The sequence below is a fragment of the Microcaecilia unicolor genome, chromosome 10, assembly GCF_901765095.1.
Source record: "Microcaecilia unicolor chromosome 10, aMicUni1.1, whole genome shotgun sequence".
In the NCBI taxonomy this organism is placed as follows: domain Eukaryota; kingdom Metazoa; phylum Chordata; class Amphibia; order Gymnophiona; family Siphonopidae; genus Microcaecilia; species Microcaecilia unicolor.
The window spans coordinates 11,784,473-11,928,651 of NC_044040.1; the positions used below are offsets into that span (position 1 = coordinate 11,784,473).

At 44.7% G+C, this 144,179-nt stretch overlaps 4 protein-coding genes across 4 annotated transcripts in view; 3 read left to right on the forward strand and 1 right to left on the reverse strand.

Moving 5' to 3' along the window:
* Positions 1-5,127, reverse strand: part of TASOR2 (transcription activation suppressor family member 2) — a 164,933-nt gene extending 159,806 nt beyond the window's left edge. The window contains exon 1 of the mRNA XM_030215595.1: positions 4,900-5,127. Coding sequence (XP_030071455.1) covers positions 4,900-4,945 — 46 coding nt within the window. The 5' untranslated portion in view covers positions 4,946-5,127. The remainder of the gene's footprint in view (positions 1-4,899) is intronic.
* A 29,278-nt stretch (positions 5,128-34,405) lies between these two features.
* On the forward strand, positions 34,406-50,580 carry LOC115478498 (tubulin alpha-2 chain-like). The gene is made up of 4 exons (XM_030215882.1): positions 34,406-34,494; positions 40,791-41,013; positions 41,596-41,744; positions 49,415-50,580. The coding sequence occupies exons 1-4, from the start codon at positions 34,492-34,494 to the stop codon at positions 50,387-50,389; spliced, it is 1,350 nt and encodes a 449-aa protein (XP_030071742.1). The 5' UTR covers positions 34,406-34,491; the 3' UTR covers positions 50,390-50,580.
* Positions 50,581-60,226: 9,646 nt separating this feature from the next.
* LOC115478500 (tubulin alpha-2 chain-like) lies at positions 60,227-65,504 on the forward strand. Its single transcript, XM_030215883.1, has 4 exons — positions 60,227-60,304; positions 61,543-61,765; positions 62,370-62,518; positions 64,361-65,504. The coding sequence occupies exons 1-4, from the start codon at positions 60,302-60,304 to the stop codon at positions 65,333-65,335; spliced, it is 1,350 nt and encodes a 449-aa protein (XP_030071743.1). The 5' UTR covers positions 60,227-60,301; the 3' UTR covers positions 65,336-65,504.
* A 7,459-nt stretch (positions 65,505-72,963) lies between these two features.
* Positions 72,964-92,172, forward strand: ASB13 (ankyrin repeat and SOCS box containing 13). The gene is made up of 6 exons (XM_030216996.1): positions 72,964-73,292; positions 80,786-80,973; positions 81,309-81,459; positions 84,151-84,285; positions 88,459-88,650; positions 90,251-92,172. The coding sequence occupies exons 1-6, from the start codon at positions 73,223-73,225 to the stop codon at positions 90,376-90,378; spliced, it is 864 nt and encodes a 287-aa protein (XP_030072856.1). The 5' UTR covers positions 72,964-73,222; the 3' UTR covers positions 90,379-92,172.
* The last annotated feature ends 52,007 nt before the right edge of the window (positions 92,173-144,179 follow it).

Genomic DNA, 144,179 nt, shown 5'->3' on the forward strand with positions numbered 1-144,179 from the left:
TCCAGTACCAGGCATACCAAGAATACAAAACACTCAGGACCTATAGCGCAATTCTAGCATACCATAAGCAGTCATTTCTACAAGTCACACAAGGAAAAGGAAAGCATCTTAAACACTACAGTGAGCACTAGAACATCAATTCACCTATTGTAAAACGAAACCAGACAGTACAGATCCTCGATCCTGCACAGTCAATGCCAACTGAAAGCCATGTCTTTTGTTTTTGTTACATTTGTACCCCACACTTTCCCACTCATGGCAGGCTCAATGCGGCTTACATGGGGCAATGGAGGGTTAAGTGACTTGCCCAGAGTCACAAGGAGCTGCCTGTGCCTGAAGTGGGAATCGAACTCAGTTCCTCAGTTCCCCAGGAACAAACACAGATACACCCTAATCCACTATAGAATAAGTAATCATAAACTTTCTATTTAGACAAAAATTAAATTGAACCCCCAAGATGCCAGACTCTGCATACAATGCAACGCCATAGAAACAGAAAATGTCCTCTAGTACTGTGCAAAATATAAAGACAGCAGATGTAAACTTGAAAAAAAAAAAACCTAGCAAATACCAATCACCAAATAGTCCCCACCTGCCTACCAGCTCCTTCGACTGTCAGACGACCCTCTTCTACTACTACTACTTATCATTTCTATAGTGCTACTAGACGTACACAGCGCTGTACACTTGAACATGAAGAGACAGTCCCTGCTCAACAAGAGCCTATAATCTAATTAGGACAGACAAACAGGACAAACAAGAGAAGGGAATATTAAAGTGAGGATTATAAAATAAGGGTTCTGAACAAGTGAATAAAGGTTAGGAGTTACAAGCAGTTTAAAAGGAGTTAAAAGAGAGGATCTGGAATTCCCCTTGAAGCTCTGGTGAAAAAAAAGAAGATAAATCAGGGCTCCAAGTCTCTTTAAACTTTGGGATGTCTGCATGGTGTGTGTGTGTGTGGGGGGGGGTGACCTGTCAATACTTGGGCTGCCTGGCAATCCCTTATGAAAACTGCTGGGGGTAAGGGACAGCAGAAGGAATGAAGGAAGGGCTTAGTATTGGCATGCATATTAGTGTGCCAATACTCTGAAACAGGGAGGTACAGTTAATATAATCATGAAGGTGAAAAGTTAACATAGATTTCTGCATTAAACCAAGCTGTGCCAATGTTTAAAGCTGATATGAACTATATTTTTTAATATTAATCAAATTATTTAAATTTCAACAAGGAAGTCAGTATTATTAAAATATAAAAACTGGACTGAATCAGTGTTAACATACAGACTGTAAAGCATGTTAATTCTGTATTAATACCAAAGTGAGGACTAAACTTACTAAAATGGCCCCTCAGTATTCAGCCTTTATGAATAAATGACATTATCTCACTTGATCTTTTTGTAAGTTTGCTTCTTCCACCAGTTGCATGCTGTCTCGCACTCTTGCCACAGCCTCATATCTCTCTTCTTCCAGATCTGAACACTTTGCTTGAAGCTCCCCGACTTGTTTTTCCAAACTCGTTCTTTCTTTTCCTAATTGCTCCGCATCTTGGGCAGCTACACGTAACCTTTATTCCAGCACCCAGCCTTAATAAAAAAACAAAATCTGCGAAGCGCCTCGCGTTGGCTCTGCACTGTTGTACAACAAAAATTGCCTCGTCGCGTCGTCAGCCTTTCTCTCACTGTGTCCCGCCCTCGCGGAAATAGGAAGTTACATCAGAGGGCGGGACACAGTGAAAGAAAGGCCGACGACGCGACGAGGCAATTTTTGCTGTACAACAGTGCAGAGCCAACGCGAGGCGCTTCGCCGATTTTGTTTTTTTATTAAGGCTGGGTGCTGGAGAAGAGGGTCATCTCCTCTGACAGTGGAAGGAGCTGATGCGGACTGCCCCTCCCTTCTGGGCGGGCCTGGAGGGAAAGTGGGTGGGCCTGGGCCCATCCAAGCCCGCCCGTGGCTACGCCCCTGATTTAGAATCTCATTTCTTGGTCTCTCAGCTCTCTCTCTATCCAGCCTGGCTGTCCCCAAACTTCACTGCTGTTACATCTTCTATCAACATTGCCAAAACACAATTCTTTTGAAATCCTTTCATAAAAAGAAATGCGGGTACTTAACGTCACAGTCAGGCAGGACAAAACCACAACAGTGATTAGAAAGGAGTGGGACAGCAGTAAACTTAAAAGCCTGTTGAAAGCCCTGAGAAAACAGCAGGGGACTGTTTCACTAACTGTGAAGTTAAGTACACGCATTTCTTCTTATGAAAGGATTTCAAAAGAATTGTGTTTTGGCAATGTTGATAGAAGATGTAACAGCAGTGAAGTTTGGGGACAGGCTGGATAGAAACAGAGCTGAGACAGACCAAGAAGTGAGATTCTAAATGTGTGGGCTAGTCCTCTGCAACAGGCCTGAATAAATGAAAGACAGAATTGATTGCAAAAACTATCTTGCTCTGTGACATGTGAAACAACCTTCAAGAGTGAGACGTTTTTGGTTTTTCTCCTAAGGGAGTTTTTTCCAATACACGAGAGAATTATTGAGCCTGAATAAATTGAGTTAGTAAAAACTGGACCAGTGATAAAACTATCTCCACAAAACAGCTTGTGCACGCTTATGAAAATAGAGTGCAAAGTGTGTTCTGAATAGAACAGCCAGGCTGGGGAGCTCTGAGGTCCATGTAATACAAACAACAATATAGAGTGTGCATGCAAATTGACTCACATGCAAGGAGCAAGACAGTTTGAATACCACATGGTAAATACAATAAGAAGTAAACTGCCTATTGCTCATGATTGATATATGCTTACTGTACACAGCCTTGAGTGAATTCCTTCAAAAAGGCAGTAAATAAATACTAATAAATAAATAAGGTGACTAATTTAAAGAGAGTTGCACATGAGGTCAGAGAGATGGTTAAATATTATCCCAGCTAGGGCAGGAGTGGATAAACATGTCCTGCGTATGTGCAGTCAGTGCCAGTGTGTCCGTGTGTTCCTGTGCACTAACCACTGAAATAACACAAACGCAATCACCACACACTAATTCACATGTTAACTGATTAATGTACTTTAGTAAAAGGGCCCTTAGTCAAAATAAAATGCTGTTCATCTCCTAAAACACTAAACTGTTGATTTCTAACCATAGCAGAGAATAAACTGGGGCTAGAGGAACCTATCCACAGTAGACACTGGAAGATGAATGTGAATTAAATCACGATTTGTCTTATGTTCAATGAAGTGTTCTAAAAATGACATGCAGATGTCTAATTTATTTGACATGTCAAGCGCTTTCGACATGGTTCACCATGGAATACTATTACATATCCTTGATTACTTTGGAATTGGGGGTAACGTTCTCAACTGGTTTAAGGGATTCCTAACCACACGATCATACCAAGTGACATCTAACTCAACTACCTCAGCCCCATGGACACCAGAATGCGGAGTCCCACAGGGATCTCCCCTCTCGCCGTCTCTATTCAACTTAATGATGATACCCTTGGCTAAGCTATTATCAAACCAAAACCTCAACCCATACATATATGCAGATGACGTAACAATCTACATCCCATTCAAACAAGAACTAAAGGAAATTTCCAATTACATCAACCAAAGTCTCCAGATTATGCACTCATGGGCGGATACATTTCGGCTGAAACTTAACGCAGAAAAAACTCAATGCCTAATACTCACCTCTCAACATAACAAGAACAAATTCGCCGCCATTAACACACCAAATCTGAACCTTCCAATTTCAGACACCCTAAACATTCACGGAGTTACCATCGATCGACACCTAACACTCGAAAGCCACGCGAAGAACACAACCAAGAAGATGTTCCACTCAATGTGGAAATTAAAAAGAGTAAGACCTTTCTTCCCAAGGACTGTTTTCCGTAACTTGGTACAATCAATGGTGCTCAGTCATCTAGACTACCGCAACGCACTCTACGCTGGTTGTAAAGAGTAAATAATCAAGAAACTTCAGACAGCCCAGAACACTGCAGCCAGACTCATATTCGGTAAAACAAAATATGAAAGTGCTAAACCCCTACGAGAAAAACTACACTGGCTCCCACTTAAAGAACGCATCACGTTCAAAATATGCTGCCTAGTCCACAAAATCATTCACGGTGATGCGCCAGCCTACATGTCAGATTTGATAGATCTACCACTCAGGAATGCCAAAAGATCATCGCGCACATTCCTTAATCTGCACTTCCCTAATTGCAAAGGTCTAAAATACAAATTAACGCACGCGTCAAACTTTACCTAGAGTACACAGTTATGGAACGCACTGCCGCGCAACTTAAAAACAATCCACGAACTAACGAGCTTCCGCAAACTAGTGAAGACCCATCTCTTTAACAGGGCAATACCACAAAGATCAACCAAGGTGAATACACACAACTCCTCCACATATATTCAGGACTATCTAACAATATCTGCTTGTGATACTACTTTCATGTTTCATCATTAACACTAAATGTTTATTTTGTAATATTGCCACCATTCATGTATTGTAAGCCACATTGAGCCTGCAAAGAGGTTGGGAAATGTGGGATACAAATGCAATAAATAAATAAATATGTTGCAATCCACAAAATCCAAAACAGCTGTATGAAAGGATTAAATCACATGTCCTTATTGTTTATTTTCTAATATTTCCACCATTCATGTATTGTAAGCCACATTGAGCCCGCAAAGAGGTGGGAAAATGTGGGATACAAATGCAATAAATAAAATGTTGCAATCCACAAAATCCAAAACAGCTGTATGAAAGGATTAGATCACACATGTCCTTCCAGAAATACTTTATTTATGTGAGAGGTCCTTCTCTGTGTGATCTAATCCTTTCATACCACTAATATACTACTTCTGTCATCTGTCATCTTAACGCCCTCCTCACCTGTTGATGATGAAGTCCCAGCCTCATTGTTCACATTTTCTCCCATGGTTTATTTTAACTCCCACCCCCCCTACAGAAACACTCTCTCTCTCTCTCTTTTTCACTCCACTTTTTGACAACGTGGTGGATTAGGTCCGCGATAAGCAGAGCCTCAGCTCGCTTTCCATGTCCTGCTGCACCATCTTTTCCAGGGCACAGGAATTTCAGCACCCGGCTTGGCGAGTCTCCTTCAGGCCCATTTCCACAGGGGCTTGTTATATACACACACACACAGGGGGGAAAGGGGGAGGGGGGGTTATATGCCACGAAATGCCCACGGTCTCCCTTTAAGAAGGCGGCCGCTCGGGGGGGCTCATACATACGACGAGGCTAGAGGACATGCTGGCGTCCCGGCTCCCGCCTCGCTTTATCTCCCGTAGGCCCGTTTCCACTCAAGTCATTTTTATTCTCAGAGAAAAGATACCAACAAAAAAAAAAATGGATGAATATATATTATTACAAAATAATAAATAGTCGTAAATAAACAGTGAGAGTACAAGCGCGCTGAAAGGAAAAAAAAAAATGTCCGCTTGACGGCCCCCCCGGAAGTGAAAAGCGAGCGTTAAAGGGGGGAAAAAAACAGAAAGTGAAAACTCAACCGGAAGCAAATTCCGTCCGCGCGCTGTACTCCTCCTCCCTCCCTATCACTTTGCACGAGGTCACGGCGCGAGAAAGCGATGTGTCAGTGGGCAGGTGCGCGAGCGCGTTGTCCGCAAGGTAGAAGTGGGGGTGGCTTCTGCCAGGGCGGGATGTTGTTTCGTTGATTCTTTTCTTTCCTGCTATGATGAAGCCTTTAATCGCTGAACTGCATAATCGTAATGACGTCTGAAAACGTCATAATAATGGGCTGCCTCCTCCGCTCCTTTCCCCAACCTCGTTTGATGGCCGGCTAGAGCCTCGATGTCAGTAAGGGACCGGCGCACAATTACTGAAGTCAGGGGTGGGGGGGAGGGGAGGGAATCTAAAGGCAGTGAAAACATAAAGCAGGTTGCTCAAGGGAGCTGGGAAGGGGAGTGAGCGAGCGCTTATCTTATTTTCTCATTAGTGTTCTATTTTTAAAGCACTTTTGATTTTAGCTTTCAAAACATTTCCATGTATTTAAAGCATGTATTAAATGTGGAACTGGCTCTTATAAAACTGTAACTACTAGGCACATATGAAAACTCTGGAAAAATAATTCCCCCTTATACTTAAAAAATTATGTGTAAGGATGTGCTCATATGTTTTCATCATGTTTACTTTCACTTAGCTTTTATGGGTGAAAAATGGGTCTCCACGTGGTCCATGTTTCGCTGAGGCTGTTTCAAGACACCAGTCAAAAAAAGCTTTCAAACTTTCAACCTTGTGAAAGCGTCCCTTCAGCATTATAAATATTGTAATTAGAGGCCAATTTAATTTCAGTTTCAGTTCCGGTTTTGGTGCCGAAACCAGCTCAAAATCCATGTTCGGCCTTATTTCGGTTTCAGCCAAAAATGTTTGTGCATTTTCAGCTGGAACTGAAACTATGTGCACAGCCCCCACTCCATCCCGACTCCGCCACCCCTGACCAAAAAGAGCCACCTCCCAAGCTGACTCCTCCCCCTCCCCACAGCAGCCTCTCTCCTGGCAGAAGCTTCCTCCTGGTCCTACCTTGTTGGTGGATAGTGGGTGCAGGAGCATCCAGGTCAAAATGGCTTCCAGGACTTCTAGTGACAGTCTCGGCAGCCATTTTGAGATTTGCCCCTGCCAATGCCACTTCCAGTCTCAAAATGGCTCATGGGTCCTCCAGGGGTTGTCTTGCGAGACTACTGCTGGAAGTCCCAGAAGCCATTTTGACGGGATCCAGCCATGTGCAGGAGCGAATGGGAATGCTTCTGCACTCACTACCCACTGACAAGGTAGGCCCAGGACAGGGCTACCGCTAGCTGGGGTGAGTTTGGGTCTGCCACTAGAAGGGTGGGTCCTGGAGGGGGATTGCCATCAGGGGGGTGAGTCTGGGAAGGGGCTGTTTTGGGTCAGGTGGGGGCCGTTGGAGGAGGCCAGTTTCATTTTCGACTTCAGTTTCTGCCAAATCTGAGCGGACAATTTTGGTCACAGATTCAGTTTCAGCAGAAACTAAAGATCCTGTTTTTGGTCGAGCTCTAATTGTAATGGGCCCAAGAACACCAGTACACCTCTCATCTCCAATCCCTTTGGGTCATCCCTGGCTGTGTAGGTATAACACTGTGATAGACAGGAGATCAAGAGACATTCTTGGCTGGAGTGCTATCAACCTTGTATCACTTGGCTGCTTAAAATACCCACCACATTATTTGAAGGCCTACCACCTGCATATGTGGAATTTGCAGATGTCTTCTGTGAGAAGGAAGCCCTTTGCTCCAGTCCACAAAGGCTCAGAACAAGTTTGACTGCCCCTTCCAGTGGATAAGGAAACCCTGAATGCTATCAGTAGAGGAAGTAAACTTCTATATGCCTAGATGGATCTCTTTAACCCTATCTAGGCATGGGAATTTCCATTTTTCATAGGCAATTGTGGATCAGATGCTTTTCACCACCAAAGTACAAAGTCCCAGAGCTTGGCAATGTAGTCCCTCCTCAGAGGATAAACCGGTGGCATCAATTTGCATGGGCTCCTCTGAGGACATTGTCATTTAAGCTTTAATAGGAGGCGGGGCTACAAGAGATACCCAGATGGGTTAGTAGAATCTAGCTTTTGCTGCCCTCCATTCCCTTTGCCAGCAGTCCTTCCAGGATAGTAAGATAATCTATATGAAATAAGTCCTCTCTTATAGCCCCCATAAAACCCCATCTTTAACTACCTCATCAGGGCCCATGAATTCCATCTGGAATGGGGCATTTCTCTTGACAAAAGGGTGCATAAGATCACCTCAGCAAGACCCCTGTTCAGTCTGGGTCATCATATACCATCATCACAGCTTGTAAAAAGGAGTCCAGGATAGCAAATCTGGACCCCCTTGTTTATTTATTTATTTATTGCATTTGTATCCCACATTTTCCCACCTATTTGCGAGCTCAGTGTGGCTTACAATAAGATATGAATAATAGAGATACATTGGTTACAACTAGGTTATGGATTACATTGAACAGGGTTGTGCGAGACATTCGAATATCATTGGGAATATAACAATGGGACATCAACTTAGAAACATTGGAAAGAGACAATGGGAAAAAAACATTCATTGTTGGACACCAAGACATTTGGTGTATATAGTTCTGTGAATAAATATATGATTGACTGGATAGCGGGATGAGGGATAAGAAGTGGATGTGCATTGCATTGGTGAACAGTGAGTGTGGTCTCTATGTGTTTTGGCTCTTTCCGTAGGTTTGTTCAAACAGGTGAGTCTTCAGTAGTTTACGGAAGGAGGCTTGTTCATTAATCATTCTTAGGTTGCGCGGTAGTGTATTCCAAGATTGCGTGCTCTTGTAGGAGAATGTTGACGCGTATAGCGTCTTGTATTTCAGGCCCTTGCAGGTTGGGTAGTGGAGGTTGAGGTGAGTTCGGGATGATCTTTTAGCGTTTCTGAGTGGTAGGTCTATTAAATCAGACATGTAGGCTGGGGCTTCGCCGTAAATGATCTTATGGACTAATGTGCAGACTTTAAAAGTAACGCGGTCATTGAGTGGAAGCCAATGTAGTTTCTCTCGTAGTGGTTTTGCTCTTTCGTATCTAGGTTTTCCGAAGATGAGCCTGGCTGCTGTGTTCTGGGCTGTCTGAAGTTTCCTCAGTATTTGCTCTTTGCATCCTGCGTATAATGAGTTGCAGTAATCCAAGTGGTTAAGGACGAAGGATTGAACTAGGCTGCGGAAGACAAATCTTGGGAAGAATGGTCTTAGCCTTTTCAACTTCCACATGCAGAAGAACATCTTCTTGGTTATGTTGTTTGCGTGGGTTTCGAGTGTTAGGTGGCGGTCGATAGTCACTCCAAGGATTTTTAGCGTTTCTGAGATAGGGAGTTTAAGGTTTGGTGTGTTTAACACGTTGAATTCAGTTGTGTTGTATTGGGAGGTGAGTATCAGGCATTGGGTTTTTTCTGCGTTCAGTTTCAGGTGGAATGTGTTTGCCCATGTGTTCATGATGTGTAGACTCTGATTGATTTCTTTTGAGATTTCTTTGGTGTCTTGTTTGAATGGGATGTATATTGTCACATCATCGGCGTATATATATGGGTTGAGGTTATGGTTTGATAGGAGTTTCGCTAGAGGGATCATCATTAGGTTAAATATGGTTGGTGAGAGAGGTGATCCTTGTGGGACTCCACATTCAGGTATCCATGCTTTGGACGTGGTTGAGTTTGATGTGACTTGATACGAACGCAGGGTTAAGAACCCCTTGAACCAGTTCAGGACATTTCCTCCGATGCCAAAGTATTCAAGTATGTGTAGTAGGATTTCATGGTCAACCATGTCGAAGGCGCTTGACATGTCAAATTGTAGGAGGAGTATATTGTTGCCGGTTGCAATTATTTGTTTGAATTTGGTCATAAGGGTGAGAGTCCATATTTTCAGATGACCTTGTAACAGGGATACTACAAATCCTAGTTTTATTGGCTTAGTCAGGTAGGAGTTTGGTCTTACTAATACAGAGTAGAAAAGAATAGCCGTACTGGGTCAGACCAATGATCCATCTAGCCCAGTATCCTGTTGCTAACAGTGGCCAATCCAATGTACTTTGATTCCTCCAAAAAGAAAATCAGGGAAAGGCACCTTGGTATCTGCTTGCACCATCATCACTATCATTTGAGGGATAATAGTCAATGAAGAAACTGCATCAGGACCCAGGAGAATCAGGTGGCAGGGTATCTCTTGGCTCCATGATGGTTCTCAAATAATTTTGCAACCAGTTCACTCAAGAGGAACACCAAGGACCAGGGGCGTGCACTTTCACCTACAGCAGCTCCATTTCCCTTTGGCTTAAGCCCTCCAGTATTCGGAAACTACCAGGATTGAAACACAGAGGTCCCACCAGGTGGAGGAGGAGGTGGCAAGAGATATACCAAGTGAAGATCAAATCCAAGATGACAGGCAGACGTAGAGTCCAAGAATAGGTAGAGGTCATGGCTGGCAGCTTAAGTTAATTAGCGATAGATTGTTTGAAGTCGATCACCAGTGATCAACAGAGAACAAGGCACTCAAAGCTCCACGAGAGACCTATCTGAGGCAGACATATAAAAGCTTGAGAAAAGGCTTGAGCGTGACACAGAGTAAGTAAGGAAGACCACAAGCTGATCAAGACCTGTGACAGTACAGTAGGCAGGTACAAATGGGTAAACTAGACCAACGGGTCCTTATTTACCAATGTCTTTCTATATTTCTTTGGTTAAAATCATGATTAATTTTATTCTGATCATATCCACTGAATGGTTCAAACATGGAGATGAATTTTGTTGCTTATGATTGCTGATTATGTGATGGACACAACTTTCTCTTTAAGAATTGCACACTGTTGCAACCTCTACTGAATCCTGTCACTTGTCCAGGGCCTGCCGGGGGAGGAGGGACATTTGGCCTGGGCCTCACACAGAATGTGAGCTTCCATTTAAAACAGTGGTTCTCAACCTTTCTTCGGTTGTGACACACCTGACAAACAACGTTCATGTATGTGACACACTAAACACCAAAATTCACAGCTGAACAAAGCACGTCTAAATATTTTGTTTAACTATAAGTTTAGTATGAATTTGCCAATCCTATATCAAAAAGCTGTATCCAACACTACAGTCCCAGATTTCTCACTTGCCTTACAACAAAACATATTCTATTTCTAAGGTCACCTCAGTAACATCAACACAAAATCCCTCCACTGCCAGATACTGTGAAGCAACACAAAAACATGCAAATATTCTACTGAAATATATATAGCAAACAGAATCTGTGGTGCTACATTTTCAGTTGGGGCTGGAAGCAGTCCCAGTAAGAGCAGTTATTATTGGTGGTAGTGGAGAAGCAGAAATAGGGACCGGTTACAGGGATTTCAAGAACCTGACTCAAGATTGCTGGTCTTCCCAGCTTGCAGACATGGATGGTTGTAAAGAAAATACAGGCTTGCTGTGTACAGCAAATTTTTTTGCAACACACTTCCCACTTCTTGGAGTGGAGGAGTGGCCTAGTGGTTAGGGTGGTGGACTTTGGTCCTGGGGAACTGAGGAACTGAGTTCGATTCCCACTTCAGGCACAGGCAGCTCCTTGTGACTCTGGGCAAGTCACTTAACCCTCCATTGCCCCATGTAAGCCGCATTGAGCCTGCCATGAGTGGGAAAGCGCAGGGTACAAATGTAACAAAAATAAAATAGATACTATTGGAGATTCTACATGGAATGTGTATAGAAAAAGAATGGAAAACTACAGGAGGCTTGTAAAAAGGCTGAGAGGAAGACCTTGCAAAGGAATGTGCACATGATCAGTGGAAAGCTGAGTGCAAACACAGGACCTCACCTGACATATGAGATTAGGAACAGATAATGTCTGACTAGGAACAGATAATGTCTGACAAAAGAAATGCTGACTTGTGGTTAGAAGAAAAAGCAAGGAAAAAGATCAGGGTGTACAAAGTTTAGGTAAAGAACATTGTGTGCAAAAGAACAGAAAATATTCTGTATATAAGTAAAGACAGAAAAATTGTTAGCAAGCAAACTTCATCTCTGTACCTGATGAGATTGTTCTCTGTATCACTTGCTTCCTATGTAAAGTTCTTACATAGCTCTGTCATGGTATTGACAGTTGAATAAAAAGAAAGATTATTACTATACTAGTGGGAGTCTTGTACATAATTCTTTACAATTTAAAAATAGAAGGGAAATTAACAATTGGCGACCGCGGCAGGACCTGTGAACGGACCGCAGACTGACCGGTCTACAGGACTGAAGGGTGGACAACAGACTGAGTGTGATCTTTTGATACTGGCCAGCTCTTAAGCAGTGCTTAGTGTCCATGGCTTGCAGGACCTGATGATAGAAGATTCCCAATAAGTAAGTATTATATATTTGAAAAACTGTTGTCGACGTTCTTTTTCTTCCTATATTTATCGTGTTTTCTTTGTTTCTTTTTCTTATTTTTTCTATTTCCTTTTTGTATATATTTTTATTTGGGAAACATGACAGATAAATCTAATACCGTGGTGCCGGAGACGTCCGATACCCAGTATACTTTGTATGTAGATAGCACACGCATGTATACACCTTTGCAACATGTAATGGAATCCTTTCCATTTGATAAGAAAGAGCTAGAGAAAATTCATACTAAATGGGTAAAATATGCGCAGAAGGATTCTTTTTTGGGCTGGTCCCAGAATGGATCTTTTGAAAAGCACTCATTGTTGCAATTGCTTAAGTATATTGAGAACCATAAAAAGGGCAAATCGTTAGTTAAACATTTGCATTTCTGGAATCTTTTTTCTGTAACAAGTGATATGTGGCATCATGATAAAAAAGAGAGTCTTAGAAAATTGTTAGAAAATCAGGCGGCTGAACAAAAAGCCCAAAAAACTGAACCTACGGCACCACCGCCATATAATGAAAATACAACTCCTACAGTTGTGATTCATCCCCCTACTTCATTATATCCTTTAACATTACTAAAAGATTTGGAAAAAGCAGAGCAGGAAGATCCCGATGGAGTAGCCGCGGGATATAAACCATGGACTACTACTGCCACTGCTAAGAAGGGAACTGAACCTGTAGTCAAACCTAGACAAAAACAAAAACCTATTGTAATTGAAGTAGAAGATGCCACAGAAACTGAAGGGACAGGAGCTCCCAGTACAGTTGTGAGTGAAGAAGCAGGTGTTGAGATAAAGGGATCATTTACAATGAAGGGCAATGTTAAGTTAATTGAGAAAAAGAAGAATGAGGAGGTAAGTGAAGACGAGGAAGGGGATACGAAAGGAGATAGAGATAAAGGGGATTCTCAACCAGGAACAAGTTTTAAGCAAACAGAGAAAGGAAAAGTACGGTTGACATCAGATAAGTGTATTTTCCTTGAAAATCTGTTTGCTACTCTAATACGAAAGAATATACCAGGATATGGGTTTGTTTTTTGGAATCAGTTAGTGGGAATTCTTAAAGAAGCAGGAATTAGGCTTCCCTGTAATATTAAAGGTCCTGGAAGTCTGAAGGAAATACATGAGTTAGAAAGGATTGTCATAGAGAAAGGAAAGGAATGGAAGAAACAGGAAGAGTTACTTTTAGGTCTAAAGACCTGGATTGAAGTTGTACAGCAACAAATGCAAGAAAGCAGTAAGGATGAAGGGACCACCCAATCGGCATATCCTGTGTTTATACGTACAGATGCATTGGGCAATACTTCACGAGTTTATAAACCTTATACTCCTATAGATATAAGTACAATGACAAATAAACTACCCAATATTCAGAAGGGAGCAAGAATTTGGTTGGAACAGATGGATGCATTAACAGCAGGCACTCAATTAGCAGTGGGAGATTTTAAAGCATTTTGTACAGCAGCAGGAGTTAGTTTAGCACAATTGGCAGTACAGGCACAGAATCCAAACTTAGTGCTGCACACCCAAGATGGAGCTATGTTTACTGGTAACGCACGCAGAGATCTTTCCCATGCATTGCAAGTAATGTATCCAACCGCTGTTGATTTTTCAGCAATAACGACTGCTAAGTGGGATGGTAAATCTGATTTTGTTACACATTTGACCAAATGTATGCAGACTTACAAGGCACAGACAGGGGAAGATGCAGATGTAGCACCAGCCTCGGCAATATTTTTGCATTTGTTTTATGCTACATTACCTAATAACATGAGAAAAAATTTGGATAATGTTGTAGCACTAGTCACGAAACCATGGCCAGAAATTAGAGCAACATTAATACATTTCAGTAATATTCACATGAAGGTCTTAGAGACAACAGCTAAGGATCATGCTAAAACGACAGAAAAGCTAATGAATATGCAGATTAGGGATTTGGAAGAAAGAAAGGAGAGACAGAATAAAAAACCAGAGAAGCAGACAGTTTATTATATGACACCGCAAACACAGTCAGAGCAGAATTTCCTTGGACAGTACCAGGCCCCATATCAACAACAACAAATGTTTTCCCCTTACCAGAATCAAATGCCGATGCAGTATACGAGGGGCAGAGGTTTGAATAGAGGGAGAGGAAGAGGACGAGGTTTTAGCCAACCATCACCAAATAGAAGAGCAAATGTTCAATGCTGGAATTGTCATAATATGGGACATTATGCTAATGAGTGTAGTATGAGAAATCAGGGAATGGGACCTGTGGTTCCCCAGGCGATACCCATAAGTCAACCAATCCCAGTGCCAGCACCAACAGTGGGACAAGTGGTAAATCCGAATAGCATTCAGGTACAACCACAACCTATACAGCACGTACAGCAACAATATGCTACCTGGGTTGATGATTCACCAGAGACAGATGAATGTTACTGACTAACTACAGAGGGGTGTAGTGAAGAAATTTCTTTTTCTCTAAACAATTCAGAACCTTTTATCACTCTATATATTGGAACGCTACATATCCCAATTAAATTTTTGATAGATACAGGTGCGACAAAATCAGTACTATGCGGAAAACCCAAGGGAGTTTATCTGAGTAAAGAAACCAATACACTAATAGGATTTGAAGGAAAGAAACAAGAAAAACATATTACCACACCAACCACAGTAGAATTGTGTGTTAAAAATTATCAGCACGCAGACACAAGCCGAAGGGCTATGGTACAATTTGTGGTATCTGAAAATTGTCCTGTAAATCTCTGTGGACGAGATTTGTTAACACAGTTAGGAGTAATATTGAAATTCCCACAAGAAAAACAAAGTCTTCTGATATCATTAGTACAGAAGGATGTGTACACGTGCGATAGTGAAGAGGAGGATAGAATCTTGAAAGAACTCCCAGAGGAATTATGGAGTACAGATTCAGAACCCTATGGAAAGGCCAAAATGGTACCTCACGTTATTAGGCTTTTAAAAGATGGTGAGGGACCTAAATTAGATCCATACCCTATCCGACCAACCCTGTTATCTAAGACAATGCAGCATTTAAATAAACTTTTAAAATTTGGAATAATAGAACCATCAGTATCACAGTACAATACACCCTTGTTCCCAGTACCAAAACCTAATGGAGATGTAAGAATAGTACATGATTTACGAGGATTAAATGATTTGGTGAAAGCACAATTTCCTGTGTGTGCTAACCCCTTGACGCTATTACAAAGTCAGCCTATTCATAACTATAACACTGTCATTGATTTGTCTAATGCTTTCTTTTCTATACCCCTCGCTGAAGAGTCAAGAGATTTAACATCTTTTATTGTTGGTGAAACACCGTATCGTTGGACACGGTTACCACAGGGTTATACAGAAAGTCCGTCTGTTTTTTCTAAACAAATATTGAAAGATTTATCTGATTTCAGACAATATTTACCCGACAATATTTCCTTGTTTGTTTATGTTGATGACATACTGTTATCGGCACCCACAAGGGAGGAATGTATATATTGGACAAAACAATTATTTCAACAACTATTGCAGGCAGGATACAAATGCAATAGGGACAAGTGTGTTGTAGCCTGTACTCGGGTGACGTTTTTGGGACAAGCAATATCAGGAACATCAAAAATAATAACACGTGAGGCTTTACAGGAAATTCTGAAGGCACCTTTGCCGCGTACATTAACCCAATTACGGGGATTGCTAGGATCTTTTAATTATTGTAGACAATGGATTCCTAATTATTCACAGATTATTGCCCCTTTGTACCGCCATCTAAAGGTTCCAGCAGGAACTCCATTAAAAACTGCTATAGAATTAACAAAAAGGGATATTGACATTATAAAAGTTGTTGTACAATATTTGTCACGTCATAATCCTCTAGCAACAGTAGATCCTTGTAAGAAAGTACACATTTGGACCAAGGATATGGGAACATCATGGGCCGCAATGGTAAATCAGGAAAAGGAATTTACAAATCCTGTTTCATATTTATCAGGAAGTTTTAGTGCAGTAGAAAAAGGTTTACCACCGTTGTCAAAATATTTAGTGGCATTAGTTGCCGCTATAGAGAAATGGAGAGCAGTTATGCCACATACTCCTATTGTTTTGCATACAGATCATACCATACATCACATGTTGTCTAATAGCCAGGCAGCACTTACAAGTACACGATATGGAAAATATCAAGCAGTATTTATAGGGCAGGATATAGAAACAAAACCAATGACAAAGGAACAGAAAAATAATATGGATTTAATCTTCTGTATGGAAACAGAGGTAGAAAAAGAGATAGAACAATTGATTAACATACCTTCATTTTTTATGCTGTCTTTTTCACCATTAGATAAACTAGATGGTAAGCATTGGTTCACAGATGCAGCTCAGTCAGGTACCCAATCGTCCTTTGCAGCATTAGAAGTAACCTTATATGCTACAGATTTGAAGGTAGAAAGGAAATTACAGTATAATGCACCAGCAGGCAGCACGGCACAAGAAGCTGAACTAATGGGTGTTTGTGCCACTTTAAAAGAAACTGAAATTAATCAGAACTGTACTATTTATACGGATAGCTCATATGTCGTGAGTTCTCTGCAGTATCATCTGTTAAAATGGCAGAGGAGGGGATTTTTGACGGCGAATGGAAAGCCCTTGCAACATTGCAAAACTTGGCAGCATGTTTTTCAAATCTTAAGTGAGCGAGAAAGTCATGGTAGTAAAACGGCCATAGTATGGGTGGCAGCTCATACTGGTAAAAATACACTTGAAGCAAAAGGAAATGATTTAGCAGACAAAGCAGCAAAAGAAGTGTTGCAGAATAAAATAATGGTACATACACGATCCCATACAGGGGACATTGGTGAGACACCATTCCCACCAGATCCCACACAAGGAAGGGTAGCTCCTACTGAACAAGAAAAATTGAAATGGCAAAATCTAGATTGTAAGATGGATGCGGAAAAAAACAAAATGGATACACCCTAGTGGAAAAATTTGTATTTCCACTTCAGAACTGATAAATAATTGTTATAATTGGCATATAACATTGCATTTACCAGCATCTGACATGAGCAAAGCTATGGAAGTTTCTTTTTGGCATCCAAATATATTTGCTTATGCCACACGAATTGTACTAAATTGTATGGTTTGTTCTAAAAATATAGTACACCGTGGACCAGTGATTTCTCCCGGATCCATTCCAATTCCTTCAGGACCAGGAGTAGAATGGCATTTGGACTTCACAGATATGGTAATACCGGTAAAAGGTAAAAGGTATCTTTTGGTTTGGGTAGATGCATTCACTAAATGGGTAGAAGCATTTCCTTGCTCGAAGGAAACAGCACAGGTGGTGATAGATACATTTCTACATCACATTTTACCGGCACATGGATGCCCAAAGAAATTGGTCACAGATAATGGAAGTCATTTTGTGAATGCCTTAGTAAAGGATATGACAAGACTCTGTGGAATATTACACAGACAAGTAACAGTTTACAGGTCTGGTTTACATCTAATGGTCTGGTAGAAAGATATAATGGTATTATTAAAACAAAGTTAAGAGTACTATTGAAGACCCTAAACAAAGAAAACGAGAAAACTTATACCTGGATGGACGTTTTGCCACTGGCACTGTTACAGATAAGAAGTCATCCAAGTTCTCGTTTGCAAATTTCACCTTTTCAGTTACATACAGGACGCGATCCCAGAGGGATACCTGTATCAAACATAGATCAATCGACTGAAGGTGTGACAAGTTACTGGAATCAAATTAATCCAATAATAAATTTGACCAGAGACATGGCAATAAGAGATTCAAAACGACTGCCTAACATGACTTTTTGTTCTCATTTCTCAATAGGTCAGAAAGTCTTGAGGAAAAACTTCACACACAAGACTTGGAAAGATCCAATCTACGTCGGACCATTTGAAATAAAAGAACTCACCCATACTGCTGCACGATTAAGTGATCATACTACCTGGGTGCATTTATCCGACATAAGACGTGTTAACAATACTGGTACTGAGTGATTGAAATGGCACTCATCTGGAGTATCATTGTGGTACATTTTATGGTTAATGATGTTTGGACCTACACACCAGTTACATCATTGACACGGGTTACAACCAATGAGGTAGTGGGAAGTTGGACAATAAAAACCCCACCGTACAACTAGACAACAAGATAAACCACCCGTGGAAAAGCATGTCTAAGAGGGAGTACCATTAGAGAACAGTGTTTAATAATAAGTAAAGAAAATACTTATTGTACATTTACTATGTTCCGCTCAGGATTTGAAAGTTTTTCAGAAATAGCCCCACAAACAATTTGTTTAATAACAAGAAATAAGGAGACTATTGAAAGTAATGAGTTCCTGAAAAGGCGAAATGAGAGCTTAATAAATGACTGTTTTTTAATGTGAGCAAATGGACATGGCAAAATCAAAGTGCAAACGCATGAAAATCTAAGCATCGTGAAAGCAGGATCCGCTGACTGGACATTCACCTTCAGCTAATAAATTTCTGAATAGGATAGCACACCCATTGTTAGTAGTGTTATTAGTTAGTATAGCACTAGTAATATGGAATTGTTTTCTAACTTGTAGAATATGGAAAAGGAAAGAAGTAAAAATTAATAATATGCACAACATGACAAATGTAATGTACAGTAGAGTACAACAAAGGGAAGTGTAGAAAGGAAAGGTAATATGCTTAAAACTTCTAACCACAAATGCAGTAAAGGAAGGACGAGGAAGGATAAAAACACTTGAAAGAAAATGTTCTTTAGCTATGACGGCCTAGGGAAATAGAGTGAAGAGACATACCACATCTAAACCTAGCTCAAACACGCTAATAGAACTATAGTGTTGTGAACACTGTAAAACAGTGTTCAAGGGAGGTTTGTATAGAAAAAGAATGGAAAACTACAGGAGGCTTGTAAAAAGGCTGAGAGGAAGACCTTGCAAAGGAATGTGCACATGATCAGTGGAAAGCTGAGTGCAAACACAGGACCTCACCTGACATATGAGATTAGGAACAGATAATGTCTGACTAGGAACAGATAATGTCTGACAAAAGAAATGCTGACTTGTGGTTAGAAGAAAAAGCAAGGAAAAAGATCAGGGTGTACAAAGTTTAAGTAAAGAACATTGTGTGCAAAAGAACAGAAAATATTCTGTATATAAGTAAAGACAGAAAAATTGTTAGCAAGCAAACTTCATCTCTGTACCTGATGAGATTGTTCTCTGTATCACTTGCTTCCTATGTAAAGTTCTTACATAGCTCTGTCATGGTATTGACAGTTGAATAAAAAGAAAGATTATTACTATACTAGTGGGAGTCTTGTACATAATTCTTTACAATTTAAAAATAGAAGGGAAATTAACAAATGTTGCTACTATTGGAGATTCTGCATGGAATGTTGCTATTCCACTAGCAACATTCCATGTAGAAGGCTGCGCAGGCTTCTGTTTGTGTGAGTCTGATGTCCTGCACATACGTGCAGGACATCAGACTCACAGAAGCAGAAGCCTGCGCGGCCACATTGGTGATCTGCAAGGGCCGACTTCTACATGGAATGTTGCTAGTGGAATAGCAACATTCCATGTAGAATCTCCAATAGTAGTAACAGTGGAGGAGTGGCCTAGTGGTTAGGGTGGTGGACTGGGGAACTGAGGAACTGAGTTCGATTCCCACTTCAGGCACAGGCAGCTCCTTGTGACTCTGGGCAAGTCACTTAACCCTCCATTGCCCCATGTAAGCCGCATTGAGCCTGCCATGAGTGGGAAAGTGCGGGGTACAAATGTAACAAAAAAAATGTATGTGCCTGTGAGAGAGTCTATAGGATGCTGGCCCTCTCCCTTAATAGCACTCCCTCACAGTGTCAGCCATCTTAAAACCCATAGTCCTGCCCAAAGGGAAAGTGACACGGGAAGGGTGGAACCAGGAAGAAATGGTCCAGGAAGTATATAAGCTGAGGCCATACCTGGGTTAAGGAGGCCTAGAGGGCAGCAGTGACCCCCCCCTCCAGCATGTGAACTGCAACTGCTATAGTCAGGTAGACCAAGGTCCACTTGGAGCCGTTTCCGCATCCAGTTCAAACTCCTCTTATTGACCTATAAGTGCATTCACTCTGCAGCTCCTCAGTACCTCTCCATTCTCATCTCTCCCTACACTCCTCCCCAGGAACTCCATTCACTGGGTAAATCTCTCTTATCTGCACCCTTCTCCTCCACCGCTAATTCCAGACTCCGTTCCTTTTATCTTGCTGCACCATATGCCTGGAATAGACTTCCTGAGCCGGTACGTCAAGCTCCATCTCTGGCCGTCTTCAAATCTAAGCTAAAAGCCCACCTTTTTTGATGCTGCTTTTAACTCCTAACCCTTATTCACTTGTTCAGAACCCTTATTTTATCATCCTCACTTTAATATTCCCTTATCTCTTGGTTTGTACTGTTTGTCTGTCCTAATTAGATTGTAAGCTCTGTCGAGCAGGGACTGTCTCTTCGTATTCAAGTGTACAGCACTGTGTATGTCTAGTAGCGTTATAGAAATGATAAGTAGTAGTAGTAGAGCTTTGTACTTTGACCCGAGTAATTGCTAACCGTTCCAGGGACAAGGAACGTGTGCTGCTGTACTGAGAAGCCATAAGGTACACAGGAGCAGGCCACACGAGGACATTGATGTATTTACGAACTAGTTGTATGTTGCCTTTTTCCTGCTACCTGTGGGTAGAACAAGGCACCTGTTAACAAATGCTCATTTTTTCCTTTACCTGCAACTGCTGTGTGGCTCCTGCCCTTGTTCATGTTACCACAGGGCCATTTACACATATCAAAGGTACCATTACACCATTAATTGACAGGCACCTATGTGCACTGGGTGCTATTCTATAAGTTTATCGTTTATTCATTTACTAGACCGTCACTTATTACAAAGGTAAATCAGAACGGTTTACAATCCTGCTTATAATCGAACGAGAATAACGCCCAAGTTCCGACCTAAATCGGGAGATGGGCGTTCTTCTCACAAAAACAAATAAAGCGGCATAATCGAAAGCCGAACTTTGGACGCTTTCAACTGCACTCCGTCGCGGATGCGGACAAAGTTGACGGGGGAGTGTCGGAGGCGTGGTGAAGGCGGAACTGGGGCGTGGTTATCACCCGAACAGAGATGGGCGCCCTTCGCCGATAATGGATGCGTTTGTAGCTAGAATTTAGGGCACTTTTCCTGGACCCTGTTTTTTGACGAATAAGGCCCCAAAAAGTGCCCTAAATGACCAGATGACCCCCAGAGGGAGTCGGGGATGACCTCCCCTGACTCCCCCAGTGGTCACTAACCCCCTCCCACCACAACAAATGATGTTTCACAACTTTTTACTTTCACCCTCAAATGTCATACCCTCCTCCCAAGCAGCAGTATGCAGGTCCCTGGAACAGTTGTTAGGGGGTGCAGTGGACGTCAGGCAGGTGGACCCAGGCCCATCCCCCCCTACCTGTTACAATTGTGCTGCTTAATGCTACTAGTCGTCCAACCCCCCCCCCCAAACCCCCTGTACCCACATGTAGGTGCCCCCCTTCACCGCTTAGGGCTATAGTACTGGTGTAGACTTGTGGGCAGTGGGTTTTGAGGGGGATTTGGGGGGCTCAACACCCAAGGGAAGGGTGCTATGCACCTGGGAGCTCTTTTACCTTTTTTTTTGTTTTTGTAAAAGTGCCCCCTAGGGTGCCCGGTTGGTGTCCTGGCATGTGAGGGGGACCAGTGCACTATGAATCCTGGCCCCTCCCATGAACAAATGCCTTGCATTTATTCGTTTTTGAGCTGGGCGATTTCATTTTCCATTATCGGTGAAAAGCAAAAACGCCCAGCTCACACCTTGGCGAATAAAGCATGGGCGTCTATTTTTTTTAAAAAATACGGTTCACTCCGCCCCTTCACGGACCCGTTCTCGGAGATTAACGCCCATGGAGATAGGCGTTTCTGGTCGATTATGCCCCTCAATATAATATAACATTAAAATATACCATTAAAATACTCTAAAACATACTCTGACATTCATTTATAATAGGAAAGCACAGCAAACCAGACAGTCAATTAAACACTACGAGTTACTAAAACTCTAAATTGTCATAAAAACATTTACTAAAAATCTAAAAGAAAAGAGAAAAATATATTCTCGCCCCTTTTTTTTTTTTTAACCCCTTATCTCCTATTATCTCCGTCCCCCCTTCTTTTTTCTTTTCTTCTCCTATACCTTTCCATTTTTAAATAATTAAAAATTGTATTAAACATTATCTTCAAATATGTCTCGAAAGAAATGCGTTTTTAAAATTTTATGGTTATCAATAGAAATCAAACAAAATAAAACATGGAAAAGAAAATAAGATGATACCTTTTTTATTGGACATAACTTAATACTTAATACTTTCTTTTCCATGTTTTATTTTGTTTGATTTCTATTGATAACCTTTAAGCGTGGACTAACACGGCTACCACACCTCTCTACTTAAAATTTTATGGAAATGAGTATAGGGCGCATACATGTGGGCGGATCATGGGCATGTCTCCCATTTAGGTGCATAGTTTATAGAATTCTATGGGCATGCCCAAAATAAACATGGGCACACCAATGCCAATATTAACTTCAAAATTTGTGCCCTAGTCCACAAACGTTTTTATGGAGAAGTCCCAGGATACATGAATAACCTAATCAACCTTCCTTCTAGGAATACATCAAGAACATCCCGTTCATTCCTAAACCTCCATTATCCTACCTGCAACCGCCTCAAGTATAAATCTACTTACGCTACCTCCTTTTCCTTTATCAGCACCCAATTATGGAATGCTTTACCAAAAGCTGTCAAAACTTCCCAAAATCATCTTAACTTTAGGAAATTACTCAAGACCAGCTTATTCAAGAAAGCCTACTCCCAGGTTCCAACATAAATCCTAAAGTCTTCCAAAGCAATACATTAATGGACTATTTTGGATTCTTTTTCCCTTTCCCCTCCTTTCAACTTGTTCTTCTACACTCTCTATTTACCATTAATAACCGGGTTGGGGATTGCCTTCTCGGTTTAATGTGAGCCACATTGAGCCTGCAAACATGTGGGAAAATGTGGGGTATAAATGTGACAAATAAATAAATAAATACATAAATAAATATTACGCTACCATTCTAGAATGGAATCTTGCTGCCAAGACATTGTTATACAATTGACACTAAGCACACAGAATTGAAGCCCCTATACTAAGAACAGCCCAAATGTTTATTTGTTTAATACATTTTTAGTAACTGAACATGAAATTAATTTTGCTAGGCAGGTAGAAGTAGAGTCCAAGAATGGGTACAGATCATGGCTGGCAGCTTTGCAATGTCTTCACTTTGCCTTTCTTATGCGAATGTCTCAATACTACACGACTCCCAGTCAGGATTTCGTTCTAATCACAGTACTGAAACAGTACTAGTTACACTCATGACTAAATTCAAACAAATGATTGCAACCGGCAAGAATACATTACTTCTACAATTCGACATGTCTAGCGCCTTTGACATGGTTGATCATGGAATTCTACTACATATCCTCGAGTACTTCGAAATCGGAGGCAATGTTCTCAATTGGTTCAAAGGGTTCCTAACCACACGTACATATCAAGTGACATCAAATTCGAGTACATCAGCCACATGGACACCTGAATGCGGAGTTCCACAGGGATCCCCCCTCTCACAGACCTTATTTAACCTAATGATGACACCCTTGGCCAAACTACTGTCAAATCAAAACCTCAACCCATACATATACACTGATGACGTAACAATCTACATCCCATTTAAACAAGATTTAAAGGAAATCTCCAACGAAATCAACCAAAGTCTACACATAATGCATTCATGGGCAGATGCATTTCAGCTGAAACTTAACGCAGAAAAAACTCAATGACTAATACTCACCTCCCAACACAACACGAACAAATTCACCACCATCAACACACCAAAACTGAATCTACCAATTTCGGACACCCTAAAAATTCTTGGAGTTACCATTGATTGACACCTAACGCTTGAGAGTCACTCGAAAAACACAACCAAAAAGATGTTCCACTCAATGTGGAAATTAAAAAGAGTAAGTCAATACTTCCCAAGGACCGTCTTCCGTAACCTGGTACAATCATTGGTACTCAGTCATCTAGACTATTGTAATGCACTGTACGTTGGCTGCAAAGAACAAATACTAAAAAAACTGCAAACAGCCCAGAATACAGCAGCTAGACTCATATTCGGAAAATCAAAATATGAAAGTGCTAAACCCTTATGAGAAAAGCTACACTGGCTCCCACTCAAAGAACGCATCACATTCAAAATATGTACCCTAGTTCACAAAATCATTCATGGTGAAGCCCCAGCCTACATATCAGACTTGATAGACTTACCACCCAGGAATGCTAAAAAAAATCATCTCGCACATTCCTAAATCTTCATTTCCCCAACTGTAAAGGTCTAAAATACAAACTAATGCACACATCAACCTTTTCCTATATGAGCACACAATTCTGGAACGCACTGCCGCGCAACCTAAAAACGATCTATGAACTAACCAACTTCCGCAAACTACTGAAGACCCATCTTTTCGACAGGACATACCACAAAGATCAACACATGTGAACCCCCACATGTATCCAAAACTGTCTTACAATGCTTTCTTGTTACATTACTATCATGTTGTTCATTATCATGTAACCCAAAATCCTTCTGTAATACCAAATGTCTATTCACTTCTTATTTCCACTATTCATGATGTATTGTAAGCCACATTGAGCCTACAAAAAGGTGGGAAAATATGGGATACAAATGCAATAAATAAATAAAATAAATACATATCACAACACCTCATTAAACTCTGGAGCCTCCTAATTTTATTCTGGCCCAGGCTCTTGTGATTCTCTGAAAGGCCCTGCAAACGTTCCTCTCCTAAAACACTTCCTTTACTCTCTGTAGATATTAACAGCGAGCAACACCTTGTAAATATTTGTTTCACTTTCGGATTCAGAATCTCAGGCAGATGTGGATCCCTGCCAAAACCTCAGCAGAGCTAACCAGTGTTGTTTTGTTGTCGGAGCAGCAATAACACAAACCTCTTCCTTGCAACCAAGAACTGTTCCTTCTCTGCTTAGAGACTGCAGAACATATCCTGTCTCTATCAACCTTATTTCATGATCTCCTTTCTGTTTTGCCTTGCATTTCAGTTTGCTATATTTTGATATCCTTTCTGAATAAAAGGTAAGTATCTTCAGTTAAGTCCATGCTCCTCTTTTTTTTTTTTTTTTTTTTGCATATTCCACCTTTAATGACAAATTGTCTCGTGGCTGTTAATCAGGGATACGCCTACATTTTCCATGAGGTGTCTGTGATTTTGCCAAGACTGACATTTTATTGAAAACTGTTAACTAAATGTTAATATAAGATAATAACTTCATCTGAGTGTTTTCTATGTCTTACATGCTGCTCTTTTTAAAAAGAGACCAGTCTGTAGCCATGATCCATTTTTACAACTCCTCAAGTCACTTCAATGTCTCCTTGTCTGTTTCCACACACAATTCAAATTCCTCTTATTGACTTACAAGTGCATTCAATCTGCAGCTCCTCAGTATCAGGGGCGTATCTACAGATGGGCCTGGGTGGGCACAGGCCCACCCTGTCTGATCCCCGAAAACAGTTCAGCAGCAGCCATCTGACTCCCCTCTCTTCCGCCCATGGACCAGCAGCTGCTCCCCCCCCCCCCCCCACTGAGATATACCTCAACACACCATCATAGGCAGCACTAGCAACATATATCCGTTGAGCTGCCTGTACCAGCCCCACAGGCTTCCCTGTGCCATGTCCTGCCCTCACTGACATCACTTCCTGTTTACTTTCTGGCAGGATGCGGCAAAGGGAAGCTGTATATTATGGACTATTACTACTACTTATCATTTCTATAGTGCTAGTTATGAACTATGAAATATGAACCATGATTAAGACCTGTAAAAACAGGCCTTGAGTGTCTCTCTTAGTTGACCTTTTCACTGAATCAAAGCTCATGGTCTGCTAGCACCTAAGTAAACACTATAAACTTAACTTGTCCACCCTAGAGCGGAGTAAATCCTGAAGCCCAAGGACTTATGATCTGATAACACATTCCTATGTGCAAGCGGGCCTGGGAAAGGTACAATCAGGGATAAACAGAAGAATGTGTGATTTAGTGACAGGATAGATGGTGAGAACAGAAAAATAGAATGAGCTTTCAGGAAGATAAGTGCTGAAACCTTGTTTGACACAATACGTTGGGAAGATGAAGAGTTAGACCACATGTTTGGGTCCCCTGCACCCCCCCCCCCCCATGAGAAATTAGCATTTGTAATGTACTTTCTCTTGGTAAGACTAAAGAATTGCTTCTCTCATAAGATGTGGCCTTCTTAGTCTTTTATCTCTCTAAATTGTGGGTGGTTGGTAAGTACGAATTTGGGAGGTGATACAAGCAGCCTTACTGTAATTAAAAACAAAGCCTGTGAGGCCGGCGCATGCAGCAGACGTGCATTGCTGGTGCCACCCACCAAGGTGCTGAGGCAGACCCATGGAGGGGGATGTTGGGCCATGGCTAGGAGGCGAATGCTGGATCTGGGGGGTGGACTAAGAGAGAGATGCAGGACAAGAGCGGAGGCAGCAGCTGGGGGAATCTTGGAAGGCCCACCTATCTTAGCTGTGTGGGCCCATCTAAAATCACAGCTCTGGCTATGCCACTGCCCAGTATCTCTCCCTACACCTCTCTCTGGAAACTTCATTCATCGGGTAAGTCTCTCTTCTCTGTACCCTTCTCCTCCACAGGGCCGTTCCAAGGGTCTGTGGCGCCCCCCTGTAGAAGATCAGTTGGCGCTCCCAGTGCCCCCCCCCCCGCAGACAAACAGTTGGCGCGTGCGCACCCCCTCCCCCCCCCCGTGAAAATGATCGCTGCCCTCCCATCCATGCTCCTCTCTCCCCTGCCCTCCCGCTCCCATGTCCAAACTGCCCACCCTCTTCTCCCCCCCCCAAGATCCCTTTTAAATTTACCTCCGTCCGGCAGCGAAGGCGCAGCGTCAGTGAAGGAGGCGGCGCTCCCGACGTTTCTACTAGTCTTCCCTTCACTCAATGTGACATTGACAATGTCCCGCCTTCTTCTGACGTAATTTCCTTGATGTCAGAAGAAGGCGGAACACTGAGCGAAGGGAAGACTAGTAGAGACATCGGGAGCGCCGCCTCCTTCACTGACGCTGCGCCTTCGCTGCCGGACGGAGGTAAATTTAAAAGGGATCTTGTTGGGGGGGGGGAGAAGAGGGCGGGCAGTTGGGACATGGGAGCGGGAGGGCGAGGTAAGCATGGTGCGGCGGGGCGCCCCCCAGAGGATGGTGCCCTCCTGCCATGCTTACCTCGCATACCGTGTTGGCACGGCCCTGCTCCTCCATTGCCAATTGCAGACTTTGTTTCTTTTATCTTGCTGTATCCTATGCCTGCAATAGACTTTGAGGCAGATGCACTAAAGCTAAATGAGCCTTTAATGACTCTCCAACGAGGAAAATTTGATCCGTTGCATGCATCAAAGGGCTTTTACCGAGGAAGCCAGCAGCTAACGAAAACGGAATGGAGATGAGCAATTAGTGTGAAAACCCCATTGAAACGACATGCACTAACCTTTTCCGATTGCCTTTACGCAGGAAAAAGGCAGGAAATCTAATGAGAGGTCTGGACCACTCGTTAGGACAGCTCTGTGCCAGGAAAAATCATTAAGTAAAAAAATAAACAAACTTTGAGCCAATCCCAGCGCATTAGCAGAGCTAAAAGCGCTGTGATTGGTCCAAAGGACGTCAGAAAACACATAAATAAATAAAAATAAAAAAAGGATCGCGAGGGGGCAAGGGCGCTCATCAGGAGCGTCCTGTACGGACGGCCTTGCCCCCCCCCCCGCTGCTCCCCACTTTCCGCCGCTCCCCCCACCCCGAAAAAGCAAAATTCAAGCAGCCCCTGCCCCCCTCCCTTCCTCACTACTCTCTCACCTCAGCTCCGCCTCCCGACATCCTCCGTCCTGTGCCCCGCCCCCTTTTGGGGTCGTCGCCGCCATTCCCCTCCTCCATCGGGCCCCCCTCCCTCTTACCGGAGCTGCACGGGCAAGAAGAAAGCTGATGCCTGCCTTCGCCCAGCTTCGGTAGGGACTTTAACGATTTAGATTTTTTTACGTTTGGTTGCTGCATCTGCCTCTTTGAGTCAGTGCATCAAGCTTCTTCCTCTGGCTGTATTCAAATGTAGGCTAAAATCCCCCCTTTTTGAGGCTTCTTTTAACTTCTGATTCCTATTCACCTTTTCAGTCCCCATGTCTATTTTAATCATTCCCACAACAAGTAGTTTCCTAATCCCTTATTTGTCCTATTTGTCTGTCTTGAATAGATTGTAAGCTTTGTCAAACAGGGACTGTCTCATATGTGTTTAGCACCTAATAGTGCTATAGAAATGATAAGTACTAGTGGTTAGAGCTCTGAGGTCACTCTGCAGACATGCCAGGTGTATTTCCTGGCACCAATTTGAGAGAGGCACGGTTTTTTTTTTCCAGCTGTTGAAAGATCACCTTTGAAGTTCCTGAAGAAGTGAAAACGAAACTCTGCAGTGTTGAACTTGAGGAGGTTGACAGCGGCAAAAAAAAACTACAAACAGAAAACAAAAAGGATACTATATAGCAGAGCAGGGCCGGCCCTAGGGTTTCTAGCGCCCTCCTGCAGTCTATTAGTCGGCGCCCCTACCCATCCAGAGGCGGGATCACTATGGCTCCAACCCCACAGTAGACACACCCCTTTTACCAGCCATGGCATCATTGAAAATATTACACCAGTATAGAAGAAAAATAACTTAGCACACAGACCAGGAATTAGGAGAACAGACAGTCTTGCCAACTCTGAAAAACAATGTGTTATCAAAATTTCACAATCTAACAAACAGATCCCTATTCAGATACTTGGCCTTGCAGTCACACACCTAGAACAGAGATAGCCCCTCTTCAAAAATTAACCTGAAATCCTAAGAAGTTAGACTCTGCATGCAGCACAATAGCCTTCCCATCCAGCACAGCTTAGGATCTAGCTAGGACAGACTGAGGCCCAGATGCATTAAAGACGTCGGTAATTCCCGTTCCCTACCGATTCCATAGCGAATCGGTAGGGAACGGGAATGCATCAACGATAGGGAATGCAAATGAGCTACTCGTTGTAGCTCACTTGCATTCTCTATTCCTTCGGTACCTGAGTCGGAGAATCGGGACGTCCCTTTTGATTAGGCTCCTCTTCCTGGTCTCTTCAGCCAATCAAAGCGGGCTTAGCTGGCTGTTGTCAGCAAAACGCGCTCTGATTGGCTGAAGAGACCAGGCAGAGGAGCCTAATCTAAAGGGACGTCCCGATTCTCCGGCAACCAGGAAAATATAAAGTTTTGCTGTGGAGGGGCGGCGAAGACAAAATAGAAGGGGGGAAAAAACACCAGCGCCGGCAGAGCTAAACAAAATGCGAAAAAAAGACGTCTCTCAGAAGCACAGGGAGAGTACGTCCTTAAAGGACGCCCCTCACATGCGCTCCTTGCTTTTTTTTTTCTTTTTTACCTTTTTTGGGGGCCCTTTTCCTTTCCGATTCCCTCACAGGAGCCCTAACGAGAGGTCAGACATCTCGTTAGGGTTCCTACGGTAAGGGAATTGGAAAAACGGTAGTGCATCTCATTATAATGGGCTGCAACGGTAGTGCAGCTCATTATAATAGCTTTTCAATCATTTGCATTCCGTTTTCGTTGCCTGCTACCGTGGCAGGGAAAATGCCCTTAGTGCATGCCCAGGGTGAACTACTTGCGTTTTAAACTGGCTGGAACCAGTTTAAAACGCAAGTTGTGGGCTCGTTAGGTTTTGTGCATCTGGGCCTTAATCAGCATAAACTAACATATTCTACAATCTGAGTTGGACAGACTAACAGGAGTTACTGAAGTGGGAATGAGTGATGGTTAGGAATTGAAAGCAGGCATCTAGCCCTCCTGTCCTGTGAGTTGCTATGTTGGGGGTGGGGGTGGAAAGGGTGGGTCAGGTGCAGCACTAAACAGCAGTCTCTGACAAAACAAGGGTCCAGGCTCTGCTGTGCCTTCTCTGGGCAGAGGACAGAGGTTAGCTGAGCTCCCACAAGTTATTTCAGAGCCAGATTCAGTTGGAGCAGTGACTTCCTCTGACAAACACAAGGAGGATATTTCTCTGCTTGGGAGGGGGGAGGGGACGGGACAGAGAACTGACAGCTTTGGAGCCAGACTGAGATGAGCAGCAGAGATTAGATACTCAGCAGAGCTTGATTGCTTGCAAAGTGACGCCCTTGAAGGCAGGCGCCTTCCTGCAGTGCTTACCCTGATTACCGGGTTTGACCGGCCCTGTAGCAGAGCATGGGAACGCCTAACGAACATTGGAAAGTCTATAGAGAGGGCACGTCGCTGTTTAGAAATAGGAGCAAGCGGCGTTGCAACATCGGAGACCATGAAAAACGGTCATTACAAGTTGTGAGGTGAAACAGAGGCGGACCATTGACTCACAAGCTAAGTACCCATATTGTAGCAGCTACAACTTATTGTCTTATTATATAGACAACCTATTGTCTCATTGTACAGCGCTATGGACATATAGTACATTATAGTGACTGATAGTACATTACAATGGCAGATAAAGTATAAAGCAAATGTAAGAACGATATCTCTCACACGGGACAAGTAGCGCTTGTTCAGGTGCAAGACACCGGACAGAGTGAATGAGAGAACATATCCAGATATTTTAAGCACGGCACATTGTCTATTTTAGAGCACATGAGGGTTATTGCTCACAAGAGTGGAGGACTGGCCTAGTGGTTAGGGTGGTGGACTTTGGTCCTGGGGAACTGAGGAACTGAGTTTGATTCCCACTTCAGGCACAGGCAGCTCCTTGTGACTCTGGGCAAGTCACTTAACCCTCCATTGCCCCATGTAAGCCGCATTGAGCCTGCCATGAGTGGGAAAGCGCAGGGTACAAATGTAACAAAAATAAAATAGATACTATTGGAGATTCTACATGGAAGCGACACAGGGGCTGGAGGTCTGGTGAACTAACAGTCCCATGACCCCCCCCCCTCCAATACAAGTTCAGGGGGTCTCCAGCCCACCTAACCCCCCTAGCATCCCCTTGAATAGAGCCCTGGTGGCCCAGTGGGCCGCGAGTCAACCCCCTGACCCCCCAACAGATGTTCGGAGGGGGGCTGGAAATCCGGTGGGTGTCCAGCCCCCCTAATCCCCCTTGCATCCCCTCACATGGAGTCCTGGTGGCCTGGGCCGCAATCCCCCCCCCCGACTTGGTGGTCTAGTGGCCCTTCCCCAACCCCTACCTTCATTGGAGATGGCCTCCCTCCTCTTCCATCGACACCAACTCAAAAATGGCAGTGCCCAGCCCTGGGATGCGCTGGGCGAGGCTTCAGACCATATAAGGGAGTTTATTTGAATTTATGTTAGAATTTTGAAAGAATTCGCTCAAGGCAGTGTACAGTAAGAATATATCAACATTAGCAATAGACAATTACTACAGTAAAAATATTCAACTAATACAAAGTATGGCATAGTATGCTACTTAGAATGTCAGCACAATATATAATAGAACATTTTACTAGACGGGTGTAGGGTATAAGCAAAGATGGAACATAGATAGGTAAGAGAGTAAGAGGAGTTAGAAAATAAGGTGACTAATTTAAAGAAAGTTGCACATGAAGTTAGAGAGATGATTAATGGCCCTGTTTATTAAGGCGCGTTAGCATTTTTAACTTGCCTACAATTAGTACATGCTCTATCTGTGTAGGCACCTATAAGGACATTGTAGGCGCGTACACTGTTAATGCATGTACATGGTTAACGTGTATTAAAAATGCTAACGTGCCTATAACGTGTTAAACAAGGCCCTAAATAAACCTCTTCACCTAGGAACATAACATGACTAATGATAGTACTGGACATCATGCAATCTTCATCCCTTCCGATCCTCCACATATACCTCATTTGATCACTATACAACCTGTATTTGTTATCAACCGACTGGACAATCGCCTTTGACGGTACTATGTAAGCCACATTGAGCCTGCAAATAGGAAGGGAAAATGTGGGGTACAAATGCAACAAATAAAATAAATATATAAATGTTATTTCAGCTAGGGTAGGAGTGGATAAACGTGTCCTGCTGCAGTATGTGCAGCCCGTGTCACTTCTTGTGTGTGCAAGTGAGACTAACAAGTTAGTTACTTCTTCCATTAAAGGCTAGATTGAAGAGCCAAGCTTTCACCTGCTTCCAGAAGTAGAGATAGTCTTGTGTTAAGCAAAACCTTTCAGGCTGTGCATTCCAGAGTGTGGGGGCTACTCTGGAGAAGGCTCGTTTGCGGGTATCACATCATGTAATGTCTTTTGGAGAGGGTGTGGTTAGGGATACCCCTTGGGAGGACCTTAGTGTCCTTGGAAGTGTGTAGAGGGTCATCCTGTCCTTCAAGTACTTGGGGCCATTTCCTTTAAGGGCCTTGAAGATCAGACATAGAGCTTGTCCATCTATACGTCTTGCCTGAATTTGCTCCCCTCAGCTGCCTATTGAGATATTTCATTGTACCTTACTGACATTATGAGCATCATATTTGTGTTATTTGATAGCTTTAATGTGTGTCATTTTCAGGACAAAAGCTGCACACTGGAAATGAAATGTTTAATAAACCCTGCTGGCTACTGTGATCCAGAGAAGATAAAAATTGTGTGTGTGTGTGGGGGGGGGGGGGGGGGGGGGGGGGGAGGGGGGAAGCACCTGGATTTGCACTATCCCTTCTCCTGTTAGCAGGGTGCCACTGATCCCCCATGCCCAGCCACACCCCCACCCTAAACTATACCTATAGCTGCAGACCGAGAACCTGGAAAGTCAGGGTTTAAATCCCACTTACATTCCCTATGATGCTGGATAGGTCATTTCACCTTCTCTTGCTTCAGGTATAAAGGTAGATTGTAAGCCCTCCAAGGATAGGAAAGCATAAAGCATACCTGAATGTATCTTGCCTTGAGCTATTACTGAAAAAGCATGAGCTACATTAAAAAAACCACACAGAACAAAACATTTACACTCTAAGTTCCTGGGGAAAGTGACATTGTAACTAAATGGATTATCTCATATAACATGTTACACTGATGTTGTAGTATAAATTATAAACCTGTAGATATTGATGCAAGGCAAGGGAGAGATGAACTCACTGAATCCATGAAATTTTGTCTGCTTCAGTGACTAAAGCTGTCTCACATTTTGTTACTTTATTACAAGACTAGTAAAAAAGGCCCGTTTCTGACACAAATGAAACGGGCGCTAGCAAGGTTTTCCTCAGAGTGTGTATGTTTGAGAGAGTGTATGTGAGAGTAACTGTGTGTGTGAGAGAGAGTGAATGAGCGAGTGTGTGTGTGTGAGAGAGATAGAGTGAGTCTGGGTGTGAGTGTGTTTGTGAGAGAGAAAGTGTGTGTGAGAATGATAGTGTGTGCAAGTGTGTATGTGAGACAGTGTGAGAGAGTGTGTGTTTCACACAGATACAGTGTGTGCGAGAGAGAGAGAGTGTGTGAGACACAGACTCTCTGTGAGTGTATGAGACCAAGAGAGTGTGTGAGTGACTGTGTAACACATAGAGAGTGAATGTGATGCAGTGTGAGACATAGAGTGTGTGAGAGACAGTGTGACACCCCTCTCTGGTGTCAGGCCCCCCCTCCCTCTCTCTGGTGTCTGAGCGTTACTGTGCAGGACGCTGAGCTCTGGCTGTGCTTCAAGGAACTGACCAATCCTATTTAATAGAATGCACCTCCAACATTCTGAAGCCGAGAAACCTCTTGTGGTTGGTCACTTCTGCTTGTGACGAACCCGGAAGTACGTGATGTCAATTCAGGAGAGGGATACAGAGAGCAGGAATGCCTTAGCCATGCAGTCAGCTTCACAATGTTGGAGGTGCATTTTATTATATAGGATAACCTTATGGTAATCGCCAGAATTAAAGCAGATACAGGACAAAATTAATATTTCCTCGAACGTCACTGGAATCCCAGTCAAAGAATTTGTACAACCTTGTTTTGGGGAGAGCAGCCTGCTGCTGAATGTTTATCCCAGTGCATTGTGGACTCTGTAGTTCCACTTTTTCCAGTTTAGTATCAGCCTGCAGCTACCAAAATACAATCGCTGGGGCTGCATGTAAGAAACTCTCTGGCATTTATACTCACTCCACTTGGCAGTTTCAGTAACTATTTAAGTCAGAGAAAATAGCTTTAAGGCAACTTGTTTATTATAGCCTGGAAAGCTGGAATAATTGAACTGTGTTATGGGTTATTATTAGGTGATTTCCTTTAAATTTGATACTCCACCCTGCTATTTAGAGAGACGCCTTCTTATTGGGTAATAAAAAGTGCGGCTCCGGGGCTTTAACCTTTTAAAGTGAGGTGAGAAGTGTTAAAGGGAAGGTTGTTGGTGTGGCAAGATTTGATCATGGTGAGTTTTGTACTTCTTTCCAATCACTTTGTGCTTTATCCTTTAAGAAGGGAGTTGTGGTGGAGGCTGTTTTATTATTATGTATCTTTATTTTTAGAGAAGGCATCGTAATTAAGGACAGGGAGCTGGTTTTCCTTCTTAGTGAGTGATTTTTGTCATTTCAGTAGTCGCTTAAAGTGTTTTTAATAATGCAAAGTCATCCTTAATAGGATCAGTTGTAATACATGTTCTCTGTAAACCCCAAATGAGATGTTGTCTTGTGTCTTCAAAAGCAGAAATGTCTCTTAAGCCCCCTCGTTGTTTCCTCCGAGTCCTGGGTGGACTGGGGTTGGGTAAAAAGCCTCGTGGAGTCTTTGCTGTGATTTTGATTAACCAGCCGCTAAACTACTTTCTAACTTGAGATTCGTAGGAGTTAATCCTATGACATTTTGTGGTGTCGCTTGAACTTAAAATCATTTTCTAAAAATATATCAGAATATTATGAATAGGCAGTTTGATAAAGGTCTACAGCTAATCTGTTACTAGTTACTTCAAATAATGTTATTAAAATTAATATTGTGCGTAATGGCCATAAGATCCAGCGATATTTCATTTTGTCGTGTTCCTTTGCTCTTACACTATATTTATATATCTATATCATTGGTTTGCTTTCTCTGCAAACTGTGCTTTTTTTTTTTTTCATCCTAAGTAAATAGAGAAAAGAAAATAACTTTTTTCTTTTATTGTACTAACGTAATACAAACTAAGATTTATTTGTTACATTTGTATCCCACATTTTCCCACCTATTTGTAGGCTCAATGTGGCTTACATAGTACCAGAGTGGCGTTTGCAAACTCTGGTGTAAACAAATACAAAGTGATGTTGTGGAAAGATAAAGTTCATGTGGCCCAGCAACACTAGGGAATCGTACAACGGAAGAGTTATGTCCATTACGCGCTTTAGTTTGGTTGTGTTGCAGAGATTAGGCATTTAAGTTGGATTGGTAGGGTATGTCTTTTTAAACAGGTTGGTTTTTAGTGATTTCCGGAAGTTTAGGTGGTCGTACGTCGTTTTCAAGGCTTTTGGTAATGCGTTCCACAGTTGTGTGCTTATGTAGGAAAAACTAGATGCATAAGTTGTTCTGTATTTAAGTCCTTTGCAGCTTGGGTAGTGCAGATTTAGTCATTAGTGGTGTGGTGGGGGCAGTCCGCCCCGGGTGCACGCCGCTGGAGGGTGCCGCGGCACGCGCCTGTGGGCTCCGACTTCACGAACGTCACTCGTTCACTGCAGCTCCCTCTGCCCCGGAACAGGAAGTAACCTGTTCCAGGGCAGAGGGAGCTGCAGCGAACAAATGAAGTTCGCGAAGTCAGAGCCCACAGGCGTGCGCCGCGGCACCCCCCCCCCAGTGGCATGCACCCAGGGGGGTGTCATTTCGTTGGGGAGGGGGGAAGGTGTCATTTCACAGGCGGGGGGGGGGGCACATTGACTATCCGCCCCAGGTGCCATCCACGCTAGGAACACCACTGCATTACTTATTTGTCTCCCCCTTGTTCCTTCTCACCCAGTACTTCCCTCGCCCTTAATTGTCTTGTCTGTCTGTATTATTTTTAGATTGTAAGCTCTATTGAGCAGGGAATGTCTGTCAGGTGTTCAGCGCTGCATGCATCTGGTAGCGCTATACAAATGCTGCTAATAATAATAATAATGTATTTCTAGCTGGTAAGTCGATCAAGTCTCCTATAACTCGGGGCTGCTCCGTAGATGATTTTTTGAACTCAACAAATCTGAGGTGTAGTAATTGCTTGTAATGTTCAGTGACCGGTGCCTTGTGTATCCTTCCATTGTCTCAGATTCAAACTTAAAGCCCTGTTTAACTGCAATATAGGTGTGCTAGCACTTTTAATGCACGCTAATGCTAGACGCCCATAGGAAGATATGGCTGTCTCTAGCATTAGTGTACTTATACTAGTATGCCTTTGTAAACAGGGTCCTCGGATTGTAAGCCCTCTGGGGTAGGGAAACACCCATTGTACCTGAATATAACTTGCCCTGAGCTAAATCCAGGTAAGTAGGCGGCTGTCTCTCGTTGTTCAAGCTTAAATTCTGCCACCTTATGAACTGTTGGTACTTGAATTTCTAGAATCTGAAAGACAAAGTGTGATGGTTCAACCCTATTTCTCAGGAGTGAAAAGCCTTTCATTTGGCATGGGAGGGGGACAGAGGCGGGGAAACTGAGGTGTTTAATTTTTAGCTGGCTATTTCTAACGGGCACGTTATTCACTAACACACATGACTATTTCATGCCTGTGTGAATCTCATTTGGTAGTTTTAATTCCAGAGGGAGATTCAGCAGGACCTTTTAGCAATTAAGGTGAAATAAGTTGGGTATGAATTTCCACTGGGATGGTGCAGTTTTTGATCCAAATGTTCTAGATCAGCTCAGATCACAAGCAAAGAGGGTGTTTTCTTCAAGTAAGTGGAGGAGTGTCCCACTGCTGCTCCTTGTGATCTTGGGCAAGTCACTTAATCCTCCATTGCCTCAGGTACAATCTTAGATCGTGAGCCCTCCTGGGACAGAGAAATATCCAGAGTACCTGAATGGAACTCACCTTGAGCCACTACTGAAAAGGTGTGAGTAAAATACAAATAAATGAAAGAGCAGGGAGGCAAAAAGTTGCCTTTATTGAAACAAAACAAATGAAACTCAAAGCTCAGGATTGATACCTGAACATAAACTGAGCAGAATAAACATTTTGAGCAGTAAAACAAGTGTATTTAACCTGAACTATAGGAGCCAATGTGTAAGCACATCCTCTGGGGTCATGTGGTCACCTCCTGCATCTGGTTTAGAAACGTGACTGCAGATAAGGCCAAATGGCCCATCCAGTTTACCCATCCTCTGTAACCACTGACTCTTCCTAAGGGATCCCACGTTCCTGTCCCATGCTTTCTTAAATTCTGACGTGGTCCTAGTCTCTACCGGGAGGCCATGCCACGCTTCCACCACCTTTTCTGTGAATATTTTCTTAGATTCCTCCTAAGCCTATTAAAACCTTGGAGCCGGGACCCATTCGACCCATTATGCCCCTCCCCCTTTTCCTCCTCACTTTTCCCATCACCAATAACTCTCTTCCCACCAAGGTGGGATAACCATAGGCCGCAGCGTGATTTATTAACAATCCAACTTTAACATAAACAGGATAGCGCCCCCCCCCCACTCCGAGCCACAAGTGTCCAGGCATAACCTCAGCAGTCGACCCCCCCCCCCACCATGTTAGCAAAGCAACACTTCTGCTTCTGGCCGCCAACTTCCGGGCTCCTCCTTCGCAGCAAGTACCCCAATCCATGTGGATCTCCATACAATTTCTGGGCCACCCGACCCCCGCCTTTCAAGCCCTGGCTCAGACCCCCTGAACCCACTCTCCGTAGCTCGGGTTTTTTTTGCCACTGCGACAACTCCGCCGCTCTCCATCTGAAAGAAACAAGAACAACAAAACACCGCCGCAACCTGTTGCCTCACCACCTACACCCGCTGTGAGGGTGGGAGGGTAGGCAAACCGCCTCGGAGGAGCTCTTTTAATTTTCCCTTAGCCCTGCCCCCTAGCCGCCTTTCCTCCAATGGGCAACTCCGTTGGGCTAACAGGGCACGCCCGCATCCTATGAATTGACCAACCACGCTCCCCCCGCCCGCTTCCTCTTCCCAAGCCTTCTTGAACGGGCCCAACCCTCGTTTAAGGGGGGCCCTTCGAGACAAGCTCTTGGGCTGGTTTTTCTTAACTTTATCGTATGCCCCCCTCATTCCAGAGTTTTCCTTCATTTGAAAAAGGTTCACTTCTTGTTCCTCTTCAGTACAGTAGGTATTTTTCTTTTCAGGGCTTGTCTTCTAAATCTAGAAACCAAGTCTAAAATTAAAAGCGCATGTCCATGTTCTTGAAACCACCTTAAAAAAAAAAAAAAAAAAAAAAAAAACTTCTGGATAATGGCTATTACCCCTCTGCATCATTCTGGCTACCAGAATTTAGAGCCAGTTTCTGTAAATACATGTTAACTGACAAACAATCGTATGAAAGACTTCTTATATTTCCTGTGGCAGTGGTCTTGATTGCGCCTAGTTCCTTATGGTAAGGGAGATTCTGGTGGGGTTAGAGGTTTGTAACTTATGCATGATGCCACTGAAAGTGGAATTTTAAGAGTGCAGGATGTGTTCTGCGCAGTACTCTATATGTCCAACACTAAAGTGCATCTGATTTTTGGGTTTGCATATATGTACTAAAGTGAATGGTGGTAATAGAGTTCATAAATCTGCTGCACAGCAGGGTTACTTTCCCCACACCTCCATCTTTATGGGGGTTATACCTGCTGTGTGGTACTTAATCACATTACTACAGTAACTTTTTAACAAGTCATGTGCTTAATTCAGCACAAAACATAAATAGCTCTTTCAAGATCCTTAATTGCAAACTATGCAGTGGCTCAGCACTCAAGTTCACGTATTTCAAGTAAGAAAATGCTGTCACTAAGTTTATGTATCTTGCTTCAAAAGCCTTGGCTAGGAGCCCAAATTGTTCAGTTGAAGTTTTTCATTACAAAATTAACATTTGTATTAACATGACACATTGTGTGTACTAGATAGGGGGATTTGATTAGTGTACACGAGGGTGCTGGCCTGAACTCAATCTGGGTAGTCTCTTGAAGGTCAATGACTTCAAAATATACAACATTCTTTTAGAATACCTTTTGCTATGACATATCAAATGTAAGGGCTCCTTTTACTAAGCCGTGATAAAGGTTCCCACGAAACCTATTCAATTCCTCGGGCTTTAACACCTGATGTATGGGAATCACTACCATGGCTTAGTAAAAGGAACCCGTGGTGTTTGATTGTGGATTACAGATTTCTGTATAGGAACTTATTTAAACTCAAACCAATTCTATGCTGCCATTTTACAGTCAAAGCAGGTGTCGGTGATGCCTCATAGTGGTGGACGTTGTCCAGCTAGTTCACACTGGATTCTTCTAGCCCCTCTGAGCAATAAATGCAGGGAGCAAATTTAAGCTTCTGTGAGGCAAATGATTACTTTTGCCTAGCTATATGTTCCATCTTTGCTTATACCCTTCATTATCAATTAAAATGTTTTATTACATATTGTGTTGACATAAGTAGTATATTATGCCATACTTTGTGTTTGAATATTTTTACTGCTGTAATTGCCTATTGCTCGTTTGATCTATTCTTGCTGTACACTGCCTTGAATTAATTCCTTAAAGGCGGTAAATAAAGCTAACTAGGATTACAGCACAGCATGATGGCTTCTTGATATAGGAACCAACTGTGGGTGTTTGAGCACCCCCTCCCCCAATATTGAGCAAATACCTTCACTGTGTCTGAGGAGTTTTCAAGTTTAGCATCCCTATGCTCTTTGACTTTTCATTAATACGTACCCACTACCCCTAGGGGCTTGCAGCCAGTTCTGCCTCACAGCAGTTCTATTTTTGGTCAGTCAGAGTGGCTGTTGGTGAGATTGAGCACCAGAGTTGGAACACCTGTCCTCACTGGTGGGTTTCCTTCCTTTTTAACTGGTTCTGTTTCTAATGCAAGTACCATCTTCTAAGAACACATTAGAAAATCAGGACTAAATCGGAACTGTCCATGTGATGGGTTTAAACTTTACCTACTTGAATATTCCCTTGCTTCATCTAAATGAAGGGTCTGACCTTTTTATCAGATCTCTGGAGTGGGTGCTGTCTAGACCAGTGTTTCCCAAGTTAATCCTAGAGTACCCCCTTGCCAGTCGGGTTTTCAGGATAGCCACAATGAATATGCACTGTCTCCATTGTATGCAAATCTTTTATGCATGTTTTATTGTGGTTATGGATATCCTGAACACCTGACTGGCAAGGAGGTACTCCAGGATCAACTTGGGGGAAACACTGGTCTACACAGACTTTGCTTTTAGCCCATAAGAGGGGCTGGCTGGCATGGTCTCGCCATAATAGAAAAATCTAACAATTCTGTAACTGGAATGTAGTCGGATAATTTCTGCAGTAGAAAAGCAGGATAAAGCCTGGTAGTGCAATAAAGGTTAGTACATGGCCCTCTAGCATAGTAAGTGGTTAAGAACCTCACTGGATAAGAACATTTTGATCATAAGACTGTGAATAGTTAAACTGGAGCTCTAGCATGGTATAGCATGGAAAGCAGTTAAAACCATTGAACCTCACCGGATGAGAACATTTTGATCATAAGACATGTGACTATTTAAACTAAGATTTGCATGTAGCCAATGATTGATTAATGATGCCTGGTATATTTCAGAGGGAATGCATATCTGTCCATGTCGGTCAGGCAGGTGTCCAGATTGGGAATGCCTGCTGGGAGCTGTACTGTCTGGAACATGGAATCCAGCCTGATGGGATCGTTCCCAGTGAGACTATATCTAGCCCAGTGGATTCTTCATTTGGAACCTTTTTCAGTGAGACTGGATCAGGAAAGCATGTGCCCAGAGCTGTCTTCGTAGACCTGGAAGAGACGGTCATTGGTAACTTACAAGCATCCTATTGCAATTACTATCAACTTTGCTTGAGTTGGTCATCGGTCTCTTGGATAGATTGGGCATAGTGCTTCAGTGACTTGTATGAACAACTCCAAGCTGAGGACTGCATACAATAACTGTATAATGAGCAGATTTGTTTTGTGTTCACCTGCCTAGGTAAGTCAGGCTAGAAATATGCTAATCAAGGCAATCACAAACAAATACTACATCAAAAAAACTAAATATGATTAGACTACACTAGCTTCATTGGTCATAAACTGTATGAAGAGTGGCCTAGCGGTTAGAGCATTAATCTTGATATCTAGAGGTGCCCGGTTCAAAGGCCACTGCTGCTCCTTGTGATCTTGGGTATGTCGCTTAACCCTCCGTTGCCCTTCAAACTTAGATTGTGAGTCCAGGGACAGAGAAATACCCAGTGTATCTAGGTAACTTGCCTTGAGCTACTATTGAAAGGTGTGAGCAATTAAATGTGCATGTGCCAACAGCCATTCTGGTGCTTGATCTCTTGGGGAAGAGGAAACTAGATCATATTTACGTAGCAAGTGTTCTAATCTTTAATTCTCTTAGATGAGATTCGAACTGGGACCTACCGCTCACTCTTCCACCCAGAGCAGCTCATTACAGGTAAAGAAGATGCTGCCAATAACTACGCCCGGGGCCACTACACCATTGGGAAGGAAATAGTTGATTCCGTCTTGGACCGAATCCGGAAAATGGTAAGTAGAAACCTTCAGCCAGCTATATCGAAGGCTTTTTGACATTTTGATAAGAATGCAAGTGCCAGGCTGAGCAGAACTTGTGGTCCAGCACCACAACTTGACACTTGACAATCTAGGCAAATTTGGAAGTCTAATAGTCATCCATGTGTCTCGTTTCCGGAACTGGGAGGTTCCTGAGCTCCTCTTATGCTTCTGTCCTAAGTATCCCTTTGTTTAAAACTGGTGGATGAGAATTCAACCAACCTGCTCATGGGGTGGGAGAAGTAGGAAACCCCAAAGGTTATGGGCACTCTAAGGTCTCCTGAAGCTGAGCCTGATTCCATATTCTCTCTGGGGTGGGGAAAATATGGTGCTTATTACACTCCCCCCCCCCCCCCCCCCTCATTCACAGGTCACTAGAAGTCTCCCCCCACCTCTCCTATCCTAGTTTCACCAAGTTCTTCCCTCCCCCATACCTAAACACACACATTCCTCCCCCATGTTTCTCCAGCCAGTCGCCCAGGAAGCTGGCTCCCTTTCAAGATTTTCCCTTTTCAAGCTAACCAACTAGTCACTACCTAACTTCCTTCAGCCATTCATCCTCTTGGCTTGCTGGCTCTCAATGTACCACCAGTGCAACAGTGTGCTGCTCGGTGGCAGATGCCTATTGGCTCATGATGGCTGTACAGTGTCTGAAATACCACAGTGGTCTCAAAACAAGACAAAGATGAGAATTTAGCATCAAGTAGCTCAAATTCTTCTAAGCCATGTGTTCAGCCAGACTTCTGATGATGACTTGTCAAGCCTTGTTTTGAATATACTAAGATAGTCTGAAGGCCAGTCTTTATCATTTGAATCATTCTTTAAAATGGAAATTTTGGCTTGCACAATGGAAATGTTTAATTCTCAGACTGTATGTGTTGGATTATTTGTAGTAAATAATTAGCAGATTTTAGTACACACAGCTTCAGCTTTAGAAATGTTAATTTCTTTCTTCATCTCTCTCTCATTCACCCCTGAATAATTCACTGCTGAGTCACTTTAAAGTTGAAGTAACAAAACATCTGTTTACTCACAGTTTGTAGTTAGATTATAATCAGACAGGCTTATATATACATATTACTATACATTTGTATTATCAGCTCCTTCCATGTGCTTAGATGGTAATGGATGCTCACACCACCATAGATCCTCTCAGGTTAGGAGAGATCATGAGCTGCATGTGCTGCATCTAACCCCCACAGGAAGTTGCATAGCTGTGTGACCTCTCTAAGTAATTCACATCAGAGGTCACAGAGTAATCACAGAGAAATAATAGGTGACAGGCAATGCATGTAAAAATACAATTACATTCCAACAAACCCCTTCTCATGCATAACTGTCATGCAATTATTTATTCATACAAAGTCCAAGCTTTATACGCAGATTCACAAAATGTTCTCTGGGTAACGGTTTGGTCATGATGTCAGCTGTCATCTCACTGGTGTGACAATAGTGTAGACTGATGACCCCTTCTTTTGCCAACTCTCGCACGTTGTGGTATTTCGTTGCGATGTGCTTGGTGCGTGACTGAACCTTGTCATTCTGTGACAGTCGGATGCAGCTCTGATTATCTTCCATTATCTGGATTGGTCTCTTTTCAGCTATTCCGAAATCCAGCAAAAGTTTTTCAATCCACATCAGTTCTCTGCACGCTTCCGATACAGCCACATATTCAGCTTCTGTAGAAGACAAACTCACAATACTTTGTTTATGACTGGCCCATGAAATTTGTACATTTCCATACATAAACACATATCCACTTGTGGATTTATAATCAGAATGATCCCCTGCCCAATCTGAATCACAGTAACATATTAGTTTTGGATTACTATTGGCTGAAATCTTTAATTTACAATCAATGGTACCCTTTAAATACCTTACCATCCTTTTAACTGCAGTCCAATCTGATTTGGTAGGTGAGCTGACCCTTCTGCTCAAAATTCCTACTGCATTTGCTATATCAGCCCTGTATGTGGTAGCTAGATATAAAAGCTTACCTATGGCTGATCTATATTGGATGTTATCTGGTAAAGGTTCTCTTACTGTTTCATCCTTCAGAAAATCAGTGATCATGGGAGTGCTTACAACTTGGGCATCTTGCATACCTAAACTTTCAATAAGCTCATTTATTTTCTGCTTCTGGCTTAGAAGATAAGAACCATCATTTTGTTTCTCAATTTCTATACCAAGATAGTATGACACATTTCCAAGTTCTTTTATCTCAACATTGTGGTTTAAACACTTTACAATGTCCTTGTACTCTTGCTCACTTTTGCTTGCAATGAGCAGATCATCAACAAAAGCTAAAATGTATGCATATTGTCCATTTGTGCACCTAGTGTACAAGCATTTATCTGCTTCACCTTGCTTAAATTCTAAATTTGTCAATATTTCATGCAATTTGTCATTCCAACATTTCGCACTTTGCTTTAATCCATAAAGACCTTTGTTTAATTTACACACTAGCTGTCTTTGTTTTGTATTTATGAAACCTGTTGGTTGTTCCATGTACAAGTCTTCAGTTATATCTCCGTGAAGAAACGCTGTTTTCACATCAATGTGTTTGACTTGCATGCCTTTTGAGACTGCAATGCTCAGAAGTGTTCTGATTGTCGTGTGTTTCACTACAGGTGCAAACACTTCATCAAAATCTTCATATTTTTGAAGATATCCCTTTGCGACTAATCTTGCTTTATACCTTTCCACTTTTCCTTGTGCATTCCTTTTTAACTTGAATACCCATTTGCATCCTATAGCTTTCTTGCCAGGAGGTAATTTTGTAAGAATCCAAGTATTATTTTTATCCAATGCATCAATTTCTTCTTGTGCAGCTTTATGCCATTCAGCAGCTTCTTCTGCTGGCATTTTCTCAATCTCATCCCATGTTAAGGGCTCTTGAGCTTCTGCTGACTTTGTTAGGTAAGACAGTCTTGGGGGTGGAACACCTTTGTTTTCCCTGGATGAGCGTCTGACAACAGGTTGGTCTGACCTTTCCGCATCCTCTAAATCTGAGAGTTCTTCTCCAATTGATTCCCCTTCTCCAACTGTACTGTCTTCTTCAATGATCCTTTCTGTGTCTGCTTCCTCTGCCTGTTCCTCGTTAGATACAGATGAGTTGCTTTCAGACATCTGCCTTGGTATGGCATTTATATACACTGGCATGTCTATTATGGTTCTAGTTTCATATTCTGGATGATAAGGCTCATCTGGGATAATCCAGCCTTTATCAACCCTTTTGTTTTCATCAAAATATGTAACATGTCTTATGCCAACAATGCCAGTTTTCAGATTCAAAATTCTATATCCTTTGTGTCCTGGAGCATAGCCAACTAAAATGCCCCTTTCTGTTGTGGAATCCAGCTTATGCCTTCTTTGCTTTGGTACATGAGCATATGCTGTACTTCCAAATGTTCTTATGTGTGACAGGTTTGGCTTCCTACCATGCCATGTCTCATGTGGTGTGCGCTCAGCGCCTTTAGTTGGCATTCTGTTTTGTAGGTACACTGCTGTGAGAATGGCTTCCCCCCATAGTCTTTTAGGGAGATTGCTATCTGACAGCATACATCTGGTCATTTCCACAAGTGACCTAAATTTTCTCTCTGCAACAGAATTTTGCTCTGGTGTATAAGCTACTGTTGTGTTATGCTGAATGCCTTCTTGTTCTAGAAATGTGCGCATGCTTTGTGAAGTGAACTCACCACCATTGTCGGTCTGAAGAACCTTTGGTTTTCTTTCAAATTTATTGCTCACCATGGCTACGTATTTCTTCAGCATGTCTGTGACTTGACTTTTTTCTTTCAGCAAATAGGCCACACAATATCTAGAGAAATCATCCAAGAATATTAGCACAAATCTGTTATTTCCCAATGATGGGATATTAAACGGTCCACATAAGTCACTGTGTATTAAGTCCAGTACTTTATTACTCCTATTTCCTGTGTATGCAGGAAATGAGGGTCTCACACCTTTTTGAGTAACACAGTCTATGCATTTCTCCATTTTACCAGCATCTGCACTTATCTGAATGCCGGTGGCCAGTTGCTTACTGTTAAGATCCTGGATCACCTTAGAATCACGATGTCCCAGGCGGCGGTGCCAGATTTCCAGACTACATTTACCATCATTCTTCCTTACTTGCGCCAGATGTGAGGCTTCACCTGAAATGCTCAGTTTATAAACATCATTATGCATAAAAGCTTCAGCATACACTTCATCATTTTTAGAGATTGTGCACTTACTGTTTTCAAAATGAATCACAAATCCCTTCTTATCTAATGTAGATACACTAAGCATATTGCAAACTGCTTGGGGAATATACAAGACATCACTTACAGGAATTTCTTTAACTTCATTAGACACTTTGCATTTTAAGAATCCAATACCTTTTGCTTGGATCTTAGCAGTCCCTGCGTTTGCAGTTTTAAGAATACCTTCCTCTGGACACATTTCCTGAAAGAAATTCTTACAATTGGTTAAATGGCATGTACTCCCTGAATCCAAAATCCAAGTACTTTCATTTGAATTATTATTTACCATAGTCAAAGATTTTTCTGCCATTAGAAAGCCCTTGTGTTTATCTTTGTCCTTCATACATTTCCTGGTTTGAAAATTCTTTAGTTCCATTGGCTTAGGTGAGCTAGAGGGAGTGTTTTGTGTTTCCTTACACCATTTAGATACATGTCCCTCCTTTCCACATGAGTAGCAAATCAGCTTGCCCTTGGGTGGAGTTTTCCCATAGCTCCGCCTTCCTCTGTTCTTTGCCAAGAAATTTGTTTCATTTCTCTCTGACTGACTTTGAGAACAGATCTCCTCAGAATCATTTATTATGCATTCCTGCCTTAGTTTTGATGTTGCCTGTTCAAAAGATTGCCCTTCAATGGCCTCATTTACAGACCTAAAAACATCAAACTTCTTTGATAGTGAGGTAAAAAGAAATGCTCTTTTCAATGCATCACACATGGGAATTCCAGAAAGTTCTAGCTTTTGAAATGAAGACATAAGATGCATAATGTGATCATTACATTTACTTTTATCCCTTAATTTGGTTTCATTCAACTCTGCCAACCAAATTGGTTGCTGCTTTGCATATGTAGTTGCATACATAGTTCTCAGTTTATATAAAATGTCCTTTGGTGTATCTTTTCCCTCCACTAATATGGCTTGTTTCTCTGAGAGAGCTTCCAAAAGCATGCACTTCACATAATAGTTTGCATTGTCCCATTCAGCCATATTTTCAGCTGTTCTGTCTTGGTCTAAGCATATATCTAATCTTTTTGCTCGAAGGAAACATATGAATCTTAATTCCCACTGCTGATAATTAAACTCAGTTAATTTAGGCACCTTGAGAGAATAGAAAAATGGTGAATTTCTTCCCTCAGCCATTTTCTTAGCCTTCTGTCTGCTGTGTGGGGGGAGAGAGAGACAGACTGAATCTTTCCTTTAAAACTTAAGAGAAAAATGTGGCCTTTTTTTTTTTTCTGCCTGGTAATATTTCTCTTCTTTTTCAATTCTTGGCCCTGGGCCCATAACCCTTTTGTTGGATTATTTGTAGTAAATAATTAGCAGATTTTAGTACACACAGCTTCAGCTTTAGAAATGTTAATTTCTTTCTTCATCTCTCTCTCATTCACCCCTGAATAATTCACTGCTGAGTCACTTTAAAGTTGAAGTAACAAAACATCTGTTTACTCACAGTTTGTAGTTAGATTATAATCAGACAGGCTTATATATACATATTACTATACATTTGTATTATCAGCTCCTTCCATGTGCTTAGATGGTAATGGATGCTCACACCACCATAGATCCTCTCAGGTTAGGAGAGATCATGAGCTCCATGTGCTCCATGTGCTGCATCTAACCCCCACAGGAAGTTGCATAGCTGTGTGACCTCTCTAAGTAATTCACATCAGAGGTCACAGAGTAATCACAGAGAAATAATAGGTGACAGGCAATGCATGTAAAAATACAATTACATTCCAACAGTATGTACATATCGCATTCATTATGTTTCAAAATAGCTTGATACCCAACAAAAATCTCACTATTGCTTGGTCTGGACTTGGGTAGGAACATCTTGTTTGTTGGAATTTCAGCTATTCTGGTAATGGTTTTGAAATCCTATATAATAATTCTCACCTCCAACAGGATGTGCTTGGGACCGTGCCTGCCGGAAGTGGTCTGCTAGGCAGGCATGCTCTGACCTCAGTGACATCAGTGACAGACAATTTGGCAAAGCAAAACAATCTGAGTGCTGGCCATTAGGACACAGGGTTGATAGAGTTTTAAAAGACTGAAGGAACCGAAAGTGTTAAATGGGGGGAGGAGGGGGAGTTCTGAACCACTGAAAGACATGAACATTTGGGAACAATCTGAATGCTGCCCATTAGCACACAGGGTACATAGGAGAGTTTTAAAAGACTGAAAGAACCAAAAGTGTTCGGGGGGGGGGGGGGGGGGGGAGTTCTGAATGAATGAAAGAAATGAAAATTTACGAGAGGAACACAATCTGAATGCTGGGCATTTGTACACAGGGTAGATAGGACACTTTTTAAAAAAAATGAAGTATGTGAAAGTATTACATCTTTGGGGAGGGGTGAGGAGGAAAGCGGAGGGGTATCCGGATACTGGGCGTTAGGGCCACGGGGGTACATAGCCTTAAGGAACCCAAAGTGTGGGAAGGAGGAGGAAAAGGAGGGGAGGGAACGTGGTGAGGGGCATTAGGAACAGGGGAGGGGGCCCTGTCACACACTCTCATTCTCACACACACAGTCACACAATCTCACTCTGTCACACACCCGCACATTTGCTCTGGCTCTCTCTCTCAAACATACACACTCCCAGGAAAACCTTGCTAGCGCCCGTTTCATTTGTTCCAGAATTGGGCCTTTTTTACTAGTGATTCAATAAAAATGGGGAGACAGTTATGGTCCTAATTGCAGAAGACAAGTCGGCATGCTTTGCTGTCAATCTTGAGGGGTAGATACCAAGTAACACTTTTGGTTGGCTTCAGAAATGACATTAATGCATACAAACCTCTGAACCAGTGGCGTATGTGGGGCCAAGGGGACCTGGGCCTCTGTAGATTTGGCCCTGGACCCCCCTCCCCTCCTGCCGCCAACCCTCCCCCGCAATCGCCACCAGCTGAGGAGGTCCTTTTTTTTTTTTTTTTTTTTCCCCCCCACGAAGGCTTCGTTCTGTTTCTGACTACCTGCACGATGTCACTCACAGAAACAGAACGGTGGGGGAGGGTTGGCAGTGAGGGGGGGGGGGTCCAGGGCCAAATCTACAGGGGCCCAGGCCCCCATGGCCTCATGTAGCTACGCCACTGCCTAAAAGGCTGTGCATCTGCACAGCTGATGGTGAACTTCAGCCTGAAGGCAGGCAAGCCCGGCCAAACATAACCATGAAAGCGCTACAGGGACAGTCAATGCAAGTCACAAATACTTTGTGCTTGTTACCTTTTCTGATAGCATCTATACCTTTTTTCCTTTAGCTCCTTTTTGTGCATATCAAGCTTAAATTTATTATACTGCCTTTCCTTATACAGTAACATTTTATCAAGCGTGAGCATAGATTGAGCCCACTTGAACACTCATGTGAATTTGTAAAGCATAAGGTAAACTAATGGGATTTTTATTTTTCAGGCTGATCAGTGCAGTGGCCTTCAAGGTTTCCTAGTTTTCCACAGTTTTGGTGGAGGAACAGGCTCTGGCTTTACCTCTTTATTGATGGAACGACTCTCAGTAGACTATGGCAAGAAGTCAAAGCTGGAGTTCTCAGTCTACCCTGCTCCACGGATCTCTACTGCAGTGGTAGAACCCTACAATTCCATTCTGACCACTCACACGACTCTGGAACATTCAGATTGTGCTTTCATGGTGGACAATGAGGCTATTTATGACATTTGCAACCGTAACTTGGATATCGAGCGTCCCTCCTACACCAATTTGAATAGATTAATAGCACAAATAGTGTCATCCATTACTGCTTCTTTGAGGTTTGATGGTGCTTTAAATGTTGACCTTACTGAATTCCAAACGAATCTGGTGCCTTATCCAAGAATCCATTTTCCTCTGGTTACCTACTCCCCTATTATATCAGTAGAAAAGGCTTGTCACGAGCAGCTGTCTGTACCTGAAATTACTAGTGCTTGCTTTGAGTTCTCTAATCAGATGGTAAAATGTGACCCTAGGCGTGGTAAGTACATGGCATGTTGCTTGTTGTATCGGGGTGATGTAGTACCAAAGGATGTCAATGCTGCTATAGCCGCCATTAAAACCAGAAGGTCCATCCAGTTTGTGGACTGGTGTCCAACTGGTTTTAAGGTGGGCATAAACTACCAGCCTCCTACAGTGGTACCAGGAGGCGACCTAGCTAAGGTCCAACGAGCGGTCTGCATGTTGAGCAATACCACAGCTATAGCAGAGGCCTGGGCACGACTAGATCACAAGTTTGATCTGATGTATTCAAAACGGGCCTTTGTACACTGGTATGTGGGGGAAGGAATGGAGGAAGGGGAGTTCTCGGAGGCTAGGGAAGACATGGCTGCTCTTGAGAAGGATTATGAGGAAGTGGGAAGAGATTCTTCTTCTGAGGCAGAAGATGAGGATGAGTATTAAACTAAAATTCACTACACTCAATGCTTGGGTTGTCAATGCACTTTATTTGTACTTTTCAACTGTAAATAAACACTGCTCTGTGCTAAATGCTAGGTCTGGTTTATAGAAATGCCTTTGCAAGAATTAAATCTAACAAATCTGCTGGAAGTCTTTAAAATGGACAGTGCTGGAATAACTTCTTTTCAACCTTGCAAATACTGGTCTAGCATGCCTGGTGTGTGTGTGTGTGTGTGGGGGGGGGGGGGGGGGGTTGTCTTGCAGTAGGGACATTTTTGGGGGGTTTTGGTTTTTTTTTTTTTTTGGGGTAGGAGGGAACAATTATATCAAACTATGTGGGTAGTTATTGGGGGTGGGGGAAGCTTTACAATTCCGTTACTATAAACGTTTTTGGTGAACCGAATGCATCACAGATAAGACCTTCTAGTTTTGCAGGTGCCAGTGGGTAACTAAGTCTAAGCGATTTGAAAATGAGTCCTATTGTGTGGCTGCTTAAAATGTTTTATGATCTCCGTCCACCAGTGTGGCAGCTTAATTATAATTTTAACCCTATAATGACTCGCTCAGCCTCACAATTTGTCAGGTCTACACAACATCCCAGATAAAGCTTGTATTTTGATCCAGAAAGGGTGACACCTCTGAAGGGTTGTTAATCAGATACACACCAATGAATGGAGGCCACTGTCTTGATCTCGTCCTCTCTTCTACTTGCTCACCCTCCAATTTCTTCGTTTCAGCCCTTCCTCTCTCTGACCATCACCTAATCACTTTCACACTTCAGCACCCTCCCCCTCAATCTCGCCAAACACTAACTATACGTCCAGAAATCTCCAGGCTGTTGACCCCCCCCCCCCACCTTATACTATCTCTGATCTCCTCCTTTCCATCATATCCTCCAAATCTGTTGACAAAGCTGTCTCCACTTACAATGCCACTCTCTCCTCTGCTCTAGACACCCTTGCACCATCCATCTCCCGCCCCACAAGGCGTGCCCGTTCGGCTGAACGCCCCTGGAGGAAATCTCGCACCCATACTGACTTCATTCACTTCAAATTCATGCTATCCTCCTTCCAATCCTCCCTTTTCCTCGCTAAGCAGGACTATTACACCCAATTGACTGATTCCCTCAGCTCTAACCCTCATCGTCTCTTCGCCACCCTCAACTCCCTCCGCTCCCACACCCCTCACTCTCTCCTCAATCTCTGGCCTACTACTTCTGTGACAAGGTCCAGAAGATCAACCTCGAATTCACCACTAAACCTTCTCCTCATCCTATAACCCACTCTCTCAACCAACCTACCCAGGCCTCCTTCTCCTCTTTTCCTGCTATCACCGAAGAGGAAACCGCCCATCTCCTCTCCTCCTCGAAATCCACCACCTGTTCCTCAGACCCCATTCCCACCAACTTACTTAACACCATCACTCCTATCACCCCCACCATCTGTCATATCCTCAACCTCTCCCTCTCCACTGCAACTGTCCCGGACACCTTCAAGCATGTTGTGGTCACACCACTCCTCAAAAAACCATCACGTGACCCTACCTGTCCCTCCAACTACCGCCCCATTTCCCTCCTACCCTTCCTCTCCAAGATACTTGAACGTGCCATTCACAGCCGCTGTATTGATTTTCTCTCCTCTCATGCCATCCTCGATCCGCTTCAATCCGGCTTTTGCCCCCTACACTCGACAGAAACGGCACTATCTAAAGTCTTCAATGACCTGTTCCTCGCCAAATCCAAAGGTTACTACTCCATCCTCATCCTCCTCGACCTATCTGCCGCTTTTGACACTGTCAATCACAACCTACTTCTTGACACATTGTCCTCCTTTGGGTTCCAGGGCTCTGTCCTCTCCTGGTTCTCCTCTTATCTCTCCCATCGTACCTTCAGAGTACACTGTCATGGTTCGTCCTCCTCCCCCTATCCCGCTCTCTGTTGGAGTTCCTCAGGGATCTGTCCTTGGGCCCCTTCTTTTTTCAATCTACACCTCTTCCTTAGGCTCCCTGATCTCTTATGGGTTCCACTATCATCTTTATGCTGACACCCAGCTTTATCTCTCCACACCAGAAATCACTGCGGAAACCCAGGCCAAACTATCGGCCTGCTTATCCGACATTGCTGCCTGGATGTCCAACCGCCACCTGAAACTGAACATGGCCAAGACTGAACTTATTATCTTCCCACCCAAACCCACTTCCCCTCTCCCTTCACTCTATCTCAGTTGACAACACCCTCATCGTCCCCGTCTCATCTGCCCGCAACCTCGCTGTCATCTTTGATTCCTCCCTCTCCTTCTCTGCGCATATCCAGCAGATAGCCAAGACCTGTCGCTTCTTCCTCTAACATTAGCAAAATTTGCCCTTTCCTCTCTGAGCATACCACCTGAACTCTCATCCACTCTCTCATTACCTCTCGCTTTGACTACTGCAACCTACTCCTCACTGGCCTCCCACTTTGCCACCTATCCCCCCTTCAGTCTGTTCAGAACTCTGCTACACGTCTTATCTTCGGCCTGGACCAATATACTCACATCACCCCTCTCCTCAAATCAGTTCACTGGCTTCCGATCAGGTACTGCATATAGTTCAAGCTTCTCCTACTCACCTACAAATGCACTCGAGCTGCAGCCCCTCATTACCTCTCTACCCTCATCTCCCCTTACGTCCCTACCTGTAACCTCCACTCTCAAGACAAATCCTTCCTTTCAGTACCCATCTCCACCACCTCCAACTCCAGGCTCTGCCCTTTCTGCCTCACCTCACCCCATGCCTGGAACAAACTCCCTGAGCCCATAGGCCAGGCCCCCTCCCTACCCATCTTCAAATCATTGCTCAAAGCCCACCTCTTCAATGTCGCCTTAGGCACCTAATCACTACACCTCTTCTCAGGAAATCTTAACTACCCCAACTTGATACTTTGTCCTTTAGATTGTAAGCTCTGCTGAGCAGGGACCGTCCTTAATTGTTAATTTGTACAGCGCTGCGTAACCCTAGTAGCGCTCTAGAAATGTTAAGTAGTAGTAGGATACTTATTCAAGTTTTTAGCAAGTGGCCAAAAACATGGTGTACTCTTTTTGTATTTCATTTGAACAGCTCCATCTTAATCCATTCAAACAATAAGAAAAATGCAAACCATTCCATACACTAAAAGAACTGGACTCCTACCATCACATGCCAACATTTTTGAGGAACTATGAAGTTCAATTTTACCCTTCCTCTGGTGGCTAGGGCAGTTATAGCCCCTTTAGAATGGCTCTTGGGCTACTCGTACCTTGAGAGTGTACACATTCCCTTATCAAAATGGCTCCCTCTGAACCTATAACAAAAGGTGTGAATGGTCCCCTTGAACATATATAGTACTTAGATGCTTAAACAAACATTTTTTTTCCTGCTTGTTTTGGAATGTCTATCTTTACATGGTGCTTACTTCAAGATTAAAAATAATTTGTTGCAGTTGTCCAGGCCTTGCTGTGTCTTGGTATGTGGAACTGATGCCTGAAATGTTGCTTTTTCTCAGGCAACGTTAACCAGCTGGCTGAAGAAGCTTAGAAAACCCTGGAATAATTTCACCACCCCTATTTGAGTTGACCCAAAAGGCTGCTATGGAGGCCAAACCCCTACACCCTAAGAAAAAATATAGGCATCAATGTGCTACACTGCCTTTGTTTGGTATAATATGCAGAACTTAAGACTCCAATGTGCTTTAGTCTATGCCTGCACTGGGGTAAATTCCAGTTTAAATATAAATTTATTTAGCAGTTTAATAGAAGTAATCTTCTTTGCCTAAAGCAAAATCTGCAAAAGCAATGTAGCCAGATCACTCACAGGAAAGAGAAAGCAAAACCAAAGTCTAATACTCTCTCCAAAGGACACTGAGTCACAGGCAATAAATCCTAAAAGCCAAACAATGACTACAAATATAAATGAAAAATAAAGACAAAATGAAAACAACTTACAAAACGCTGGCGTGTCCAAAACCCTTTTGAACCTGGGTCGGTCATCACCAACCAAAAAAAACTGCAAAACTTAACCACTCTATAGATTTGCTACACAGATTCAAATATGAAACACAGTATCCAGAGGACTCAAGTCCCTTGAGACAAGAGAGGCTTAAGGTTAAAAACTTCTAACTCAAGGGATTTCAAAACTATAGCCAACAATGAGCCAAACTGGTTAATGAACAAAAATGCTATGCTCACAAAAAATTTATAAAGGAATCTATTAGGAATTTCTTTTAAGAAGATTTACATGCACTGTATGGGGATCACTAATGTGTCAACAGCAACAGGCTGCCATTTAAAATCCACCTTTCCCATCAGACTCCTTGACTGCCAGTGAGAATGATGTGCTATGCTAACAAACTTTAATTTTATTGGAGGCCAAGATGTCAGACACGCTAAAAAAAAAATCAGGACCCATATACATAAGAGTATTACAATGAAATATTTGGGAGTGTACTTACATTTAAACTTTAGTGTGATGTATACAGCAAATATACATGATAAGCTAGATAGAATTAAACAGTTGTGCAAGCAATGGAGGGAGCTGCCTGTCTCGTTCCTGGGTAGGGTGGTGCTAGTTAAAATGGTGCTATTCCCCAAAATCTTATATAATTTACAAATGATGCCCACGTGGATAACAGGCAAAGATGAGGCAGCTTACAGGGGTGTGATTACATCATTCATTTGGGGAGGGCGAAGAGCCAAAATTGGATACTGTAAACTTACTAGGTCTAGAAGTGAAGGAGGGGTTAATTTACCTGATTTAAGAGTGTATAACGTAGCTGCACTCCTCCGGTGGATTCACGAAGTACATAAGGGGCACTATGTGTTCGCATCCCCTGAGGTGTGGGAAAATGCTGCTCTTCCATGGTCAGTTTTTAACGCTTTACATGCTAGACATAAGTGGGGCAAACTTTCTCCACTTTTGAAACCTCTGAGGGCAGCATGGGTATGGTGGCGCCAACGGGTGGGGGGGGACAAGGGCCCCTCTCCGTTTATAGAGATTCAGGCCAATCCAGATTTCCCAGTGGGACAGGGTCATTCTCCTTTTCGAGTATGGGCAAAGAAGGGGTGTAAATATGTAGGGCAGTTGGGAACAAGGAGGGGGAATGCACTTCTGACCTTTGCAGACTGTCAGAATAGATGGAGCATCCCTGGAGCTCTCTCCTTCTCATATATGCAGCTTAGACACTATTTGCTTTCACTGCGCCAGGAGGATAGGCGATTCCCGGTATTCACAGGACTTGATGTGGTATTTAAACAGATGCCAGTGCAGAATAATAAGCTTTCCTGTTGGTATCATCTAGGTAAATCATGGGTCCCTAGTGCAACTCTAGTTTTCTTAGCAAAAAGGTGGAGTGACATGCTTGGCATGGAAGTCTCGGTACATGAGACTCAGAGATGTTTTGACTTGGCATATCGGCTAACCCCTAATGTGAGTTATCACGAATCTCCAATTAAAGCTATTACATCTCGCGTACCTCACTCATAGCAGGGGTAAGGTAATGGGCCTGTGGGATTCTGAGGATTGTGATAAATGTGTGAACCACAAAGGTACGTTGGTACACCACTTTCTAGAGTGTCGGGTGTTGCAGACATTTTGGGTGGGGGTGCTGGCACATCTGGAAAAAGTAGTAGGATTCTCAGTAGCTTGGAACTACAGGATATTATTGATGGGATTAGATTCAGATTTAGTGATTCAGGGGCTTCCTGTCCTGAAGTGTCGGTTTGTGCTCCTGGCTCTGGTGTTAGCAAAAAAAGTTATACTACAACATTGGGTGGATAAGTCTTCCCCACCCCTAGCCAAATGGTACGCATCCATGAGACAAATGGCACGTTGGGAGGGGGGTGAGATGATGCAGTTTGAGGGCGAAAGGGAACGACTATCTGCGGGACATCAGTTGTGGAAAAGAAGTTGTGACTGCATTTTGAAGTTAATCTGAGTGGGGCTTGTAGAAGGGAGATTGAAAATACTGGGAGCTTGCACTGGTAGATGTTGTTGACAGTCTCTGGGGAGGGGGGAGGGGGGTGCAACTGCGAGCATGGGTGAATGTGTGTGAGAATGTGGGGGTTGGGGAGGCCGTGGGTACTTGGACTGGGAGGGGATGGGGATGGTGGGGGGAGAAAACTAAAAACAAGAACAGGAGGGAGTGACGCAGATGTTATGCTCCGTTATGTAGTGATAGGTCACAGAATTTGTACTAGAATTTAAGAAGTTAAGTGGCACTGATGTGATATACAGATAGAGCAATGGATTTGTGAGACTTTGTATATATATATATATATATATATCTTGTGGTGTGCTACTGTTGGTTTATGATTATATGGTTGCAGGCTGTGTTTATTCCTCTTGTCAATAAAAATTATTATAAAAAAAAGAGTATTACAGCCTGGAGCTGATAAACATAGTAGATGATGGCAGAAAAAGACCTGCACGGTCCATCCAGTCTGCCCAACAAGACAAACTCATATGTGCTACTTTTTGTGTATATATTACCTTGATTTGGAACTGTCATTTTCAGGGCACAGACCGTATAAATCTGCCCAGCACTATCCCCGCCTCCCAACCACCAGCCCCGCCTCCCACCACCGGCTCTGCCAGCCAATCTCGGCTAAGCTCCTTAGGATCCATTCCTTCTGAACAGGATTTCTTTATGTTTATCCCATGCGTGTTTGAATTCCGTTACCGTTTTCATTTCCACCACCTCCTGCGGGAGGGCATTCCAAGCATCCACCACTCTCTCCGTGAAAAAATACTTCCTGACATTTTTTTTGAGTCTGTCCCCCTTCAATCTCATTTCATGCCCTCTAGTTCTGCTGCCTTCCCATCTCCGGAAAAGGTTCGTTTGCGGATTAATACCTTTCAAATAACAGACACGCTAAAAAAAAAAGTCAGGCCCCACATACATAAGAGTATTACAGCCTGGAACTGATAAAACCACATCTCAAATACAGTGGCAAAAGTTCAAATTGAGGGATCCCACCAAAATACCAGAAAGGACCTCCAAACCTGGGAGACCCACCTCAGAAGATAACGGACTGGTGCTGTAGAGGCTGCCTGGTTAGAATTTATGCCACTGTTTAGATCCTATTGACTCAGACGCAGTTCACCCATCGTCAATCAAAACCTGCTCCTTATAAAACACACCACAGACCACCGCAGCAAGTCAACCCTTCACTCTCCTTCAGAAGGCTAAATAATTCACTTTTCAATCATACAGCTTCTTGAAAACTGTTTCGTAGCGAGGGAGGAGCTACAGAAAAGGTTCTGGCTTGCATAAAAGCTTAGTGAACATCCCTCACTATAAGAATGCACATTGCCAAAATTATTTCAAAGCAGATTTGATTGGAAACTGAAAAGATCAGGGAGATGAGGTGTATTTTCAAAAGCACTTAGACTTACATGACTAATGATCGTAGTGGACATCACGCAATCTTCATCCCTTCCGATCCTCCACTTATACCTCATTCGATCACTATACAACCTGTATTTGCTATCAACCAACTGGGCAATCGCCTTTGAGGGTACTATGTAAGCCACATTGAGCCTGCAAATAGTTGGGAAAATGTGGGGTACAAATGCAACAAATAAAATAAATATATAAATGTTATTTCAGCTAGGGTAGGAGTGGATAAACATGTCCTGCTGCAGTATGTGCAGCCCGTGTCACTTCTTGTGTGTGCGAATGAGACTAATACGTTAGTTACTTCTTCCATTAAAGGCCTGGTTGAAGAGCCAAGCTTTCACCTGCTTCCAGAAGTAGACAGGGCCGCCGAGAGGGGGGGGGCAGGGGGGGGACAAAAGTCCCGGGGCCCGGCACTGCCGCCGCCTGGCCCGCCCTCCATCACTCCCAGAACTAACCTTAAGCCTCCTTTCACTTCGCAGCAAGCAGCAGCAGGTCAGGCCACTCCTTCCTTCCATGTCCCACTCTCGCCTGACGTAACGTCCGTAAGGGCGGGCCACGGAAGGAAGGAGGAGAGGTCTGCCCTGCCGCTGCTTGCTGCGAAGTGAAAGGAGGCTAAAGGTTAGTTCCGAGGGCCCGGCCTGATAGCGGGTGGAGGGGGCCCGGCGACCTCGGGTGGGTGGCCGGCGACCTCGAGTGGGCGGGGCCCGGGGACGGCCTTGTCCTGGGCCCGGCTCCGGCGGCCCTGGAAGTACAGACAGTCTTGTGTTAAGCAAAACTTTTCAGGCAGTGCATTCCAGAGTGTGGAGGCTACTCTGGAGAAGGCTCGCTTGCGGGTATCACATCATGTAATGTATTTTGGAGAGGGTGTGGTTAGGGATACCCCTTGGGAGAACCTTAGTGTCCTTGGAACTGTGTGGAAGGTCATCCTTTTCTTCAAGTACTTGGGGCCATATCCTTTAAGGGCAATTTGCTCCCCTCAGCTGCCTATTGAGATATTTAATTGTACCTTGCTGACATTATGAGCATCATATTTGTGTTATTTGATAGCTTTAATGTGTGTCATTTTCAGGACAAAAACTGCACACTGGAAATGAAATGTTTAATAAACCCTGCTTGTTACTGTGATCCAGAGAAGATAAAAATTGTGTGTGGGGGGGGAGGGGGGGAAGCACCTGGATTTGCACTATCCCTTCTCCTGTTAGCAGGGTGCCACTGATCCCCCATGCCCAGCCACACCCTTACCCTAAACTATACCTATAGCTGCAGACCGAGAACCTGGAAAGTCAGGGTTTAAATCCCATTTACATTCCCTATGATGCTGGGTAGGTCATTTCACCTCTCTTGCTTCAGGTATAAAGGTAGATTGTAAGCCCTCCAAGGATAGGAAAGCATAAAGCATACCTGAAGGTATCTTGCCTTGAGCTATTACTGAAAAACAAAGCATGAGCTACATCCAAAAAAAAACCCCAAAACCAACAAAACATTTACACTCTAAGTTCCTGGGGAAAGTGACATTGTAACTAAATGGATTATCTCATATAACATGTTACACTGATGTTGTATTATAAATTATAAACCTGTAGATATTGATGCAAGGCAAGGGAGAGAGATGAACTCACTGAATCCATGAAATTTTGTCTGCTTCAGTGACTAAAGCTGTCTCTCACAGCACCTTCTAAAAGAAAGATTTTGTTACTTTATTAGAAGATAACCTTATGGTAATCGCTAGAATTAAAGGAGCTACAGTACAAAATTAATGTTTTCCACGAAAGTCACTGGAATCCCAGTCAAAGAATTTGTACAACCTTGTTTTGGGGATAACAGCCTGTTGCTGAACGTTTATCCCAGTGCATTGTGGGCTCTGTAGTTCCTTTTTCCACTTTACTATCAGCCTGCAGCTACCAAAATACAATGGCTGGGGCTGGATGTAAGAAAATCGCTGGCATTTATACTCACTCCACTTGGCAGTTTCAGTAACTTCTATGGTCTGCAGCATCCTGATCGTGGCTTAAAAGATATGGATGGGCTAGAGTGTAAATTTTAAGGGGCTGCAACGTTAGCTTCAGAACTTTTAGTACAGGATCAGTGCTGGGCAGACTTCTACGGTCTGTGCCCTGAGAATGGCAAGGACAAATCAAACTCAAGTACACATATAAAGTATCACATACCATGTAAAATGAGTTTATCTTGTTGGGCAGACTGGATGGACCGTTCAGGTCTTTTTCTGCCGTCATTTACTATGCTACTATGTATTTAAGTCAGAGAAAATAGCTTTAAGGCAAGTTGTTTATTATAGCCTGGAAAGCTGGAATAATTTAACTATGTTATGGGGTTATTATTAGGTGATTTCCTAGGGGCTTTGTTCCTTTAAATTTGATACTCCACCCTGCTATTTAGAGAGACGCCTTCTTATTGGGTAATAAAAAGTGCGGCTCCGGGGCTTTAACCTTTTAAAGTGAGGTGAGAAGTGTTAAAGGGGAGGTTTGTTGGTGTGGCAAGATTTGATCATGGTGAGTTTTGTACTTCTTTTTCCAATCACTTTGTGCTTTATCCTTTAAGAAGGGAGTTGTGGTGTAGGCTATTTTATTATTATGTATCTTTATTTTTAGAGAAGGCATCGTAATTAAGGACAGGGAGCTGGTTTTCCTGTTCTGGCTGTTTTTCCTTCTTAGTGAGTGATTTTTGTCATTTCAGTAGTCGTTTAAAGTGTTTTTAATAATGCAAAGTCATCCTTAATAGGATCCGTTGTAATGCATGTTCTCTGTAAACCCCAAATGAGATGTTGTCTTGTGTTTTCAAAAGCAGAAATGTCTCTTAAGCCCACTCGTTGTTTCCTCCGAGTCCCGGGTGGACTGGGGTTGGGTAAGAAGCCTGGTGGAGTCTTTGCTGTGATTCTGATTAACCAGCCGCTAAAAAACTACTTTCTAACTTGAGATTCGTAGGAGTTAATCCTATGACATTTTGTGGTGTCGCTTGAACTTAAAATCATTTTCTAAAAATATATAAGAATATTATGAATAGGCAGTTTTGATAAAGGTCTACAGCTAATCTGTTACCTAGTTACTTCAACTAATGTTATTAAAATTAATATTGTGCGTACTGGCCATAAGATCCAGCGATATTTTATTTTGTCGTGTTCCTTTGCTCTTACTCTATATTTATATATCTATATCATTGGTTTGCTTTCTCTGCAAATTGTGCTCTTTTTTTTTTTTTCCATCCTTAGTTATAATAAACAAAAATGAAAACGGTCTGACCTTTTTATCAGATCTCTGGAGTGGGTGCTGTCTAGACCAGTGTTTCCCAAGTTGATCCAGGTACCCCCTTGCAGTCGGATATCCACATTGATTTGCATGCACTGCCTCCACTGTATGCAAATCTTTCATGCATATTTTATTGTGGTGGTGGCTATCCTGAACACCTGACTGGCAAGGGGGTACTCCAGGATCAACTTGGGGGAAAAACTTTGCTTCTATCCCGTAAGAGGGTTGGCTGGCATGGTCTCTCAATAATAGAAAAATCTAACCAAATTCTGTAACTGGAATGTAGTCGGATAATTTCTGCAGTAGAAAAGCAGGATAAAGCCTGGTGGTACAATAAAGGTTAGTACATGGCGCTCTAGCATAGTAAGTGGTTAAAACCATTGAACCTCACTGGATAAGAACATTTTGATCATAAGACGTGTGACTATTTAAACTAAGATTTGCATGTAGCCAATGATTGATTAATGATGCCTGGTATATTTCAGAGGGAATGCATATCTGTCCATGTCGGTCAGGCAGGTGTCCAGATTGGGAATGCCTGCTGGGAGCTGTACTGTCTGGAACATGGAATCCAGCCCGATGGGATCATTCCCAGTGAGACTGTATCTAGCCCAGTGGATTCTTCATTTGGAACCTTTTTCAGTGAGACTGGATCAGGAAAGCATGTGCCCAGAGCTGTCTTCGTAGACCTGGAAGAGACTGTCATTGGTAACTTACAAGCATCCTATTGCAATTACTATTAACTTTGCTTTGAGTTGGTCATCTGTCTTTTGGATAGATCAGGCATAGTGCTTCAGTGACTTTCATGTTCAATTGTTCAGTATGTACAAAGTTCCAAGCTGAGGACTGCATACAATAACTGTATAATGAGCAGATTTGTTTTGTGTTCACCTGCCTAGGTAAGTCAGGCTAGAAATATGCTAATCAAGGAAATCACAATCAAATACTACATAAAAAAACAAAATATGATTAGACTATACTAGCTTCATTGGTCATAAACTGTATGAAGAGTGGCCTAGCGGTTAGAGCATTAGTCTTGATATCTATAGGTGCCTAGTTCAAATGCCACTGCTGCTCCTTGTGATCTTGGGCATGTCGCTTAACCCTCCATTGCCCTTCAAACTTAGATTGTGAGTCCAGGGACAGAGAAATACCCAGTGTACCTGGGTAACTTGCCTTGAGCTACTATTGAAAGGTGTGAGCAATTAAAACATGTGTGTATGCCAACAGCTATTCTTGTGCTTGATCTCTTGGGGAAGAGGAAACTAGATCATATTTACGTAGCAAGTGTTCTAATCTTTAATTCTCTCAGATGAGATTCGAACTGGGACCTACCGCTCACTCTTCCACCCAGAGCAGCTCATTACAGGTAAAGAAGATGCTGCCAATAACTATGCCAGGGGCCACTACACCATTGGGAAGGAAATAGTTGATTCCGTCTTGGACCGAATCCGGAAAATGGTAAGTAGAAACCTTCAGCCGGCTATATCGAAGGCTTTTTTTTACATTTTGATAAGAATGCAAGTGCCAGGCTGAGCCGAACTTGTGGTCCAGCACCACAACTTGACACTTGACAATCTAGGCAAATTTGGAAGTATCTAGGCGAGTCTAATAGTCATCCATGCGTCTCATTTCCGGAACTGGGAGGTTCCTGTCCCTGCCCTCAATACAATTCAATAGCTTCTGTCCTAAGTATCCCTTTGATCTTTAAAACTGGTGGATGAAAATTCAACCAACCTACCCACGGGGTGGGAGAAGTAGGAAACCCCAAAGGTTACGGGCACTCTAAGGTCTTCTGAAGCTGCGCCTGATTCCATATTCTCTCTCTGGGGTGGGGAAAATATGGTGCTTATTACATTTTTCCCTCCCCCCTCATTCACAGGTCACTAGAAGTCTCCCCCACCTCTCCTTCTATCCTACTTTCACCATGTTCTTCCCTCCTTCCCTCCCCCACACCTAAACACACACATTCCTCTCCCATGTTTCTCCAGCCAGTCGCCCAGGAAGCTGGCTCCCTTTCAAGATTCTCCCTTTTCAAGCTAACCAACTAGTCACTACCTAACTTCCTTCAGCCATTCATCCTCTCGGCTTGCTGGCTCTCAATGTACCACCAGTGCAGCAGTGTGCTGCTCGGTGGCAGATGCCTATTTGCTCATGATGGCTGTACAGTGTCTGAAATACCACAGTGGTCTCAAAACAAGACAAAGATGAGAATTTAGCATCAAGTAGCTCAAATTCTTCTAAGCCATGTGTTCAGCCAGACTTCTGATGATGATGACTTGTCTGGGACTTGTCAAGCCTTGTTTTGAATATACCAAGATAGTCTGAAGGCCAGTCTTTATCATTTGAATCATTTTTTAAAATGGAAATTTTGGCTTGCACAATGGAAATGTTTAATTCTCAGACTGCATGTACATATCGCATTCATTATGTTTCAAAATAGCTTGATACCCAACAAAAATCTCACTAGTGCTTGCTCGGTCTGGACTTGGGTAGGAACATCTTGTTTTTTGGAATTTCAGCTATTCTGGTAATGGTTCTGAAATGATTCAATAAAAATGGGGAGAGGGTGATGGTCCTAATTGCAGAAAACGTCGGCATGCTTTGCTGTCGTATCTTGATGGGTAGATACCAAGTAACATTTTTGGTTGGCTTCAGAAATGAGATTAATGCACACAAACCTCTGAACCAGTGGTGTAGTATGTGGGGCCGGGGGGACCTGGGCCGCCGTAGATTTGGCCCTAGACCCCCCCCCTCCCCTCCTGCCGCCAACCCTCCCCCGCCATCTCCACCAGCCGAGGAGGTCCTTTTCTTCCCACGAAGGCTTCGTTCTTTCTGATGTCCTGCATGTTGTACGTGCAGGATGTCACTCACAGAAACGGAATGGTGGTGGTGGGGGAGGGTTGGCAGTGAGAGGGGGGGGGGTCCAGGGCCAAATCTACAGAGGCCCAGGCCCCCATGGCCTCATGTAGCTACGCCACTGCCTAAAAGGCTGTGTATCTGCACAGCTGATGCTGAACTTCAGCCTGAAGGCAGGCAAGCACTGCACCAACCATAACCATGAAAGCGCTACAGGGACAGCCAATGCAAGTCACAAATACTTTGTGCTTGTTACCTTTTCTGATAGCACCTATACCTTTTTTTCCTTTAGCTCCTTTGTGCGTATCAAGCTTAAATTTTATTATACTGCCTTTCCTTACACTAACATTTTATCAAGTGTGAGCATAGATTGAGGCCACTTGAACACTCATGTGAATTTGTAAAGCATAAGGTAAGTAAACTAATGGGATTTTTATTTTTCAGGCTGATCAGTGCAGTGGCCTTCAAGGTTTCCTAGTTTTCCACAGTTTTGGTGGAGGAACAGGCTCTGGCTTTACCTCTTTATTGATGGAACGACTCTCAGTAGACTATGGCAAGAAGTCAAAGCTGGAGTTCTCGGTCTACCCTGCCCCACGGATCTCTACTGCAGTGGTAGAACCCTACAATTCCATTCTGACCACTCACACGACTCTGGAACATTCAGATTGTGCTTTCATGGTGGACAATGAGGCCATTTATGACATTTGCAACCGTAACTTGGATATCGAGCGTCCTTCGTATACTAATTTGAATAGATTAATAGCACAGATAGTGTCATCCATTACTGCTTCTTTGAGGTTTGATGGTGCTTTAAATGTTGACCTTACTGAATTCCAAACTAATCTGGTGCCTTATCCAAGAATCCATTTTCCTCTGGTTACCTACTCCCCTATTATATCAGTAGAAAAGGCTTGTCACGAGCAGCTGTCTGTACCTGAAATTACTAGTGCTTGCTTTGAGTTCTCTAATCAGATGGTAAAATGTGACCCTAGGCGTGGTAAGTACATGGCATGTTGCTTGTTGTATCGGGGTGATGTAGTACCCAAGGATGTCAATGCTGCTATAGCCGCCATTAAAACCAGAAGGTCCATCCAGTTTGTGGACTGGTGTCCAACTGGTTTTAAGGTGGGCATAAACTACCAGCCTCCTACAGTGGTACCAGGAGGCGACCTAGCTAAGGTCCAGCGAGCAGTCTGCATGTTGAGCAATACCACAGCTATAGCAGAAGCCTGGGCACGACTAGATCACAAGTTTGATCTGATGTATTCAAAACGGGCCTTTGTACACTGGTATGTGGGGGAAGGAATGGAGGAAGGGGAGTTCTCGGAGGCTAGGGAAGACATGGCTGCTCTTGAGAAGGATTATGAGGAAGTGGGAAGAGATTCTTCTAATGAGGCAGAAGATGAGGATGAGTATTAAAAACTAAAATTCACTACACTAAACACTTAAGTAGTCTATGCACTTTGTATTTATTCATATTGAGACACTAAACTTTTTGTAATTGTTTACACCATTTGGCACATATAGAACGTTCTATTTAAATGTTATGGTACTACAATAAAGCTATTCTGTTCAAAACATATTAAAGCTTTTTTTTTTCTTGTTATCTGATAGAATGTGTTTCATTTTGGATGGCAGTCCTGTGTCTCAGTACTAATACAATGCTACTTCAGGTCTTAAGTATCGGAAGTTAACCATGTTTGGATAAAGTCCTGCTTTACCCTTAACCTAGACTACCTCTTTGCTCTGGGTTCTTAAGTATAAATTCATTTGAAAATGCTCCCTTTTAAAACAGCATAAACTGGCGCTTGCAGCGTGCATTTACTTGACTTCATACTGCTCAGTGACACAAAAATTGTAATTCATACAGTACCGGGACACAGGCTGATCAGAAGAGAATTAACACGTACAATTTTATTGGGTAAGCTATACTGGCTTTAAGGATTTCTACTATGCACTTGGACCTGGTGTGAAGATTTTTCAGCGGATTTGGTGAAAGCATTGTTTCCACCTGTGTGGAGGAGCTAAGTAGAACTAATTCCTTTTCTACTGTTTGTTTTTGCAATAGTCTAGTAGGTCTTTGTACTTGGCCAATACTAATCCTTGTGGAGATGTTGCAGTTTTTTCTTTCTCCAGCGAGTTTCTCCCTAAGAGGAGGAGTTTCACTGTAGTTGGTTTTCAGAGAGCAGTTTGAAACTGGTGATAACTGCCCTGTTATGGGTGGGCCATCAATGTAGGCACTCTGGGCCATTGAGGGTTTTTTTTTTTTAATTTAACATATCTCTGTCTGCAATCCCTTGGATTACTATTGTTTTTTAGGAGCCATATTGGATGTTATAATTTTTTGTTCTGCAGTGTTATTTTTTTTTAATTGTATGCAATAGATGGGCACAGGAAACTAGATATTCCAAATCCTTTCTTTTTAAAGAGGGGTTGTATTTGTAACTGATTTTAAGAGCACATTTGGTCAGCTCTGCTTTAAAAATGTCTGGGGTAGTACTGGTTAGCTACTTGGACTCTTCAGTGGGAGAAAGGGTTAGATGGTCTGTTGGTCTCTTATTGCTCCCCTCCCAAGAAAATCTACCACCAAGCAGTAAAATTGGTCCCAAAGCCAAGCCTAACATTGCTTTAAACGCCCTCTGGTGTGTTCCTTTGGGGCCAATCTATATAACATAACTGAATACTCTGAACAAATACTGGAGCTCCTGCCATAGGACCCAACTTTTTCAAAATTATTGGGGGGTGCTAAGCCCAGTGGAAATAATCCCTCCCTGGACACACAAGGAATTTTCTCAATAATTGGGGGTGCTCAAGCACCCACAGTCGGCTCCTATGGCTCCTGCTGCCACATCTTAGTCGGGCAGTTGTGCTGCTAACCTCCCTTAACTTGTGCAAGATAAGCTTTCTACTCCTAATCAGCAGTAGGGCATTCACAAAGGAGCACTGCCTGATTTTGTTTTTCCCTTTTTAAGGAATCCTGAAAGTGCACTTGTGAAGGCCTGGGTGTTCTGTATTGAGGCCGTATATAGTAAGAAGATGTCTTAGTTTGGGTGCAATATCCAAAACTGCCTCATAAAATCTCCCTAAGGCAGGAGTTCTCAACCCAGTCCTTGGGGGACCCACCTAGCCAGTCTACAATGAATATGCATGGCAAACCTGCCAAGTCTCCTGCTTTTGTGAGTCATCTCCTGTTGCTGGTATCCCTGCAGCAGGATGTTTTACAAGGTGATTCCTGCTGGGGCAGAGCTTTGATGGGCAGGCCCTACATCCTTGGCTGGGGAGGCTGAACCTCCCCCCTGGCAGCTCTGCAATGGAGGTAGGCTAGGTGTGTCCCAAGGACTGGGTTGAGAACCCTTACCCTAGGGAAAGAGTCAAAATAATACACCAACTGTGAATGGAGATATTTAAACTGGGTTCTAAGCACAGGGCCTCTTAGGTTCACTTCTTGTCCATGCTGTCAAAGAGCTCTTGGCTACCACCAAGACTATGCAGATACAGACAAAACTTGTATCAATATTTTTTTCTCCTCAGATTGTCACAGGAGTAATGTCTTTAAAGTGCACGTGCTTGACAATGTGTGTGTGGGGGGGTGGGGGTGGGGGTGGAGGAGGAGGAACAATGTTCGGCTTATTTTTGTCCCCCCCCCCCCAAAAAAAAAAAATTAATGCACATCACTATGTACCTGTAAGGATGATGATCAGATCCCAGCATAACCAAGTCTGACTTTGTCAACAGAGTAGTTTTGGTTTGGGGCTGTTGTGGGTGAAATAGTGTGTGTATGTGGGGCTGTTCTTGAGTAGTGGGACAGTGAGAGATTGGTGTTTGGGGATGGGGTAAATTTTTTTTTGTTGTGGGGGGGGGGGGGGCTGAGGGGCAATAGGTTAGTGGTTTGGAGAGTAGGGAATTTCTATAACAAAAGCTGGAACTTTTTTTTGCCCACAGCAATGCACTAGCCCTTTTTTTTTTGGGGGGGGGGGGGCTTTCTAGGCCCCACTTTCAAACTTGTGATTTTTTTTCCCCCATTCTGAAAAACATCCACTTTTTAATTTTTTTTGGAGAATTAATGCCCTAGACTGCTCTCTACTCCTTTTTGTCTAAATTGGAAAGTAAAAATAAATAAAATGGGGAGGCCTGTGTGTAAACCTGATTTAGTTATCTAAGAAGTCATGCTGCTTAAAATTTTAAAGGCTGGCAAAGACTTTAGGATTTGTGCTATCACTGCCCAACATTTTTTTCTTTCCCCCCCCCCCCCCCCCCCCCCCCAATTAAGTGATGCTGCTTCTATACAGATGTGGAGGAGTGGCCTAGTCCTTAGAGCACTGGTCTTGACATCCAGAGGTGACCGATTCAAATCCCATTGCTGCTCCTTGTGATCTTGGGCAAGTTGCTTAAACTCACCATTGCCTCAGCTACAAACTTAGGTTCAGGTACACTGGGTATTTCCTTGTTCCTGGAGAGCTCACAATCGAACTCACCTGGAGCTACTACTGAAAAAGGTGTGAGCAAAATACAAATAGGTGGGGTTGTGGTAGGGGGTAAATATCTTGGAAAGTAGGCTATATACAATGTGAGAGTTAAAATATTTTGCATGTTTCACTTGATCTTACCCATTTGTGCCTGGAAGTGGGAGGATAAGTATGTGACCAACACACATACAGGGGTGGATGACAGTTTTTGGGTTGGTAGACTGACTATTACACACTCTTACAAGAGAGCCCACAGTGGACTCCTTGAAAGGCTAAGCTTCTACCTCTTGCAATGCTAGAGGCTGGAACTAATTTCAGATTTGGCACTGTAAGCAGCCTGAAATCTGGCTTTGGTAGAAAATGCTACGCCTGTTGCTTTCATTTAAAACAAAACCCCACCCGCAGCAACTTCCCAGATCAGCTAAATGGCCGGGTAGTCTAGTGACCTCTGCTGGCCAACAGTGATCCCTGGTCACTGTTGCCTCACCAGTTCCTCACCCCACCCATTGTGGTTGGGGAAAACCTCCAGAGGCAAGACAAACTGGGGCTTGCTCTTGCCTAGAAGAGGCCACTCAACCACAAGCCCATTTAAAGGTAGGCTGGGGCAGGGCTTTCAGTTGATTTGGGGGGGGGTTGTTGGCAGGTAGAGCTAGGAGGACCTACCCTCTGTACAGGTGCAGAAGGTGCCATATTTGGTTGAAACCAAGGAGGCTAGATAAAACAGGAGATAAAGTGGCATCAAAATGTTGATGTAAATTGTTAATCTGCATACGCTCAACAAACCAATGAGCTGCTGCATCCACACTGTTGCTTTTTTTTGTCAGAATAATCTCACTTATACTAGCTCTGTGTACATCTGTATGCTACACAAGCTAGCATGTTGGAAAATAGAATAACTTTGCATAGGTAATTTGTTATGAATCATATGTGTGTCATTTGGAGGAATGAGTTATAGGAATACCCTAGCATGTCATTCATGCAGATTCTCCTGATAAAGGGCCACTAAAACAGACATGTTATGAGAATCAAGTGTTGAACATCTATTTATTTACTTTATGAAAATCACACATTAAACATGAATTAGGTTGAACCTGGGCATTTACTTTAGACATCTGAATGAGACCTTTTTTTTTTTTGGGGGGGGGGGGGGGGCTCAAGTTCATATATTTCCTTATTTTATTAAGAAATAGGCAGAAGAGATGCCAAGAGTTCTTGGCTTTAAGAGCTAGAATGCTAGCTTTTGCAATGAATTATAAATTTTGCCTTGTGTTTGGTTGTTTTGCTTCTTGAGTTTAAGTTACAAGAGAATTCCATGCAAAGCAATTACCAGAGCTATGTGCAGGGTTATTGTAGTCTAGCTCTTTGACTATATTGTAATTATTACTTTTAGTTTTACTTTGAATAACTGTGGTCTAGTGATGGTGGTTCTGAAATAGCTTGTGTATATTTCCTTGTTCACCTTTAAATCCAAAATAAAAAGTTTAATTTGTGGATGTAATCTGTAGAAGTTGTTGTTTACTTTTGCAATGTGATGGATGCCTGTTCCGGTGTGTGCATGTGCTATTCTTTGAATAATTATAGTTATGCCTATTATTTCTGAAAATGCAGCATCATTAAAGGACAAACTTTTTTTTAAATGCCCAGTTGGCTATATATGCTAATCTCAACTTTGGTAAATGTTTCAGACATATCCATCTACACCATTTTGTTCCTCTGGTACAATTGAATCCTATTATTCTGTCTCATTGTAATTTCAAATGTAAGCTACATTGAACCTGACTCTGGCGTGGGATATAAAGGATTAAAAAAAAAAAATCCCATTATCCTCTCCCTTTAGGACACTGCTTTACTAGCTGGATGGTGATGGAACAAGGAAAGCAACTTTGATCCAGTGCAGACTAACTCAAAATAAAACCTGTTCCTTAGCTGGGCCCTAGTATTAACGTATTGAAAATTGTGACCGTACCATGTCGCTGTGGTTATGTTCCCCTAATAAGTTTAAATGAGAAACTGGCTTTCTTAAAAGGATTATATAAACTTTAGATGGATGCCTAGGGCCACAGGGTATCATCCTCACTGAAATTTGGCAAGCTGTATTGTATAAATGAGCACAAAATACAGAGGTAACTGCTGTTTCCTGTTTTTACTAGCTACAACACTTTTTAAGCTGTTTCAGCGATATTCAATTTTTATGTCATGCCATTTATCTGGGAGGCTTTCACATAAACTAAAAAGCTCTGTAATAAGTTAAAAAAAAAAAAAAAATATATATATACATTTTCCCCTCTAGCTGTTTGGGGTAACCCAATTGAAAAAGCTTTAGATGTGTTACAGATGGACCAGCATAAGCAGTCTCTTATCCTATATAATAAAACACACCTCCAACATTCTGAAGCTGACTGCATGGCTGAGGCATTCCTGCTCTCTGTATCCATCTCCTGAATTGACATCACGTACTTCCGGGTTCGTCACAAGCAGAAGTGACCAACCACACGAGGTTTCTCAGCTTCAGAATGTTGGGGGTGCATTCTATTAAATAGGATTGGTCAGTTCCTTGAAGCACAGCCGGAGCTCAGCGTCCTGCACACTAACGCTCAGACACCAGACAGAGAGATGGGGGGGGGGGGGGGGGGGGAGGTGAGGTGAGGTATCTCTGTCACACACATACTGTCTTTCTCTCAATCTCACACACTGTCTTTCACATACTCTCTCACACTGTATCACATTCACTCTCTGTGTCACACAGTCACTCACACACTCTCTTGGTCTCATACACTGTCTCACAGAGTCTGTGTCTCACACACACACACTCTCTCTCTCGCACACTGTGTGAAACACACTCTCTTATCACACACACTGTCTCTCACATACACTCTCATTCTCACACTCTCACAGACACACTCGCACCCAGACTCACTCTCTCACAGATACTTGCATTCACTCTCTCTCGCATACACTGTATCTGTGTGAAACACACTCTCTATCACACTTTCTCACATGCGCACTTGCACACTCTCATTCTCACACACTCTCTCTCTCGCACACACTTTATCTGTGTGAAACACACTATCACACACACTGTCTCTCACATACACTCTCATTCTCACACACACTCTCTCTCACAGACACACTCGCACCCAGACTCACTCTCTCTCTTGCACACACTGTATCTGTGTGAAACACACTCTCTATCACATGGAAGTTGGGAACACAAATTGCAGATTTGTACCAGCAGATTTTCATGCCAATTTCAAAGTCTTTCTTTGAAAATTAACCAGGAAAAACTGTGTATACAAATTGGTACCTTCTATATCGGCAGGCATCCTTCTGAAAATATAATGCTACCCACCAGACTGCTTACCCTATCTGCAGCTAAGTTATGCATATAAGCCTAGATTATGTAACTGGTACCCAAATTTGGAATCCTGTGTAGAAGGAATGGTTCCTTGGAATCTTAGTGGAGATTGGGTGGCGATGCCGGTAATTGGAAATAAAACAGGAACTGGGCAGACTTCTATGTTTGTGCAGCGCTGCGTACGCCTTGTAGCGCTATAGAAATGCTAAATAGTAGAAGTAGTAGTCTCTTGTAATCAGAGGTGATATTGTGATGTCATAATGCCTTAGGCCACCAATAAGAGCCAACCTCATCAGTGATGTCACAATGGCTTGATTGTCCTATATTTGGCTTACTTTTATTACATAGCTCTTTGAGCATGGACTGTCTTTCTTCTATGTTTGTGCAGCACTGCGTATGCCTTGTAGCGCTATAGAAATGCTAAATAGTAGAAGTAGTAGTCTCTTGTAATCAGAGGTGATATTGTGATGTCATAATGCCTTAGGCCACCAATAAGAGCCAACCTCATCAGTGATGTCACAATGGCTTGATTGTCCTATATTTGGCTTACTTTTATTACATAGCTCTTTGAGCATGGACTGTCTTTCTTCTATGTTTGTGCAGCACTGCGTATGCCTTGTAGCGCTATAGAAATGCTAAATAGTAGAAGTAGTAGTCTCTTGTAATCAGAGGTGATATTGTGATGTCATAATGCCTTAGGCCACCAATAAGAGCCAACCTCATCAGTGATGTCACAATGGCTTGATTGTCCTATATTTGGCTTACTTTTATTACATAGCTCTTTGAGCATGGACTGTCTTTCTTCTATGTTTGTGCAGCACTGCGTATGCCTTGTAGCGCTATAGAAATGCTAAACAGTAGTAGTAGTAGTCTATCACACTGTCTCACATACGCACTTGCACATTCTCATTCTCACACACTCTCTCACAGACACAGTCACAACCAGACTCACTCTCTCTCTCACACACAGTCAATCTCACATACACACTCAGAGGAAAACCTTGCTAGCGCCCGTTTCATTTGTGTCATGAAATTTTTTACTAGTTTCTAATAATCGTTTGCTGTTGTTTTGGGTGTACTAAAATGGCGGCAAGCTCCGCCTCCTGCCTTCAGCTCATCCAATGGCCTAGCAGGGCTCGCTCACTTCGTCTCCTCTTTAATCCAACCTACTACTCTTTATTATCATTTCTATAGCGCTATGAGAACTTGCTGGGGGAATGGGCTCCTTTGCTATTGGCCTTTTTCTTATTTACCTCGCTCTGTCATGTTTAAATAAAGTTTATACACAGCAGTAAACCAACAGCGCCCTCGCGCCACCACGAGCTGCGCGGACTCCGCCTCCCACGCGCTCTCTCTCCACTCCGAGAGTCCGCGCGCGACGCGACCCCTAGTCCCTGAGGTCACGTGAGGGAGGCTTAGCTAAGCAGCAGCAACAGAGTCACCGGGAGCGACGGAGCCTGGTGGGGACTGGGAGAGAGGGGCAGAATGGAGCTGACGGGCGGCTCTGGGACCGAGTCGGCCGCGGAGTTCGGGTCCCTTTTCCGGGGCGACATCGGTGAGCGGAGCGCGGCTGTTCCTAGAAATGGCGGGCGAGAGGCCAGCCGGGAGGGGGGAGGGGCAAGCGTCAGCGTCACTGCTGGCCTAGAGGAGCAGAAAGGGAAAGTGATCCGGTGACAGGGGGAGGGGCTAAGAGAAGGGAGAGTGGGAGGAGCTGACCCTGGACTGAGGAGAAGGGACTGTGTCCATCTGGCTGGAGGGGGAGGGGCGGAGCTCGCCCATAGAAGGGAAGGGAGAGAGGGAGGAGCTGACCCTGGACTGAGGAGAAGGGATTAGGTCCATCTGGCTGGAGGGAGGGGCTGGGCCAGGGAAGGGAGAGTGGGAGGAGCTGACCCTGGACTGAGGAGAAGGGATTAGGTCCATCTGGCTGGAGGGAGGGGCTGGGCCAGGGAAGGGAGAGTGGGAGGAGCTGACCCTGGACTGAGGAGAAGGGATTAGGTCCATCTGGCTGGAGGGAGGGGCTGGGCCAGGGAAGGGAGAGAGGGAGGAGCTGACCCTGGACTGAGGAGAAGGGATTAGGTCCATCTGGCTGGAGGGAGGGGCTGGGCCAGGAGAGTGGGAGGAGCTGACCCTGGACTGAGGAGAAGGGATTAGGTCCATCTGGCTGGAGGGAGGGGCTGGGCCAGGGAAGGGAGAGTGGGAGGAGCTGACCCTGGACTGAGGAGAAGGGATTAGGTCCATCTGGCTGGAGGGAGGGGCTGGGCCAGGGAAGGGAGAGTGGGAGGAGCTGACCCTGGACTGAGGAGAAGGGACTATGTCCATCTGGCTGGAGGGGGAGGGGCGGAGCTCGCCCATAGAAGGGAAGGGAGAGAGGGAGGAGCTGACCCTGGACTGAGGAGAAGGGATTAGGTCCATCTGGCTGGAGGGAGGGGCTGGGCCAGGGAAGGGGGAGTGGGAGGAGCTGACCCTGGACTGAGGAGAAGGGATTAGGTCCATCTGGCTGGAGGGAGGGGCTGGGCCAGGGAAGGGAGAGAGGGAGGAGCTGACCCTGGACTGAGGAGAAGGGATTAGGTCCATCTGGCTGGAGGGAGGGGCTGGGCCAGGGAAGGGAGAGTGGGAGGAGCTGACCCTGGACTGAGGAGAAGGGATTAGGTCCATCTGGCTGGAGGGAGGGGCTGGGCCAGGGAAGGGAGAGTGGGAGGAGCTGACCCTGGACTGAGGAGAAGGGATTAGGTCCATCTGGCTGGAGGGAGGGGCTGGGCCAGGGAAGGGAGAGAGGGAGGAGCTGACCCTGGACTGAGGAGAAGGGATTAGGTCCATCTGGCTGGAGGGAGGGGCTGGGCCAGGGAAGGGAGAGTGGGAGGAGCTGACCCTGGACTGAGGAGAAGGGATTAGGTCCATCTGGCTGGAGGGAGGGGCTGGGCCAGGGAAGGGAGAGTGGGAGGAGCTGACCCTGGACTGAGGAGAAGGGATTAGGTCCATCTGGCTGGAGGGAGGGGCTGGGCCAGGGAAGGGAGAGAGGGAGGAGCTGACCCTGGACTGAGGAGAAGGGATTAGGTCCATCTGGCTGGAGGGAGGGGCTGGGCCAGGAGAGTGGGAGGAGCTGACCCTGGACTGAGGAGAAGGGATTAGGTCCATCTGGCTGGAGGGAGGGGCTGGGCCAGGGAAGGGAGAGTGGGAGGAGCTGACCCTGGACTGAGGAGAAGGGATTAGGTCCATCTGGCTGGAGGGAGGGGCTGGGCCAGGGAAGGGAGAGTGGGAGGAGCTGACCCTGGACTGAGGAGAAGGGACTATGTCCATCTGGCTGGAGGGGGAGGGGCGGAGCTCGCCCAAAGAAGGGAAGGGAGAGAGGGAGGAGCTGACCCTGGACTGAGGAGAAGGTATTAGGTCCATCTGGCTGGAGGGAGGGGCTGGGCCAGGGAAGGGAGAGTGGGAGGAGCTGACCCTGGACTGAGGAGAAGGGAGGAGGGAGAGAGGGGAGCTGTCCCTGGCTTGAAGAGAAAGAGCTGGTCCTAGCTCTGGGAAGGGGGGTGGGATTGACCGTGGACTGAGGAGGAGGAGGACTGACCCTGGACTATGTCCATCTGGCTGGAGTGAGAAGGGGGGGGGGGGGCTGTTCCTGGCCTGAAGAGAAAGAGCTGGTCCTAGCACTGGGAAGAAGGGAAGGTAGAGCTGGAGGGGCTGATCCTGGACTGAAGAGGGAGGACTAGATCCTATATGGAGGGACCAGAGCTGGTCCAGGTTCTGGAGACCCGGCATTGAGGGCGGGGAAGAGGGAGGAGATCTGGTACTGGGGAGAAGAGAAAGGGAGGCGCTGTCCCTGGTCTGAACAGAGAGAACTACGATGTTGAGGAAGGAGAACTGGCCCTGGTCCCAGGGAGAAAGTTGTGGAGCTGACCTGGTCTAAGGAGTGGGAGCTGCTCTGGCCCTGGTACTGAGGAAAAGGGAGGGCAGAGAGGGTGGAGGAAAAAGAACTACAGTATATTCAGTCACTCTCAAGGGTGAGGGAGAGCTAGATCTCATATGTAGGGAGAAGAGTTGGTTTCAGGGGAGGAGATCTGGCTGTGGTCCTGGGGATGAGAGAAGGGAGAGAGGCTGGCGCTAGTATTTGGAATGGAGAGGAGCTGGCATGGATTACACTATTCGTAGAAAGGTTGGCAGGGTGAAGCCTTTGGGTTTGTACACACATAGCAGGGAGTTGCAAATGCCAGTCTGTGTGGATCCCAGTTACCAAGTAACAATGAGCACAACTCAGTCATCCCTTATGCTAATAGTTGGCAATATAGTAGGGGGCTGAGGTTGTGGCTCTCTCTCCAGGAAGCGGCCGGTCTCCTCCTTTTCTATGTGTCTTATACTGCTGATCTCCAAAAAAGAGGACCAGCGCTAACGCAAATTTTCTCCATAATTCTTTATTACAAATCAGCACTGACCGACAAGGCCATGTTTCGCGACAGCATCAGGGACTGTCATCAAGTCACAATTCACTCCCCCCCCCCCCCTGATGCATTTGCGAAACATGGCCTTGTCGGTCGATCTGTTACTTTAAGATCTGATGTGTAATAAAGAATTAAGAAAAAAAATTGCATTATCGTTGGGGTTCTTTTTTGGAGTTGTTTGCTGGGCCCCTGTATTGAGATCATATCTACTATTTTGAAATTGATTTATACTGCTGATCGTCAGTACCTTGTGTCTCTTTTTTTATTTGTTTCTTTTTAAAGAGTTTTTGTATGGAAATAGCTTATACTTACATCTAAATTCTTGGCTTGTCACTTTTTTTTTAAATAAATAGAGGAGAGGCACATGCAGAGAAATTTCTGCCAGGTTTCTGACCTGAACCTTTTCCAAACTTGCTTCCTTTTTCCCCCCATTGCAACTAGAGTGGAAGGTGGATGCTGATGCTGGCTTTGACCTGGTACTTTTTAAGAAAATTATCCTTGGTAATAAAATGAATTATATGCAGTTTTCAGTGAGGGAAAGCAACTGCCTCTTTCTTCCCAGAGTATAAAGGGTCTGAAAAAGAGTATGATGTTGGATAAGTTGGAGATCTGACAAAAAATTTAACCCAGAACTAGCAAGTTGTAGGTGATACATTTAGTCCAATACAAAGGTATCTTTGTTAACCTTTATTTCCATATATTCTTTACCCAGAACTAAAGCCTGTTTTCTGGGATATACCTGTACTTGATCTGTAAATGTGTGGAACTGCAGTAAAAACACCTCTGTCAACCCTCATCCATGTACACACACACACAGCAGTCTGCTAAGCTTTCTTTCAGGTTGGAAAGTAGGCTACCAGTGCAGGGAACAAATTAGGCAAAGGAGTGTGCACCCTACAGAAAAGGTGAAAAATGTAGATAATGCTTGATGAAAAAATGTATAAAACAATAACAACAACAAACCAGGAATATGTATAAGACTGGGAAATAGTAGGAAAATCACTGGGGTGGCTCCTGCAGCTCACATCCATTGACCAGCAAAGGGAGGGGCTAGTGATAGAGATTGCTAAGGGAGAAAATGGAGGTCAAATACCTATCTGCCCTCTGCCTAAAAAAATCTCTATTTAGGAGTGCTATTGAGTATATCCAATTCTGCATTCAGCTGTGCAAAAGATCCCTGGTGGAGTCTTCCACAGTCTGTGCTTGCTGGTTCTGTTGCATTCACAGGCTGAGGAAGGAAAGAGAAGGAGTTGTAATTATGACTAAGGGTAACACCTGGTGGCCAAATTTCCCCCTGGTGATATGTGGTTCCAGAACCGTTGTATGGCCATGACCTCAACACCTTTGCTGCAATGACTAGACTAGGATCGGTAGGGAAAATAGGGGAAATATCACCATGTAATTGTGAATGAAGGCTCATTTTTTTTCAGAAATTCAGTACTGGTTCTGGTGGAACTAGAAACAAAGGAGGAACTATGAGATTTAAAAAAAAAAAATACTCAATGGGGGGTCATTTGATAACAGGATGCCTATGTGAGAAGTCCATAGGTGTCTGTTTTAAAAAGGCAACTTTGTGCCTTTATTAAACAGGCTCCTATCACCAGCCTGAGTAGCACAAAATGCAAGTATCACAACTTCTCTTCCACTCTGCCCAAACTATGCTCCTGGGAATGTACAGATTGTAGAAAAGTAGGTGCCTTCTTTCTGTGAATCTTCTTTTTATGCTTGGACTAGGAAAAAAAGGCCCGTTTCTGACACAAATGAAATGGGCGCTAGCAAGGTTTTCCTCGGAGTGTGTGTGAGAGTGAGTGTGTGATAGAGAGAGAATGTGTGAGTGTGTGACAGAGAGCGTGAGACTGGGTGCGAGAGTGTGTGCCAGGGGCCCCCTCCCTCCCTCCCTCCCTCCCAGTTTCAGGGTCCGCCCGCCCCCCCTCCAAGTTCCAGGGTCCACCCTCCCTCCCATCCAGTTCCAAGGTCGTTACCCCCCCTCTCCCCCTCCCTCCCTCCCAGTTTCAGGGTCACCCCTCTCCCTCCCAGTTTCAGGGTAGTTGCCCTCCCTCCCACCCACCCACCCACCCAGTTCCAGGGTAGTTGCCCCCCCTCTTCCCCCCTCCCTCCAGCCACCCTGCGATGCTTAAGTGCAAAATTAGGGAGCTGTGTAGTGTAATAAAACGCACCTGCAACGTTGTGGAGCTGACTCCGTGGCTTCATTGAAGTGAAGGGTTGGTTCGTAAGGTTCGTCAGTCTGTCACCATCTCTCTCGGCCCCGCCCTCGCGCCTCTGATAGGTCCGCCGCCCTCGACGTCAAAACGTGATGACGTCGAGGGCAGCGGACCTATCAGAGGCGCGAGGGTGGGGCCGAGAGAGATGGTGACAGACTGACGAACCTTACGAACCCTTCACTTCAGTGAAGCCACGGAGTCAGCTTCAGAACGTTGAAGGTGCTTTTTATTATAGTAGGGATGTGCTCACACAATTTTGTAAAAGCCCTTCTCTACTTGTAAGATCAGCTTTACAAAATTACTCCCAACTTGTGCAGGTGGTGATTTGTTTTCCTGGTTAAATCAATAGTTTGTGTCAGGGTTGGGTTTATTTGTTGTTGTTTTGTTATATCAGTAATATCATTGGGGGGAAGGGTCGGAGGGACTTTTACTAAGCTGTGGTAGAGTTTCTAGCTCGTAGTAGAAATCAGCTGGCAGTAAACGCTGAGACACCCATTTCTACCGTGAGCTAAATACGCTACTGCGGCTTAGTAAAAGACCCCCCTAGTGAGGTGTGCAGTAAAAAAAAAAAAAAAGTTGAGATCGTTGGGAAGCTTCCTAGAAATACCATCTTGTAGGTACATTTTGGGGTGGAGCGGAATCGGAAGGCCCTTCAGGATGTAAATATCTGAAACTATATAATTATATTCCTATGTGACAAGAAAGCATGCGTGAATGCCTGAATGAAAATGGGGAATGACAATTTTAATGAAATGGTAATGCAGCTGGTTGTTTTTGGAATATCATGGTTCTGTGTAATAATCAAATAGTTTGAGTAGAGACTTATGTTATTTAATGGGTTTTTTTTTTTATTAAAATGTGAGATTTTTGATTATTTTCTTTTAAAATATTTTAACATGGCACTTAGTGTCAGGATGGAACGCAGGCTTTCTTCTTCCTTCAGCCTAATAAAGGGTTTCTTTCATAGTACAGATGCCAAAGAAGAGTTAAATTAATTCAACCAGCTGCTACTACTCACATTATCATTCCTCATGCCTCTTCAGCTGTTCTAGGGAAATCAGGCAGTAGATTTATTTCTTGATTTTATGAATCGCTCTTTCAAAAATAGCCCGGGTACGATGTAGAGCATCAAGTGTGTAAACAATAAGGGCAGAATGTAAATATCCTGTTCTTTTTGTAGAGTTTATCTTGTTTTATACGATTTTATGGATTTTTTTAAAAATGCTTGTGAATTGTAATTCGCCTCTGGTTCAATATTCAAAGTGATTTAAATTGCTTGGAGCCAGCTATCTGCTGATATTCAGCAGCACTTAACCGGACAGTGTCTCTGGATAGCAGTACTAACCAGCTATGTTGAAAGTAGGCAGCAGAGGGGCATTACAGGGGGGGTGCAGTCCAGGAGGAACTGGGAGTTGGGCTGGTACTGGCAATATTCAGTGCCAGTGCCCACATAGCTAACCAGACATGAGGGACCGCATAAATAGCAGTCCTAACTTTAGCTATGCAGGTGCTGGCATTGAATATCAGCCGGCACCTGCATAGCTGTTATGGCCTGAAACTCATTGATCCCCCTCCAGCCCCTCTAAGCCCCAGAAGGCCCGCTCTCCTGGTGGTCTAGTGGTCCTTAGGGCAGGAGAAAACCCAACATGCACCTGCTGCTTGCGATTCCTAGAGATCGCGGTGGCCATTTTCACCTAGGAATCACCGGGAGCGGAAGCAAGTGGGGTTCACTCCCACTACAAGGATTACTAGACCACCAGGATTAGTAGGTAGGCCCAGAGTGGGAGCCTTCTGAGGCTCAGGAGGGGCTGGGGGGATTGGATGTGCTTGGGGGGGGGGGGGTAGGTAGATTGGATTATAGGGCTTGGGGAGGGGGACTGGGATATGTTGGACTCTGCTTTTGTAGGTCTCGGCTGATATTCAGCCAAGATCCTATAAGGAAGGATCGGGGGGAAGGGGAGAGGGGAATGGAACTTGATATACCGCCTTTCTGTGGTTACAATCAAAGCGTTTTACAATACCACTAGGCTACTCCTCCAATGAAGGAGCCTGAGACACCAGCAAAATTCAGGAGATCTGGAACAGAGAGAAAAGGGGGTTGAGAATGGCAGAGAAATGAAACAAATAGAACAAAAGGAAGAAATGAACCAGAGGCATTTAGTTGAGAAATGTTATTTTGATTTTAAAAGAAATAAAGTAATAGTTCCACACAATTAAATTTGATATAAAACAATAATTTTATAAAATTTGATTATAAAACAAGGCTAACGTTTGAAACTACTCTACACTGAGCAGCAAGAGGAGGGAAAAAAGACCCCCCCCCCCCAGCACTGTGAGCTTACCTGCTGAGGGCTGAAGCATCATGCTGACTCCTTCCCTGTGCTTGTTTGTAGGTTTCTGGGCTGACAGGACACCTGTTCACGAGGCAGCCAGACAAGGGCAGGTCCAGCAGCTCCAGCAGCTGATTGACAACGGAGCCTGTGTGAATCTGGTGACAGTGGACTCCATAACCCCCTTGCATGAAGCCTGCTTAAATGGGCAGACACAGTGTGTGAAACTGCTGCTCTCTGCAGGTGCCCAGGTTTGTAATGCCATGAGGCGAAATGCCAAAACTTTACTCTGTCTCGCACGGTCTGAGCTACTGATGTAGGTCAGAGGAAGGGAAGCAATCATTGGGTACTCTGGCCCCGTTCAAAAAGTGACCTACTGTGTCTGGTGGAGGAGGGAGAAGCGGGATGGAGAGAATTAAAGGTGGGTTGGGTATGTGTCGGGCAGTTACATGTACAGATTATAGAATTTAGACGTCTAACTGCCTTACAGTTTGGCACAAGTATGCGTTGGCATTTTATAATACAGGGGAATTTTGCAATTAATTCAAAAGGAAAATCCAGTATGAATACTCCTTGCTCCCTTCAGGTGGATTCCAGGAACATTGATGGTAGTACCCCACTGTGTGACGCGTGTGCCTCAGGCAGCATCGAGTGTATGAAGCTACTACTGGAGCATGGAGCCAAGGTGAACCCTCTTCTCTTCACAGCGTCGCCTCTCCATGAAGCCTGCATGAGTGGTGAGTGCAGCTGCCAAACACACACATCGTAAAGCAGGATAAATTAAATTTATCGTAGAATTAACGACCCTTGCAGAGTCCCACAGCAGAGTTTTACTCATTAGTCCCCTAACTCTCTTTTTGTGTAAGGAACATCTGTGGTTTCTATTTAAAAAAAACAAAAACTTTATGGCCAATATTTAGAGCGATTTACCCAGGCAGGAAAGGTTTCTGCTTGGTTAAATCGCTCTTTCCCGTCTCGGTCTCTGATATTCAGTGGCACTTAACCAGAGAATGCCACTGAATAGCCAGCACGGACCACCATAGCAACTCTCCGCCTAGTGCCAGGGCAGCACAAGTCAAAGTCGGGATGGACCCGGAAGTTATCTGGGCTCTGCTGATATTCATCTGTGGCTGGATGGTTATTCAGTGCCAGCATCTGGATATCGGATGGTAACTGGATAACTGGCAGCTGCCCAGAATTAATCTGGTGGTGGGGTTAAATAACTGGCAATTGCCCGATCCAGGTATTAAGTGCTAGTTCCTGAATATAGCCTGGCTCTGACTATCTGGGTCTAATTCAGCCTGCAGTGATTAGTGTTTATAAAAACACTGCCTGCCATTGGCTGAATATCTACCCTTTTGGTTTTATTAACTCAAGAAAGCGGATTTGGTTGGAATGGTGCCTGCAGGTATATGGTACTAAAGGAGGGAAAATAACGTAGTGGAGGAGTGGTTAGGGTGGTGGACTTTGGTCCTGAGGAACTGAGTTCGATTCCCGGGACAAGCAGCTCCTTGTGACCCTGGGCAAGTCACTTAACCCTCCATTGCCCACCACATTGAGCCTGCCATGAGTGGGAAAGTGCGGGGTACAAATGTAACAAAAAAAAAAAAAAACACGTTAGTTTCTTTTTTTTTTTTTGTGAGTGGGGAGTTTGTTTGCAGATTTAGCTGCCCTTTAACCCCTTGTCTGAGCCAGTTAGGAGTGTGTCCAAGAAGTCCACCAGCAGTGTAGAACTGGGGATGGTAACTGAAGGCAGGAATCCTACAAATTTACTTTACTTTATTCAGATTTGCTGTACCGCTTTACCCAACAAGAGGAACTAAGTGGTTTACAGGCTAAGTCCAGAAAGATTAGGAGAAGAACTACAGTTCAATTGACAGGACAGTAAAACATTCATACCCAGTTAAGTAGTAGGAGGGAGACGAGAGTAGACAGGGTGGAGGGAAAGAGAAAAGGGTAAGGGAGACAATCACGGAACCTCTTTTAGCGGCAAACCGTGAAGCCCATTTTAAAGAGCCAGGTTTTGATGGATGATTTAAAATGGAGGAGGGATAGTTCCCTACAAATCCTCAAGGGGAGTGTGTTCTAGAGGGCAGGAGCAGCAAAATAGAAAGCAGAGTTCATGGCATATTTATGCTGGGCTTGTCGTGGTCCTGGGAGAACTAACCGGTGGTGCTTGAGGGACCTAAGAGAGTGAGAAGGGGTGTAAGGAATGGTGAGCGAGGAAAGATAAGAGGAAGTCCAAATTGAAGAGCCTTAAAAGTGAGTGATAAGGTCTTATATTGAATGTGGTAGTAGACTGGGAGCCAGTGATGATTCTTGAGGGGTGGGGAAATAATGGCAGATAAGACGGATGGCTAAGTTTTGAAGGGTTTGAAGCTTCTTGATAAGCATTTGAGGGATGAGATAAGGAAGCCTGGTCAAGGGAGTGAAAGGAATCGCGTGAGAAGAAAGGTCGCACAGAGCGGACTTGGCGGAGGGTAAAAACATCTGGATTTAAGAAGAGTTGGGATTTGAGGTGTGAAAGAGAGGTTAGAGTCAAAGGTGACACCCAGATACTTAAAGGAATCAACTGGGAAATGGCAGACCCCAGAAGACGGAGTGGGCAGGATGGTTTGGAGATGTGGTGTAAACCAGCAGGTAACGGTTTTGTCGGGATTTAGAACAAATTTATGTGAGGAAACCCAAAGTGTGACAGAGTCGAGACAAGACTGCAGAGCAGAAATGTTAGGAGCTTCGGGGTTTTATGTTGAGGAGAAAGAGAATATCATCTGCATATATAAAAGTAGAAATGGTGAAGGTTTGAATAAGAGTGGCAAGAGGGCTGAGAGGTTGGAGAACAGTGAGGAAAGAATAGATCTCTAGGGAATGCCACAGTGAACGGAGTGGGATGAAGAGGAGGAGGAAGCTGTGAGAACTGTAAAAGACTGATCTGACAAAAAGGAGGTGACCTAATTCAGAACAGTGCCAGAAATACCAAGGGAAGGACAGATGAAAAAAGAAGGGAGTGATCGATAAGGTTGTATAGGGTGGAAGGATCTAAAGAGACAGCAAGGGCACATTGCTGCAAGGGCACATTGTCAAGATTAAAATTAATCTCGCTGAGTACACTAGCAAGGACACTTTCTCTGCTAAAATAAGATTGAAAACTCGATTAGCAGGGGTGGAGCGCAAGGGATTTTTCATTGAAAGATGAGAATTGATTAAATAAAGTTCTGAAAATGTGTGAATTTACATAGCAGACTGGAAGACCATTGCCTCAACCTGATTGGTCTTCCTTGAAGCACCCAGCTTACTGGGACAGCCATGAAATTCACTGGACATTTTTCTTGATACTACTGGGCCAGATTTTAATGCGAGTGTTCTCTGTCTGTGGTGCATCAGAGTTCGGTGACTTTCCTGACCTTGAGCTTATTGGATTTTTATAGGTAAAGCTGATTGCGTGAGACTTCTGATAGATGTAGGTGCGAACCTGGAAGCTCATGATTGCCACTTTGGGACCCCACTGCACGTGGCATGTGTGAGGGAGCATCTGGATTGTGCCAAAATCTTGCTCAATGCAGGTATGGTGCGTGCTCTAACCTTTTCCCAACTGAACTGTTCCTTTGTTGGTTCTGCCCATGAGAAAATGCCTTATTTCCAGTTTTGTAGAGACCTTTCTGAATTTCGTAGAGTTTGCAACAGGGTAAACACGTTCTATTTTTTAATATAAAGTTTGAATTTTTAGAGTCTGCTTCATCGAGGCCATTTCCCATAGATGGAATAGGAGAAAAGCCTGGATGAATTAGATTGGAAGCCCTCTGGGGCAAGGAAAAACTCATTCTGCCTGATATGTAATCCACTTTGAGCTCAGATTTGTAAAGGCGAGTAATTTAAATCCAAAGGCAGTATCTTTCTGTTCTTTACTATTGTAAGAATGCCTCTGTGTTAGAGCGCTTTAAAATAATATGTTTTCTCCCACAGTCCCTCAGTTCTTAAATTCTCAAATCCAACCCTTCATTTCAATAATTTTTATCTCTTAGTGTCCTCAGTTGTGCACATTACCAAGATTACTGAATGGCCATGGTTCCTGCAGACCTTTCTTCATCGGTACACTTTATCCACCCTTTTTTTTTTTTTTTAACTTATTTAGCACTATTCTTCACCTTTATATTTTTTAATTATCAATACTCATCTTTGAAAAATACATCTTATTTATTTATTGCATTTGTACCCCACATTATCCCACCTTTTTGCAGGCTCAATGTGGCTTACAGGGTGTTAATTTGGTATGATCATTACATAGTATTAGATACAGTCGGTAATAAAGTTGGAAGTAAAAGAGGAGTTAGTTAGAAGGTAATGGGTAAGGTCGTGTCGAAGTGTTTTGGAGCGTTTGGGTGATGTACTGAGTAGTATGATTCATCAAGGATTGTTTTTGTATGCTATGTTGAAGAGAAATGTCTTCAAAGCTTTGTGGTTTGATTCATCGAGGATTATTTTTGTAGGCTTTGTTGAAGAGAAATGTCTTCAAAGATTTGCGAAAGTTGGTTAAGTTGTCTGTGGTTTTCAGGGTCTTGGGTAGTGCGTTCCATAGCTGTGTGCTTTTGTACGCAAAGGTAGTAGCGTATGCCTGTTTGTATTTGGTTCCTTTACAGCTGGGGAAGTTCAAGTTGAGGAACTTACGGGCTGGAGCATCATGGAGCATCAGTGGCTGCGCTGATTCTTAAGCTGCTGTTCTAACATCTGGGTTACTCCTCCACTCCACTCCACAGCCAGTAGGGTCACCTCACGCCTGGAATAGACTTCCCGAGCCTATACGACTAGCCCCGTCTGTGGCCGTTTTCAAGTCCAGACTCAAAACCCACCTCTTTACCGCTGCTTTTGACTCCTAACTCACTTGCCCTGTCCTTTATCCTCACCTCTTTATTCCCTTACCCTTAATTGTTCTGTCTGTTTACCTGTCTTTCTAGATTGTAAGCTCTTTGAGCAGGGACTGTCTTTTGTGTGTGGTGTACAGCGCTGCGTATGCCTTGTAGCGCTATAGAAATGATAAGTAGTAGTAGTAGTAGTAGTGATCTTCTGGCATTTCTGGGTGGTAAGTCTATTAGGTTCAGCATGTAGATTGGGGCCTCTGCGTGAATGATTTTGTATACGGTCGTGCAGATCTTGAACTCAATTCGTTCCTTGAGCGGGAGCCAGTGTAGTTTCTCTCTTAGGTGTTTTGCGCTTTCGTATTTGGGTTTTCCAAATCAAGCTCAGGGGTTGATGTTACTGCCCGACATGCATGTTTCGCCCTTAACAGGGCTGCTTCAAGGACTGCCCCCCTTTTGCCGTTTAGTGCAAAGGGGAAGATCCTTTAACTGTAGAGCAGAGCTAGAGCAGAGCTGGCGCTAAACGGCAAAAGGGGGGGGCAGTCCTTGAAGCAGCCCTGTTAAGGGCGAAACATGCATGTCGGGCAGTAACATCAACCCCTGAGCTTGATGTATTTTTCAAAGATGAGTATTGATAATTAAAAAATATAAAGGTGAAGAATAGTGCTAAATAAGTTAAAAAAAAAAAGGGTGGATAAAGTATACCGATGAAGAAAGGTCTGCAGGAACCATGGCCATTCAGTAATCTTGGTAATGTGCACAACTGAGGACACTAAGAGATAAAAATTATTGAAATGAAGGGTTGGATTTGAGAATTTAAGAACTGAGGGACTGTGGGAGAAAACATATTATTTTAAGGCGAGTTGTTAGAAGCTCCACAGTGATTATACAGAGAAGGAAGCCATTGTGATTGTTTCTGTGTTAGAGCGGCCAGCTCCAGAGTCATGCGTAGATCTGTGTGTAAGCATGCCCACAATAAGTATACATGAAGTGTGTCCAAATGCATTGGGTCTGAGGATCATGTTACCGTACTTATTTTGGTAATCTTGAAAAGCAGACAGAATTTTGTCCCTCAAAGCAAGAATTAGCCAGCCCTTCTGCTTAAGCAAACCAAAGACGGTCTCTGCAGGAAGGGCCACAGGATAAAACACAAAACTTTCAGGTTTATTCCACTTGCTTTTTAATAACATATTAAACTTTACCAAGATCTCTTAGGATAAACAGATTTAAGTGAAAAGCTTAAATGTTAACATGCAGTTCATGCTGTACTCCTGCTGAGAATAATCCTGATTTTGTGTGTTTCCTAAATGTTAGAAGTTTGAGCAAACACAGCTCTGCTCCTGTTTGCAGCTGGCATAGAGTTTCTTGCCTATTCTCATCTCCAGAGACCCTACAAGATTGTGCCTGCTGTCGCTCTGTGCTTCCTTAAGGGCTTAGTCTCTGTAGTAGCTCTTTCCCCCTCTGTTCTTTTTGATGTTCACACAGATAAACTTACACATGCTATCACATTGGGCCGAGGATGATTTGAGACCTATTTGTTTGATGCTCCTATTTTGCTGATTCTCAGTGAAAGAATCCACAATGCAGGGCCAGCTCAATGGCTAAGTGGCGGTTTCTCTGCATTCCCAGATGGAAGGTCCCCAGTTCAAACTCCAAGTCAAGGCTTCTGTTCCCCAGGTCAGCTGCAGGTGCTGTAGAGGCAGTGTTCTTGAGCCCCTGTCACAGTCTCGTTGCTTAATGTAACACCTGTTGCCCAGAATTAGGGCTCAGGTTTTGAAAAGGAACCCTGTGGCATGAATCCCAGCCGAATGCTGTCGCTGCAGTGAACAGATCCCAGCCGTAGCATCAACTGAGTTGGAAGTGCAAAGGAACAGGAGGAAACTATCATCAGGTTGAAATAAAATCCAAAATTCATCACAGTGTACATTCCAAAAGCAGGACAGACCTAACACTTGCCTCCAAGAACTACAACATATGGTCCTACTCTGGCCCTGATGTTCAAAGCCAAATGTCCATGTAGTGGCAGGTGCTGTACAGATATTAGTGCTGGCCACTATTATCTGTGGATATTCAGCAACACACACACGCGCACGCACACACACACACACACACACACACACACACACACACACACACACACACACACACACACACACACTCACACTCACACTCACACTCACACTCACACTCACACTCACACACACACACACACACTCACACTCACTCTGCCCAGTAGTGGTCAGTACTGAGCAAGTGGATACATTTTCCTACACATATTTATTCTGAAATAGATCAGAAAGAGACAGAAGGGGAATAGTGGTGTAATTTTATTACATTCCAAACCAAAATATTTCAGAACTTTACAATGGCAGGAGCTTAATTTCCTCCTGTTTCTGGTGGTTTTCCCATTGTTAGCTTGCTGTAGTCATTCATTCACAGCCACCCAAGTATTTTTTCCTCTTCTTCAGCTGCTCTCTTTCCCTGTAGCTTTGCTGTCTTAGTTTTCAGTACACCAGTGGTTCCCAAACCTGGACCTGGAGGCACCCCAGCCAGTCAGGTTTTCAGGATACCCACAATGAATATTCATGAGATAGATTTGCATGCAGTGGAGGCAGTGCATGCAGATCTCTCTCTTGAATATTCACTGGGGGAATCCTGAAAACCTAAATGGCTGAGGTGCCTCCAGGACCAGGTTTGGGAACCCACTGCAGTACACAAATCTGTGCTGAAAGCAATCAGTAGGCGTCACTCTGGAGCAGGTTTTAGGATTGTTTAAACGTGATCCGAGTTCACTAAACATGCCTACTGAAAAATCCTAGATTATGTGCGAGATTTTGGATTTTCAACTCATCTTAAACTAACTTTTTTTCATTTTGGTTCCAGGGGCCAATGTGAATGCAGCAAAGCTTCACGAGACAGCTCTTCACCATGCAAGCAAGGTGAAAAACAAGGATCTCATCAAACTTCTGGTGGAATTTGGAGGAAATGTTTATGCCAGGGACAACAGAGGGAAGAAGCCAGCTGATTATACGTGGCCTAGCAGTGCCCCTGCAAAATGCCTGGAGTATTATGAAAGTATGTTTGCTGGGGGGGAGGGGTGGTCTGTGTTATGGTGGCTCTAGCACTGCCTTTACCTCATAAGTGGTACTGGCCTTCCTTTCTCTTTGCTGTTCTGCATTGTATCTGGAAGGAAGTGGTGTCAGGAACAGTGCTTGCTATGGATTGGGGATGATGAGGACACAGTATGGGGTGGTCACACTTGTTTGCAGTTCTGGTTGCTCTGTCTCAAAAAGACAAAAAAGATATAGAGGAACTGGAAAAAGTTAAGTGATGGAAAGCTAAACAGATGAGAGATTTCCAGCCTGACAAAAGCTGAGAGGGGATATAATGAAGGTTTATAATGAAGAAGGTGTGAAACAAGTTAAGTTATTTACCCTATCAAATTATTCTAGGGGACATGCCATGAAACTCATTAGTAGCAGATTGAAAACAAATTTAAGAGATTGTGGGGGTAATATTCAGCCTGCGGCGGTCAGTGGATTTGAAGCCAAGGGTTGAATTAAGCCCGGATATTTAATGCCAGGCCATGTCAGGGCTCCAGCATTGAATATCCAGGTAAGTGGGGTCACTTGGAAATTAACTGGGCATTGGCTGATTTTCATACCGTTGTCTGGTTAGTTCACCTAACTTTATCTGCTTACTTAACTGGTTAGCAGACTGAATATTACCGCTATCCGACTCCACTCAAGCTCTGCCCCTGCACTGCCCTGGCACTGACTGGACAGTGCTGTGGTGGTCAATGGCAGTATTCAGTGCCACTACCTGCTTAAGTGCCACTGAATTTTGGCAGATGGCCAGCAACAGGATTTAACTGGACAGGAGCCAGGCTGTGGAATTGTGGTCAAGGCTGGTAGCATAAATGGGTTTGACAAGTTTTAAGAGGATAGGTCCATTAATGTTTATTAGCTACATGAATGTGGGGATTTAAAGAGCTTTCAGTTTTCCCCCTCTGTTCAGATCAGTGCGGAAACCTCTGATATACTGTCTGCTATCTATCTGTGGGCTGCACGTGGCCAGTGAGACCATGGAACATATATGTAGAAAAGAGCCCACACAAATGTCATTAACCAGAGTTTTGTTGTCAGTGGAACCGTTGAAGGATAGAATGCGACAAGTGTTAGCAACTGTTTGGAAAGACAGAAGTATATGGTAACAGATCATTCCGGTAATAATCCACGTTCATTCAGTCATCACATTGAGTTTTGCTGGTAGTGAATTATATGGATTATTTCTTAATTTTCTGTGTGCAGCCTGCTAGGAATAGTACTGACATTCATGTGGCCCTTTGTATAAAGGTTGCCTACTTCTGCATTCTATAATTAAGACATCTCCCTTTGCTGCCTAAGGCACTTTAAGAGGTTGGCATGTGTGCGCTTGTGATTGGTACATACATCCAACTTGCTTGCGTACAACAGAAGTTGAGGCATAGTCCTGAGAACCTAGAGACTTCTAGTTTCGTCTGCACCGTTCTCTGCTTGACCTTGAGCGAATCACCTAATCTACTGCTGTAAAAAGAGAATCTTGTGCACAATGACTTTGTCTCGGTCATTTTTGTGTGTGTACTGCTATGGCATTTCAGCTGTGAATGGTTTTTTTTGCTGCTTTTCTCTTTCAGAGATGCCTATGTCCTTGTCTCAGCTCTGCAGGCTCACCCTGAGGAAAGCTGTTGGCCAGCGAGGACTGGACAAAATCGCCAAGCTAAATATCCCTCCAAGGATAGTTGCATTTCTTTCATACAACTAAAGCACTTGGAGGACAGTTGGAAGCATCATTATCTTTGCATTCTGAAACCTGAAGAACGAATACTCAGATAATCGATATTGTAATTTATTATGTTTGATATCAGTGGTATTTATTGTGAAGCAGAAGATTAATCAGTCCTTGCCATATCATCAAGACTTTTCTAAAATGCAATAGAAAGGGGCAGATACGGATCCTGCCTCTATTAAAGACATCCCATTTTGAAGGCGATGACTATTGTTTGTAGCTGGCAGCGTGTGTTATGTCATTCTCTCTGTCCGTAACTCTCTTGCTGTCTACACCTGTGTGTGCTTTTGTGATTCTAGCCATTTCTCTATATAGCCAGCTGCTCAAGAGAATGGTGCACACGGACTGGTAGCTACTTGGAAGATAATGCTGCAGGCAGAACACACTTAGCTTGTCAGGATGTGGAATACCTGAGTTGCTGACCGTGTTGGAGGAAAACCCTCTGTGCGCTTCTTTGCCATGTTGAATGTATTTTGCAGTACAAAACAATGTAGAAATAGAACAGGAGGTCCACCGAGCATGTGGGCAGTAGCTCTGTTGAACAGCCTTGTCTTTTACATGTATTGCTAGTGCAGCCTTCTAGAAAGATGGCTGTGAAAGTTATTATTTATTGTAAAATGTATTTTTCTTGCCAAACTGTTGTGTAATTAATGTGTGTCTATAAGAAAGGAAGCTAATATTTTCCCTGAAATTGCTTATCACACTATAGACCCCTGTGTTTTAGTTAGTACCCGATGGAGGTACTGTTCTTTCTGCACATATTCTGCTGCCATGACGTCTTTCATTCAAACTGGATAGTCTAAACAGGCACGCTGCTTGGGACACTGGCCCCCCTGGCCTCGGTTCAGCAGAATATTTTATTTTTATTATCACATTTCTGTACCACCTCTTTGATTTAAAGAATGATCAACGTAGTTTGTGCCGCTGAATATCAGCAAAGACCACCACAGCACTCTTTGGTTGGTCCTGGGGTGAAGTTGTAGTGGAGCCAGAACTTACCTGGTTACTGGTGAGTGTCGGTCCACTAACTGGGTAAGCACCCAGATAAAGTTAGGGCAGCAAAACGGCCTTCTTAACTTTGCCAGGCAGTAATGCAAGCACAGACCTGAATATCAGCCGGCACCTGGATAACTTTGGTGGCTGCCTGTGACCTGGATAATGAAGGTCATGCCCAGATTAGACCTGACATTAAATATCCAGGTCAAATTCAGCCTGCAGCTGTCAGTATCTTTAAATTTGTTGACCACTTTGGGATGAATAGTGGTGGGATTAATGTTAGTGTAAATAATCCAAGGGTGAAGTTTTGTAATCGATGGAGTTTGGTCACGGTTACCTTAAGGTTCCCACAGTGAATCTTCACCTCTTGGGGAATTCACAGGTTAAGATTCTGAGGAAAGAACAGATGGAAAGCATCTGTAGATAAACTGGAACAACAAGCTGAAGGAGAAGAGCCAGGAAGATGGTGGTGGAAATACAAACAAAAGCCGTTCAGTGCAAAAGGAAAGGGAAAATACTGGAACACTTTGGCAAAGGTGAAAGAAAGGGATCAGGAGGAGCATTGGCAGAATGAAGGAGACAGTACTGTCAGCGAAACCATGAAGGTGAATAAATATACCCTTTCCAATCTAGCCAAAAAGGAAAAGGGTTTATAATTTGTTACCACTGAAATCTCTCTAAACCTGGACGATGTAATGGCACAGTTTGACAAATTGAAGAGTAGAAAATCGCCTGGACTGGTTGGTATTCATCCCAGGGTACTGATAGAATTAAAAAAGGAATTTGCAGAACTATTGTTAGTAATATGTAATTTATCTTTAAAATCAAGCATGGTACCGGAAGATTGGAGGGTGGCCAATGTAATGTTGATTTTTTTTTTTAAAGGTTCCAGAGGAGATCCAGGAAATTTTAGACCGGTGAGTATGACATCGGTGCCGGGCAAAGTGGTAGAGACTTATAAAGAACAAAATTACAGAGAATATTCAAAAGCTTGGAGTAATGAGATGATAGCCAACATGGATTTAATGAAGGAAAATCTTGCCTCACCAATCTATATTTCTTTAAGGGGTGAACAAACATGGATAAAGAAAGGTGAGCCAGTTGATATTGTGTATCTGGATTTTCAGAAGGCGTTTGACAAGTACTTCAGGAAAGATTCCAGAGGAAACTGGAGAGTCATAGGATAGGAGGTAGTGTTCTGTTGTGGATTAAAAGCTAGCTAAAAGAAAACAGAGTAGGGTTAAATGGTCAGTATTCTCAATGGATAAGGGTAGATAGTGGGGTTCCCCAGGGTTCTGTGCTGGGATAGTTGTTTTTTTAAACAAATTTATAAATGATCTAGAGATGGGAGTAACCAGTGACGTAATTACATTTGCTGAAGTTGACTCTCCCTAGTACTCCATATACCCAGTGCAGGATTAGAGTGATATGTCAAGGTTTTTGGAGGAAGATAACTGGCCATGCCATTCTTTCTGTATTGTGGGATTTGTATTCAGCATTCCCAAATTGTTATGAATCAGGAAGGCATGTTGAAGGTGGGTCGGGATGCTGAGATGCAAAGAGTCGCATTCATTTGTGTACCTCTGGTTGGATAGGGCTGCTCTTAATCTTGTGATGTTATAATGAAACATATGCATAGCCAATCAAAGCAGTTTGGTTTTGTACAGAGCAGCTGTATATGTTTATCAACAAAGCAACAGGTTTTATCTCTCAGTTGAATATTTGAGCATTCAAAAGAAATATGTATACATCCAAAATGCATCATTGTGGATGTAGAGAATGGCATGTCCCCGCGGGCTCTCTCCCTGTTCCCCGTTCCCACTGGCTCTGTCCCTGTCCCCTCATCTGCACAATCCTCAAATACGTATCATTTTATATTTAAATCGTTTCATTATAAAAAGGAACAATATTCTGTACAACCGTTCTAAATAAATCACAAATAGAAAACAAGAATAACAGGTGAAATAATCCCCCCCCCCTGTCACCCTCTTCCCTTCCAACCTCAACAGTGTCCAACTTCTCCTAATCCACCCTGTTAAAATATCCAGGGGGACAAAATATAACCCACTGTATGCCCTAGCAGGTGAGAAATATGCCCTGTGAAGTAATGGTCATAAGAGTCTGATCAGCAGACATGACTCTTGTTACCGCGTCAAAGGCAGACAAGATAAAAATGTTATTTAACAGTGCTTTATTTAAATCCAAAAGCAGTTCCTGCAGTTTTTTTTAATCATTGAATTCAGTTGAAGGGGGGCAGCCTCAGGAAAGATGTCAGGAAGTATTTTTTCACGGAGAGGGTGGTGGATGCTTGGAATGCCCTCCCGCGGCAGGTGGTGGAGATGAAAACGGTAACGGAATTCAAACATGCGTGGAATAGGCATAAAGGAATCCTGTGCAGAAGGAATGGATCCTCAGAAGCTTAGCCGAAATTGGGTGGCGGAGCAGGTGGGGGGAAGAGGGGTTGGTGGTTGGGAGGCGAGGATAGTGGAGGGCAGACTTATACGGTCTGTGCCAAAGCCGGTGATGGGAGGCGGGACTGGTGGTTGGGAGGCGGGAAGTACTGCTGCGCAGACTTATACGGTCTGTGCCAAAGCCGGTGATGGGAGGCGGGACTGGTGGTTGGGAGGCGGGAAGTACTGCTGCGCAGACTTGTACGGTCTATGCCCTGAATAAGGCAGGCACAAATCAAGGTAAGGTTTACACATATGTTTGTCTTGTTGGGCAGACTGGATGGACCGTGCAGGTCTTTTTCTGCCGTCATCTACTATGTTACTATGTTAGTTGCCAGTTGTCTTAACATGTATTAAGTTTTTACATATTGATACTGTCATTTTATAGATGCTGTTCCTTCTAGTTGAACAACCTGTTTAAAGCTAGTTTCAAGCTTTTAGAGAATGACGCGGAGACAAACTTTGTCTCCATCCCCCATGGGCTTTGTCCCTGCCCCGTCCCCACAGTTAACTGCGTTCCCCATCCGTGTGTCATTCTCTATGAGGATGGAATGGGAAATAATTTGGAATACAAGGAGGAGAGGTGGGATCATCTTTGTTCTGTGTGTGTGTTCCACCTAAATAAAGGAAAACGGCCAGTGTTGGGTACAGATTTGAACTGATGAGTTTGAATTTAGTCACTGTGCTCTGTGAGTCAAAGTTCTAGCTCCATTCTGACCCTGTTTTGTCTAGATTTTCTTGACATCAGATTCCTCCACTGTAAAATCTTTGCAAACTTCTTAATTTGCACTTGTATAATTTTGGGGCTCCAGTTCCAGTGCACTTCAAAATAAAACATCAGCTCTGGCATGCTGAAAACTGTGTGTAGTCCTTTTTGTGTGAGAGGTGTACTCTGAAATGATCAGTAGATGGAGGAAACATGGAACCCGAATCTCTTAGAGTAACACTTCATGAGGGGCATAATCGAACGAAAACATCTATCTCCATGGGCGTTTATCTCCGAGAACGGGTCTGTGAAGGGGCGGACCGAACCGTATTTTCGAAAAAAATAGACGTCCATGTTTTATTCGACAATTTGGGAGCTGGGCGTTTTTGTTTTTCAGCGATAATGGAAAATGAAAGCGCCCAGCTCAAAAACGAATAAATCCAAGGCCTTTGTTCGTGTGAGGGGGCCAGGATTCGTAGTGCACTGGTCCCCCTCACATGCCAGGACACCAACCGGGCACCTTAGGGGGCACTTTTACAAAAACAAAAAAAAGGTAAAAGAGCTCCCAGGTGCATAGCACCCTTCCCTTGTGTGTTGAGCCCCCCCAAATTCCCCTCAAAACCCACTGCCCACAAGTCTACACCATTACTATAGCCCTAAGGGGTGAAGGGGGGCACCTACATGTGGGTACAGTGGGTTTGGGGGAGTTGGACGACTAAGCATTAAGCAGCACAATTGTAACAGGTAGGTGGGGATGGGCCTGGGTCCACCTGCCTGAAGTCCACTGCACCCCCTAACAACTGCTCCAGGGACCTGCATACTGCTGCCAGGGAGGTGGGTATGACATTTGAGGGTGAAAATAAAAAGTTGTGAAACATCATTTTTTGTGGTGGGAGGGGGTTAGTGACCACTGGGGGAGTCAGGGGAGGTCATCCCCGATTCCCTCTGGTGGTAATCTGGTCATTTACGGCACTTTTGGGGGCCTTATTCGTGAAAAAACAGGGTCCAGGAAAAGTGCCCTAAATTCTAGCTACAAACGCATACTTTTTTTCCATTATCGGCGAAAGGCACCCATCTCTGTTCGGGTGGTAACCATGCCCCAGTCCCGCCTTCACCACGCCTCCGACACGCCCCCGTCAACTTTGTACGCTTCCGCGATGGAGTGCAGTTGAAAACGTCCAAGTTCGGCTTTTGATTATACTGCGTTATTCGTTTTTGTGAGATAAACGTCCATCTCCCGATTTAGGTCGGAACTTGGGCGTTTTTCTCGTTTGATTATAAGCAGGCATGTATTTTTATGGTAATAAAATGCAGAAGCTCTGTGAAACCATAAACAAGTTGTCTCCCTCTGCCTTTTTGTTCTGATCTGTTAATGAGGATATTGGTATTCCTTCTCTTCATGTATCCAAGTCCCTGCAGAAGTCCATATAAACAGCGTCTAGGACCATTTTCTATACCATCAGTAAAAAATGCCCGTTTCAAAAGGGAAGGAAACGGGCGCTAGCAAGGCCATCCCCCACCCTCCCTCGCTGTTCCAGACTCTGCCCTCCCTCTGTTTTCACCCCCCTTCTGCGACCCTGTCGACCCCCCCCCTTCTCGGCGAAAACAGGCCCCCGCCGCCGTCCAGTACCTGTGCTGACGGGGGTTGGGGTCCCCCGTCAGCACAGGTACTGGACAGCGGCGGGGGATGGTTTTCGCTGAGAAGGGGGGTTGACAGTGTCGCGGAAGGGGGGTCCAGTGGGCCGTAACATGGGGGGGTTGTAATCGGAGGGAGGGCGGAGTGTGGAACTTGGTGGGCGAGGGGGGGGGTCTGTGATGCCCCGCTCCCTGCCACTTGCTCCGAAGTGGCAGGGAGCGGCGCAATGACTGCTGATTCCCAGGCAGGGGGAGGAGTAGGGAAACATGCTCCGCGTGTTTCCCTACTCCTCCCCTTGCTTTGGTATTAGCTGTCACTGACGTCATTGACGTCAGTGCGTGCCTGCCTAGCAGACCACCCCTGAGGGAGGCACGGTCCCAGGCACATTCGAACGTTGGAGGTGAGAATTATTATATAGGATGGGGTAGGCTTTCTCCACATGTCAGTGTATCTCAAACTTGTGATCATTTCTGCTCCCCCCACCCCCAGGATATGCCAATATGGTTCGTGCATATTTATTGGGGATGGGAGGGGGGAGTATAGCAACAAGGCACAATCATGAGAGAATTAACTTCTAGTTAGCTCTGCATCCTGAAAGGAACATTGCATGAAGCAACACCGTGGTAGTCACTTCAACACTTTTCAGTTGGAGAGAAGGATATTGTGGATCCCCAAGACATATTTGGAGTTACACAATAGTAGAGTGCCTATTTGTGCATTACTGCTGGCTTTTATAGAACTGTGTGTACCGACAGCAGTGATTGTGTGAACCATGTGATGATCTTGCAGCAGCCCCAGAGCCGTTCCCTGCTTTGTTATTGTATATGGTTGCTATGTTGGGCTCTGTCTTTAGATTGTACAAGTTGCATAATCTATAGTGACAGCTGCAACAGTGAAACCAGTATATCTGGATGACAGTAGGTAAGAGGCTGCTGATTGCCTGACCTCACCTTCTCTTTCTCTGTAACTTCCTCCTTCCTTGTTTTTTTTTTTTTCATAAGGTTCAGCCTGGAGTTGATTTGTGAACAGCTGCACCTGTGGTATTGAGCAGCTCTGGAGGATAAGGTGTTCCTTAACACAAGAAAGCAAATATGTTTACAATACATGATGGGAACTCTGTTGTAGGTGGGCACCTTACCCTTGAGAAAAACATTGTGATCCCTGTGCTCGCAGAACAAGGTGTGATATGTTTTCTGGGAATGCCAAGACGGTGCTAAGAAAGTTTTAACAACTCATCAGCCCATGCAGCTGAGATCAGGAAAATACCTTGAGCGCACAGTTTGATCTATAACCATGTTCACTCAACTAGTAAAACGAAGACATTGATGTAGGTTTATTAGTGGAGGAGTGGCCTAGTGGTTAGGGTGGTGGACTTTGGTCCTGAGGAACTGAGTTCGATTCCCACTTCAGGCACAGGCAGCTCCTTGTGACTCTGGGCAAGTCACTTAACCCCTCCATTGCCCCATGTAAGCCGCATTGAGCCTGCCATGAGTGGGAAAGCACAGGGTACAAATGTAACAAAAATAAAATAGATACTATTGGAGATTCTACATGGAATGTTGCTACTACTGGAGATTCTACATGGAATGTTGCTGCTATTGGAGATTCTACGTGGAATGTTGCTACTATTGGAGATTCTACATGGAATGTTGCTATTCCACTAGCAACATTCCATGTAGAAGGCTGCGCAGGCTTCTGTTTCTGTGAGTACGTGCAGGACGTCAGACTCACAGAAGCAGAAGCCTGTGCGGCCACACTGGTGATCTGCAAGGGCCGACTTCTACATGGAATGTTGCTAGTGGAATAGCAACATTCCATGTAGAATCTCCAATAGTATCTATTTTATTTTTGTTACATTTGTACCCTGTGCTTTCCCACTCATGGCAGGCTCAATGCGGCTTACATGGGGCAATGGAGAGAGCGCTATGAGAAGCGATGTGCATAGACTGTTGGGAATTCAAAGCGGGCCATTTTAACCCGAGTCCCTGATGAAAGCAGTGAAACCCGCGGCGTCGGGCGTAATTTAGGGGAAGCCTAAGTGGACTCCAACAGCAAGAAATACGAAGTGGCATTGAAGATAAGTTTTTCATTTCATTTATTTTTTCATTAGAGCACGTATATATTTGAGCACCTTGTAGTGAGTGTTTGCAACAGCATTTATAAATAGTCACATAAAAGGATGACCCAATGAAGAGAGACTATGCCACTAGGCATAAAACAATGAAGTTGCCTTAAAGTGGTTTCGTCCGAGGGTTCCTAAAAAATATATACATATATATATACATAAAAAAACCATAAACTAAATACATAATACAATTATTTCTTAGATAAGCTGTTTGTACACACACACAGTTCTTATCTTTGGATTTGTGAAGAGCTAGTGGAATAGCAACATTCCATGTAGAATCTCAAATAGTAGCAACAGTGGAGGAGTGGCCTAGTGGTTAGGGTGGTAGACTTTGGTCCTGAGGAACTGAGTTCGATTCCCACTTCAGGCACAGGCAGCTCCTTGTGACTCTGGGCAAGTCACCTAACCCTCCATTGCTCCAGGTACAAAATAAGTACCTGTATACAATATGTAAGCCACATTGAGCCTGCCATGAGTGGGAAAGCGTGGGGTACAAATGTAACAAAAAATTACTGCGGTGTGCATGGTTAACTGCTTACGCGCAGTTGCTTGCCCTATCTGTGAGTCTTATAATAGGTGTGCGATGCGTCTGGATCCCAGATAGAGGTGAAAGTACTACTGATGTTAATAGAGTCTTTCCAGTTTGGGCAGCACTCCAAGAGAAAAAAATGTTGTGAAACACGAGGAATGAGGTGAAAAAGGATAGTCTTTTACATTTCTGTAACGTGGAAAGCATTTGCTAACCTCCGGTTATGATAAGAATCGGACCCTGTAGCAGCAGTCATACTGTTCTTACTATCCATCAGAGATAGTCAAGAGTGCCGGGGCTTGGTCATGACTCCAGAGACGTTTGTTCATATCTCTATAAGAAGCCAGTAGATGTCCTTTGACAAGATGTTGACAGTAAAGTGCATTGTGGGTAGTGTAGTGCTAAACGGTACAGTCTTATATTTTGATTACCGCTCGATAACATGGGTGGAAAATAGAAGCCACCAGAATTGAACTAGACAAGGAGTACATGAAAAATTGGTGGCAGTTAAATATTAATGAAAGCATATATGATTAGGCACCAACTTATAGCTTTAGCGTGATTTTAACTCAGCTCATGGAAAGAAATATTAGCAGGATTAGCCCTAAAGCAAATTGAGGGTAACTCTGTACTTAGGTGTCTGGAAGGTGCCCACTTCCCTTTGTAGAAAACTAGTATAACTAGGTATATATGTGCTTACATTTTAAGTGTGAACACAACACCAGCCATAGAGTTGGTGTGTGCTTATTTATTTATTAGGATTAATTTACCGCCTTTTTGAAGGAATTCACTCAATGCGGTGTACAGTAAGAATAAATCAAACATGAGAAACCGACAATTACAGCAGTAAAAACATTCAAATAACAATACAAAGTATGGCATAGTACACTACTTTATTTTTCCTTTATTTGGGTTCCTTGGTCTACTATAATCTATGATATCTTACTTCCAAGGATGATCCTATGTGTTAACCAGGACCCCCAATGCTATTGTTAGTTTGTCAAACTGACCTCAACACCTCCACCCCTGGTCTATCACCAACTGGTGAAACAGAACCTTAATATTAAGGATTCCAGGGATTCTGTGGGGTTATTCTTATCATAGGTCTTAATGCCCAATTGTTATAATTTGAACCATACCAAGAAAAACTTGACTTTGCATTGGCTGTCTTGAATCAACACATACTATTACATCTTACTTTAAATCATCTTAACCACTGATTGTTAATTTCTTCCATGTCCAAATAATGAGGGTATTTGGACATGGAAGAAATTAACAATCAGTGGTTAAGATGTAATAGTATGTGTTGATTCAAGACAGCCAATGCAAAGTCAAGTTTTTCTTGGTATGGTTCAAATTATAACAATTGGGCATTAAGACCTATGATAAGAATAACCCCACAGAATCCCTGGAATCCTTAATATTAAGGTTCTGTTTCACCAGTTGGTGATAGACCAGGGGTGGAGGTGTTGAGGTCAGTTTGACAAACTAACAATAGCATTGGGGGTCCTGGTTAACACATACGATCATCCTTGGAAGTAAGATATCATAGATTATAGTATATTACTTACAATATCAACACAATATGTAATAGAACATTTTAATCGACAGCTTAGGGTATAAGCAAAGAAGGAGCATATAGACAGGTAAGAGAGTACGAGGAGTTAGAGAATAAGGTGACTAATTTAAAGAACGGTGCACATGATGAAAATTGTGGATGGCATTATCCTCTTCCCTCCTTGTAGGCTTCATTCCCCCCCTCCCCCACTTCTTTCCTTTATTCTCTCCCCTTCCTCCATTGATTTTCTCTGCCCCATTTCTCTCCATCCTTTCCTCTTTCCCTTCTATTTATTTCTTCATCCTTCCAGAGGCTCCCTTCCCACCTCCCCTCCCTCCCTTCATGTGCACTATTCCCCCTCCTCCTCTTGCAACATCTTCTCTTACCCCAGCCTACAGCTGTCACATCTATAGCATTATTATTTCACATTAAAAAAAAAAAAGATGAGTTCATATTATGGAATTCAGATACCACCACCCAACTATGATTTTGTGAACTTTATTTTTACTGATGTATAAAATGTGCAGCAACAGAAATACACAGGTGAAGTTCAACATACAGAATACACAGATTATGTCGTCTCTGTAACAGCTAAACAAACTCTACGCTATGTACTACTACTACTATTTAGCATTTCTATAGCGCTACAAGGCGTACACAGCGCTGCACAAACATAGAAGAAAGACAGTCCCTGCTCAAAGAGCTTACAATCTAATAGACAAAAAATAAAGTAAGCAAATCAAATCAATTAATGTGTACAGGAAGGAGGAGAGGAGGGTAGGTGGAGGCTCAGTCCACCAATAAGAGCCAACCTCATCAGTGATGTCACAATGGCTTGATTGCCTGATACTTGGCTCACTTCTGATATTGTGATGTCATAAGGGAAAGGGGGAAAGGGAAATGGGACTTGATATACCGTCTTTCTGAGGTTTTTGCAACTACATTCAAAGCGGTTTACATATATTCAGGTATTATTTTGTACCAGGGGCAATGGAGGGTTTAGTGACTTACCCAGAGTCACAAGGAGCTGCACTGCACTAACCAATAGGCTACTCCTCTACTACTACTACTAGTACTATATAGCATTTCTATAGCGCTACAAGGCGTATGCAGCGCTGCACAAACATAGAAGAAAGACAGTCCCTGCTCAAAGAGCTTACAATCTAATAGACAAAAAATAAATAAAGTAAGCAAATCAAATCAATTAATGTGTACAGGAAGGAGGAGAGGAGGGTAGGTGGAGGCGAGTGGTTACAAGTGGTTACGAGTCAAAAGCAATGTTAAAGAGGTGGGCTTTCAGTCTAGATTTAAAGGTGGCCAAGGATGGGGCAAGATGTAGGGGCTCAGGAAGTTTATTCCAGGTGTAGGGTGCAGCGAGACAGAAGGCGCGAAGCCTGGAATTGGCAGTAGTGGAGAAGGGAACACTTTGTTGCCCCCTCCGTACCCCCAGGGTGCAGCACGACCCTCCCCCCCGGCGCAATGACACCCCCCTCAGTGCATCAAGCCCCCCCGGTGCATTCCTGGCTGCTGGAGGATGCAGAGAGCAGCCGCGTGCCTGTCGGCTCCACTGGCTCCCTGCTCCCTCTGCCTCAGAACAGGAAGTAACCTGTTCTGCGGCAGAGGGAGCAGGGAACTAGCAGAGATGACAGGCGCGCGGCTGCTCTCTGCACCCTCCAGCAGCGTGCACCCGGGGCGGACCGCCCCCACCGCCCCGCCCTTCCTACGCTACTGGTTGTAACTGATGGCTGGTGCAGTATATCTCCCTTTTTGACTTTTTTTTAAAGTTATACTATGAGTGTAAATGCTCAATACTTGTTTGTGCTATATAGGGAACCTCTGTGTCTATCCCATGCTTTTTTCTTTTTATTCTGTCACTGTTTTCGACCCCACTACTTCCCATGGAAGACTATTCTAGGCATGCACCACCCTCTCTGTAAAAAAAAAAGTATTTCCTGATGTTTCTTTTAATTTTCCCTCCTTGCAGATTACCTGGTAGCATAGTGACGGCAGATAAAGACTTGAATGGCCCATCCAGTCTGCCCAACAGTCACATTCATTATTAATTCAAGATTTAAATCAACAATGAACGTGATATTATATACTTGATCATGGTCTTTGGTGTTTCTGGAATATAGACCATAAAAGTCTGCCCGGCTCCTTGTGTTCCAACTACTGGCGTTGCCGTCAAAGCCCACTCCAGCCTATCCGAATCCGTCTTGTCATTTGCGCGACAAAGAACATAAGTCTGCCCAGCACTGTCCTCACGTTCCAAATTACAGGAAGTTCCGTCGAAGCTCTCTCCATCCCATCCTAAACCTGATTGCTATATGTGGGACTCAGAGCATACAAACCAGCCCAGTGCCGGCCTTAGCTGATGCAGCCAGAGTCATCATCTACCAAGAACCACTTGACTTGCAAACACTTATGCAACCCTTTAAGTTTTGATTCTTATATTATTTCATGTCCTCTAGTTCTATTGCCTCTTTGTTTTTGGAAAAGGATTGGTATTTATACTGCCTAACTTTAGGTGTTAGCACCTATGCTTACTCAATGGCTGGAGTAAATGCCCACACCTAACTTCTAGTATTCTATAACCCATGTGCATAAGTATTAATCACGCCCCTGACCCATCCATGCCCCTCCCAGGACACACCCTCCTTGTCATTGCACATGCTATGAATTTTGAATGTGTAATTTGCAGAATCCTGATTTAAGAGCAGTTATGTACATAACTGATAATTAGCAAAATTAACACCGAATATAGCCAATAATTGGTAGTTAATGCCAATTAGAAATGAATTATTATAATAAGTTATGAACACAACTGACACTATTCTATAACTTGTGCGTGGAATTTTGCATGCTAAGCATAAAATTGTGTGTACAAATTTATATAATTAGGAGCTAGCAGCTAAATTTGCTGTGGAGGAGTGACCTAGTGGTTAGGGTGGTGGACATTGGTCCTGGGGAACTGAGGAACTGAGCTCAATTCCCACTTCAGACAGAGGCAGCTCCTTGTGACTCTGGGCAAGTCACTTAACCCTCCATTGCCCCATGTAAGCCGCATTGAGCCTGCCTTGAGTCGGAAAGCGCGGGGTACAAATGTAACAAAAAAACCAAACAGGGGAGGTGACACAAAATCAGCAGTTTTGCGAATGGTTGAAGAGTAATCTATATATATAAAAGGCAACCCCAACATTCTGAAGCCTCCACGGAAGTTGAGGCACCCGAGATATCCGGTGTGCCCTGGAGTGTGTGCACCGCCCTCGCGTCAAAACGTCATGACGCGTCAAAACGTCATGACGTCGAGGGCGGAGCTATTCACACTCCAGGGCCGAAACGGCCCACAGCGAACAAGGCAAGTAGCTTCGAGGGACGGAGGGAGGGGGCCCCTTGCTAGCGCCCGTTTCATTCCGCGCAGAAACGGGCATTTTTTTCCTAGTTTTATCATAATGGATGACCACGTTGCTTGGCACCTCAGACTGTGATTTGTTCGACATTATACTCTGTTGGAGTTTTTCTGGCATTATTTAGGTTTGAGAATCTACTGGACTTAGAGGCGCCATTGCGACACATTGCAGACTCCTGATGCAGGCCTAAAGGCCAAAATACAGCCCGTATCGAGTCTTATGTGATCTACAATAGAGAATCATGTGGCACCTTAAGTGTATATAAAAATAAGCATATTACATCTATGTTCAGCATTGACGAATGTAAATATTTTTAAACACCGTGACCAGCATTTAAAAGAATAGGCTAACCACCATGGCTGAATATTGCTTCATTTGTTTCTTAATATCTATATTAGAAACGATAGTCGTGGTGTAGCTGCCTTTTCATTAGTAAGTAATTAGCAAAATTCATGATGTGGTGACTCTAGAGCAAATGGCTCTGGTTTTCTGGGTAAGCTAAACTATGGAAATCAACCAGATTCTCGTATCAAATGTATGTGAATATGCCTGATGAATATTCATTGCAGACATGTTGAAAACCAGGCCTGTTTGCAGTCATCAAAGATCCAGGTTGTACACTACTGCACTTGCATGGGCTCAACTCCTGCACAGAAGATTTACAAGTACTAATATAAACTTTTTTTTTTTGGGAGATGGAACTAGAACTGAAATGGAAAAACAAGCGGATACAATATTTCCAACTGTAGCTGTTGTCTGCCATGTGCTTAAGGGTTACATTCTAGTTAATTTCCCCAAAAGGGCTCACCTGTACAGGAAAGTAGAGACACAGTGAGGAATGGGAATTGTGCCTAGGAAGATTAACTCCAGTCCTTGGAAAGCAAACATGCCTGCTTTTTTGGATGATCAAGGCATGCAAATTAACCTGACTTTTTGACTCAGAGGCTCAATTTCAAAGACATAAGACATAAGCATTGCCACACTGAGACAGACCAAAGGTCCATCTAGCCCAGCACCCTGTCTCCGACAGTGGCCAATCCAGGTCACAATCACCCGACAAGATCCACGGAGCAAAGCATTTTGTACTGCTTGTCCCAGGAATAGTGGATTTTTCCCTACGTTAATTTAATAACATTCTATGGCCTTTTCCTTCAGGAAGCAGTCCAAACCTTTCTTAAACTCTGCTAAGCTAACCGCCTTAACCACATTCTCCGGCATTTAGACTTACAAGGTTCCATAGGTTAGTATGTAATTTTGTAAGTCTAAATGGTTGGAAAATACACCCAGTGTACTAAAAAAAAAAAAAAATCTCATGAATATTCATTGGGGCTGTCTTGCAAATCAGCATTCAATTGTGGCCTTCCTGCACAAGCTGGTCACTCCTAGGGATTGCTAGCCCCAAAGGAACAAATTCTATATATGGCACTAAAAAAATCAGCACCAAAAAACCCTGTGCATATCGCTATTCTATAAACCTCGCCAAAAGTTAGGCATGGTTTATAGAATATGCATAGTACCCATTCCTCTGACTACATTTAATCATAACCATGTAAACCAACTAAAACCTGGTGTAAAAGCATATGACTAATTTAGGCATGGATCATGCATATTCTATAACACTGTGCATACATTTTAGGAACGCCGATGACCTACCCATGCCTCTCCTGTGGCCAGGCCCCTTTTTGACATCCATGCAATCCAATTTACATGCATTGCTTTATAGAATACTAGCCGTTGAACCCGTTAAAACTGGCTACTATTGGAATGGGGGTTTTCCAAGGCCCCCCCCCCCCCCGAGGTCACTGCTGCCCCCTCCCCCCTGAGGTTGCCACTACCGGTCCCCCCCCCCCCCCCCGGAGTCGCCGCCACCCCTCCATCCGGCCCGGGCCCTCTGTTTGCTATTCAACTTACAGTGGGGGAAATAAGTATTTGATCCCTTGCTGATTTTGTAAGTTTGCCCACTGACAAAGACATGAGCAGCCCATAATTGAAGGGTAGGTTATTGGTAACAGTGAGAGATAGCACATCACAAATTAAATCCGGAAAATCACATTGTGGAAAGTATATGAATTTATTTGCATTCTGCAGAGGGAAATAAGTATTTGATCCCCCACCAACCAGTAAGAGATCTGGCCCCTACAGACCAGGTAGTTGCTCCAAATCAACTCGTTACCTGCATGACAGACAGCTGTCGGCAATGGTCACCTGTATGAAAGACACCTGTCCACAGACTCAGTGAATCAGTCAGACTCTAACCTCTACAAAATGGCCAAGAGCAAGGAGCTGTCTAAGGATGTCAGGGACAAGATCATACACCTGCACAAGGCTGGAATGGGCTACAAAACCATCAGTAAGACACTGGGCGAGAAGGAGACAACTGTTGGTGCCATAGTAAGAAAATGGAAGAAGTACAAAATGACTGTCAATCGACAAAGATCTGGGGCTCCACGCAAAATCTCACCTCGTGGGGTATCCTTGATCATGAGGAAGGTTAGAAATCAGCCTACAACTACAAGGGGGGAACTTGTCAATGATCTCAAGGCAGCTGGGACCACTGTCACCACGAAAACCATTGGTAACACATTACGACATAACGGATTGCAATCCTGCAGTGCCCGCAAGGTCCCCCTGCTCCGGAAGGCACATGTGACGGCCCGTCTGAAGTTTGCCAGTGAACACCTGGATGATGCCGAGAGTGATTGGGAGAAGGTGCTGTGGTCAGATGAGACAAAAATTGAGCTCTTTGGCATGAACTCAACTCGCCGTGTTTGGAGGAAGAGAAATGCTGCCTATGACCCAAAGAACACCGTCCCCACTGTCAAGCATGGAGGTGGAAATGTTATGTTTTGGGGGTGTTTCTCTGCTAAGGGCACAGGACTACTTCACCGCATCAATGGGAGAATGGATGGGGCCATGTACCGTACAATTCTGAGTGACAACCTCCTTCCCTCCGCCAGGGCCTTAAACATGGGTCGTGGCTGGGTCTTCCAGCACGACAATGACCCAAAACATACAGCCAAGGCAACAAAGGAGTGGCTCAGGAAGAAGCACATTAGGGTCATGGAGTGGCCTAGCCAGTCACCAGACCTTAATCCCATTGAAAACTTATGGAGGGAGCTGAAGCTGCGAGTTGCCAAGCGACAGCCCAGAACTCTTAATGATTTAGAGATGATCTGCAAAGAGGAGTGGACCAAAATTCCTCCTGACATGTGTGCAAACCTCATCATCAACTACAGAAGACGTCTGACCGCTGTGCTTGCCAACAAGGGTTTTGCCACCAAGTATTAGGTCTTGTTTGCCAGAGGGATTAAATACTTATTTCCCTCTGCAGAATGCAAATAAATTCATATACTTTCCACAATGTGATTTTCCGGATTTAATTTGTGATGTGCTATCTCTCACTGTTACCAATAACCTACCCTTCAATTATGGGCTGCTCATGTCTTTGTCAGTGGGCAAACTTACAAAATCAGCAAGGGATCAAATACTTATTTCCCCCACTGTACATCACCGCAGCACGCAGATCAGCTGAGCTCCCGTTGGCCTGGCCTTCCTTCTCTGCCTGTGTCCCGCCCTCTTGTGACGTACTGTCGGCGAGGGCGGGACACAGGTAGGGAAGGAAGGCCGACCGGAGCTCAGCTGATCTGCGTACTGCGGCGATGTAAGTTGAATTAATTGCGATCAGAGGGCCCGGGCCGGGTGGAGGGGTGGTGGTGGCAACTCGGGGGGGGGGGGGGGTTACCGGTGGCGGCGACCTCAGGGGGGAGCGCAGTTTCCCTCTCTGTCCCACTCCCGTCATCATGTATTGACGCGGGAGCGGGACAATGAGGGAAGTCTCTACTGCGCATTTGTGAGTGAGTTCGGTCACTCGCCGTTTATATGTTTGACTAGTAAAAGAGGCCCGTTTCTGGAGCAAATGAAACGGGCGCTAGCAAGGTTTTCCTCCCCAACACCCCCCCTTCTCCCTCCCTATCTACCTACCGACCCCTTCGTCGTTCTGACGCCATTGCTCTGCAGCTCCTGAACGCATGGTACACCATTGCTCCGCCCTCGGTGTGATGCCATTGCTCCACCCTCACCGTCATCACATTTGACGCGAGGGCGGGGCCCTGAGACTTGGCGATTTCGGTGGCTTCACCAACACGAACCCTTCAAACCCTGAAGGAAGTGACGGAAGTGACGTCAGTGTCTTCAGAACGTTGAGGGTGAGTTTTATTATATAAGATGCTTAGCTAGCTATGTGTGTAAATAAATCCTAATTAGTGTCCATTACTAATAGCATCCAGTTATCAGCTCTGATTGGCTTGTAACCCAATTAAGTTTCACACACCGATTGGCTACATGTGACAATTTGTGCGTGGAACTCTAGTCACCATGTATAGGATCTGGGGGGAAATGTTCAACATTGCACAGCTGAGCTAAGGAGCCTTTTGTAGGGAAGGATGCAGTGCAGCACTTTAACCACCAGAGGGCAAACATGCATTGTATTAAGAAGAAGGCAGTGAACAGACCAGAAACTTTAGCCATCCTGAAGCCGACCCTGTCTGATAGATTCCTATTACTGGGCGATATCGGTCAAGTTCTTTTCAAAGTTACAATCCCCTCATGCCACCCCACTCCAGGAAACTGCTGAGTTTTAATGGTAACTGGTAACTATTATTTTTGTCATGCAACAGAGTGTGAAGTATGTCAGATAATTTTTATTCAGCTGCCATTTGCTTCTGTTTTATTGTCGACCGTAGGCTTGCAATTCATATGCTGACATCACAGGTACCCTAATAAGCACCATTTCTAAACGAGGAGGAAGAGCTGCATCAGCAGTGTTTATATTTGCAATCAGCAATCTATAGCGCTGCGTATGCCTTGTAGCGCTATAGAAATGCTAAATAGTAGTAGTAGTAGTAGTAAAATACAGTAAATAAATAAAAAAAAGCACCATGAGCAGAACAGTGAAATGAATACAGCAATGTTTGTGAAATCTCCTAAAGGGTCCATTTGTAAACTGGCAGCTAAAGTAGGAGCCAATTGTGGTGCAATTTATAGGGAAAGGGAAATGGGACTTGATATACTGCCTTTCTGTGGTATTTTGCAACTACATTCAAAGCGGTTTACATATATTCAGGTACTTATTTTGTACCAGGGGCAATGGAGGGTTAAGTGACTTTCCCAGAGTCACAAGGAGCTGCAGTGGGAATTGAGCTCAGTTTCCCAGGATCAAAGTCCACTGCACTAACCACTAGGCTACTTCTCCACTCTGTTTATAGAATAGCATATGCATGATTGGCATCACTAATTGGCAATTATTTATTTATTTTATTACATTTGTACTTCCCACTCATGGCAGGCTGAATGCAGCTTACATGGGGCAATGGAGGGTTAAGTGACTTGCCCAGAGTCACAAGGAGCTGCCTGTGCCGGGAATTGAACTCAGTTCCTCAGTTCCCCAGGACCAAAGTCCACCACCCTAACCACTAGGCCACTCCTCCACTCCACATGCATAAGTGCCAAAATTGCTTAGCGTGTAAGTGTGCAAGCATGGAGTGTGGAAGGTTCATGGGTGTGTCTCAGAGATATGCACATAATTTATACAATATTATAAGTTATGCAAACTTCAGAGCACAATTAGGCACCAAACGTTATAACTGCTTTTGATTTAGTGCAACTGTTATTGCCTAACTTTAGGCTGACTTAACACTAGTATTCTGTAGGATTGGTGCTAAATGCATGGCATTGGGTACCAGTGTATAGAATTTTCACCTTTGTTTTTGGAGCGGGTCCCCTCATCATGCAGAGTCAGTGTGCTCAAGGCCTCAGTGACTGATCTACCCTACACAAACATTTTTAACTATAGAGAGGTTCTTACGGATGTGCATTCATTTGAAATGACATGGAAATGCCCTGTGAGCACTTCATATCCTGCTTATCCTTGGAGAAAACAAAGTTAGACAAGTTCTCACTCCCACTTACCTTCACTAGGGACTGGATTTGTTTGCATTACAAATGCTGTTTGCAGGTGACCCCATGCAACAACAGCCTTATTGCAGGAACTCCCACACATGCTCTGTTGAACTTAATAGAAAGCTCTCTAAAATTCAGGAACTCAATTACACCAGGCTCTGTTAAATTACACCCTCCCCCCCACCCCAAATCAATGAGGACTTGTCTGCTCTGAGGAAGGTAAGCAACTTTGCTTCCCTGTTGAAGGTTAACAATGGAGATGCATATGATAAATGTGCTTGTCCTAGGTTTCCGGTGGGGGAGGTGCTTTAATTTTTTTAAATTGTGTTTTTTTAAAATCATTCTCTATTTAAAAAGGTTCTATTCTCACTTGAAACAAAAAAATGCAGACACAAATATAAAATGAAAAGCAGGAGCTGCTGTCCTCCCCCTTCCCAAAACCGCACCACTTCCCCACAATGCAGAAGCTGAAGTCATTCCTGCCTCTCCCTCATCCTGACCAAGCTTACTCTTGTCTATGAAATGCATAAGTTCAAATGGTGCAGGAATATAGTAACATAGTAGGTGATGGCAGATAAAGACCAGTACGGTCCATCCAGCCTGCCCAACAAGATAAATTCATAGTATAAGGTATGATGTGATACTACTTGATTTTGATTTGTTCTTGCTCAGTAATTACCACCCCACACTGAGGTTCCACAAATCAGGGCACTCTCAAATGCTAGATGGACTCATGACTTTTCCCTGCTGGGCTCCTCCCACTCAGGGCTCCATTCATATGTTACTATGAATAATCAGCAACATGAGGACACCCTCAGGGCCGTTGAGAGCCGGAGCCGGGCCCGGGACAAGGCCGCCCCCCCCCACCCGAGGTCGCCGCCCACCCAAGATCGCCGGGCACCCTCCACCTGCTATCGGGCCGGGCCCTCGGAACTAACCTTAAGCCTCCTTTCACTTCGCAGCAAGCAGCGGCAGGGCAGTCCTCTCCTCCTTCCTCCCGTGCTCCGCCCTCGCGGACGTTACGTCAGGCGAGGGCGGGACATGGAAGGAAGGAGTGGCCTGACCTGCTGCTGCTTGCTGCGAAGTGAAAGGAGGCTTAAGGTTAGTTCTGGGAATGACGGAGGGCGGGCCAGGCGGCGGCGCCGGGCCCCCCCTGGAGGCCCGGGCCCCAGGACTTTTGTCCCCCCTGGCCCCCCCTCTCGGCGGCCCTGGACACCCCTATCCTATATTGAGATGTGGCAAAAGCATCCAAAAGCACTGGTCATGCAGTCAGCAACATTAAACAAGCAAGACTAATAGAAGGTTGCAAGAGAGGTGACCACATCACACCATTTTTGCAAAAACTTCCTTGGCTACCAATACAATACAGGGCTAAAGTAAGAACTCTCTGTCTGATCTTCAAGGCCCTTAAAGGAAATGGCCCTGAGTACCTGAAGAATAGGATGATCCTCTACACACCGCCAAGGACAGTAAGGTCCTCTCAAGGGCTATCACTAACCACACATAAGTACATAAGTACATAAGTAGTGCCATACTGGGAAAGACCAAAGGTCCATCTAGCCCAGCATCCTGTCACCGACAGTGGCCAATCCAGGTCAAGGGCACCTGGCACGCTCCCCAAACGTAAAAACATTCCAGACAAGTTATACCTAAAAATGCGGAATTTTTCCAAGTCCATTTAATAGCGGTCTATGGACTTGTCCTTTAGGAATCTATCTAACCCCTTTTTAAACTCCGTCAAGCTAACCGCCCGTACCACGTTCTCCGGCAACGAATTCCAGAGTCTAATTACACGTTGGGTGAAGAAAAATTTTCTCCGATTCGTTTTAAATTTACCACACTGTAGCTTCAACTCATGCCCTCTAGTCCTAGTATTTTTGGATAGCGTGAACAGTCGCTTCACATCCACCCGATCCATTCCACTCATTATTTTATACACTTCTATCATATCTCCCCTCAGCCGTCTCTTCTCCAAGCTGAAAAGCCCTAGCCTTCTCAGCCTCTCTTCATAGGAAAGTCGTCCCATCCCCACTATCATTTTCGTCGCCCTTCGCTGTACCTTTTCCAATTCTACTATATCTTTTTTGAGATACGGAGACCAGTACTGAACACAATACTCCAGGTGCGGTCGCACCATGGAGCGATACAACGGCATTATAACATCCGCACACCTGGACTCCATACCCTTCTTAATAACACCCAACATTCTATTCGCTTTCCTAGCCGCAGCAGCACACTGAGCAGAAGGTTTCAGCGTATCATCGACGACGAGACCCAGATCCCTTTCTTGATCCGTAACTCCTAACGCGGAACCTTGCAAGACGTAGCTATAATTCGGGTTCCTCTTACCCACATGCATCACTTTGCACTTGTCAACACCCTCTCCAAAAGACATTACAGGATGCGAAACCCGCAAATGAGCCTTCTCTGGAGTAGCCTCCACACTCTGGAATGCATTGCCTGAAAGGCTCCGCTTAACACAAGACTACCTCTACTTCAGGAAGCAGGCGAAAGCTTGGCTCTTCAACCAAGCCTTTAACGGAAGAAGTAACTAACTTCTTAGTCTCTCTCTCTCTCTCTCTGACATGGGCTGCACATACTGCAACAGGACATGTTTATCCACTCCTACCCTAGCTGGGATAATATTTAACCATCTCTCTGACCTTATGTGCACCTTTCTTTAAATTAGTCACCTGATTTTCTAACTCCTCTTACTCTCTTACCTATCTATATGTTCCATCTTTGCTTATATACCCTATGTTGTCTATGAAATTATTGTATTGCGTATTGTGTTGATATTGTAAGGAGTATACTATAATCTATACTCTCTCCCTTTCCCAGGGATCTTCAGATGTGTTAACCAGGACCACCAACGATTAGTCTATATTATTTGTTTACCAATCTGACCTCAACACCTCCACCCCTGGTCTGTCACCAGTTGGTGAAACAGAACCTTAATAGGAGGATTCCATGGACTTTGTGGGGTTGTTATTATCATAGGCAAACGAATCTTTTCCGGAGAGGGGAAGGCGGTAGAACGAGAGGACATGAAATGAGATTGAAGGGGGGCAGACTCAGGAAAGATGTCAGGAAGTATTTCTTCACGGAGAGGGTGGTGAACGCTTGGAATGCCCTCCCGCGGGAGGTGGTGGAGATGAAAACGGTAATGGAATTCAAGCATGCGTGGGACAGGCATAAAGGAATCCTGTGCAGAAGGAATGGATCCACAGAAGCTTAGCTGAAATTGGGTGGCGGGGGGAAGAGGGGTTGGTGGTTGAGAGGCTAGGATGGGGGAGGGCAGACTTATACGGGGTCTGTGCCGGAGCCGGTGATGGGAGGCGGGACTGGTGGTTGGGAGGCAGGAAATACTGCTGGACAGACTTATACGGTCTGTGCCCTGAAAAAGACAGGTACAAATCAAGGTAAGGTATACACATGAGTTTATCGTGGGCAGACTAGATGGACCGTGCAGGTCTTTTTCTGCCGTCATCTACTATGTTACTATGTTACTATATAGGCCCTTAATATCCAATTATCATAATTTTAAACCATGCTGGGAAAAAACTAATCTCGAGAAAAACCCAAGCATGACAAAATATGTATATGTAGTACTAGTAAATTAATGAGTGTATTGGGATGTGAGATAGAAAAGTATTTTGCGAAGGCAGAAAGACTTTTGATATATGATGAACAGTATGTGATGACACAGGACAGCTAATATATGGAAGGATCATTATTTTGTCATGTTTGGGTTTTTCTCGAGATGAGTTTTTTCCCAACATGGTTTAAAATTATGATAATTGGATATTAAGGGCCTACGATAATAACAACCCCACAAAGTCCCTGGAATCCTCCTATTAAGGTTCTGTTTCACCAACTGGTGACAGACCAGGGGTGGAGGTGTTGAGGTCAGATTGGTAAACAAATAATATAGACTAATCGTTGGTGGTCCTGGTTAACACATCTGAAGATCCCTGGGAAAGGGAGAGATTATAGATTATAGTAGACCAAGGCAGTGGTGTAGGAAGGATGGGGCGGTCCGCCCCGGGTGCACGCCGCTGGGGAGGTGTCATCTCCGTGGGGCCTTGCTCCCTCTGCCCCGGAACAGGTTACTTCCTGTTCCGGGGCAGAGAGAGCAAGAAACCAATGGAGCCAACGCAGCTCCCAGCGACGTAGGCTCGGGGGCGGTTCGGCCCTCCCGCCCACCCCTCGCTGCCAAAGTAAGCTACAATGCGTTCCGGCGGGGGGGGGGAGGGTGCGCGCCGGAGGGGGGGCACCGTGCACTGACAGGGAGGGGCGCCGTGCTGCACCCGGGGGGGGGGGGGGGGTGAGCGGCAGCGACCCGCCCCGGGTGCCAGCCGTCCTCGCTACGGCACTGGACCAAGGCAAGGAACCCAATTAAATAAAAAGTAGTATACTATGCCATACTTTGTACTGTTATTTGAATATTTTTACTGTTCTAATTGTCTGTTGCTTATGTTTGATTTATTCTTACTTTACACTGCCTCAAGTGAATTCTTTCAAAATGGCGGTAAATAAATCCTAATAAATAAAATATATGACAATATAAGTGATAAGACTTTTCATAGCACTTTTTATCCATCCCTACTTCAGAAAGAGGCCTGTTCAGCAGCAGCTGCCTCTTGATGGGTAGAAAAGCTGTTGTTTTTATTGCTCAATTACAAGTAGGTAAATAGAGATTCTTGGAGATAAAGTGAGTTAGTGGTAAACCAGAGTTAAATTTATGCCTCAAAAGTCCTTCTGAGTCACAGTTAAGTCTCTATCAGGCTACACCTCAGCACAACACATGTTCAGAGAAGGCTGCTGTATTTTTGGGGGGTTTCTTAAGGCAGTGGATTAGGGATTAAGGCAGTCTGAGCTCTGGAAATCCAGAGGGTATTGCAAAAAGTGGCTTTGCTGCTTTCTCACTGCATGCAGGTACTTGTAGTTCTGATCCCCTGAAGAAAGCAGGCCTGCATCTTTCTGCATTGCACTAAGATACACCTGGGACTAGACCAGTCGCTCATATGGAATTGTTGGCAACCTTTTTTCCAAACTGCATTTCAGGAGCAGTGCTAGAGAGAGATTAGGCCAACAGGACAGAGCATACTGGGAACGAGAAACATGATACAAGACCATGAGGACCTGTAAAACCTGCAGTACAATCTAAAGCAGAACCTTACAAACGCCAACATTTAACAACCATCTGAAAGTCTCGACAGTATCCTGCTTTGCACATGAGTTGTGTGTAGAAGAGTAGCCAAATGGTTAGAACAGGGGGCTGAAAACCAGGGGGGGGGGCATTTCAAATCCTCCTCTGGCTCTCTGTGACCTGGACAACACAGAAACACAGAAGAATGTAGGCCAGTGGTGTTCTGTGGTTCACTGCCACCCGGGGCGGATCGCTTCTGCGCACACCCCCCCCCCCCCCCGGCTGCAGGGCAACATGACACCCCCCCGGCATGACATGGCACCCCCCCCCCGACCCAGTTCCCACCTGCCTACCAGCTCCGTCCACCCGGTGCCTCGCACGACTCTGCGCTGCTGTAAAAGAAGAAAATCGCCTCGTTGGCCCTTCCCTCACTGTGTCCCGCCCTCTGATGTAACATCCTATTTCCTCGAGGGCGGGACAGAGTGAGGGAAGGGCTGACGAGGCGATTTTCTTCTCTTACAGCAGCGCAGACGCGAGTCGCCACACCACACAGCTGCCGGGTGGATGGAGCTGGTAGAGATTCGCTAGCAGAGCACCCCCCCCACCTGTTGACACCCAGGGTGGATGGCCCCCCCGCCCCGCCCTTGCTACACCACTGCATATAGCCTATCCAGTCTGCCCATCCACCCATGAAAGTCACTTAACCATCCATAGCCTCAGGTAGAAACTTAGATTGTGAGCCCACTAGGAATGTAACTTGCCTTGCAACAGGCATAAGCTAAATCCTTAAATAAAAATAAAATGATTGGACAGAAAGCTCTGGCTTTTTTTTTTTTTTTTTTAACTGAAGTAAAGACAATTGTAGGTGTTTTTTTTTTTGTTACATTTGTACCCCGCACTTTTTCCCACTCATGGCAGGCTCAGTGCGGCAGGCAATGGAGGGTTAAGTGACTTGCCCAGAGTCACAAGGAGCTGCCTGTGCCGGGAATCGAACTCAGTTCCTCAGGACCAAAGTCCACCACCCTAACCACTAGGCCCCTCCTCCACTGTTGCTACTATTTGAGATTCTACATGGAATGTTGCTATTCCACTAGCAACATTCCATGTAGAAGTCGGCCCTTGCAGATCAACAATGTGGCCGCGCAGGCTTCTGCTTCTGTGAGTCTGATGTCCTGCACGTACATGCAGGACGTCAGACTCACAGAAACAGAAGCCTGCGTAGCCTTCTACATGGAATGTTGCTAGTGGAATAGCAACATTCCATGTAGAATCTCCAATAGTATCTATTTTATTTTTGTTACATTTGTACCCTGCGCTTTCCCACTCATGGCAGGCTCAATGCGGCTTACATGGGGCAATGGAGGGTTAAGTGACTTGCCCAGAGTCACAAGGAGCTGCCTGTGCCTGAAGTGGGAATCAAACTCAGTTCCCCAGGACCAAAGTCCACCACCCTAACCACTAGGCCACTCCTCCACTGTTGCTACTATTTGAGATTCTACATGGAATGTTGCTATTCCACTAGCAACATTCCATGTAGAAGTCGGACCTTGCAGATCACAAATGTGGCCGCGCAGGCTTCTGCTTCTGTGAGTCTGACGTCCTGCATGTACGTACGTGCAGGACATCAGACTCACAGAAACAGAAGCCTGCGCAGCCTTCTACATGGAATGTTGCTGGTGGAATAGCAACATTCCATGTAGAATCTCCAATAGTATCTATTTTATTTTTGTTACATTTGTACCCTGCGCTTTCCCACTCATGGCAGGCTCAATGCGGCTTACATGGGGCAATGGAGGGTTAAATGACTTGCCCAGAGTCACAAGGAGCTGCCTGTGCCTGAAGTGGGAATCCAACTCAGTTCCTCAGTTCCCCAGGACCAATGTCCACCACCCTCTAGGCCACTCCTCCACTGTTGCTACTATTTGAGATTCTACATGGAATGTTGCTATTCCACTAGCAACATTCCATGTAGAAGTCGGCCCTAGCAGATCACCAATGTGGCCGCGCAGGCTTCTGCTTCTGTGAGTCTGACGTCCTGCACGACGTCAGACTCACAGAAACAGAAGCCTGCGCAGCCTTCTACATGGAATGTTGCTAGTGGAATAGCAACATTCCATGTAGAATCGCCAATAGTATCTATTTTATTTTTGTTACATTTGTATCCCGCACTTTCCCACTCATGGCAGGCTCAATGCGGCTTACATGGGGCAATGGAGGGTTAAGTGACTTGCCCAGAGTCACAAGGAGCTGCCTGTGCCTGAAGTGGGAATCGAACTCAGTTCCTCAGGACAAGAGTCCACCACTCTAACGGCTAGGCCACTCCTCCACTTAGCGGACCAAAAAAGGGTTGGACGGCTTCCTGGAGGAAAAAGCCATAGAATGTTATTGAATGGACGAGGGAATAATACAGTATTTCTAGGATGGGCGGGACAAATTGCTTGTTCTTTTGGCCGCTGTCGGTGACAGGGTGCTGGGCTCGATGGACCCTTGGTCTGTCCCAGCATGGCGATGCTTATGTACTTATTGTATGCAATTCTATTTCATGTACGTTCATGGTGGATGTCCTGAAAACCTGACTAGCTAGGTGAAAACCCCTGACATATAGTAATGGAATGATGCCAGTCACACACAGAAGAAACAGCCTCCAGGGATGAAGTAAGTCAAGCACAAAACAGTAGTGGAGACAAAATGAACCTCTCACAGATGGTGTCCAAACTTGCTTTATTGAATCTTCAAATGGTTCTACAGCAAATGAGACCCAAAACGACTCGTGTTTCAGCCATACTGGACTGGCAGGGGTCTAAAAAATATATACATTATAAAAATCAGCTAACATTTACAATGTATACACAACACACATATAAATTATTCTTTTTAAAACATTAGAAAAAACCTACCTAAAAAGTTATTATGATGCTCTCATCTCCGGGAAATCCATAGTCAATCTATCAACAATACAGAATAATAATATACAAAGAAAATAACCTTTATTTCAGTTGGGGGGTCATGTTGTGGAAGATTTCACCTATAGTTCATATTCATGTGCCAATAAACATTTACATGTGATCGGGATTATGGAAGTATGATATGTATGCGCTAATGGTTAGATATTTGTTATGCATTATAATGCTGTATTGTCGTTAGATTGACTGTGGATTTTCTGGAGATGAAAGCAACATAATAACTTTTTAGGTATGTTTTTATTTATTTTTATTTTTTATGATTTTTTTATTTATATCTTTATTAATTTTACAAGAATATATCCCAATAATTGAGATAAATAAGAAATTATGAAATAAACATCAATTAAAGAAAACAATTTAATAATAAAGGAAAAAAATTATAAATATTCATCTACAATAAATGCAAAAAGATCCAAGAAATAGAAATTCAATTAACAAAGTAACATTATAGAAATAAATCCCAGGACTGTCGTTTACCCATAAAGCTCTCCCCATCCTGCCCCTACAGTGGGCTTATGAAACTATACAACAACATCTATTTCCTCTTTAGCAACAAGAAGCTCTTCTAATTGCTTGGGTTCAAAAAATTGAAATTGGGACAGCATAGAACATCTCTGAGGAGACGCAGGGATTGTACAGCATAATATTATGGATGGAGTAAGGTCTTGATCTGCGGTTGGTTTTTTTAATGTTTCTCTGTGGAATTATATTTTAGTATGGATTTGTGTTAATATTTATTATATTATGTATATTTTTTGTATTACATTTAGGGATATGTTTACTAAGGTGCGTTAGCGTTTTTAACGCTTCTTTAAAGTTAAGGCGCATTAAACGCTAACACGCCTATTCATTTCTACGGGTACATTAGCATTTAATGTGCGTTAACCATTAACACGTGTTAACAACGCTAACGCGCCTATAGCGCACCTTAGTAAACATAGAGGGGAATAATTTAACTGCGCCGGTGATCTATTGTGGTGGCGCCGCCGCAAACAGCTGGCCGAAACCGTATTATCGAAAAAGATGGCCGTCCATCTTTTCTTTTGATAATACGGTTTGGCCCGGCCAAATGCCGGAGTTTGCCGGGTTTGAGATGGCCGCTTTTGTTTTTCAGCGATAATGGAAACTAAAAGCGGCCATCTCAACCCTGGCTAAGTCCAAGGCATTTGGTCGTGGGAGGAGCCTAGTGCACTGGTCCTCCTGACATGCCAGGACACCAACCGGGCACCCTAGGGGGCACTCCTAAAAATTAAAAAAAATATATACAAATAGCTCCCAGGTGCATAGCTCCCTAACCTTGGGTGCTGAGCCCCTCAAATCCCCCCAAAACCCACTCCCCACAACTCTACACCATTACCATAGCCCTTATGGGTGAAGGGGGTCACCTACATGTGGGTAGAGTGGGTTTTGGGGGGGTTTGGAAGGCTCAACACTTACCACCACAAGTGTAACAGGTGGGGGGTGGATGGGCCTGGGTCCGCCTACCTGAAGTCCACTGCAACCAACAAAAACTGTTCCAGGGACCTGCATACTGCTGTCAGGGAGCTGGGTATGACATTTGAGGCTGGCATACAGGCTAGCAAAAAAGGTTTTTATTTTTATTTTTTTAGTGTGGGAGGGGGTTGGTGACCACTGGGGGAGTATGGGGATGTCATCCCCCATTCCCTCCGGTGGTGGTCAGTTGGGGCACCTTTTTGAGGCTTGGTCATGAAAATAAAAGGACCAAGTAAAACTGGTGAAATACCCATTAACGCCGCGTTTGTTTTTTCCATTATGCGCTGAAGCCGGCCATCTGTTAGCCATGCCCATGCTCGCCCATGTCCCGCCTTTGCTACGCCGCCGACATGCCCCCTTGAACTTTTGCCGGCTCGGCGACGGGAAAGCGGAGATGGTGTCAAAAAAGGGGGTTTCGGTTATACCGATTTGGCCGCTTTTGAGAGATCGCCGGCGATCTCCCGATTTGTGTTGGAAGATCCCCGGCGATCTCTTTCGAAAATAAGCCTGATAGGCCTCTATATTATTTATATGTTAGTTTTGTAAGTCGCTTTAGGACATATGTTTTGAGAAAAGTGGGTTATTATACATATGAAATGAAATGAAAGTAACATCTCATCGTACTACTAATGTCGGTATCACAGCACACAAAGAATCTGCTCCTCCCTGGAATGCAAACAGTGACTAGAATTCTGTCCTTTGTGATGTCACAGAGGGTTAGAACCAGTCAGATCTAGTGGGGGATCAATTGTGAATCTTTTGCTTTCAGGCTTTTCCCAGCAACTACAATGAAGTAATATTAGGAACAAGGAATAAATGCCCGTTTCTGAGGGCAATGAAACGGGCGCTAGCAAGGGGCCCCCTCCCTCCGAGCTACTTGCCTTGTTCGGTGTTGGCGTCACTGTGTGTGGGTAGGGTTTTGTTTTTTTTTTGTTTGCTGCGCCTCCGTGGCTGTGCCTGTGGCGTTTCGGTTTCGGGCCTCGAGTGTTATAGCTCCGCCCTCGACGTCATGACGTTTTGACGTGAGGGCGGTGCAGACACTCCAGGGCACACCGGATATCTCGGGCGCCTCAACTTCCATGGAGGCTTCAGAACGTTGGGGTTGCCTTTTATATATATAGATTGAGAAACTAATGATGTCAATGACTATTTGCCATTGACCACTTGCCATGTGTACTTTTGCAATGATTGTGAGGCATCTCTTTTATCTTGGGATGTAGAAAAACCTGCCGTTACCATCATTACCATCACTTCCCAAACTTTGAGTCTGTGGTATATTCCAGCTTCGCTCACCAGAGATCAATCAATCAGTGTCTTGGCATGTCTTAAAATAGTGTTCATACTTCCCAAGAAATTCTGCTTTAATTCCTTGCATAAATATTGCATGCTTTTCGGACAGTGTTTTCTATTTATAAGGTGTTCTTTTTTTTAGGAACTCCTTCAGAGCAAACCGGCTGTATTTGCTTCTTTCCAGATAGCAAAACAAAACATTGGGTTATGAACAAACTAGGCCCAGTGCGGTGAAGCTGACAAATTCTTCCTCTCCTTTGCATGGGGAAGAGGAGGGTGGAAGCTCATCACTCTTCTGTTCTTGGCTACTTATGCTTTTAGTATATGCTCAATGCCAATATATACAGTTCCAGGTTGGCAAGGGTAGTGGGCACCCTTTGGCAAACCGTCAGCCTTACCTCCTTCCTTCCCCCATTAACTTTCATAAGGTAGGGAGAGGCAGAAAAGTTTCATGTTAGTTTTTTTTTTTATTCTATTTTTATTCGTTCTGGAATGAATGTCGTTACGAATGTGCACATCCCTTTCTGAGTGCACACTATATGCAAATTGGGCACACTCTGATTATAAAGTGCACACTGTGTTCAAAGAGTAAAAACTCTTGATAGCATGTGCACGCGTGAACTGTCGTGCATGCATGCACGATCTGAAAAGAGTGCACCCAGAGCTTCAAGCTTTTCACCAAGCTGGCCCACAACTGACCTGAACAATATTGCCTGTAATCACAACCATTTCAGTGCAGAGGACACAGCTTCAACTAGGGGGTTCTCACAAGAGATGTCACCAAAGAGTGAGGAATGGGGGTCAACATCAACCTCTTCCTTAGGGACCAGGGTTTCTTTAGTTCTTTATTTTCTGGATGGAGTGGGGTGCATTGAGCCTGCCATGAGTGGGAAAGTGCGGGGTACAAATGTAACAAAAAAATAAATGTTCCCTGGATTTACCTCACAAGCTTTGTACTTATATTTTGTAGATAACACAGGGTAAGTGTAAAAAAACCCATACTGCTCTTTCCTAGGAGGTCCCCCTGAATGTCCTAAATCAGGAATGTCAATGTCGATCCTCGAGGTCTGTACTGCTGGTGGAGGTGGGGCTTGGACTTCTGCACTCTCAACATTCCGTCTCTACTGCGCATTTGCGGGTGAGTCGGTCACTTGCCATTTATATGTTTGATTTTGATTGTAAGCACAGAAAGGCAGTAAGGGGCCCTTTTACTAAGCCTTGTAGGCACCTATGCGTGTCCTACGCGTGTCAATTTTGAATCACCACCCAGCTACAGCGTGGCCCGGGTGGTAATTTCATTTTTTACATGCATTGCGCTAGCTGGGCAATAATTGGCATTGTACGGGTGTTGACGATTACCGCCCGGTTAATGCGTGAGACCTTACCACTAAAGTCAACGGGTGATGGTAAGGTCTTAAGACCAAAATGGACGTACGCCAATTTTCATTTTGCCACATGCCCATTTTCGGCCCCCAAAAAAGAGGCCTTTTTTTGCAGGTGCTTTGAAAAATAGACCTGTGCGCATCCAATACACTCATCGTCACCGGCGCAGGCCATTTTTTGGCGCGCCTTTGTGAAAGGACCCCTAAATCAAGTCTCACTCCCTTCCTTTTGCCCCAGGTACAGCTTGCATTGTAAGCCCATTGGAACAAGGAAACGCCTCATGTAGCCAGAATATGTAACCTACCCTGACTTAGATCTGGAAAAGACCGAGTAATAGATCTAAAATCCAAACAGCTTAAAGAACCGTTTTTGTGTTTTCTCTTCTCGGGCTCGCCTACCTTTCACATCTAACCTCATGAATGAATTATTATAGTGTAGCTGTGAAGGAGCTCGTTTTCCACAGCACACTTCGCTCATGGTTGAAGACCCAGGAATGTTAATGTGAATTGCATCTGCCCTTCTGGCTTTGTGCTTCTGGTGCCTGATGAATTTCGCAGATGCAACGTTTTACTTGTTGAAGTTCCAGTTTGCTCATGTGAACCGTCAAGAAGTTATGAATTGTTAAGAAGTCTAGTAGCTCGGACAATTTGTCAAATGTCCTTCTCTTAGTTCTTTGTGGCCTTTGTGACTTTAAAGGAGAGCAGCTCAGGATGTGTTTGGTTGGAACTGGGCCAGTGGCTCAGTGACATGAGGATGTGGAGGACCTTGGGCTTGAGTCCCGGGTCTGGTCTTTTACTCCTCAAAAATGGTCAGGGTTAGAGATCCTCTGGAGGCAGCATTCACAGCTCTTGGGGAAAGGAGGATGTCCCAGGAGCTGGATTTAGGGCTCATGATTGTAGGATCCAGGAGCCTAGTACTGATTGGGGTAGGAAAATTGGAGGGGAGAATAAAATGGGGGGGGGGGGGGAGAGAGGAAATAGTAACGTTAACCTAGTAAATGACGGCAGATAAAAACCTGAACAGTCCATCCAGTCTGCCCAACAAGATAAACTCATTTTACATGGTATGTGATACTTTATATGCATATCCGAGTTTGATTTGTCCCTGCCTTACTCAGGGCACAGACCGTAGAAGTCTGCCCAGCACTGTTCTTGTACTAAACGTTCTGAAGCTATCATCGAAGCCCCTTAAAATTTACACTCCAGCCCATCCCTATCTATTCAGTCATGATCAGGGCGTAGACCGTAGAAGTCTGCCCAGCACTGTTCCTGTACTAAAAGTTCTGAAGATTCTGGAATCCTAAAGAGTTACAAGATTCTGGAATTCCAATTAGTAGCAACATTCTATGTAGAACCCCAAAGAGTAACATAGTAAATGATGGCAGATAAAAACCTGAACGGTCCATCCAGTCTGCCCAACAAGATAAACTCATTTTACATGGTATGTGATACTTTATATGCATATCCGAGTTTGATTTGTCCTTGCCTTTCTCAGGGCACAGACTGTATAAGTCTGCCCAGCACTGTTCTTGTACTAAACGTTCTGAAGATTCTGGAATCCTAAAGAGTTACAAGATTCTGGAATTCCAATTAGTAGCAACATTCCATGTAGAACCCCAAAGAGTAACATAGTAAATGACGGCAGATCAAGACCTGAACGGTCCATCCAGTCTGCCCAACAAGATAAACTCATTTTACATGGTATGTGATACTTTATATGCATATCCGAGTTTGATTTGTCCTTGCCTTTCTCAGGGCACAGACTGTATAAGTCTGCCCAGCACTGTTCTTGTACTAAACGTTCTGAAGCTATCATCGAAGCCCCTTAAAATTTACACTCCAGCCCATCCCTATCTATTCAGTCATGATCAGGGCGTAGACCGTAGAAGTCTGCCCAGCACTGTTCCTGTACTAAAAGTTCTGAAGATTCTGGAATCCTAAAGAGTTACAAGATTCTGGAATTCCAATTAGTAGCAACATTCCATGTAGAACCCCAAAGAGTAACATAGTAAATGACGGCAGATCAAGATCTGAACGGTCCATCCAGTCTGCCCAACAAGATAAACTCATTTTACATGGTATGTGATACTTTATATGCATATCCGAGTTTGATTTGTCCTTGCCATTCTCAGGGCACAGACCGTAGAAGTCTGCCCAGGACTCTTCTTGTACTAAACGTTCTGAAGCTATCATCGAAGCCCCTTAAAATTTACACTCCAGCCCATCCCTATCTATTCAGTCATGATCAGGGCGTAGACCGTAGAAGTCTGCCCAGCACTGTTCCTGTACTAAAAGTTCTGAAGATTCTGGAATCCTAAAGAGTTACAAGATTCTGGAATTCCAATTAGTAGCAACATTCCATGTAGAACCCCAAAGAGTAACATAGTAAATGACGGCAGATCAAGACCTGAACGGTCCATCCAGTCTGCCCAACAAGATAAACTCATTTTACATGGTATGTGATACTTTATATGCATATCCGAGTTTGATTTGTCCTTGCCATTCTCAGGGCACAGACCGTAGAAGTCTGCCCAGGACTCTTCTTGTACTAAATGTTCTGACGCTATTGTCGAAGCCCCTTAAAATTTACACTTCAGGCCATCCCTATCTATTCAGTCACGATCAGAGCATAGACCGTAGAAGTCTGCCCAGCTCCCGTTTTGTTTCCCAATTACCGGCGTCGCCACCCAATCTCCGCTAAGATTCCACGGAACCATTCCTTCTAAACAGGAAGTAACCTGTTCCGGGGCAAAGGGAGCATGAAAACGAAGAGCCGACAAGCGCGCGGCACCCCCCCCAGCGGCGTGCACCCGGGGCGGACCGCCCCCACCGCCCCCCCTTGGTACGCCACTGAATTTGGTGCAGCATAATATAAAGAGAAAAGGCCATCTGCATGATACTTCACTCTGGAAATGAAGCAATCTATGCTTTTCTGATTTGCAGATTAAGTTTCCAGTAATTTATCCCATCTGGATTTGATTTTTTTGATCTGTAAACCCATTGGACTATGAGATCAAAGGGTTCTGCCACTCTTCCTGGGACGCAATCTGCTCTAATCTGCAGAGCCCTAATTTCCTGAGAATCAGAAAGGGGGTATTAACGTTTCTCCAAAAAGCACTAAAATGCTTAAACAAACATAAATATTTGCAAAAAAATTCCGTTGCTGATCATGAATGATTCACTCAATTCTCTGTAAATGATCTCAGCAAATAGAGATGGCAATGCTTATGTTCTTATCTTAAGTTATGTTCTTAAGTAAAATCTGGGCATTTCTAAGTGTTTATTGAAAAAGATTGCAGAAAGTCCAAAATGTGGTATCTCTCTATATAAAAAGCAACACCAACGTTCTATGAAGCCTCCAGCCGGAAGTGTGAAGGGGGCGAGATATCCGGTTTCCCTATGAGTGTCTGCCCTGCCCTCTCTGTAACACAGTCAGTGAAGGAAAACAGCAGAGCACGAAATCAAATCGCTGGCTCTGTAACAGTGAAGGACTCAGAGGGGGGAGGGGAGAGAGGCCAGAGGGCAGGGACACACACACTCCCACATGCACACATCTCTCTATATAAAAGGCAACACCAACGTTCTATGAAGCCTCCAGCCGGAAGTGTGAAGGGGGCGAGATATCCGGTTTCCCTATGAGTGTCTGCCCCGCCCTCTCTGTAACACAGTCAGTGAAGGAAAACAGCAGAGCTCGAAATCAAATCGCTGGCTCTGTAACAGTGAAGGACTCAGAGGGGGGAGGGGAGAGAGGCCAGAGGGCAGGGACACACACACTCTCACATGCACACATCTCTCTATATAAAAGGCAACACCAACGTTCTATGAAGCCTCCAGCCGGAAGTGTGAAGGGGGCGAGATATCCGGTTTCCCTATGAGTGTCTGCCCCGCCCTCTCTGTAACACAGTCAGTGAAGGAAAACAGCAGAGCTCGAAATCAAATCGCTGGCTCTGTAACAGTGAAGGACTCAGAGGGGGGAGGGGAGAGAGGCCAGAGGGCAGGGACACACACACTCTCACATGCACACATCTCTCTATATAAAAGGCAACACCAACGTTCTATGAAGCCTCCAGCCGGAAGTGTGAAGGGGGCGAGATATCCGGTTTCCCTATGAGTGTCTGCCCCGCCCTCTCTGTAACACAGTCAGTGAAGGAAAACAGCAGAGCTCGAAATCAAATCGCTGGCTCTGTAACAGTGAAGGACTCAGAGGGGGGAGGGGAGAGAGGCCAGAGGGCAGGGACACACACACTCTCACATGCACACATCTCTCTATATAAAAGGCAACACCAACGTTCTATGAAGTCTCCAGCCGGAAGTGTGAAGGGGGCGAGATATCCGGTTTCCCCATGAGTGTCTGCCCCGCCCTCTCTGTAACACAGTCAGTGAAGGAAAACAGCAGAGCACGAAATCAAATCGCTGGCTCTGTAACAGTGAAGGACTCAGTGGGGGGAGGGGAGAGAGGCCAGAGGGCAGGGACACACACACTCCCACATGCACACAGAAGAAAACAATGCTAGCCCCCGTTTCATTTGCATCAGAAACGGGGCTTTTTAGAGCACGAAATCAAATCGCTGGCTCTGTAACAGTGAAGGACTCAGAGGGGGGAGGGGAGAGAGGCCAGAGGGCAGGGACACACACACTCCCACATGCACACAGAAGAAAACATTGCTAGCCCCCATTTCATTTGCATCAGAAACGGGGCTTTTTTACTAGTAAGAACATAAGACAGCGAAGATGACTAAAAAAATGAAAAAAAAAAAAGACATTTTTGGTTTAATTTCCTAGATGTGAGACGCTGATTAGAGCTTCTCCAGTCTACACTGAGTTTAATTCTAGCGCTACAAGATCTCAGAAGAGATAACCGGAGAGTCGTTTACACAGACGCTTCAATACAGTTTATCAATAGGATTTTCTACATTTGAATACAAAAATTATCTGATGTATAAATAGAGAAAGAGAATCTATATGGTGAGACGATAGACTCCTGACGCAGGCCTGACCGGCCGAAACACATCTGTGTCGAGTCCTGATCACCCTGTTTTTGTATCATAGTTTTTATGGTTAATAAATATTTTTAAGTTTTCACGTTATAAGTGTCGTCTTGATTTATTTTTTTTTCCTTTTTTTCCTTTTTTTAGTCATCTTCGCTGTTTTGTCCATTGTTGTTTTTTGCAAAGACTGGTTTCTTCTGTTTTTTTTTTTTGCATAAGAGCATAAGACCCATCCTGTTCAGAAGGAATGGATCCTAAGGAGCTTAGCCGAGATTGGGTGGCAGAGCCGGTGGCGGGAGGCGGGGATGGTGCTGGGCAGACTTATACGGTCTGTGCCAGAGCTGGTGGTGGGAGGCGGGGCGGGTGGTTGGGAGGCGGGGATAGTGCTGGGCAGACTTATATGGTTTGTGCCAGAGCCGGTGGTGGGAGGCAGGGATAGTGCTGGGCAGACTTATACGGTCTGTGCCAGAGCCAGTGGCGGGAGGCAGGGCTGGTGGTTGGGAGGCGGGGATAGTGCTGGGCAGACTTATACGGTCTGTGCCAGAGCCGGTGGTGGGAGGCGGGGCTGGTGGTTGGGAGGCGGGGATAGTGCTGGGCAGACTTACACAGTCTGTGCCAGAGCCGGTGGTGGGAGGCGGGGATAGTGCTGGGCAGACTTATACGGTCTGTGCCAGAACCGGTGGTGGGAGGCGGGGCTGGTGGTTGGGAGGCTGGGATAGTGCTGGGCAGACTTATATGGTCTGTGCCAGAGCCGGTGGTGGGAGGCGGGAGTGGTGGTTGGGAGGCAGGGATAGTGCTGGGCAGACTTACACGGTCTGTGCCAGAGCCGGTGGTGGGAGGCGGGGCTGGTGGTTGGGAGGCGGGGATAGTGCTGGGCAGACTTATACGGTCTGTGCCAGAGCTGGTGGTTGGGAGGCGGGGCTGGTGGTTGGGAGGAGGGGATAGTGCTGGGCAGACTTACACGGTCTGTGCCAGAGCCGGTGGTGGGAGGCGGGGCTGGTGGTTGCGAGGAGGGGATAGTGCTGGGCAGACTTACACGGTCTGTGCCAGAGCCGGTGGTGGGAGGCGGGGCTGGTGGTTGGGAGGCGGGGATAGTGCTGGGCAGACTTACACGGTCTGTGCCAGAGCCGGTGGTTGGGAGGCGGGGATAGTGCTGGGCAGACTTACACGGTCTGTGCCAGAGCCGGTGGTGGGAGGCGGGGCTGGTGGTTGGGAGGCGGGGATAGTGCTGGGCAGACTTATACGGTCTGTGCCAGAGCCGGTGGTGGAAGGCGGGGCTGGTGGTTGGGAGGCGGGGATAGTGCTGGGCAGACTTATACGGTCTGTGCCCTGAAGAGGACAGGTACAAATCAAGGTAAGGTATACACAAAAAGTAGCACATGTGAGTTTATCTTGTTGGGCAGACTGGATGGACTGTGCAGGTCTTTTTCTGCCGTCATTTACTATGTTACTATCAAGCCTGTTTTCAACGGTGGCCAATCCAGGTCACAAGTAACTGGCACGATCCCAAAAGAGTAAAACAGATTTTATGCTGCTTATCCTAGAAATACGCAGTTGTTTTTCCCAAGTCTCCTATTGTGGAGCCTTGCATCACATAGCTATAATTTGGGTTCCTCTTTCCCTCATGCACCACTTTGCACTTCATGCCCAGTCTCCCAAACTCACAAGGTCCTCTTGCAATTTTTCACAATCCTCTTGCCATTTAACAACTTTGAATAATTTTGTGTAATCAGCAAATTTAATTACCTCACTAGTTATTCCCATTTCTAGATCATTTATAAATATGTTAAAAAGCAGCGGTCCCAGCACAGACCTCTGGGGAACCCCACTATCTACCCTTCTCCATTGAGAATACTGATCTGGTTAATTTACATCCTTATAAAATATGATGGGATATCTCTTTTTTTGTTGTTGTTCTTCACTGGCTCCCTGTGGAGGCATGAATCCTTTATAAATTTTGGTGTCTAATATTTAAGATCCTATAGAGATTAATACCTCAGTATGAGGCTCTTTTACTAAGCTGTGGTAAGCAGTAACGTGTGTTTACCATGGCTTAAAATCCACTACCATAGGGTGCGTTCAGGCTGTTCTTACGGACCTCAGGATAACATCTGAGGTTGGCACAGAGGCTGGCAAGTAATGTTTTTCATCACATTTTGGGGGGTGGGGTGGGAGGAGGTTAGTGACCACTGGGGGAATAAGGGGAGGTCATCCCTGATTCCCTCCAGTGGTCATCTGGTTATTTAGGGCACCTTTTTGTGCCTTATTCGTCAGAAAAACAGGTCTAGCTCAAAACATCTTAGTTTTACTTCTGGATGTTTTGGTTTTCTTCCATTATGGCTGAAAAGCGTCTTAAGTCTCAGGCACGCCCAAGTCCCACCCGGAACACGCCCCTGATACGCCCCCTTGAGATTTGGACGCACTTCTGACGGACTTCAAAGAAAAACGTCTAAAAATAGGTTTCAAAAATACTGATTTGGTCGTTTTTGTGAGAAAAACTTCCAAATGCTGCTTTATGCCACTTTTTACACGTTTTTCTGTTTTGAAAATGAGCCCGTGTCTTTAAAAATAGCACTAAAATAGACTTACTTGACGTGGAGGGCCATAATTGAACGGGGCTGGCCATCTCTAAGGGCGGCCATCTCCGGGGACGGCACCGTAAAGTGGCATCTCCGACCGTATTATCGCCTGCCTGAAGTGCACTGCACCCACTAAAAACTGCTCCAGGGACCTGCATACTGCTGTCATGGAGCTGGGTATGACATTTGAGGCTGGCAAAAAATTTTTTTAATGTTTTTTTTTGGGTGGGATGAGGTTGGTGACCACTGGGGGAGTAAGGGGAGGTCATCCCCCATTCCCTCCGGTGGTCATCTGGTCAGTTGGGGCACCTTTTTGAGGCTTGTTCGTGAACAAAAAGGGACCAAGTAAATTCGTCCAAATGCTTGTCAGGGCCGGCTTTCTTTTTTCCATTATCGGCCAAAGTCGGCCATCTCTTAACCACGCCCCCGTCCCACCTTCGGTACACTGCTGACAAGCCCCCTTCAACTTTCGCCGGCTGCGCAACGGAAAGCAGTTGAAGCCGGCCAAAATCGGCTTTCGATTATACCGATTTGGCCGGGTTTAGGAGATGGCCGGCCATCTCCCGATTTGTGTCGGAAGATGGTCGACCTTCTCGTTCGAAAATAAGCAGGCTAGATACCTTGTTATAAAATTATCCCCCCGATGTATATGAGCTGGCTCCAGCTTTGCCCCTTCCCAATGCCGGCCACTTATACAGATACAATTTGGCTCTTTAGCGAGCAGAATAGATTCATTTTTCTGTGTAAAGACTGAAGATACACATTGAAGCAAAGTTATCTGTTTGCTGCCTGCCACCAAATGTATAAATCACTTTGAATAATGGGCCCATGGTAAACGACAGCAGTTATTATAGTTTCTCTCCATCTGCCATCTGCTTTTGACCTGGTTGATCATACGTTTTTGCTTCAACGTCTAGTATCAATAAGGATTTCTGGGACTGTTCTCACATGGTTTACTAGCTACCTCTCCAAATCACACTTATCAGCTTTGCTTTGACCGTCTCTCCACAACTTTGCTTCTTTTGCCTTCTGGCGTTCTTTCACCTGCCCTTCTCAATATTTTTCTCTCACAGTTATTTACAATTATTCAAGATCATGGATCCACCCCTTTCTGTTACACAGACGACATTCAAGTCGTCTACAGAATCTCAAGCTCTGCCTCAATAACTCAGCTTAACTCTTGCCTTTCTCGGGTATTCGTATGGCTTAAAGCCAATCTTCATGTATTGAATGAAACAAAATGCAATCTATTCTTTTCCCATAGGCCCGTGATATTCACATCTCCCCTCTGTCTTTGGGTGATCTTTCCTTTCCCTTCAAAAGTACTGTTAAGATCCTCGGAGTTATTTTTGACTCTGATCTCTCATTCAAACCTCAAATCGATGCAGTTCTTCGGTCTTCATTTTTTGCTCTTCGTAGAGTTTGTTCAGTCCATCCTTTTATTCCAGCTACCTCTCTCCGTCACTTGATCTTTGCACTAGTCATTTCTCATTTAGACTACTGTAACTCTCTTTATGCCGGTCTTCCTTTACACTCCCTTAAGCGTTTATAGTTAGTCCAATCAACAGCCGTTAAACTTCTTTACAATGCACATAGATTTGATCGTGTTACACCTCTTCCTGCCACAGAATAATGACGGCCGTTATCAGCACATATACAACTCAAAATTCTAACCCTGGTATTCAAGTCAAAGCTTCTCTCTGCTGCTCCTTCCAGTCTCTTTAAACTTCTTATCCCTTATGCACCTTTGTGCTTTCTTTGATCAGCAGACAACAACCTTCTCACCTTCCCCTCCCCTCCCCTCCACAGATCCGTTTAACATCTACTTGTGACAATGCTTTCAGTTATCGTGGCCCCAAATTATGGAATTTTATTTATTTATTTATTTATGTTACATTTGTACCCCGCGCTTTCCCACTCATGGCAGGCTCAATGCGGCTTACATGGGGCAATGGAGGGTTAAGTGACTTGCCCAGAGTCACAAGGAGCTGCCTGTGACTGAAGTGGGAATTGAACTCAGTTCCTCAGGACCAAAGTCCACCACCCTAACCACTAGGCCACTCCTCCCCTCCAATATCCATAATCAACTTTCTCTCCCAGCCTATAAAAGAACCCTGAAGACCCATATGTTTTATCTGTCATTTTCCTCCAATTCATGATTTTTTTTCTTTTTTCTTTCTTTACTGTATATATGTTATGTTATTTTATGTGTGTGTATATATATATATATATATATATGTATATATATATATATATGTATATATATATTTTACTTTAAGAATTTTTTTTAATTGACAAACTTAACAATGTAACAGAATTATTCATATACAAATTCTTTCTTCTCCCCCTCCTACCCCCTCCCCCCATCTCTCCCTCCCCCTCCCCCTCTCCTCCCTCCCCCACCCACCTCCCTCAGCTCCATTACAACTACCTCATTTGGTGTATATTTTTTTACTGTTTTTAGTTTTTCTATTTTATAGACTGCTTTATGCCTGTTTGTCAGGCTACAACGGTACATCACGTTTCATTAAATAAATAAAGACCAACTGTCCCATTCAATCTGCCTAGAGTTAGACTCTCTGATTTTCTATCACTTGGGCAAACAAGCACATAAACAACAACAACACAACAACAACAATCATTTCTAAAGCGCTACTAGGGTTACGCAGCGCTGTACAATTCAAACATAGAAGGACAGTCCCTGCTCAAAGAGCTTACAATCTAAAAGTCAAGAGAACAATCTAAAGACAAGTGAACAATCTAGAGGACGAGTGAACAGTTAATCTGATAGGGTGGAGAGATTGGGGTATTTTATATTTCTCGAGCGGTTAGGCGCCGAAGGCAGCATTGAAGAGGTGAGTTTTAAGCAGAGATTTGAAGATGGGTAGGGAGGGGGCATGGCGTATGGGTAAAGGAAGATTGTTCCAGGCATAGGGTGAGGCAAGGCAGAATGAGCGGAGCCTGGAGTTGGCAGTGGTGGAGAAGGGTACTGAGAGAAGGGCTTTTTGTCCTGTGAGCGGAGGTTACGGGCGGGAACATAGGGGGAGATGAGGGTGGAGAGGTAGTGAGGAGCCGCGGCCTGAGTGCATTTGTAGGTAAGGAGGAGGAGCTTGAATTGTATGCGATATCTGATTGGAAGCCAATGAATTGATTTGAGGAGAGGGGTGGTGTGAGTATAACGGTTTTGGCGGAATATAAGACGTGCAGCAGCGTTCTGAATGGATTGAAGGGGGATAGATGGCAGAGTGGGAGGCCGGTGAGGAGTAAGTTGCAGTAATCGAGGCGAGAGGTAATGAGAGCGTGGACGAGAGTTCTGGTGGTATGCTCAGAGAGGAAAGGGCGAATTTTGCTGATATTGAGGAGGAAGAAGCGACAGGTCTTGGCAGTCTGTTGGATATGCGCAGAGAAGGAGAGAGAGGAGTCGAAGGTGACTCCGAGGTTGCGGGCAGATGGGACGGGGAGGATGAGGGTGTTATCAACAGAGAAAGAGAGTGGAGGAAGAGGAGAAGTGGGTTTAGGAGGAAAGACAAGGAGCTCGGTCTTGGACATGTTCAGCTTCAGGTGGCGGTTGGACATCCATGCCGCAATGTCGGATAAACAGGCCGATACCTTGGCCTGAGTCTCCGCAGTGATGTCAGGTGTGGAGAGGTATAGCTGGGTGTCATCAGCATAAAGATGATACTGAAAACCATGAGACGAGATCAGCGAGCCCAGTGAAGAGGTGTAGATTGAGAAGAGAAGGGGTCCAAGGACAGAACCCTGGGGAACTCCAACAAATAGTGGGATGGGAGTGGAGGAAGATCCATGGGAGTGTACCCTGAAGGTGCGGTGGGAGAGATAAGAGGAGAACCAGGAGAGGACAGGGCCTTGGAACCCAAAAGAGGACAGCGTGGCAAGAAGTAAGTCATGATTGACAGTGTCAAACGCGGCGGAAAGATCGAGGAGGATGAGGATGGAGTAGTGACCTCTGGATTTGGCCAGGAGCAGGTCATTGCAAACTTTAGAGAGTGCCATTTCAGTTGAGTGCAGAGGGCGAAAACCGGATTGAAGTGGATCGAGGATGGCGTGAGAGGAGAGAAAATCAAGGCAGCGGCTATAAAATCTCATTGCCTATCCAACACCTGCTCCCACCCTCATGCACTCCACCCCACCCCACCTCCCCACTCTTTCCCCCCTCTATTCTCCCTTCCTTTGTTATCTCTCACCAACCTACGGGTTGCATGCAGTTTTAGAGAATCCAACCTAAAGATGTGATTTTACCCTGTGGAAAAGAAGTGCTGTGCAGGAATCCATGTGGTATTAATGAATCGACTTAAAGTGTCAGATAAAAAAGAAATGACATTTTCCCTTCTACCACCCCTAAATCCTGGAATTAAGCAGAACTCAGAGCTTTACCCATCCCCTCAGTATGTGCTCCCAGCAAGAGCTGTCAGTGAAAGACCTGGAAAGGCTCCTAATGATTAAACCACTGTCATAATGTTTATCTAAGGTTAATCCCCTGTCCTAGCCCTCTATATACAGCATCTTTCCTTCCCCCTTAATTACTCAGAAGGAGCTTAATCAAGGCCAGCACCTGGGGAAAAGTTAGCCTCAGGCCAGAAATCAATTGCTTTAATTGTCCTATAAATTCATCATTTCCAAGGCAAGCGAGAACCTCCCAAGTGCTCTGTGAGTCACCAGCTCCACCTTATAGCAATAAGAAGGTATCCTATAAATTCATGCTGCTCAGTTTACTGATTCATTGATGAATGGGATTGTATGAGGTCTGATAAAACCTAATAATAAATAATTATATATATAATAATATTGTACGTGGAGGGGCATAATCGAAAGGGGCGCCCAAGTTTTCCTGAGGACGTCCCAGCGAAGAGGCGGGGAAACCTGTATTATTGAAACAAGATGGGTGTCCATCTTTCGTTTCGATAATACGGTCGGGGACGGGCAAATCGCAAAATTTAGTCGACCTTAGAGATGGTCGCCCTTAGAGATGGTCGTCCCAGATTTTCGGCGATAATGGAAACCGAGGATGCCCATCTCAGAAACGACCAAATCCAAGCCATTTGATCGTGGGAGGAGCCAGCATTCGTTGTGCACTGGTCCCCCTGACATGCCAAGACACCAACCGGGCACCCTAGGGGGCACTGTAGTGGACTTCAGAAATTGCTCCCAGGTGCTTAGCTCCCTCAACCCCCCCCCCCAAAAAAAAAACCCACTCTCCACAACTGTACACCACTACCATAGCCCTTAGGGGTGAAGGGCCTACATGTGGGTACAGTGGGTTTGTGATGGGTTTTGAAGGGCTCACATTTACCACCACAAGTATAACAGGTAGGGGGGAGGATGGGCCTGGGTCCGCCTGCCTGAAGTGCACTGCACCCACTAAAACTGTTCCAGGGACCTGCATACTGCTGTGATGAACCTGAGTATAATATTTGAGGCTGGCATAGAGGCTGGCACAAAATATTTTTAAAATTTTTTGAGGGTGGGAGGGGGCTAATGACCACTGGGGGAGTAAGGGGAGGTGATCCCCGATTCCCTTCGGTGGTCATCTGGTCATTTAGGGCACATTTTTGTGGCTTGGTCATAAGAAAAAGGACCAGGTAAAGTCGTCCAAGTGTTCATCAGGGATGCCCTTCTTTTTTCCATTATCGGTCGAGGACGCCCATGTGTTAGGCACGCCCCAGTCCCACCTTCGCTACGCCTCCGATACACCCCCGTGATCTTTGGTCGTCCCCACAACGGACGCCCAAAATCGTTTTTCGATTATGCCGATTTGGGCGACCCTGTGAGAAGGACGCCCATCTTGCGATTTGTGTCGACAGATGGGCGTCCTTCTCTTTCAAAAATAAGCCTGAAGGTTTGATAAATATAATGGAGATATCACCCCCTATATTGTACCGTTCCCTTAGAGTTTTGTGACCCTGCATTTTCTAGTCCCAGAAATCCCTATTGATATCAGACGTTGAAGCAAAAATGGACGTGCGGCAAATTAAAATTGGTGCGTGTCCATTTTGGGCCTCAGACCTTACTGCCACCCGTTGACTAGGCAGTAATCTTCAATGCACATACACTGCCAGTTACCGCCTGGTTAGTGCCACACAGTAGAAAATAAAAAATATTTTCGGACGCACATATTGGACGTGCATAAAAAATGGAATTACTGCCTGGGAGTTTCAAATTGAAGGGCGTTGGACGCGTGTAGGTGCCTACGTGCCTTAGTAAAAGGCAGGGTCGCCGAGAGACTAGGCCGGGCCCGGGGCAAGGCTGCCCCGCCTCCGCTCCCCGTTGCCCTGCCTCTGCCCCCCCATCACTGCTGCCCCCCGTCGCTCCCCCCGCCGCTGCCGCCCCCGTCGCTCCCCCCGCCGCTGCAGTCAGCGGTCTCACCTGCCTGCCTCCACGGCTCCGGGCCCCCTTCATTCAAAGCGGCAGTCGCAGATCGCCTCTCTTCTGGCCGTCCCTCCCTGTGTCCCACCCTTGTCTGATGTAACTTACGGTTTCCGCGAGTGCGGGACACAGGGAGGGACGGCCAGAAGAGAGGCGATCTGCGACTGCCGCTTTGAACGAAGGGGGCCCGGAGCCGTGGAGGCAGGCAGGTGAGACCGGGGACTGCAGCACCGGCGGCCTGACCCCGGCACCAGGCCCCCCTTGGAGGCCCGGGTCCGGGTAATTTTGCCCCGTCCCCCCGTCCCCCCTCTCGGCGGCCCTGGTAAAAGGGCCTCTTAGATTGTCAGCCCTGTGGAGCAGAGAAATGTGTAGTGTTCCTGAATGTAACTTGTCATAAGCACTAGTTTGAAAAGAGAAGTAATTAAATCCAATTCCACAATTACAGTTATTATGATTATTTCTCTTATCCAAATGTTTTCACAGGTGGCTACAATAAGTTCCTTTTTTTTTTAAATGATGGTATCACTGTGCCCTTAGCAAGAAAGGATGTGAAATTCAATTTTATAACAAAACGGAGTTAGTTTTATATTCATTTGCTTAGGCATAAAGATAATCTCTTATATGAGTTAAAATATAATTAGTTACATATACTTATGAAAGTCCCTGAAAAACGTGTCGGGTTTAAAATGGACTTGTGCAAAATCTATGCCCCAGTGTAGATCCACTGTTGAAACACATAGAGGCGTATTTTCAAAGCACTTAGACTTACAAAGTTACATTTTCGATATGACGTCCAAGCCCAACTTTGGATGTTTTGCTAAAAACGTCCATAATTCAAGTGAGGAATATAAACGTTTTCATAACAAAACAAAAAAGTCCAAATGAAAAATGCACAAAATCAAGCCATTGGGATATAGAAGGAGCCAGCAGTGGCGTTCCTAGGGTGGCTGACTCCTGGGGCGGATCGCCGATGCGTCCCCCCCCTCCCCCTGGCAAAAGGACACCTCCCCGGGTGCATGTTTACCTGCTGGGGGGGTGGGGGGGTGCCATGTGCCTGTCGGCTTCGCTCGTTCCATGCTCCCTCTCCTGTTCCGGGGCAGAGGGAGCACGGAACGAGTGGAGCTGACAGGCGCATGGCAGCCCCCCCCCCCAGCGGCGTGCACCCGGGGCAGACTGCACCCCCCCCCCCCTAGGAACGCCACTGGGAGCGAGCATTCTTAGTAGACTGGCCACACAGACATCCAAGGAGAGCAATGGGGCACTTTAGGGGGCTCTGCAGTGGACTTCAAATAAGTGTTCTCAGGTGCACATCTCACTGTTGCTTCCTTATCTTGTCTGCTGAGCCCCCCAAAGCCCACCCAAAACCCACTTCCCCCAACTGTACACCATTACCATAGCCCTTACGGGTGAAGGGGGCACCTATATGGTGGTATGGTGGGTTTCTGTTGAGTTTTTGAAGGCTCACAGTTTCATCCACAAGTGTAACAGGTAGGGGGAGGTATGGGTCTGGGTCCACCCGTCTGCAGTGCACTGCACCCACCACTAGAGTACTCCAGGGACCTGCATGCTGTTCTGATGGACCTGTGTATAACATCTGACGCTGGCACAGAGGTTGGTAAGTAATGTTTTTCATCACAGGTTTGGGGGGGTGGGAGGGGGTTAATGACCACTGGGGGGTAAGGGGAGGTCATCCCTGATTCCCTCCAGTGGTTATCTGGTAATTTAGGGCACTTGTGTTTGGCTTATCAAACATATAAATGGCAAGTGACCGACTCACCTGCAAATGCGCAGTAGAGACTTCCCTCTCTGTCCCGCCCTCGCGTCAAGACGTGATGACGTCAGAGGGCGGAACAGAGAGGGAAATGGAGTCGGACTGTCGGACGCTGACGCTGACGCTGGAGCCTGGAAACGAACATTGCACGCACCAACTTCCACCCTCCCCCCCCCATCCCCGCCGCCGCTCCCGTCCCCCTCCGTATCGGGCCTCCTGCACTGACCTGACAGTGCCTCTCACCTCCGTGTGGAAGCGCTGCAGGCAGCAGCAGAGCTTTCACACAGAGGTGAGAGGCGCTGTCAGGTCAGTGCAGGGGGCCCGGCACGGAGGGGGGAGGAAGCGGTGGTGAGGAGGGTAGCTGGAAATCTCACCCGTTTTAACGGGCTTAATGGCTAGTTCATTAATAAAACAGGTATGGACCAAAACGTCCAACTTATAGGCCTTGATGTTTATCTGTCTCCATAAGCTTTATGATGAAGGCCACTGACCATAAAGCATAAGGAGAAAGATCTCAATATGTATACTTTGGAAGAAAGGTGGGAGAGGGTCAGGGGCGTAGCCACGGGTGGGCCTGGACGGGCCCAGGCCCAGCCACTTTTGCTCCAGGCTGGCCCAGCCTCTTCTGCCCGCTCTCCCCGTCCGCGTGGTCTGCTCACTTTTACTGCCCTGAAACGCCGTTCTCCCTCCAGCAGCACCGGCGATTCCCATAGCCAGCCTTCTGCCAGCGCACGTCGTTGGGGCCTCTTCTCAGACACGTTCCACCTACTCTGCAACTTCCTGCGTCCCACCTTTGTGGAAAACAGGAAGTTGCAGAGTAGGCGGGACCCGCCTAAGAGGCTCCAATGATGCGCGCTGGCAGAAGGCTGGCTATGGGAATCGCCGGTGCTGGAGGGAGAACGGCGCTTCAGGTCAGTAAAAATGACCAGAAGTGACCATGTGCAGGGGCTGTCGCCGGGGGGGGGGGGGGGGGGGTAGCGGGTGGAGAGGAAATGCGAGGCCTGTGCCCACCCAATCCACCTCCAGGCCCATCTAAAATTAAACTCTGGCTACGCTACTGGGGGAGATATGATAGAGACATTTAAATACCTACATGGCATGCTCTCGAACGAGGGGGCATAGGATGAAGGTGAAAGGGGGTAGGCTGAGAAGTAACCTGAGGAAATACTTCTTCATGGAAAGGGTGGTGAATTCATGGAGCGGTGGAAGCGGTTGAGATGAAAACAGTATCTGAATCAGATTGTGACCATCAGATTTCATCACCAGGCTTGGGAGGTATTTTTGTTTTTTCATTACACTTCTGATGTTAATTTCACTTGTATGAATTTATTTTTGGCATTCAGCCATGAATAAAATGTTTCAATAATATTTTTCTGGGACCCATGTTTAAAAAAGCCCAGGTTAAGATTTCAGCATTACCTCCAGTATCCTTATGAGTATTTGTCTATCTACTCAATGATACCATGTTTCTGTTTGTGTGTGGTATCTTGTGAGACCTGATTGTTTGTCAGAAAACCAAAAGAATAACAGAATTCTAGAATGCAGTGGGGCAAGAACAGAGGATCATCAGACGCACCGACTGGGAAGGAAGCCTGAGAGCAGGGACAGCTATCAAGAATGAGCAACTAGACAGGTCTGGTCTACCCTTTTCTAGAAACAGTGCTTTACTGTTGTCAGCTGTACTTGATCCCAGATGCAGCAATAAAGAAAATTCTTTGTAAAATTACCCCTTTAGTAAATGGCACCCAAATTTGGGCACCAGAAAAAGTTGGCACCTAGTGCTATTCTATAAGGGGTGTAGCCAGACTTCGGCGGGAGGGGGGTCGTCCCCCGCCGCCCACCACCACCACCACCACCACCACCAACATCTTTGACCCCCCCCCCTGCCGACGACCCTCTCGACCACCCTCCTGCCGCCAACCCTCCCCCGCCACCGCCGTCGCCTACCTTTGCTGGCGGGGGACCCCAACCCCCACCAGCCGAGGTCCTCTTCTTCCATTGTACGTGCAGGACGTCAGACTCAGAAAGAAGCCTTGCGCCGGAAGAAGAGGACCTCGGCTGGCGGGGGTTGGGGTCCCCCACCAGCAAAGGTAGGCAATGGCGGGTTGGCGGCAGGAGAGAGGGTCGAGAGGGTCGTCGGCAGGGGGGTCCAGGGCCAAATCTATGGGGGCCCAGGCCCCCGTGGCCCCACATAGCTACAAAGGGCATTGCAGGATGAGCGTGCTTGAATTCCAATGCCCAACTTTGACACACAGCTGAAACTTGGTGGAAATCTTGGTGCGCAAGTTGGGCATGCATCTGCAGAATTCCATAAAACTGCGTGTAATTTTCCAGAATGCCCCTGACCTGCTCATGCCCCTCCAATGGCCACACCCTATTTGCAGTTACGTGCAAAGACACGAGGGCGCTATCCTATAATTGGGTGTGTAAGTGTATTTTCATGCTGATCTGCCGTTTCAGCCCCATTTTGGCATCCTGCATCCGTTAGAACGCATTTCCAGGCTGAAGGTTGGGCACTTAATTAGCGTTTAACTATAGTCACCATTTAGAGAATTTCCCCAGTTAATGTCAAATACCTGAAGCAGGATCAAAAGTTCTTTTCCATGGGGAACAAGTGGGCAACAAGTTTCAAGACCTTACAGACCTTCTCTGTAACACCCAGACCACACAAAGACTTGATGTTCCCAAGGTGGTTCTTCCCTTTATAATTAAAAAGCAGCAGATCACAATTTTCAGTCACAAATGAATGTGTTTTTAGTGTTCCATCCAAAGCCGTTGAAGGGCAGTCTTCAAATACAAGGCGTTCAAAATGAACAGAACTAGAGATTTTCCAGTCTCAGCCCTGAAGGATTGCGTATACTCAGAAGAACTGTAGAAGTTTTCTATTCATGGCCGGTCTTAGCAATTGTGGAGCCCTGTGTAGACCAGTTCAGTGGGTCCCCCCTGCCGCGCCCACCCCCACTCCCGTGCCCATGCCTGCCACCGTAAGCCATAATTTGTCAGAGTTTAAAAGGAGGTTTAGAGCTCTTGGAACCCCACCTCACCCCGTACCTTTATGTGCACTCATCACGTTTCAGTAGATAGCGGCAGATAGCAGCAGTGATTTTCATATCCCATCAGCTGCCGAGCCCAGAGCCTCTTTGCTGCTGCGTCCCACCCTTGGGGAAGCAGGAAGTGACATCAAAAGGGGCGGGACACAGCAGCGAGGAGGCTGTGGACTCAGCATCTGATGGGATATGAAAATCACTGCCGCTGCCTGATGCTCTCTACTGAAATGCGGATGCACATTAAGGTACGGAGCAGGGAGGTGTTCCAAAACAGGAAGACAGATGTGCCAGAGATGCAGGGCCCCTAGAAGCATGGGGTCCTGTGTGACCTTTCCTGTTGCCCCTGCCTAAGACCGGCCCTGCTTCTACTTACACTAAGTGCTTGTCCACTTTTTCTAACCCAAGGTATTAACCCAAGAATAGGGTTACTTGAATACCCATGCAACTCTCTTGGATTAGGTCCTTGATCCCAGATGAGCACACATGAAACACATGCCAAAGATACCATGTCCTGCACCTTTTCACCTCAGAGACTCTGCAGGTTCTCCTTACTCATAAGTACATAAGTAATGCCACACTGGGAAAAGACCAAGGGTCCATCGAGCCTAGCATCCTGTCCACGACAGCGGCCAATCCAAGCCAAGGGCACCTGGCAAGCTTCCCAAACGTACAAACATTCTATTCCTGGAATTGTGGATTTTTCCCAAGTCCATTTAGTAGTGGTTTATGGACTTGTCCTTTAGGAAATCGTCGAACCCCTTTTTAAATCTCTGCCAAGCTAACCGCCTTCACCACGTTCTCCGGCAACGAATTCCAGAGTTTAATTATGTGTTGGGTGAAAAAAACTTTCTCCTATTTGTTTTATGTTTCAATAATTTTTTATTGATGACCAACAGAGTTAACCAGTATGATTAAATAAGAAACATTCAAATGCAAATCACAAGAAACAGTAAGTTTTCCACATTTGTTTCTACAATCATTGTCATCAATTCGTTTTTCATTTTATACCCCACCTCCCCCCTCTTCAATTATATCACTAAAGCAGCAGCCAAGAGAGTGGATCCCAAGGGGCCTGAGTTCTGATGGCCCTCCGAGATCTCCCCCCCCCAGGTCCACACATTGTCATCCATCCCCACCCCCCTACCCTCCCCTTCCCTTCCAAAGCTCTAGGTATTGGTCATTGAGGCAACGTCCTGGGCTGTTCTATCAGTCAAATGTTCAAAAGGGAGCTTTTCGCTTTTGGAGGCAAAGAGTCCAAAAACGGGCCCCATCTCAAACGGAATTTATCAAACTCACGCGGGTTTCCTTCTTTTACCATCATACGTTCAGTTCGCAACAGCTGTACCATCCTCACTCGCCAGCTTTGGAGTGAAGGGCCTTCTGGTGATAGCCAATCTGCTAAAATAGACTTTTTTGCAATCAGAGTAGCTCGCCGTACAAAGTTTATGAGACCTTTTGGCCTTGGGGCTCGTAAGCAAGGCTTCCCAAACAGCAGGAGAGGTGAACAAGACCACTTAGTTCTCCACAAAGCAGAAACCTGTAGAAGTAGGATTGTCCAGAAGCGCCGTATCTTTGGGCAGGCCCAATACATATGTCCCAAAGTCGCTCCCTCCACATAGCACTTAGGACACATCCCATCTGGAGAGGCCCCCGCATGGAACGCCCGTCGGGGTGGCATGTGCATCCGGAATGCAAAGCGATACTGTAGTTCCCAATGGTCTGCTAAGGGGGACGCTCTGTATATTGTTAACACATGCTCTTTAAGCAAACCCGATGAAATTTCTACTTGCAAGTCTCTGCTCCAAGCCTCCGCATATTTACCAAAATCTGGTTCTGCAATTGTATCTTTAATATGACGGAGGTGGAATCTCAGTGGGTCTCCTATTTGTTTTAAATGTACTACACTGTAGTTTCATCGCATGCCCCCTAGTCCTAGTATTTTTGGAAAGCGTGAACAGACGCTTCACATCCACCTGTTCCACTCCACTCATTATTTTATATACCTCTATCATGTCTCCCCTCAGCCGTCTCTTCTCCAAGCTGAATAGCCCTAGCCTCCTTATTCTTTCTTCATAGGGAAGTCGTCCCATCCCCGCTATCATTTTAGTCGCCCTTTGCTGCAACTCAGAGGCAGGTAGTATCTCTCTGGACTAGAGATCTTCATATGTTCTGTCATGACAACCTAAAATTCACACTGGGGAAACAGGGGTACATCTGTGATTTATAGCATGTTTTAAAGAGGAGACCACAAGACCCTACATTTGGATCTATATAGTGCTTTTCACCCATATGGTTTACAATTTTAATACTTTAGAAACACGGATGCAGCCATTTCTGTGACTGTCTGTTTATGGTGGTTGACCTGTACAATAGCTTTCAATTAGAAAGAAGAAAGAGCATTATTGTTATTATTAATACTTAATTGCAGTTGGGCAACCAGAGCCACAAGGAAATAAAATGACTTTCTTAAGTTCACACAGCCAGTGGGAAAGCAGGATTTCTGGAGTTGTCCTGGCATCTAGGCTGGTGCCCTAATCACACAATCCCAGCCGGCTCCTTTGTATACTTTCCAAGGAGCTCACTCTCTCTCTCAGCAAGAATGACTCTAATTACAAAGCCTTAATTTCAGCATTCATAAACTCTAGCTGTGTAAAGAGAGACACGTGACTTCCCAAAGATTTCTGGTATCATACAGCACATCCTGAAGACTAAAGGCTGCCAGCATAACTCATCTCTTCACAGTTAGTTATCCCAATAACTCACCTCTTCACAGTTAGTTGTTCCAATAACTCACCTCTTCACAGTTAGTTGTCCCAATAACTCACCTCTTCATAGTTAGTTATCCCAATAACTCATCTCTTCACAGTTAGTTATCCCAGTAACTCACCTCTTCATAGTTAGTTATCCCAGTAACTCACCACTTCACAGTTAGTTATTCCAATAACTCACCTCTTCACAGTTAGTTATCCCAATAACTCATCTCTTCACAGTTAGTTATTCCAATAACTCACCTCTTCACAGTTAGTTGTTCCAATAACTCACCTCTTCACAGTTAGTTGTCCCAATTTGGACTTAGGTTCACCCAAAATTGTGGCACTCTTGCTGTGGCTGGTGGGCATCCCTAAACCCTGCCAGCTGAAGATTTCCTTCTCGGGCAGTCAACGTTTTTCTAAATGGCAGCTGTCAGCACTTGCCTCGAGCTGATACCAACACTGGCCCCTCTGCACATGCTCAGTTTTCACACATGCACTGAGTATGCGCAGCTTGCCGGCGAGGGCATCTGCTGAAGGCAAGCGCTGCTGACTGTGTTTAGAAGAATACTGACCCAATGTAGAAATGCTCCCACAGTGCAAATG

What these genes read in the sequence shown, in the direction of transcription:
- LOC115478500 (XM_030215883.1), top strand. An exon ending in CCTGGAAGAGACTGTCATTG is followed by an intron (nt 61,766 to 62,369) that starts GTAACTTACAAG and finishes TAATTCTCTCAG; the next exon opens with ATGAGATTCGAACTGGGACC. An exon ending in TGGACCGAATCCGGAAAATG is followed by an intron (nt 62,519 to 64,360) that starts GTAAGTAGAAAC and finishes TTTATTTTTCAG; the next exon opens with GCTGATCAGTGCAGTGGCCT.
- ASB13 (XM_030216996.1), top strand. Translation starts at nt 73,223, where the DNA reads ATGGAGCTGACGGGCGGCTCTGGGACCGAGTCGGCCGCGGAGTTCGGG. An exon ending in CCTTTTCCGGGGCGACATCG is followed by an intron (nt 73,293 to 80,785) that starts GTGAGCGGAGCG and finishes GCTTGTTTGTAG; the next exon opens with GTTTCTGGGCTGACAGGACA. An exon ending in CCATGAAGCCTGCATGAGTG is followed by an intron (nt 81,460 to 84,150) that starts GTGAGTGCAGCT and finishes GGATTTTTATAG; the next exon opens with GTAAAGCTGATTGCGTGAGA.
- LOC115478498 (XM_030215882.1), top strand. An exon ending in CCTGGAAGAGACGGTCATTG is followed by an intron (nt 41,014 to 41,595) that starts GTAACTTACAAG and finishes TAATTCTCTTAG; the next exon opens with ATGAGATTCGAACTGGGACC. An exon ending in TGGACCGAATCCGGAAAATG is followed by an intron (nt 41,745 to 49,414) that starts GTAAGTAGAAAC and finishes TTTATTTTTCAG; the next exon opens with GCTGATCAGTGCAGTGGCCT.